This window comes from Emydura macquarii, unplaced genomic scaffold, assembly GCF_026122565.2.
Source record: "Emydura macquarii macquarii isolate MOO-44397 ecotype Brisbane River unplaced genomic scaffold, CSIRO-AGI_Emac_v2 contig_3042, whole genome shotgun sequence".
Lineage (NCBI taxonomy): Eukaryota > Metazoa > Chordata > Testudines > Chelidae > Emydura > Emydura macquarii.
Genome location: NW_027133179.1, coordinates 1,902 through 126,847, shown reverse-complemented (window position 1 = coordinate 126,847; position 124,946 = coordinate 1,902). Strand labels below are relative to the sequence as shown.

Sequence of the window (124,946 nt, the reverse complement as noted above, 5' to 3'; positions counted from 1 at the left end):
TGCCATAGCTCTACCGCTGTAGGACTTGCGGTGTCCACATGGCTGGAGTTGTTCTGGCAGGAAGCCTGGGTATGACACGCAGTTTCTTTCCCAGGTATCTGGCTGGTGGGGCTCACCCACATGCTCAGGGTCTAACTGATCGCCGTATTTGGAGTCGGGAAGGAATTTTCCCCCAGGCCAGATTGGCAGAGACCCTGGGGGGTTTTGCCTTCCCCTGCCGCGTGGGACACGGGTGACTTGCTGGTTTGAACTAGAGTCAATGGAGGATTCTCTGTAACCTGAATCCTTTGAATGAAGATTTGAGGACTTCAGTAACGCTGCCAGAGGTTCTGGGTCTATTACAGGAGTGGGTGGGTGAGGGTCTGTGGCCTGTGATGTGCAGGAGGTCAGACTAGAAGATCACACTGGTCCCTTCTGGCCTTAAAGTCTATGAATCTGAGACCTTGTCTACACTAGCACCTAGGCCAGACAAACTTTTGTTGCTCGGGGTATGAACAAAACACCCTGAATGAAAAATTTTGCCGGCATAAATGCTTACGTGGACAGCGCTATATCAATGGGAGAGAGCTCTCCTGCCGACATAGCTACCACTGTTTGTTTAAGTTTTATGATGTCCCAGTCATGGGCACCGGGTATTCTAGGCTGGGAAAGGCTTAGCCTTCCCAAACAGCCAGGCGTGGCCTGGCCCCCTCCTGCTGCATGGCCGACTCTCCAGGTGCTGCAGCAGCTTCACGCCCTCAGCCTCCCCCAAATGTGGTGGGGCTGGAGGGGAGCGAGCCACTTTGGTCTGGACCACCTGGTGCTTGGCCCACCCAGCTAGTGCTCCAGGGCTGTCCACGGCTTGGAGTGGGGTGGGGCTCCTCCAGCTATAGTAGGGGGGCAGCTGCAGGCAGCGGCAAGGGAGGGAAGAGGAGGGGAGGGGCCATTGGCTATTCAAGTCTCTATGCAAGTCTGTCTGTGCAAACTGAGATTTTCAGAGGCTCATAACTTGGCCAAATTTGGGTGGATTTTCACAGGGACGAAAACAGGTACATTCCTGACGTCAGTGGGATGCCCCAGCCAAATTTCACATCCCAGCTACAAAGCATGGAGCTTCTAGAACATCTCAGTAAAACAGCTGGAAGAATATATCAAAACAACATATTTTTACCTGGTTAGGAGACGGCTGAACTGTTTTTGTTCACATTAATATATAATGGAAAAATGTCAGCTCCAACAGATAGAGTTTGGCAAAGTTATAACCAACTGAAAACAAGGTCTTATAATGAAAAGTCTCCAGCAACCTTCTCTATAAGCATCACTAATGACATCTTAATCCAAACCAGGAGATCAGGTACTTGGCAATTGTTTGCCAGATTGTCAGTATTAGAACCACGTTTTTCTCATTCCCAGTCTTCTTTTTGCTCCAGAGTTTCCTTTCTCCTCTTAACACATTACTTTAGAACTTACATCATGGTCGTTATGTCATTCCACCGTGCTCCAGTTACTCTTAGTATATCAAACTCCTCTTTCACTGCCAGGCATTCTCAATCACCTATTTATCCTTTTGAGCTGCTCACATTTTGTCTGTAGATCATCATTTTATTTTTTTGACCATCATTTAACTCCTTACCCTGACCTTGTTGATTTAACGGAATTTACCTTCGAGATCGCAGCCTGTCTCTGCTGCCGGTCGGCTGTAATTTCTGTCTGAGAGACAGAGACCCCTTTGTGCTAATGACATCTCTGGTGGGATGTCTGCCATGCCAGCTGACTCAGGGTCAGGCCATGGGGCTGTTTACTTGCAATGTAGACTTCCAAGCCTGGTGTCTAGGACCCTGAGAGCTCAGAAGGTTGCAGAGCTCGAGATGCAGCCTGAGCTGGAAAGTCTACACCACAGTTAATTAGCCCCTTAACCCTAGCCCTGTGAGTCCGTGTCAGCTGGCACGCAAGGGTGCCAGGTGAACTGCTCATTAGGAGAGGCTAGCCCGTGGCCCCACCCCTCTCTCACCGCCGCTTGGAGCTGGAGCTCCCCCGTACTGCATCTGGAGAAGCCCCAGCCCCCACCCCATCCCAGAGCTGGGCCACCTCGAGTCCCGATAGGGCGGCCCTGGCACCCCCAGCTCCATGTGGTCCCAGCCACCCTAAGTCCCAGCCAGCAGCCCCAGCATTGGCCAGGCAGCCTGAGCTGCACGTGGCGCCAGCCATCCTGGAGCTCCGGCCATGTGTGGCCCCAGTGCCCGTCGGTGGCCCAGCTGTCCCGGAGCCCTGGCTGGGCAGCCTGGACCAACAGCTGGCTCACCTCCTGCTGCAGTGCCTGGCAGATGCAGCAGGAGGGAACGGGGCCATGCCTGGCTGTTTGGGAAGGCTAAGCCTTCCCCCACCTACAATACCCCGCACCCATGCTGGCACGGGCCAACCGTGGGTGTCTAATTGCAGTGTAGACCTACCCTAACAGATCCTTTGTCACACCAATATGATACCTGTTGGCTTTCCCCCAGTTCCTGTTTAAACCACCCCTCTGCCCAAACCTTACTAACTGTATGTGCCAGCAGTTTGGTTCCACTTTGGTTATGGTGGAGCACATCCCTTCCATGGAGGCTTTCCTTCCCCTGAAGTATCCCCTAGTGCCTAACACATTTAAACACCTCCTCTATACACCATCTTCTCCACCACACATGAAGACCCTGACGTTGTCCTTGCCCTGCTGGGTCTGCTTGTGAAGCTGCAAGCTTTTCGGAGAAAGCCACCACAAAGGCTGTAGAGCTAAACTTTCTTCCTAGCAATCTAAATTTAGCTTCTTGGACCGATCTCTTGCACCTTCCTGTCTATCACTGGTGGCATTCCTATTCTGGGTGGCCTGGAAGCCCTCTACCTGCACATGTTGCAGATGATGGATCATCCCAGTTGGCTCATCACCTAAACAGGCAACTGCAGAGACCTGGATCTCCATGGGGAGCAGATGATCATCAGATCACGACAAGGTTGTTTTTGTGACACCCTCCATGGCCTTGGCCAAGCGAAAGATGAGATCCAGCTATGTGAATTGATCCAGAGACCACAAGGGAAAAAGAACATGATTGCCTCCGTCGAGGAGATCCTGAGCCAGCATGCTGGATGTAACATGAGTCTGACCGAACAGTAGACTTGATGGCAGCTTTGCTGAAGCACGCTGAGAGTAGGAGCATTGGAATTCCACACAAGGTCCAATTAGCTCAATATCCTAGCTCTGACAGAGGCTGGCACCAGCAGCTTCAGAGGAAGGTATAAGAAGCCCACAGTAGGCAGATGTGGGATGATCTCCCCCCCACATAGGTCTCATCCTGACCACTAATAAATTAGAGGGGCTTAAGCCCCAAAACACAAGGTTTAATATCCCTGCCAAAGCTGGTCATCATTAATTAGGATGGCTCAGGATATTCTTGTTATCCATATAAGTATCCAATCCCTTGGAGTTCTTGGCCTCAATAATTTCCTGTGGCAATAAGTTCCACGGTTTAGCCACATGTATTTCCTTTTATTACTTTGAAATTCCCATCTTTTTCATTTCATTGAACATCCCTTTATTCTTGCGTTATGAGACACTGGGACAAAGGGCTGAGGTCTAGCATGCAGAGGGTTTCCCCAGAGATGGTTGGTTGAGGAAATAGGGAGGAATTAGCTAATCTGATGGGGAAGCTGGGTGAGGTAAGGAACAAACAGGCCCATCAGCTGACGATCTTGAAAAAAGGCAGGAAGGAAGTGTTAGAGGGAAGGAGGCTGAGGACAGGACAGGGCAAAGCTAGGCTAGCTGTGCTCAGACTGAAGGAGATCCCAAGAAAGAGAGATTTCCTCCCAGGACCTTGATAAATGGGGACTGAAGGCAATGGGGTCATAGCTAGTAGAACTGTTGTGTTGCACTGTTCAAGTGTTGGTGGAGTGGACGCTAAAAGAAGTGAATCTGAGCAGTTTCTGCTGTACCTAGGGATGGGGGAAAGGCGGTGTGGGCAGGATGTACGTCCCTTTACAGAGCCGGAGAACAGAAACTACCAATCTACCTTCTCTAGACAATGCATGATTTTATATACTTTCATCATGGCCGCTCTTACTCATCTCCTGTCTAAGGTAATCTGCCCAATCTTTTCAATCTTGCCATAGGAAAGTTTTCCCAGGCTCTTGATCATTCTTGTCTCTTTTGTGAACCTTTGTGTCATCAGCAAATTTTGTGACCATTGCTCACCCTCTTTCTCCAGATCATTGATAAACACATTAAGCAACCCTGGACCTAGTATAAGACCTTAAGGCCCCACTGTTAACCTTTTTTGCTCTGCTGAATGACCATTTAATCCTATTCATTGCTTTCTGTCTCTTAGTTTCTGATCCATGACAATACTTTGCCTCCAACCCTACGACAATTTAGCTTCTTTAGGAGCCTTTTGTGCAGGACCTTGTTGAAGGCTTTGTGGAAATCTAAATAACTTGTGTTCACTAGTTCTTCTTTATCCACTACTTTTCTGACATGTTAAAAGAAATCTAAGAGAATAGTGAGATGCATTTTTCCTTGGCAGACACTATGCTGGTTAGACCATGTCAAATGATGATCTTCCAAGTGGTTTGTTACTCTGTTTTTAATGATCATCTCAACCAATTTGCCAAATGCAGATGGAAGGTCTTACTGATTTATAATTCCCCATATCACCCCTTTTTAAAATATAGGGACACTTGCTACCCCTCAGTCCTTTGAAATGGTGGCTGTTTTTATTGAGAGGTGGTATCTTTTTCTTAGCAGCGCAGCTACTTCATTCTTGAGGTCCTTCAGAGATCTTGGCTGGATCATCTGGGCTGGGTGACTTATTGGAATATAAATGATCAATTTGCTCCAGCATCTCTTCTTCTGTTCCTTCAGTCTCTGAGAGCACATCATCTTTGTTAGCAGGGAAGAGTGGGGCTGGGGTGGGAAACTCCCCAACGGTCTTGGTGGTGAAAAATGATGTAAAGAAATGATGTAGCGTCTCAGAAGACTGGGAAACATGTGACTTGGTAGGTTGTCACCCAGCCAGCTAGCCCCGCTGCCTCCCTCTCCTCACACAATCCATAACACTCCCTTCCCACTGCATTCTGCCCCCTCCACTCAACTGAATGTGCTCTTACTAAGATCCCCTTCTTCCAGCCACATCCAAGGGCCTCTGTTCTCTTCTCATCCTCCTTGCCTCTCCGCTAGCTTGCTATCCTGGGTACAATCCCATCTAAAACCTAGATATGGACGTGGCCAGCCAGCGCTCCCATCACCATGGCTACACTTCTATTTGTAGTGCACTGATTCAATCTGAGCTAGCACATGTACATCTGTGCAAGCTGGAAATTACACCCCCAGCCGCAGAGTAGACGTATCCTGAGATCACACCTGGATGGCTCGCCAGCCGCTCAGTCTCAGCACACTGAAAGCTGACCTCTCTTTCCCACTAAGGGTATTTCTCCTTCTTATCGCTGCTGATGGCTCCCTTTTCCCTCCTGTCACCCACGCACGCAACCCTGGTGTCCCATTCTTTTTTCCTCTCTCTTCCCAATGTATCCCTGTTGTCAGCAAATGCTGTTACTTCTTCCTCCAAGCTCTGCTTTTGTCTCTATTGCTACAACTAAGGCCTTCTCCATTTCCCACTTCCTCCTCGCTGATTTCCCTGATTCTGGCCTCTCCCTTCTCCAGTCCAGCCAGGGTGCAATTACTGAGATCAGTTGCCTTTCCCACTGCTTCCGCCTCGTCACTCCTCTATTTGAATCCCTTTGCTGACTACTCATTGCCATCTGCAGCCAGTTCCCGCTGTTGGTCCTCTCTACCAAGTCGTTACACAACTCCATTCATGACTCTCTCTCTGGCCATGTCTATCCTGGTGGGAGGTCTACACTAAAAATAGCAGTGTAGATGTGGGAGGCACCACTTGGGTGTGAAGAGAGCTATGTAGGGTGTATACTGTAAGGTTCTGGTGTGTCTTTATTCACCTAAGACGTGCCTTTCCATCTACCCTGGTATTTATACCAATGCTAATGGGGTGTGCAATGTATGTATTCTACACATGGCCGTGAGGCTATGTCTACACTTGCACATGTCCCTGGGTACCTGTCCTTTACTGATAGTGCATGCACCCCACACCCGCAGTGTCCACATGTGCTGTGCTGGGCATGGGTACGCACTGTGGATATGCTTAGACCCACGTTCACACTGCCTCTTTTTGGTACGTTTTATGCCAGGCACCGCTGCTTAGAGCTGCCTGCAGGTTTTGGATACCAGGTGAGGAATAAAAACACGCCCACACCACTTAGGTACATTTATTTTTAATTATGGCTTATGCTTCAAACAGCAATGGGAGACTTTAGGGCGCACTGCGAAGTGGGCTGGGGATTTGTACCATACAATTTAAGTAAATCCATGGCCGAGACTCATTGCGCAGTTTGCATTTTAAGCTTTTATACAGCATTTTTTAGGGAACAGCAAGCATTGGCAAATTTACAGCATGTGACCTTGCTTTTTCACTTTTTATTTTTTTGGCACCACAGACAAATTTACATGGCCTTGCACAGCCTGTTTACCAGGCTGAGTAGCGCCTTTTATTAAACCAGTTCTGACCAGACCTGTTAAGCCCCTATCTTTATTCAACGTGTTACAAACATATTCCGCGGCCTACAGTACGCAACGTTAGCACTACCATTTCTGGGACACTATCCCAGAGTTGTGCGTGGCAGAGGAGACACTCTAGGAACTGCCTTGCTGTGGGATGCTGGTACCATAGGTCGCCTTCACACATATGGTGATGATAGCTTCTGTTCTTCTCTCCCATCTGCCAAACTAGGCAGGAGACATGGAGCAAGTCCATGGCAGTGTGGTTCTGTTCCTGCTCTGGCTCATAGGACAAATGTTCATGGTGCAGTACCAGATACTGGATGCAATGGGTCCACAAATATTTGAGTTGCCAAAGATGGCTGACTGAGAGGATGAACAAAGATCCATTGGCTCCCATGGAACAGATGTGCGAATGCTGGGATTGTAATGCTATATCCACGGATGGACCGCCACTTCTGGTCCCAGAGAACCAACATGGCATGGTGAGGACCACATCTTCTTGGAAACCTGGGATGATCACGTATGACTGTATAACTTCCAAAGGAGGAAACAGAACTTTGTGGAGTTGTGCCAGGAGCTTGCACCAAACTTCCAGTCCCAGACCACTCATGTTTGGAAATCCACACCCATGCAGAAGCTCATGGCTATTGCCCTTTGGAAGCTGGCAACACCTGACCGCTAGTATTCAGTTGCCAAGTTAGTTGGGAAGTCAACTGTTGGGGTGGTGGTTATACAGGTTTGCCACACTCTCAATGCTGCCAGTTCGTCCCAAGTCCCTGAAATTATAGCTGGGTTTCAGGGATGGGATGTCCAAAGTGTACAATGGCCATTGATGGAACACACATCCCATGCTTTGCCCACCCTAAAGGAGTGCATGAATACCTTTTGTTGAGTACGAACCACTGGTCAAGTACCTGAAAACAGTTCAGTAAGGTTTTTGGGAGGGGCTTTGCACATTCCTCCTTCCCACTCCTTTCTGCCACCTCACCAGTGCCCACCCACAGCACTTCCAAGGCTGCAAGCAATGAAGGTTCGTTGAGGGTGGAGGATGAGGGATCATTAAAGCACAGCTCTGTGTCCGGTATCTGCACTCTTAATTGTTTCGTTTTGTTTCCTTTCTCGATAGTGTCACTTGCATTGTTTACAAAGGCAAAAAGACGTACATGTACGTCATTATATGTCACTTTTGCTCTGCTTTCTGATGCTTTGGACAGCAACAGTTGTTTCATAGCTTAGCTCATGGTCATGAATTGTGATTTTATTAGAGTTTTTTTAAGACGGGGAAATTCATGGATGGGGGTGGGGTGGTAGGAAGCAAAAAGAGATGTGGGAGGGATAGAGAATTCATTGCATTTGTATGGCACTGGGCAGTTACAGAAATCACAGTCAAGTGTTGTAAAACCTACTGCTGACCCATTCAGTTCAAACCTATCTGGTTGATCACACTCAGAAAGTAAAGTGCACACGCAATTTAAGTGGCCAGTAACTTTTATTTAAAGAGGATCATGGAGCACAGAACTAAAACAGTTCAACAGGAATGGGAAACAATAAAAAATGAGTCCAATTTCCTGAGAAACATACAAATATGAATGTCTGTGGACCCAGCTCCTTACCTTGACAAGGGGGGATGGCTGTGGAATATTGGGGTGGGGGACAAATATGGCTTTCTGCTGCATGGAGTTTGGGGGCCAAACACAGCCTGGGTTACACACAGGGACTGGCTTGGTCTCATCATTCCCCTTCTGCATGCTCTGGGGAGTTTCCGTGCGAGGGTTTTCGGGTGCTGGCCAAGGATGCTGTGCTGGGCATCTAGCATGGATCCACTGCTTCAACAGCAGTATGGGCAGTAGCTGGAGATGGAGAAGGAGGTGCCGCAGAAGGAGGAAAAGAAGGAGAAGGTGGTGCATGGTCCCAGTGAGGAGCTGTGGCAATGGCAACAGGCTGGACCTGAAAGCATTCAGCCACCAATTGCCCTAGTGACCACCCAAGTGCATGACTTATTCCATTCAGTATGCAGTACTGCACTGCCGGAAAAGATGTCTCGCAAGCAGGTGCAGAGCCATGTCACCATGGACTTGCTCCACATCTTCCATGCAGCGTGGCAGATGGGAGAGACAAGTGGAAGCTGCCATTGTCAAATGTGTGAAGGCAACGTGCAATACCAGCAACACGCAGCAAGGCGGTTCCTGGATGTCCCGTGTAGAAAGGGTAGCACTAACATGGCGTGCCAAAGAGGGGCAGGATGGACTCAGACCCAGCATGGCATATTGGACACTGTGCACGTGTGGAGTACATGTACACATAAAAAAAGAACATAAGTATCCCAGCTATTTACCTTTCTCCATTGTGAAAAATGACTATTTATTCCTAGCCTTTCTTTCCTGTCTTTTAACCAGTTACTGATCCAGGAGAGGCCCTTCCCTCTTATCTCATGATGGCTTACTTTGCCTAAGAGCCTTTGGTGGAGGACAAGTATGGGGCATGTATGCAAGTATAGCCCCTATCTGGTATCACTTCTTCCTATCCCCTCTTTTCTTTACAACCTTCTTACCTGGCCATTTCTTTCATCATCTTCTCCCACATTCCATTCCTCATGTCTTCTCCTGTGCTGTCCCTTAGACCTGGGCCTGTCCCCCTCTCCTTGGTCACTAAACAGCCAGTGTCTCCTTATTCTGCACAGCCTACCAATGCTAATTTTCCAGGGCAAGCTACTTCAGGCACAAAGATATTTATCAGCACGGCACAGTGACAAATAGGAAATCTGTGACATACAAAGTTTCACGTTCTTCTCTTTGTGGGAAAGCACAGCCCTATCTCACCCCTGTCCCAGTAGCAGTATCCCCTTTCCTCTTTTTGTATGCCTTGGCCCTTCACGGCTTGTCCCCACCCTATGTATTATCCATCCTGCACTACTGGATTGATGATTCCTGCCTCTGACCGGCTCATGACACCAGCCTTCACTGCCCACTTGTTATATTTTCCAACAAGCACCTTTGTGCTGGTTCCAGTGCTGCCCCTTAGGTTTGGGAGATGCTCGCTACCAACTTCTGCAAAGCCTCCTCACTGCGCTCCTGAAAATCCCTCCTTACAACTCCCCTTTCCCAGGAGCCTCATAAAAGCTTGTTGACAAGGCCTAGGCAGCTGGTGGGCCGAGACACTGCCCATCGATCTGGCTGTATCCATCTGTTGTCTCTTATTTTGCACTTAGAGGTATGAATTCTTTTGAGGCAGGGGCTGTCTTTTTGTGCTGTTTGTACAGCACGTAGCACAGTGGTTCTCAAACTTTTTGTATTGGGGACCCCCTTTCACAGAGCAAGCCTCTGAGTGCAACCCTCTGGCCCTGGGGGCTCCCCACTCCTGCTTTGCCCCTAACCCCTGCACTCCCTCCTCTGTGCCCACCTGGGGAAACAGATCTGCATGCACAGAGCATCTGGTATTGCTGCTCGCTCCCCCCAGCTGCTCCTCCAAGGGGGCTGTGAGGGGGGAGGGACATCAGGGCTCCCTGCATCCAGGTCACTTTCCCCACCTGGGCAGCCCAGTGACCTGGATGCAGGAAGCCCTGGCATTACTGCTCACTGCCCCCCCAGCGTTCCTCCATGCCCTGCTAGGGCACTGGGGAGGGGGAGTGAGAAACATCTGTATATCATTGCTCCCTCTGCCCCTCCACGCTCCTCCTCCAGGAGGAAGGAAACAAGGGGGCTCACAGTCCTGCACCTGGCCAGGGTCGGGTCTCACAGCTTGCGACCCCCCACATAACCACGTTGCACCCACCTGAGAGGTTGTGCGGCCCCCAGTTTGAGAACCAATGGCCTAGCACAATGGGGTCCTGGCTGCATGCTACGGCGATAGAAAATAACAGTAAGAATGGCCCAGATCTTCGTGTCAGGCTCGGCACAGGACCCCAGGGAGGCGAAGGTGCTTTTACACTAGCTTGCTAAGGGCCAGTTCAGCTACCATCATAAGCAGCCTCTGGGTTGCTCTAATTTACGGCTGTCTGCCCGAGGGCCATTCTGGAAGCTGGGGATTGTCTGAATGCAACAAGCTCTGGCCATGCGCCATCCCCCAAACACCCCGATACTGGGTCCCCTGAGCTGGATTCTCAGGCCAGGTTTAATGCTGGTTTGGGCCTCCACAGCAGTGCGAACGGGCAGCGGATCTCGTTGTGGTCTCTCAGGCCTGCACTTGGGAAAGGGCCGTGGATACCTTGCCGGTGTGCTGCCCCGGCATGTGACATGCATAGTTGTGCACCTAGCAGCCTTTTGTGGCTTGCGCAGTGAATAGGGCTAATGATTAACTATAATGGGCAATTATTATTATTAATAACAGTCACCATCTCCTTTTCTAGGTATCCAAAACCTCTGCAAAGTGGCTTCCGACCCTCCTCCGTGTCTCCAAACCCCCATGAGGTGGTTCCCCTCGGCCCCCTCCCCCATAGGAGCGGTGGGGCATCTTGTCTCACCCCGGCAGAGAGAGGCAGAGCCTGTCTGGGGGCTAACCCGCCCGACTGGCAAACAAGAGAGCCGGGTTCTGTGTCCCGTTCCCGGCCGGGTAACCTAGGGCCAGCAAGCCACGTCCCTGCTCCATGCCTCAGTTTCCCCGTCTGGGAAACGGGCCAGCGCAGCGCCCCCGGCCTAGGCAGGGCGAGGGCAGGAATCGGAGCCGGGCCCCAGCTCCTTGCTTCAGTCCCGCCCCCGGCTGCCCCGCAGGAGGCGGCTCTGGCTCTGGGCCCCTCCCTCACCTGTGTGCTCCCGCCCCGCCTCCCGTCCCCCAGCCGCCAATCGGAGCCACGCGCGCCTCATGAATATGCATGAGGCCCGGCCCCGCTCCCACCCCTGCCAGTCCTACAGTGTAAACTGAATCCGCGGCAGGTGCCGGGCTGACGGGAGTTTGGAGTCGGTTCTGGACAGCGGAGCTCGTGCGTCCTGCGCCCCCACCTCGGCCATGGCCCCGCCGCCCCGCGCCTACAGCCCGGCCGAGGTGCGGCAGCGCTGCGCCCAGGGCGCCTGCTTGGTGCTGCGGGGCCGCCGCCTCTACGACCTGAGCGGCTTCGTGCGGCTGCACCCGGGCGGCGAGCAGCTGCTGCGCGAGCGGGCGGGCAGCGACGTGGGCGCCGCGCTGGACGGGCCCCCGCACCGCCACTCGGCCAACGCGCGCCGCTGGCTGGAGCAGTACTACGTGGGCGAGCTGCAGGTACCGTACCGCCCCCTGCGCCCCGCCCGGCCTCTGCACCCCCTGCGCCACCTGTGCCCCGCTTCCCACCCATGTGCACGGCCACTGGCCTGCGCCCCCTGCCCTCCCTCCCCGCATCCTATTTGCTTCTCTCCCCCCCGCGCATTCCACCTGCCCCCCATCCTCTAACCCACTGCAGCCCTCCTGCGTCTTTCCAGTGGCCCCGGTTCCTCCTCCGTCCCATACTGCCCGCTGGGCCCACCTTCTCCTGCCCCTGAACTTCATGTGTTCCCTGTGTCCTGCAGCAACCTGCCCTGCCCCTAGTAGAGGTAGTGCAACTGGGAGAGGACAGCCTGGACCGGCAGATCTCACCACATATAACTGCCCTGGGTCCCCTCCACGTGTATCCTGCACCTTCTCAGCTGCCTCCAGCCACCTGACCCATGTCCCTGCATCTGTCTCGTTTCCTATCCCTGCCCTTCACCTGCAACCCAAGCGCCCCTCCTCCCCCCGCATTCCCTTCCAGGCTGGCTTATTTCTCATCCTCTGAATGCGCTACCCTTCTACCCCCATCCTCTTCCCCTCTGTTCTCTCTAGGGTGTGGAAATAGAAGAGCTGGAGGGGGGTGGTAGGGTGGAGGGAGAGGAAACAACGCAAGGTTTGTGGTTTGCTACTTTAGCTCAGAGCAAATCCCTTTTGCAATCTCTGCTCCCTTCTAAAGCGTGATGCTGAGGGGGAAACTCCCAGAGATAAAGCACTTGTTCTTGGGTGGCAGGGAGGCAAAGATCTGTGTGTGGGGGGGGGAGGTGGCAAATACCAGGGGGAGGGTGCCTAGAGGTGGGTCTTATTTTATACACCCCCCTCAAGTCGTCCCTGTCTCCCCTCCCATCCATTCAGGCTTCAGAGAATTTTACCAGTCAGAATAAAATCATTGTCTTCTTTAGGCTAGAAGTGGGAGTTCAATATTTCAAAACTGTTCCTGAAAGTAGAAAAATGCTTCCCTGCTTCATGAGACCCTGGCTCTCAGTTTAATTCCCCTCTCAAACAGCTGGTGTGTTGCTGTGAAAGCCTTCATTCCTGTGCATGGGTGAAAGGCGGGTGACGGTGGGAGGGGTAGCTCACAACTGATGCCAGAGCAAACGTCGCATTCCCATCACTGCGTGGTACTGCCAAACTGCTCTATCAATATTACTGTCAATGATTATACAGAAACAGTGAGCTAGTCTCTTGAGCTTGCGCTCAGCTTTGTTCATAAAGCTCTGTACTGACACACTAAAAACTGATCTGAGCAATTACCAGACTTTCTCTGCACAAATGTTCCTCTTTGCCTTCAAAGTTTGAAGAAAATCCATCCAGCCCTTTTTGAATAACTGGTCTCTTAAACAATTACCCTGATTTTTAAATCTTGATTCCTGTCTAAAGTTTCCTGGTCTCTCATTCCCTCAGAAAAACGGCTTGTTACTAGAGCTGAACTCAGTTTTTCTTACAAGTGGCTTATCTGCTGAAAACTGCAGTTTCTGTTGACTGGAAACTAATTTTGCAAGTTTGATGCGCATCATTTCAACGATTCACAAAGCCTTAAGGCCAGTGATAGGGGGTTCACTGGAGGAGTGAGACACCAGTTTCAAACCCCTGCTCTGGAACAAAGCCAAAACAAAATCTTTTGATGCATCGAAAACTGTGAAAAAATTCTTATTTGGTTTGACTTGACTTGAATTAAAAAAAAAAAAAAAAAAAAAAAAAAAGAAATTCGGTAGTAGCACAGAGCCACAAAATCAGTCGTTCACCCAGCTCTATTTGTTACTGCCCCTGCAAACTTTCCCGAAAGTTAAATCCTCTTCAACTCACGGGCCAGCTGGATTTAAAGAAAAGAGTTTTGCTTAATCCTCACTATTAGCAGGTTTTGTTGTAGATTGCTTTGGGCCTGATCCTGCTTCTGTTAGTGCCAACTCCATATTATATGTTGCTCTCTTCCGTTAGCGGGCATGTGATGTGCTGGGCATTTTCCCAACATAGAAGTTCCTGCCTGAATGGTTTACACTTCAAAAAGATAACAGGCAGAGATGGAGGGTGGGGGAGAGCGGGGGATGACCTGCTGCACCTTGATGACACACAGTTTGAATGGTGTAATTATGTTAAACTACATATTGGAATTGGGAGCAAAGCCCAGATTAACCTAGAGCCCTGCCATAGCGGAAGTGGCTGTGGATAGTGGCTGTGCCAGCTGACTCGGGAATTGCCTTGTATGGTAGATGGCGGGGTGACCTGGGCTGGAGAAGCAGAACAGAGGGTCACACTAAGGCTGACACCATTGGCATTGCAGAGGGGATGGAGATGATAAATAGGGAAGATCTTGTCCTGTGGACAAGGAAGGCCATTTTAGCAGCATTTTATATCGAGTGATGGAGGCAATGTGGTAGGGAGGCCAGGGAAGAGTTTGCAGTAATCTCAGATGGATACTTAGGTCCTGGCTCAGGGTTCCTGCTGTGGGAATAGAAAGAAGGGGTGGATTAGGGGGCTGAAGCATGTGATTTATGAGGAGAGGCTGAGGGAACTAGGCTTGTTTAGTCTGAAGAAGAGACTACCTGAAGGGAGTTCCAGGGAGGATGGAGTTAGGCTGGTCTCTGTGTCAGTAGATGACAGAACAAAGAGCAATGGTCTCAGTTGCAGTGGGGGAGGTCTAGGTTGGATATGAGGAAAGTTTTCCCTAGGAGGGTGGTGAAGCACTGCAATGGGTTACCTAGGGAGATGGTGGAATCTCCATCCTTAGAGGTTTTTAAGCAGCAGCTTGACAAAGCCCTAGCTGGGATGATTTCACTGAAGTTAGTCCTGCTTTGAGCAGGGGGTGGGACGAGATACCACCTGAGCTCCCTTCCAACTCTAACCTTCTATGATTCTATGATCTTATCTGTATGGAGGAAGAAGCAGCTGGGTTTGGTGGTGGTTCAGATATGTGGGGCAAAGGCGAGGGAGGAGTCCAAACTCCGGTTGTTGGGAAGGCTGGTGACAGCGAAGGGGGTGGGGGTGTGCGAGAGGCAGTGGGGAATAGAGGAGGTTTGGGAGAGAAGGTTACAAGTTCTGTTTTAGCCAGAGCGTGGTTCCATTGACAGGGGAAGGAGCCAGAGGGCATTGACGTTATGGTGTCCGAGAGGTTTGTAAAGACTGCAGACGTGGTCCTGGGATAAGGCTCACTTTTATTTCCCCCCCTGTAACTATGGAGCCAAGAGCCTTGTGCTTCCATATCTGTAGCAAATCTTGTTGGCAGCTAGGTTATGTGCTTGAAATGGGGATTAAATGGAGGAAGCACTTGGTTTGAGATGAAAAGCACAAAAAGGGCTGCTTGAAATGTCAAGTGTTTATACTACTTGTGTCCCTCTGCCTACTCAGCGAAATCACATCACACCGCAGCGTTTGTGTGGTAGGTAGCTTTGGCTGCAGACTCCTATACAGACCAGTTTTCCAGGCCATGGACAGCAAAATGGTTAAGGGATTCTCATTCTTTGGAGACAAGGCCCGATTCACTCCCTCTGAAGCTACTGGAGGGAGATCTTGCAGCAATGGATCATTTTCATCTACAGCCTCTGAACTAGCGAAGGAAATGTCTCAAATGTAAAGTAAAGGCCCGTGTCTGGGGGCAGCACCAATTGTGAATCAGGCACCGTAGGGTGGGAAGGGACCTCGCAAGTTCATCTAGTCCAGTACTCCCTGTCCCCCAACCTGAGGCAGGACCAAGGACATGTAGTAAACCTCATACTACTTATTTTCCCTTGTAAATTTGCTGGAATTTTACAGTGCCCCACTTAGCACTCTTCATCCCCTTCACAGCAGCTAATGTCAGCTGGGGAGTCTTGCTGCCTGCCCCTGGAAGCGATCTAACCTATACTGGCAGCAGCTCTTCCATAACCAAGACCTCCTGCCTGCCTTTGGACTGCTTTCCCTTTGGGAGGGTGCTGGAGCCAGCATGAAGTGACCCTTTACTGTTCTGGTTTGGTTAATTTTGTTTGTTCTAAGCTGAGAAAAACAAACTAGCTTACTTCTTGATTTCAGGGCATCAGCTGTATCTCATGGACGGCTTTGTAAATCGTCTTAATTTGTGTCTCCTATTAGCTTTTTTTAAACAAAATTCTTCTGTCTTCTGAATCCTTGGAACAGCAAAAGGTCCTCCACTCAGAAACTCTTCTCCTTTCTCCCGTGCCACTCCCCTTCCAGCCCTCCCTCCCCCATGCCCCCAGAGCAAGTCCAGCCAGTTGATGTGAATGAAGCTAGCCAGACAACCAAGTTCCTACTCTGCAACCTGTCCTAGAGGGGGAATGCCATTCATTGTCCAAATGCAAATGCATCAGCCGATCAAGCAGGCAATGGAGGATGATCAGACGCAACCTGGCAGTAGGCAAACTCTCTGGCCAACAGCTGCTGGTTGAGTAACAAGTGACCTGTTTGCTGCCCGCCCTCTGACTCAAGTCTTCTTTGACTGGGCCAGGAAGGATTTAAATCTTATTCTAATGGCACTGCAAACACTTGTCTCCCAGAGTCCCTGTTAAGAAGGTGAAAAGTACACACTTTCCACTTGCCTTTAATGGGGGTGTGGGAGTGGGGGTAGGGGTGTGTGTGTGTGTGTGTGTGTGTGTGTGTGTGTGTGTGTGTGTGTGTGTGTGTGTGTGTGTACAGTGGTGTTGTAGCTGTTTCAGTCCCAGGATATTAGCAAAACAAGGCGGGTGAGGTAATACATTTTATTCGATCAGCTTCTGTTCTTCTGTCTCACCCACAGAAGTTGGTCCAATGATAGATATTACCTCACCCACCTTGTGTCTCTCATTTGTTCCATATGTGAATTACCCTGTCCTATGTTCAGACACTAGATAATTCTGCCTCTAGGAGCTGCTTGTTATCTCTGCATTTGATATACAACGACGGCTGCATTCGGCGCATTCTAGCTGCGTTTTTAAGGCACCAGTGACATCATGGCATCTCTTCAGTTTGCCCCCAAGCAGGGGCAAATCATCCTTGGCACAATTCTGGATTCTGCTTTAGACTTAGGCGTGGATTCTGGGCGAGGCACTGCTGGTGGGGTTACTGCCCTGCCCTGTTATGTGGGAGCTTTGCCCTTGTACTCTGTGGAATAAGACAAGCATGATTTCTGATAAACACCTTCCAAATGGTCCTAATGGAAGAACAAGCATGATGCCTATCATTATCTCCTATGCCACAGTCCTCTTTTGGGGACATCCCCGTGCAGCTAAAAGAAATTTAGTGCCTCTGGACAGTTCAGTCTCCCCAGGATGTTTGGAATGCAGGTGCTAGGCCAGGCATGTTCACTTGCCATCTAGGCGTGTTGGTGCGTATGGCTGAAGACTGGACAGGCAGGAGAGATGTCTTGGAGAGGGAGGATTTTGAGGAATGCTCCATAGAACTTGGATGAATCTAATGCTGGTTTAGCCAGTCTTTTGTTAGGGGCTTGAACCTGTCTGACCACATTCTGGCCCTGGGTCTTGTATAAAGGTATGGTATTTGACAGCAAAGAGGCTGGAGGACTGCATGTGTACTTGGAACTCGGGCTGGCAGTCTATCACAGTTCTTGCAAGCCGAATTAGTTAACAGTAGGTCTGAAATGCAGGCAGAAGCCCCTAAGATGTACACGGATTTGGTGACTTGAACTTGCAGAGTGGCTTGCTCTGGGATTCTAGTGATCCCAGATAGGCCTGTTACCCTGTTCTGCAATTGCCACTACATCACATTGCCTCTTAAACTTCAGTCCTTTGACTTTTTTCAATAGCAAGTCCTTGGAGAGTGTCTTCCAGTTCTGATTGCAAGGTGCACTGCGTTCTCACTTACAAGAGTAGATCTTCTGTGCGTTATAATATTTACAACACTTCTGAATGTTTTTTTCCCTCTGAACTCGTTTATTCTTCTGCATCTCCTCCCAAGTGCATCCAATATTTAACAAAGCTTCTCATTAATGTGTGTTACTTCAATGGCCTGCGGCCTGCTGGGCGGCCTAAGAGGGCAAGAACTTTGAGGCCTCTACTAGATTTCTGTCTTCCTTCTACCTTGGGGAGCAGGGGAAGAGTCCATCTGGGGACGGGGGAGTAAGGTCTGTTAGATGGGGAGCTTGGCATTATGGAGGGTCCAGGGCTTACTTATGCTCCAGAGGGGGTCAGGTTTTGCCCATTCCATAATCTCTCTCAAGGACATGTCAATAAGAAAGGGTGAGTTGTGATGAGGGTTATGTAGCAGCCTCAACGTATCTATGGTTTTGGTATTTTACTACGTGGAACACATCCCTCTAAACTGGTTATTTGAAACCAGGAGTGTCGCAAGTCAGCAGCACCTCAGCTGTCTACAGAACAGGTTCCTTGGCTTAAGGGCAGGGTGGGAAATGGTAGAAGCCAAGAGCGTGAATTTACCCTTGTGTTACCTTACTGCAGAGGAAACTGAAACAATAGAAGGGCTTGAGCTGCAGAGAGCGCTCTGCCTTGATAATAGTAATGATTATTTCTTTTATGCAGTGGTGGTATAGCTGTGTTGGTCCTAGGTTATGAGAGAGAGAAGGCGGGTGAGGTAATATCTTTTATTGGACCAACTTCTGTTATTGAGAGAGACAAGGGCCTGGCCTATGCTACAGAGTTAGGTTGACAGATGCTGCCTTGCATCAACCTAGGTATGGAAGTTTCCTCACTTAAATTTGGCTCCTGCCAATGTAAGTGCCTCTCTATGCAGACTTAGTAACAACCCCTCCCTGAGTGGTGGAGAGTCACGGTCGATGTAATTAGGTTGACGCAATATCAGTGTAGATGCTGCATTGCTCACGTCGACTGTTACCTGAATTTTGGGAGCCATCCCACAATGCCCCATGCTGACGATGTCATTGATGCAAGCATTCCTGGCGTGGAGGGCATGCATCATGAACGCAAGGAGCCGAGTGTGTGTGCGCCCAAGCGATTTAATAACAGCAGAGGCTGTATGCTGACGTTAGTTAGGTTGACATAATTTTGTAGTGTAGGCATGGCCAAGCTTTTGAGCTTACATGGCGCTCTCCTTCAGGTCTGGGAAACTAACTCTGAGTGTCACAACAATATACAAAGTGGAACAGATTATGTAGCCTAAGTAGTTGATGCACTTAACTTCACCTTGAATGGGCCCTTGACGTGTGCTAGAAGCCCTACAGCAGCACACACGCTAAGCCCATGGAAGAGCACTCTCTCATCTACTGCCTCTCACGGAGGTGGAATAATTAAGTTGCTACATCAGCAGGAGAAACTGTCCTGCCAACATAGAGCCGTCTACACCGGTGCTTGATCGGTGTAACTTGCGCCGCTTGGGGGTGTGAATTATGCACATGCTTGGAACGACGTAAATTATACCGAGGTAAGTGGCAGTGCAGACCAGCCTTGAGTCAGTTTCCCAGTAGAGCTCCGAGTCAACTCAGAAGCTTGTCTGTCCCCAACAGCAGTTGGTCCAATAAAAGAGAATACCTCACTCACCTTATCTCTCTTTCTTATATAGCACTTTTCATCAGTAGAGCTCAAAGTACTTCCCACTCTTGTAATGCATTCATCCTATGAGGTAGGAAAGGGGTGTTATTCCCATTTCAGGGACAGGAAACTGAAGCCTAGAGAGGCTAAGTGACTCACATAAGAAGTCCATGGTGAAGCAGGGAACTGAATCTGGGTTTTCCTGCATCCTAAACCACTGCCATACCTGTTGGCCCGTCCTTCCCCTCTTATGTAACCACTGCTAACATGACAGCTATGGCAGGACCTTCCGATCAGCTGGAAGTTATTTGGAACAAACCAAATAAAGCAAGGACCATGAATCAGGCTTGACTCAGACCATTTTATTTTTTGACAGCTGCAGTTTAATGTGGCACAGGGCCTGTGTGTTCGAAATCAGAGCCTCTGGGTGCTACATTTTGAAGTATTAGCAAACGGTGTGATCTAGCATAGTCTGTGAAGTTGGACAAGACTGAGAATCACTTGTCCCCCTCACTGCAGCACTCTTGGAACGGAGGGGTGAGAAGACTCCCCTTGTGTGCCTAAGTGAGCAGATGGGCAGGTCTGTGCGGTTTCAGCACTAACTTCATAAGTGGACTTGCAGAAGTTCAACTTCTTTGAAAACCAAAGCTGTGTCTATACAACTGGCCTGTGGCAGCGGTCATGGTAGGGGCGAGGGGGTGGGTTTTCCCCCTTTCAAGTAGCAGAAGCTTGTCGGATTTTTTGTTCTGTTTTGTTAAAAAGAATTCCAGCTCCTGATATCAATTCCCTAAACCTCACCCCCAAACCAACGTGATGTGTGCAAACCTTCACTCGGCTTGTATGTTATGTCCCTTTCCCCTACCCTGTCTATCTTGTCTATTTAGATTATAAGTTCTTTGGGCCAGTGACTGTCTAGTACTGCTTGTGTGGTGCCTAAGCCAATCTTGGTTGGCCCTAACATAATAAACAATGATAAATAATGCACAGCAATCGCATTTGTCAGTGGTTGGGACTTTATCTGTGTCACCCTGCCCTGATTGGGACCAACAATAGGCAGCATGTGAATGCAATTTACAGTCCTTCAGAAAGGACTCTGCATCTGGAAGGAACAGCGGGAAATGGGTCTCTCCTTGTGAGGCCTGGATGAAGATGAGTGGTTGTGTTTCCTTGTTTCAGTTTTGGATGGTGTTTTGGCAGGAATGTGGGGTCTCCCTTAGCAGCTGTCTGAGTTGCCATGACAAGGCTGTAGCAAGGTTGCCCTCACTCGTGCTGTGTGATGTGTTTACTTCCCTAATACGGGGACTCTGGACTTTATGAGCAAGAGGAGTAAATGTTTGTGTTGACCTTCATGACCTAATGCTCCTTCGTGGTGGCTGGAGATGATGGAGAGTCCACAGGCATATCCACAAACTTTCTCTACCTTAATAACTCAAACAACACAAGCAGGAGGGCTGCAATGTTCTCTAGGTAGCTAGAACAAGATTGGGTGGCGCCTACCGAAGCGCTAATAAGAAGAGTAAGTTGCAATGTCCACAGGCCTGATTCTAAGTTCACACCACTAGCTCCATTGACCTCAGTGAAGTTATTCTTGGTTTGATCAGAGCCAGTCTTGTACATCATTAAAACAAGCATAGTTGGATGACACAGCATCTCCCCAACCACTTCTTGCTTATGTGATGACGCCATTCATGGAGGGTAGGTCCATCAATGGCTGTTAGCCAGGATAGGCAGGGGTTGCTGTTTGCCACAGGCTGGGAATGGCCGAAGGGATGGATCATTTGACAATGGCCTGTTCTGTTCATTCCCTCAGAAGCACCTGGCCTTAGCCACTGTCTGAAGACAGGATACTGGACTAGATGGACCATTGGTCTAACCCAGAATGGCCATTCGTATGGTCTTATGCCCCGTGTCATCAATTAAACATGCTGTAAGAATCCCACACATCTATATCTCCTCAGACCAATAAGTGTCTTTGTCTTTAATTGTTCACCTCTTGAAAGCTTCACCCGTGTTTGTTGTGTAACAGAATACGAATGGGTTAACAGCCCTGAAGAGCTTTCAATTTAAATGAATGGAGAGGAGATGATGACACAGGTTGGGACAGGATTATGGGAGTAGGATAAGATTATGTGGTTCTTGGGGGAAGACTTGTGTGTGGGTCTTGAGAAACAGAGAAGGTATCTGTCTGTTTCTAAACGTGTGTAAGGAAATTATCTGAGGTTCCATGAGGGTATTGAGAACAGCTGACACCTGGCAACTCAGGGGAAAACTGTAGTCCTTAAATTAGGAAGTTTTTTTTTTTTTTTCAGTCCATGGTTCTTATGAACCACAAGTGGCTCTTTAATGTGTCTCCTGCGGCTTTTTACAGCATGTGATATTAAAACACTGTGTGATTTAATTACTAACCAATCAGGATGCTTTCACTCTGTTGTTAACCAATTGTAGTTGATGATATAATAATATTTGGTCAGTCCTTTCCCCCTGTCCTACCATTTAAATATGAATATATAAAGGAAACGATGAATTCTCACGACTATGGCTCTTCTGGGTAATGTTGGCTCCTGAACCTCTGAGGTTTGAGTATTGCTGCGCTAGGTGTATTTCAGAGCTCATCCACACCTGCTGCTCTTCCCGTGTATTTAAAATCACAGTCCTCCACAGATCCTTGTTCCTGGTTGCAATGGAAATAATCCATGACATTGCCCCTCTGAGACATGAAGATTCCATCTGTGCCATCACAGGGTGAGAGCCAAGCCTGAGAACTGCTCCTAAGCACGGGGATCTGTTGCCTTGGAGGTTTTGGGTTACTTGACAGATTGCTGCCTCTGTAAAGCTTTGAGCACGGAGGGAGGGTTGGGCCGGTGTTGGGGCCTTGAGGCATGAGTGCCCCGGTTAGCAATGGAGTCCATTGTGCTAAGCTCTGTACAGACCGCAGGGAGCCCCGGAGAACTTGCTTACAATCTAAATCTGAACTGTTTGGTTTAAAAGAACCGACTGGTAGGAATGTGTCCCCTTTTCAGCTGATAATCACTAGACTTATCTGTGCGTCTCAGTGAGACACAATCTCCCTCATGGAAATAGCTCTCCTGTTTAGGGCCACCCCCACTGAAATTACTTGAAGGGGCTATTTCTTTTGACACCCCCCCTCCTTGCCTTTACAGCAGAGACAGGGCAGGTTTGAAGCCCAACGCTGAATGCTTTGGACGCTCATGAGCACGTGAAATCACAGCTGTGATGGAAACTGTCTTGCAGCCTTCCCTTGAGTGGGCACTGCTGACATCTGGTTCTGCAGGTGCTCCTGAGTTTTGATTCTTCTCCAGTCATCTTTTTCTGCTCTCTGCTAGGAGCTTTCTGATGACTATGGACAGGATCAACGCTATCCAGAGGATTCCTGCCTTACCACAGCCACCCCATTCAGCAACTCCTTCCTCTTCTTTTCCACCTAGTCTTTGACTGAGAAATCCCTGATCTTTTCTCTGTTTCTAACTTTTCAACTTGTCCCCTAGATCATAGTTTCTCAACCTGTGGTACACATACCCCTGGGGGTACGCGAGACACAGGCAGGGGGTACTGGGGGAAAAACCAAGTGAAGAGGAGGCAGGTGGCAGTTGCCACCGACTTGTGGGGAAGGTGGGCGGCAGCCCCCTGCTTCCTGTCATGTCCCAGCTCCCACGTGGGAGCCTGGTGGCAGCCTCCTGCATCTCATGAGCTGGGCTTGCAGCTGGGTGGCAGCCCCCCACACCCCAGCTCCAAGCCAAGGGACAGCTTCCAGCACCCCAACTTGAAGATGGGCAGCAGCTGCCTGCCCACATCCCCGGGTCCCAGCCAGTGTGGAAGCCTCCTCTGCCCCAGGTTGGATTGGGTGGCAGTCGCCCACCCCCTGGACTGGCAACCAGGCGGCAGCCGTCTACAACTTGCCCAGGTGGCAGCCCCCCTCCCTGGCTCAAAGCCCAGTGCCCAGAAAACTTGTCAATTTCACTGCTCTATGACAGCCCCAGATTTTACCAGTTACCCTCCTTCCCTGTCTCTCTCTCACCCCTTCCTCCTCTCAAATCTATGGCAAAAAATTTGGCGCGGTGCTTTATTCCCCAGTATTGACATGCCGCTCAAAGCCTCCTAGCTTTGGCCAACATCACCTCTAGCCCGTGTACATACTTCAGTTTTGCACCCCTGGTGTAAGGGTGGTAATCCTACCCACACTAGATCTGACATCTGTCCTATCACGGCCTTATATACTCAGCCCTTCTTCCAACATATGGCTCATATTAGTCTGTAAATATAAAATCCCGTGGACAATTGAGTGTTGGATACTTATGAAAATGTTCAGGAGTTAGGGTGTACTTGCTTCTTAAAAGGTTGAGAAACACTGGACTTAGGTGTCCAGTCTCTGGCCCCTCTTCTTTCCTCTCTCATCTCATTCCTTCTCTCAACCTCTGGGTCCTTTTCTCCTAAACCTTCACGCCCACCCTTCCTATTCCTGAAGGGCGACTTCCCTGACCCCAGCTCCTCCCATCTCCCCACAGTGCCTGCGTGTGCTCTCTCTTCTCACTGACTCGGCTTCCTTCTCTCCTTACGTCGTTCCAGCCTGGCTTCCACCTTCTTGTCACTGCTGAAACCAGTGACCTTGCCAAGGGCAATGACCAGCTCTGCCCAGCCAAAGCGACGGGCCTCCTCTCTGTACCTGGGCTCCTCAGTCTCTCCTTTGGTGGCCCCATGTCCTCTTCTAGCCCTGTCCCTCTGGATGGCCCTTAGAATTCAGTCCTTGGTCCCCTGCCCATTTCTCTGCATTCTTCCCTTTGACAGCCTCATCAGCTCCCAAACTTCCAGCTCCCACCTTTCTTGTCTATTTTTGCAGTGTGCCGAGTGGGAATCTACCTTCCTAACTTGATCTCTTCTGCCTGATCTCTCCCCTACGTCTGCATCTCAGAAGGCCTGTCCTGGACGTCCTGGTGCCACGTCAGACCCAGCGAGACAAAATCCGAACTGGCTCTTCTGCTACTCCCTTCTGCCTCCTTGTTGATAACTGCGTGGTCACCGAGGCTGCTCCTCTCCTGTTCCCATCCCATGTCCTTTTGCTTTTCCTCCAAATCCATCCCCCTTTTCTCCTTCCCAAGTGCTAAAGCCCTGGTCCAGGCTTTTGCAAGCAGTGTTGCAAATGCCTAAACTCTCTAGAGCAGGTGAGCCTTCGTTCTCCACGTAGCTTTGCCCCTTCCTACACCTCAGCCCTGACCCTCAGCCCAATGCTTTTTCCTCTGTCCCCTTCTTAATCCTGCTTTATTTACTGCTTCCAATGCTTGGAACAGCCTCCAATCATCTATGTTGGCATTCAGGATCATTCCACATTTGTGCAGCCTCCCATGGCCAAGAAACCAAGGAGGTCTGCGGCTATCACTCTCATTTCTCGCCCTCTCAATTACCTGCACTGCACCTTTCGATCTTTGACTGGGCAGGTCCCTGACCTGGGGCACTTAGTGCAGGTCTACACTAGAAGCACTACAGCTTCTGGCGTAGACCTGCCCAAAGTTGACGGCGCTTAAATCGCTGTAACCAGTGTCACTTGGAGGGGTGTCTTTTTCACACCCCTGAGCGACGTAGCTTAGATCGACTTAAGCGGTAGTGTAGACCTGCCCTAGGATGTTTTGTAAGGCACTATGCATGCCGATTTAGTTCATATTAATGGTGGAGAATTAATGAACAGACTTAGCTCTTGTGTCATTTTGAGCATCTCCACTCACTAATGTATTCCCTGAGCTTTGGGTGGTAGGGGCAGAGCATCTTCGCCTCAGACTTCTGTTCTCTTTTATTAGAATTGGAAAAGTGCAAAGGAAGGACAACAAAAATGATTAGGGGTGTGGAACAGCTTCCCCATGAGGAGAGGCTGGACCTGGTCAGCTTAGAAAAGAGACTAGTGAGCGGGGGAGTTGATAGAGGTCTATAAAATCATGAACGGTGTGGAAAAACAGAATAAGGAAGTGTTATTTACCCCTTCACGTAACACAAAAACCAGGGGCCATCTGACTAAATTAGTAGGCAGCAGGTTCAGAAGAAAAGGAAGTACTTCTTCACGCAGCGAACAGTCAACCTGAGGAACTCATTGCCAGGGGATGTTGTGAAGGCCAAAACTATAACTGGGTTCAAAGAAGAATTAGATGAGTTCATGGAGGATTGGTCCATCAGGGATACATCCCCATGCTCTGGGTGTCCCTAAACCTCTGATTGCCAGGAGCTGGGACTGGAGGATGGAATGAATCACTGGAAATTGCCCTGTTCTGATTGTTCCCTCTGGCACCGTCTACTGGGCTAGATGGACCATTCGTCTGAACCAGTCCAGCTCTTCTTATGTTCTCTTCTTCCTCCCAAAGCTGTCAATCTTTAACTTGCACGTTCTTGTATCTCTCTCATTCTTTTGGATTGAGGGTGATGTGGTCAAACTGGGGGCGAAGGCTCCTATACGAAAGTTGCCAAGATACGTTTCCATTGCCAAGGTTTGTCTTAAAGGCATTTTTTTTATCAGAAAGCACCTTCCTGATCTGAATTCCCAGACCTAGGTGGCCCTCTTGCACCACTGTCTGCTTGAACAACTTGTGTAATGGTGCCCCTCTTAGGGGAGACTCGAGTCCTCCCCTATTTTCCATGCATGCTGAAGCAGTGGGTGTTAGAACTTGTAGAGTGAGGGAGGAATGGATAGAGTCAGTTAGGCTGGTCATGCCCACCTTGGACAATGTATTTGTGATAACTCCGTCTTCAAGGGGCGCAGTAACAAGTCATGCAGCTACCCTAGGACCTTAATTCAGCTACATCTCCATCTGTGGCTAAGGAAGACCACTCAAAGCCAAGCCTTGGGTGGCTTTTCTCAAATGGCTTTAGCATTACATTCTTCAGAAGCAGAGCTCATAGAGGGTGGTCTCTGTGCAACCTCTATAGTGGATCAGGAATTCTATCTGGGGTTTCCTAGAACTCAAATTTGGACAAAACTGGATTTGTAGACTTAGCCTTGGTGCTTGTGCAGTGTGGGTCTCTGCCTGGTGAATTCTGTTCCCTGGTCTGGATTATTTGTCTGATGGGGCCTTAAGGATCTGGAAGAGGGAACTTAAATCTAATGCAAGGAATTTTCATTAATTCTTTAAGCAAAGGGGGTGGGGAGTAGGGATGTAAAAATTAGTTTAATTAAAAATCCATTTAAACATTTAAAAAAGAAAAAAATTAAATGTTTAAATGCTGGGCAGGGGAAAGGGGGGGGGGCACAATTGTCCTGGGCAGCTCTCACTTGTGGGGAGCTGAGCCAAGTCCATCTACGGCTCAGCCCCCTGGGTTCCCTTTGTGCCTTGTGCTGGGCTCCACACCCGCTCACCAGGAGCTGAACCCAGCTGTGACCCCCCTCCACGGCGCTGGGCTGGGCTGCTCCCCAGGAGCTGAGCCGAGCTGCATCTACACCCCATGCTGGGCTCTGCACTTCCTCACCAGTGAGAGCTGCCCAGCTGCTGCTCCCCACCACCCCCAGTTTAAACAGTAATCAGCTGTTTAAAACATTTACACAGCTGATTACCATTTAAAGCTTAACCTTTTACATCCCTAGTGGGGAGATAGGGAGACTTGATCAGCAAGCGGCTAGATTCTTCTGATACTTGATTCTAGTATTGCTCATGTATGTGGGGAATGGAGTTTTATCTGAAGATTTTTGTATGCCTCTGTACCTCATCCCTGCCTTCTGGCTTCCAAATAGCGGCTTCTCAGTTCCCCAGACTCCCTGCACCTGGTGCTAGCTACTCAAAGTCAAAGGAGTTTCTTTTTAATGCCACGTAGGGATTACTTTGTATTCCAAATGTCGAGCAGAGGAAGAAGACCAAGGCAGAACATTTCCCTTAGTTTAACCACTATAGAATTCCCAGGCGTTTGCTTTCCAGGCCCGGGGAGTTGCATCTGCACTCTCTCTTTGGTGATGCTGAGGTCAGAAATGGAATGAAGTGGGTGACAGAAGCCAGACGTCTTTGATTTGGCCTCCGGTCTCTCAGATGTGCTCTGAGGAATTCACCATTAACAGGTGCCAGAGCTCCTAGTGAGCTACAACCCAACAAAGGCTGCTTGCTGGGCAAAGCTAGGCAAGATCTGGTGGAAAATCCAAGTTGTCCAGGCTTCGACTGCCATGAGAGATGCTGTGGAGGCTGGAAGAACAGTCTGCTGCCATAGTTCCAGGGCCTGAATCATGACTGTAATTCAGTGTCTCCACAGGAATCGATGGGGTTACGCTAGCGCAGAGCCGAGTTGATGAAATCCAGAGGCTTGAGTCACAGCTTCTAGTTTGTTGACTTCGGGACAATGGGACAAGTGAAGGCTGCCTCCTACTTCATTGCTCGTTCCAGCTGAAGGCGTGGGGCTGGCTTCTGGAAATGCAATCTAATCAGTCCTGGGACTGGAGCTGCCTTTGTGTTTTTAAGGCTGTGGCATGTTGGTGGCTGGGAGGAATTAGTGCGGCCGTGCCCAGTAAATCTGGGTGTCCATGTGGGCTTAAAAATCTCAGCCATGCAAGAGCAGCAGAGGAGGGAGAAATGGAGACTGCATCAGCAGGGAGGCTGCTTAAGGATATATTAAATGACTTGTCAGTGTTGCATCCAACCAAACTGCAGGATGGAGAGGGGGTGGCATGGAATTCTTGCCTGGAGGCTAACCTGGGCTGTCTGTGATCTATTGAGGATGTGCTTAGGTCTTAACACTCACTACCAGACATCCTCTGATAAAAGGGGTTAAATGGAAGAAATCCTCTAATCGCATGGCCTCTGGGAAGCCCATCAGACCAAAAGCATTTCACTGTGGTCTATCCTGCCCTGCTGTGTGCTGCATTCACCTGCTGGTCCCCCTGTAGTGCCTTGCATCTGAATTATTGTCTGGTCGTCTCTGCTCCCTCTGGGCAGAGTACAAGGCGTGGTTCCACTCCATGATGTTCGCAGCGGGGAACGGGCTCTGGCGGTGCCCCACAAATATGCCTTCCAGCCTTTTCCTGGGCTCGGGAAACAGACAGGGTTCCTGAGCCCAAAAAATCCTAGGGGGGGAGAGAGGATTTTGATCTGAATTGAATCCAAAGGGAAGGGTGCTCTAGGAAGTCTAGCTCCAGCTGGTAATGTTGGGGACATGCTACCTGCCTCGGGAATGGAAGGGTGGCCTGAGTGTGACTGCAGAACGCTCTACACCCTACATGGCACCAGGCGGTGACATCCTTGGACACTGAAGGCTGCTAGCCCTAGAACCGGGTACAGCGTGGGCCGTGGCAGGGCAAGCATCTTTCATGCTCTGGCCCTACTTATGTGCCCCCTACAGCTGATCTGGAGGGACCGTATCAGGGCACATCAAGGGAGTTCAGTTCTGTTTTGACCCAGTCACTCTACGGACAGTAGACTGTCAGCAAGGTGCATAGTGAAGAGGGCTTTTGTGCTGTGGATTGCAGCCTCATTCTCGATAGACATCTCTTTGAGCGCAGGCTGGTGAATGGCCATATAATGGTAACCGCTTTATTATGTACATTTCCATGTTGCCTAGAAGTCCTGTCACACACGCTGAATGCCTAGACGGTCCCATTTTCAGTCAACACTGGCCTGGGCTGTGTTTGAATGGGTGACCCAGCAAAGAGAAGCTCTTTATCCCATTGTTAGCACCTCACCGCTTTCGAGTGGCCTCCACCTTGCATTCTTCCATCTCTGTCTGGTCTGTTGGAATCTGTTACTGAGCCAGGAAAGTGAAACTGAAAAAGCCAGTAGGAGCTTCGTAGGACACCATGGACTTGGACCAGCCCTTATCAGTTGGTGGGTCTTTGCAATAGAGCTGTGGAAACAAATTGACCCTCGCACCATGATCACTTCACATGACTCAGAAAAATCTACCCCAGATTAGAAGCTCTGAAAGGCTTGTAGAGAAATCCTCATTAAAGGTGCAACATTCTGCCATGAGGACTCAGATGTAGTTCTGTCTTTAAACATGTTCTGCTTTAGTATTTTCTCTCTCCCCGGGAGTGAAGGGCGTAGTGGATAAATCTGTGCAATCATTCAATAATCTTATCTAGCAGGCATTTTTCTTTGCTGCTGTTTGAAATCTTTGTATATGACAAAGAGCTCTTCCCCACCCCACCCCCAGTCCGCCCCACAGCCCAGCTGTTTCTAGTGGAAGCTAGAGAGAAGGTCTAATGATCTTTGTGGCACTCATTTGTGGTAATGGTAATAAATGCAATTTCCCAAATTCAGCACTGTGGTTGAGCTGCAGGGCAAAGGCTGCCTCCCTTTAAATCTAAGAAACTCTAGCTAGCTAGGTTGGTTGGAAAAATGTCAAGTGATCCGTGGGGGTGTGTTATTTTGGATTCTTTTTTTCTTCTTCTACTTAGGTTAAGCACTTTATGGGATATTTAGTCTGTGAGCCAGAGCAGCCCAGTGTAATGTGATACCCAAGGGAGTCAAATGCCACCTAAGAGTAAATGCACACTTCTCATGAGTGGCTGGCATGCAAAATCACACTGCCAACTATCTGTGTAGTGTTTCGTTCTGGAAATGGCTGGTTAACCAATATCTGACGCTCAGTAGCTGAAGTATTTCATTCATTGAAGATGAAGCTTTGTTTTAAGGCTAGAGGAACTTTCCTATTTCAGCTGGGTTGTAAACTCCCATCTTGAGACCCTACGCAAAGTCTGGTCTCAATTTAGCAGCTAAGATTGGTGTCTTCCACTACTGCAGATATGTATCAAGTCGGCTTATTCAAAAGGAGTTGTGGTACTTGAGTGTTGGCTGGGAAGTTATTTTTAAGTTGTAGTGAGGGTGCCATAACTAACAATGTCTGTGCGTTTCGTGTGTGTGTGTGTGTGTGTGTGTGTGTGTGTGTGTGTGTGTGTGTGTGTGACTTTTAATATCTAGGAGAACAAGTGACTTTTCAGTCTCTCTCGCTCTTCTGCTTGGGTCCCATGAGGGTTCTCAGAACTGATACTGAGGCATGCGTACCTACTGCAGAGAGAGCGGTGTAAATGCAATGATCTTGTGTAGGCTGCTGTAATTACCTTTGCACTACTTGTTCAAGCACTTTTGTTTGGAACCAATTCGCTTGCTGGGCATGCATTTTACATCCTACACCAACTCTCCTCTGAAAAGCTTGTGAGAAGCCATCTCTTAAGTCGTTACTGGCTGTTCTCTCTTGGATCAGAGCAGATTTCCTGTCCGCCTGGTCTTCAGTGAGCACGGTCTCCTTTGTCCGCTGGTGTGACGAAGCGGAGATATTCTTGGGGTTTTCTCGGAGTGCTGTGGGTGTGCCTCAGTTTCCCCAATATGTTACTCATGTATTTTGGTGATGCGACCCGGGTGTGTGATCATTGCAGAGGCCACTAGAGGGCGGATGGGCTTTCCCCAGCCTCACCTCCACAGACCTAGCCAGGACCTCTCTGCCCGGGGTCAACCAGCTGCAACAGGTTGTAACAGCTTGCGGCAGGCGAAGTCAAGGAGAGGGTAGACACCTTGCCCGGGAAGGAGACACAGAACTGGGGAGGGGAGGGCTCTGGAGGGCAGCTGGCTGGAAGGGCCAGTCCCCCGTTAGGAGGCACGGGGGAGCTGGGCCTGAGAATGTGGCTCTGAGGCCCCTTAGTTGGTCGCTGTTGTAACTTGTGATTCATCTGCTATCAAAGTCTCTCTGTGCTGTGATCCTGAGAACTAATAAACCCGTCTGAGTCCCACGCTGGCTGTGAATCCCTTCCGACTGCAAGGCGGGTTCATGGCCCTTTGGGAGCGTGTAGGAGCTCCCCAGGGTCCCATCCAGGGGGATTCACAGGAGGAGCTCAGGCAGAGCAGGCCAGATTCAGGAGGTGGCTGCACCGGTGTGTTGAGACCCTGGGGGGGGACAGACTCTGAAGCACAAGGGTCCTGACTGGCTGCACCCGAGTGGTTCCAGAGCCCAGTTCCTGGGGGACTTCGTCACAGTGGGTCCTTCCTCTGGCCCAGTAACCACCCCAGCACGTTGCCTCCTTTCTTCATATTACTCAAGGATGGCCTCATTTTGTTCCTAGCATTTGAACTACGCATCTGACTTGGTTCCAAACATCCCCCTGTATCTAGCTTCAGAAGAATGGATGACAATGAGCTGGTGTCCTACACGCTGGTACCTGGCTGGGGGAAGGGAAGACGCAGAGTGTAAGATACCGGGCAGTGCAGCTCTCCCGAAGCTTTTCACTGAACTCGACGGAGGCACGTAGGGTTGGAGGGACACTGTGGAACCCTGATGCAAACATTGAGTTGCTTGACCACGGCCTAAGGGAATAGCTACGCTGCAGCAGAAGGTGTGATTGCAGCCCGTGTAGGCACGTGCTAGCTGGTTCCGGCTGTGTTGGAAACCCCTGCTTTGCTGCCTACACAGGTGCACCTTGATGTAAAGGGTCTGCCCTGGAACAAGGTGACCATCGGTTACGTGCTAGTCTTTTCCCTCTTTGGGACATGGGTTAGAATCTGCGGGTTGTCAGATAGGAAGTGAGCTGGGAGCTTGTCCCAAGGCAAATTGCTGGCTGATGCCAGCCAACCATCTGAAGCTGCTATCCAGGACTTGGGCGTGTGTCAGTGCCGTGGGGATGCACCTGTCTCTGCCCTGCCTGCACAGTCTCCTTTTTACACTTGTCTAAAGTCATGGAATGGTGGAAACCCCCTTAGCATGGGAATGTTTTTCCCCATTGTCCATCACTGGTGTATTTCAGCAGTGATTGAGGCTACATAGCTACTTACCATCTGCCTTTCACCGAGAGGCCATGGATTGGAGCCCAGCTCAGGTCACTGGTGACCTAACATCAGCCATTATTTGGCTCGTCCGTGGCTGATGTGAAACTAATTGGGTCTTGGTCTAGTTCTGAGTCGGACAGTCCTTGTCCCAGCAGCTTCCACTGCTGAGATGAGCTTTTCCTCTGCACTCTTCTTGGGAACTTCAGCAAGAGTGAAACCCAGATTTTTTCTTGTCGGTTGTAGCACTTGGCCTTGCAACGCCTACTTTTCATCTTCCAAAGGGATTTAGGCACTTAAGAGCCAAAATCCTGTTGAGGGTCAGTAGGATTTTGGCTCCTGTCAATGGGATTTCTGGCTTGTAAGTGCTAACTTCCTTCTGAAGATGAGACAGAGGCGTTTCAAGGCCGAACTCTGCAACACCTACATGCCTTTTAAAAATCTGGGCCCACCCGGCGGGCACGGAGACTGGCTTGGGCCCTCCGCAAACGGCATACTCCCTGTATGTCTGACTGAGGCTGCATGGAAACACTTGCACCGCCCCTGGCTAACGGTCGGCTGAATGATTAGAACCTCAAGGCTGTCGACCAGAGCTCCTCCGCCACCAAACGAGCTGTATTTTTAAACATATTATACATTGATCCCTGTCTGCTTCTTAGCTTTTCCTAGCTTGTAACAAGACTGCAGCCCCTCTAGTATGCTAAAGAGTTCAGGGTCGGGAGCAGGGCTGCAGGAGCGAGCTTGAAGTGAGGCGTTACCTCCTGAACTTCTATGATGATATAAGTATCTAGTCCGACCCCCTGCTCAAAGCAGGACCAACCCCAGCTAAATCATCCAGCCAGGGCTTTGTCAAACCGGGCCTCAAAAACCTCTAAGGATGAAGATTCCCACACCTCCAGTAATCCATTCCAGTGCTTCACCACCCTCCTAGTGAAAAGATTTTCCTAATATCCAACCTAGACCTCCCCCACTGCAACTTGAGACCATTGCTCCTTGTTTTATCATCTGCCACCACTGAGAACAACCTAGCTCCATCCCTCCTCACTCTTCTCTTCTGCAGGCTAAATAAGCCTAGTTCCCTCAGCCTCTCCTCATACGCCATGTGCTCCAGCACCCTAATCAGTTTTGTTGCCCTCTGCTGGACTCTCTCCAATTTGTCCACATCCTTCCTGTAGTGTACTTGTTGATGTGTGTCCAGAGCATTTCTGCCCAGAGTCACATCATCAGGGGAGGGATAGAACTTCCTGTGAAGAATCAGAGCCTCTCTGTCTGCTCCGACTTTTCTATTTTCTAGACTATATCTAGAAACACTGCATCGTAATCCCTCTGTAATGCGCTGCCAGCTACGGGTCCTCTCTAGGGCTGTAAATACCAGCAGTTTCTAAACCAGTTTTTATGGGAGACACCTTGTTGTGGACATCTGCCCGCCCAGACTCCATGCCTTCCCTGCAGCAGCTAAAGTGGATGGATTTTTAGAGAAGCTGGACGAAAATAAATCATTCATCGTCTGGGGGCAGCTTCTTGGTCCAGTCCGGGCAGTGTCTCTGAGCTGTTCATCTCCTTGATGGATGTAGGTCTTTGGTGTATACGGGCTGGATCTCCACTAGTCAGCGCACGCACGCACGCACACACGCACGCACACACAGCTCTCCAAATCCTTCTTCACTCGGGTTCCAGCCTCTGTTTTGCTACTCCGGCTGACTTCTGGGTTGTCTGAAATTTGCTCGTGGTTCAATTTTACACCAGTGACACTCCTGACGGGTGAGTTGACCGTGCACACAGGAGTTTGCTGTTTTCAGTCTAGATTGGTGAAGAGGTTTGTGGAAGTCCTGGGAGTATTGGAATGGACAGCAGCCAGCCGCTGCCCTTTTGGAGACTGTTGCCTGTGTTGTCACTGAGAACAGCTGCTTTCCAGAAGTCACGCACCTGGAAAACCAAATGGCCGTTCCCCAGTCAGCGCTGCTGTGAGACACGCTTGGCTGTGCAGTCGCCCACTGTCTAGTTAATGGGTAACTCCGTGTGAAATACCTGGAGGGAGGGCATGCTTCGTAGGCTCCCTTGCTGGCGTAGCTGGCTGGCCCTGGGCTTGTGCACACAGGTTAGAGATGATAGGTCACTGCTGTGAAAGGCGGCAGAGCGCCTGGCTTTGGAACTCAGCGCCAGAGAGCCCCGACCCCCCCCATAGCATTTGGTATGTTTGCGTCGTACCTGTCAGAGTTCTGGTCATTAGATATTGGCTGGCGAGCCTGCCTGTCTTTTCTGTCTTGTTCATTCCTCTGGAGTTGGTCTCACTTACAGAAGGCATGATAGCACCTGGGGGTGGAAGTGTCTGTTCGCTGTTTGGAGGTGGCGTTTGGCCTCCATGGCCGTCGAGGGCTTGATGCCTTTGGTGTGGGACCGCAATCTCACTGAGCACTCGTAAGCAGACACGTATCTGCTGGGGAATAGACTGACTCGACCATCCTCCATCAAAAGGCAACAAGTTTGGACTGAGATGCACAAGTGGCCTAGAGGTGATGGCCCTTAAATCCCAGTGCCTGTCCCAAGCCATCCTGCTCCCAGAGGCAGATGAACACCTGCAAGTAGTGATACAACGGAAGCCCTGCTTTGGCTTTGCCTGCAGCAGAGGTCATAATTGTTGTGCACCGAGGTCGTAAACATGCAGCTGGATTCGGATTCTTCTAGGAAAAAAGGTGTGGGTATAAGCAGTCATCCGCAGACATGGGAGAGGTTCTCTCAACAAGCTCTGAAGCCCCTGGAAACCCTCACTTAGGGGGTGTCTGCCTCCATGCATCAGATAATGCAGATCGCCACTGTTCTCTGCATTATCCCCATGCTTTATGCTGAATACTCCTTCGGCCCCGTGGCACCTGATTAAAACTGATGGGGACTCAAGCTTTGTAGGAACGGTGACTGTGACTTTTTCTCATAGCCATGATGGCACAGGCAGGGCCATTCCTTGGTCTGCTCTAGCTGTGGGAAGTACTAGTATGTTCCTCCATGGTCGGGAGTGCATTGGATACTGGATGTTTAGCCACTGAGTTTTTGTGAGCCTCTCTGTTTGAATCCTTTCCCACAAAACAGACCTTTGTTCCTTGCCATGATGTAAAGATGAGGTAAGGTGACCAGCCCCCCATTAGAGCGAGGAGCTCTCGTTCCAGCGCCTGAGAAGTGTCTTGACTAGCAAAGAAGGGTGTCAACTGGCCGAAGTGTCCCATGTTAGCGAGTGCTCCAGTGAGATCTTCTGTTGGATGGATCGTTGCAGTTGCCCAATAACAAACAGACATGCTCATGGGATAATCCAGAGTCCACTGCATTGCTGTCTCTCCTTGAGAAGAACCCAGGAACAAAGGATGATGTGTTGTTACAGTCAGAGCTGGGTGAATAATGCAACAAAATAACTTGAGCGTTCATTCACATTGTCATTCGCTTTGGCTGTTTGCTTTCCACAGACTCTGGAATGAACAAGTTCACTGAGAATGTTGCCTGAAATGCCAAATTTTAACCAGTTAGTGTAATTCAATCGGCAAACACACACCACAGACCAATCAAAACAGCCCTAAGCTAAATGCACGACGCAAAGAATTCAACAGCAGCCTGTGAGCAGAGGTTGGCAAATAAAACAACTGGAATATCTCAAAAAAACAAACCTCCTGAACATCTGATCTGCTCGCAGGGCCTGGAGGGAATCTGCAGATGGAGTTCCTAGTTGCTGCAAACTTGTGTGTCACTGCACGAGTGCAGACTTGGAGAGCAGGGATACAGGACGTGGTGATAGCGACATCTCTGCACAGGCTGCACTCTGGCTCGTGCCCTCGACTCTGGTGCAGCTGCAGAGCTGGAGGGAAAAACATTTTCCTAGTGTGTGTGAAACCAGGGAAGCTGCCCCTGAAGTCTTGGCTGGGGATCTTCCGTGGGCACATAATCAGCCTTAGTCTGAGACTGGAAGTTGGCAATGGTGGGATCACCTAATTGTGGGGCTGATAGAAGCCTGACTGGGATGAGAATCTTGGATCAGGGATACCTTACATGATTCGTATTTCGATGGAGCACACCTGTATACATGGTGCCTTGCAAAGCAGAAGTGGAGGAGGCGCAGGATGGGGCGTTGAGCAGGGATTGCCGGTAGAGGAGCATCTGTAGGGTTTCGATAGATGGGTAGATGCCCTGTGTGGGAAGACCAACTGCAGCCTGTCTTGCTGTGCTGAGAAATCTGAGTTTGTGAAGTGGGCTGGGTCTTTCTCCTTTCTTCTTTGTGACATCTTGATAACTAACTTCTGCTGTGATTGCAGTGCCAGACGGTACCCCGGTGTAAACATATCCTCCGTGCAGCGTGTGCGATAACAGAAGCTGCGGACGTGTCTTTTAACCTTGGCACGCGTATGCCTTTGTAGTGCTCTTTGAACTTCCACTTGCTTTGTAATGGCACCTCTTGTGTTAAAGTTCCTGTACGTAAAAGGGGATAGCAAATGTCACTGAATGTTTCTAAACCAGGGCTGATGTGTCATTAAATTCCCAACACGTCAAGGGGGCCGCTGCCCCCAGCAAATCCAGAGTGCACGGGGGTGTCGTGCTATCCCTCCACTCTGCCCTCTCTTTCTGAATAGGCAGGTGATCGTCAAAAATTCTGGGCTCTGAGCATTCCTGAGAGCAGCAGCCTGTATATTCAATCTTCAGCTAGCCAGGAACAACATTGTGTGAGCATCTGCATTTATAGCACGTGACTTTGTGGGTGGGAGATGAGGGGGTGTGATGATGTCGCAGACCTTGTTCAGGAGTGGTGGGCCCTCTAACGTAGGAGGGGGTCATGGTGAGATGTTTAACAAGTATCTCTCTAGAATAGTGGCAGTGGAGCTAGTTCTGACCAGTGCCTGCCTGGTTTCTGGCCTGCGGGGAGATAATTTACTGCGACAGGGAGCACAAAGCCGGGAGGGGATGAGCAGCAACCCTGCATCCTACTCCATGAATTGCCAAGGAGTACAAAAGCACAATTCACACACTTCCCCTCCCAACCCCTTGCTAAATGCTGAGCAAGAATCTAGTTAGAGTCATCTTCCATGTAGAAGTTTTAGCCTCTGCAGTTTGTTTCTGCAATTCGCTCCTCTAGTTATACTTGGCTACAAAGAGACCTTTCTGACATTCCAGTGAGTGATAGGGGTGGGAACGTGTGTAAATTGTCTTCAGTCAGCGTTTAACTCTGGCACCCTCTCTGTTTCTCTGGACTAGTGCTCTCTCTCAGCCCCCCTCTCCACTTCCCCATGGGGCCAGTAACAATGGTGGGGAACTTTAGAAGAGAGGCCAGTGAATGCAGGAGGAATTAAATCTTGTGGTTTAACTAGGTGCAAAGCCTCTCTGACTTCTCTCTTGTGGGGAGCTGTGCAATGGATCTGTTCTTGAGTATGGCAAAGGTAATATTTGTTAAACTAATCATGCCTCCACTTGGTCTGTACCATCTACGGCTGGACTTTCTCCTTTGGTCAAAATGCTACTTAAAGTAAAATATGTATGTAAAATAATGTAAACAAATGAAAGAAAGGTATATCCATTACTATCAACTTTCCATTAAAAGCTAGGAATTGTAGAACACTGATAACGGAAGCAAAGGGACACAAGGAGCACTCAATGGCCTACAACGTTAAGGATAATAAGGAGGAGGGATTTTTAAGTCTATTAAGAACAAAAATAATCCTAACAATGGTGTATTGATACATTACTAGGTGGAAATGGTAGACTTATCAATAATACAGAAAAGGGAGAAATATTCAATAAATATTTCTGTTCTGTATTTGGGAAATAAACAGATGATGTAGTCATAACATATGCTATACTCCTTCGTTTTCCACTAGTATCTCAGGAAGATGTTAACCAGCAACTACTAAATCTAGACACATTTCAGTCAGCAGGTCCTGATAATGTACATCCAAGAGTTTTAAAAGAGCTGGCTGAGAAGCTCACGGGACCATTAAGGTTGATTTATTTTTTTTCCAGTAAATTTTGGAACACTGAGAATTTCCAGAAGAGTAGAAGAAAGCTAATGTTATGCCACTATTTAAAAAGGGTAAATAGAATGACCCAGGTAATTATAGACTTGTCAGTCTGACATTGATCCCAAACAACATAATGGAGCGACTGATATGGGACTCGATTAATCAAGAATTAAAGGAGGGTAATATAATTAATGCCAATCAACATAAACCTATTAAAAGCTGGCTACTGTGAGAGGTCTCAAAATGTAATGGTAAATGGGGAGTCATCAAACAGATATTTTTCTAATGGGGTCCTGTAGGGATTGGTTCTCGGCCCTATACTACTTAACAACTTTTATTTAATTACCTTTATCTTCGCTGATAAAGTTTGCAGACGACCCAAAAATTGGGGGAGTGGTAAATAGTGAAGAGGACGGGTCACTGATAGAGATGTATCTGGATTGCTTGATAAACTGAGTACAAGCAAATAATGTGCATTTTAATACAGCTAAATGTAAATGTGTACATCGAGGAATGAAGAATGCTTACAGGATGGGGGACTCTATTTGGAAAGTAGTGACTCTGGAAAAGATTTGGGAGTCATGGTAGATAATTAGCTAAACATGAGTTTCCAGTGTGATGCTGTGGCCAAAGGAGTAGATGTGATCCTGGGATACATATCCAGGGGAACATTGAGTAGGAATAAAGAGGTTATTTTATCTCTGTATTTGGCATTGGTGCAACCACTGCTGAACACTGTGTCCAGGTGTGGTGTCTACAATTCAAGAAGGATGTTGATAAATTGGAGAGGGTCCAGAGAAGAGCCATGAGAATGATTAAAGGATCAGAAAACTTGTCTTAGAATAATAGATTCAAATAACTCAATCTGTTTACATTAACAAAGAGCAGTTAAGGGGTGAATTAATTACAATCTATTAGTACCTACATAGGGAACAAATATTTCATAATGGGCTCTTCAGTCTGGCAGAGAGAGGTCTAACATGATCCAATGGCTGGAAGGTGAAGCTAGACAAATTTGGTCTGGAAATAAAGATGCAGATTTTTAATAGTGAGAGTAATTAACCTTTGGAACAATCTACCAAGGGTCATGGTGTATTCTTCATCACAGACAATTTTTAAATCAATATTGGATGTTTCCTAAAAGGTCTTAAGAATTACTTTGGGGGAGTTCTTGGGCTGGTACTACTCAGGAGGTCAGGATAGATGATCACAATGGTCCCTTGGAGTATATGGAAGTGCTATCCATGAAGAAGGCAAGGAGACTGCTAGAATACAGTTGCCAGACATTTCTGCTGAATGGGACAAATAGAGGTTATGCCCTCTGTATTCAGACAACCTACAGGAAGTCACCAGCACTGCTACTTGTGTTAGTTCATCCGCTGGCCATGAGGATTGGGTGCTGTTGAGCAGATGAGGCATGTGGACACGCAGAAGGAGGATATCACTAACCAAGAGGGTGAGGAGTAAAACTCAGCATACAACGAAGGGACATGGAGGCACTACAAAAGCTTCACTGCTGAATGCAAGGTCATGCCATGTGCATTGCGATTATCCATCGGTGTTCTTGCATGTGATAACGTTGCACTGGAATTTTAGACTTCTCCAAAGGCAACATCTCTGGTCTGTGAGGGCAGCCCTGGAGATACCTTGGCCCCGTATACCTGGTCTGTGAGGCTGCTGCCTACCAACGCTTGGTCAGAATTCCTAGAGAGGGCAGGGGTGCTTTCAGTTGCACAAGATCTTCAAGTTCATCACAATGACCTTTAGTCTTCTCCAAAAGTGTAAAGTGGTTCTGGCAAAGTTAAATATCACTTAATTATTCTACGCAGCATAAATCAATATGGTCAGCAAGCTGTAGAAACCATGCACTGGATAACCTTTTACCTTGCAAGTCTGTGCGCGTTCTTGGTGGCAATGTTGACTCTTTGGTTCCAGGTACCATTGTGCCCTTGTCAGCTTGTTTTGTCACAATAGTACTAAGTGGAGATCTGGTCACTGTACCTGATGCACGCCAATAGGATAGCAGGCTTGCTATGAGGAGATTGGGAGAATAGCAGATATGTCAGCCTGGGGCTATTTTTTGACACGTGTAGTAAATAATAGAATGTGTGTAGGTGGACAAATGTCATTATCATCTCTTTAGTTTTGGGGAGGAAGATAATGCTCATAAAAGCTCAAGACCAAAAGTGCTGGCTCGAGGCAAGCATAGCTGTTGTGGGCTTCTCAAGGACTCTGACAACGATATCTAGATGACCTGATTTATTTTTAGAATAGTCTTGTTACCCAAGTTGGGACTCAAACCCTTGTCTTTGTGGGGCAAAGGTTACTCTATTGGCCTACACCCAGGTAATTAACTCCTGCACCCCTTTTCTTCCTCCTGCACCTCCAGGTCAATATATGTAAGGAAGACTCTTCCTTGGAGACATCTGGGTGGGTTTGCTGACTGTAAAACTTGCTTCGAGATTGGAGGAAGAATTCACAGGCTAAAACTCTTCTGCTAAGGTGTAGTTAGTTGCCCCTCCGCCCCCCCCCCCCCCCACACACACAAAAAAGGTGCGTTTATGGGGAGGCGGGGAATAATGTAAAACAACTCTGAATTTCCTGTGTGGGTATAATATAAATATACATCTTAAGTTTCAGATACTTCGCAATGTATGGAGTGGGCAGTTGTTCTACCTCAAACTTATCTCTGCCATATTACTGCCTGTGCACCTTCTGTACTGGGGACAGCCAAATCTTGCATCCTGACTGGGGGTTAGACTAGATGACTTTTGCGGTCCCATCTAACCCTATGGTTCTATGATTTTAAGTCTTTGACAAGCATAGCAGTCAGTTGCTACCTATGCAACACTCTCCATGTTGGTGGCTTGGCCATGAATCTTGTACATGTGTTGCAAAGTAGACATAGGAAAATGAGACTTCTTAAAAAAAAAAAAAAAAAAAACAAACAAACAAACAAAAAAAAAACTAAGGGCCTTAGTCTGTGGCAATTATATGGTGATTTATGTACCAGGGTCTGTGTAGCTGGGTATATAGAACAGGATTGGAAGCCTCTGGAAGCCTGGCCAGCTGGGTCAGTGGATGATTAAGGATGGCCTTTCTATTTGTGTTGGAAGATGCCTTGCTTACTCTTGGATTGGTTAAAATAGCCATTAGTGTCTCATGTCCATGGTTGGGTAGGAGAAGCCAAACTGGGGAATAGGGCAGAGGCTGGCCTTGCTCTGGGCAGTGAGCACTGAATTGGACCTGGTCTGGGGCCATGTTGATGGTACATAGATGAATAAATCAGCCGTGGCTGATTAGGTACGTCTTAGGTACATGATGCTGACCTTACTTGCAATTTACATGTCTACTGGGGCATGTGAGTTTCCAGCTGTTCTTCTTAGTGCTTCTCCTTATGTGCTCATCAACTCCACTTGCATGACCCTTGTTGTACACAGCAGCCCACCAACCTTCCACTCCTGCTGTTGGACTGCCCGTCAGGAGGGTTGTGCTTCTGAAACTGAAGATGTGGAAATTCCTGTGTGGGTGGGTGGGTGGATGGATGGAGGGGGGTTAGTGGACATTAAAGCTGGCTGGAGACTCTTTGATTAAACACTGTTTTGTCGGAAAATACTGATGTGTTAAAACCCAAAATTTTGACAAACTTCCTATTTCAAAAGCACATTACAGGGAGAGTTCTAAAATTGTTGAAAGCTTCTGTTTTGACATTTTTTCTAAATTAAAAGTTATTTAGTTCAAAACTACTTTTAATTTTGAAATCTAACTTACAGTAAAAACAAAAGTCAAAATTGAAACACAATAATTTGATTTGATCAAAAATTGTTTGGATTTTTGGGGTTTGACAATTTGAGTTTTTTGCCTCTTCATCCCAATTTTGGGCTGGGAAACTTTTTTCAAATCTGATTTTTGCAGGACAAGAAAACTGTTTCCCCACCAGGTTTAGTAGAAATGTTTTTTCCTCTGGACGATACAATTGCACATGTCAGGATTTTTCAAACGTGGAAAGTGATGCTCAGTGGAACTCTAATGCTGGTGTGCCCCGTAAACAGCTTTCAGTCTAGCATCAGGCTTTAAACTCGGAGTGCTTAATCCACACCTTTTGAGGTCATGGCTAAGATTTTTCAAAAGTGACAGCTAGTAATTTTTGGTGGCCCAACTTTGGAGAAGCCTTAATGTGACTTTCAGAAAACACAGAACACCCGCTCTGAAGATTTTGGGAAGCCTCTTTAAGGTTTCTGAAGTTACACAAAAAATATGGAGCTGCCCAAAATCACTAGTCAGTCTCAGCCCACATGAATGCTGTTGCAGAAAACAACACTATCTGGCTTCTGGGAAAAGCCTTTCTATATTTCTGTAACGTATATGATTGTGAAGGGTTGGGAATGTCTTGCCATTTGTCATTTATCAAAGAACAAGATTTTAGATTTATTTAACAGCATAAAACTAGTGCTACCCCAATACACCAGAAATCTGCTGTGAGAATTTAGTGAAAATCCTCGCCAACTCCTCCTTAACGCAGCGTGGGTGTTAGCCATAAAACTGAAGTGTAGGGCTGACTGACTAAATCCATGTGATCTCTGATGGATTTAATCCTTTCTTGTTCTTTTCTTTAGAGCCTTCGAGAGAGAGAGAAACCAGTAAATGCCGCTGCTCGGACAGTGAACCATAGGATGGATCCCAGATGTAAAACAGTAGATCCGGATAAGGTAAGGAGTAGTGGGTAGTTGACATGGCTGTACAGTATTTGCAGGAGTGTAGTGGCTTCTCTAGCGCCATTACTTTGCTTGAATGGTCTCAAGAAGTTGGTGTTTGATCAATCCTCTTTGCATCTGAAAACTAAAATCTCCCTTCTAACCTGTAATGATGGAACACAGTTCAAATCCAGATAAGGAGCAGAGAAATGTTCCAAATAAACACCAGGTAGGACAAGAATGGAGTTCTGCAGAGCTCATCTAGATCCTCCAGGAAGGAGGCTGGACTGGAGTCAGTGTCTCTGTAAGAAATGCTAGCGTAAAAAGTAGGGGCATTGGTGAGGGTCACGCATGTAACAGGGTACCTGCTGAAAACATCTTCCTCGCCACAGGGTACCACACAGTACCTTCACTGGTTCTGACCTGAGTCATCGTAGTCTGTTTGCTTATCTGAAATCTTTTTCTTCCAGACCAACCACAGTAGCTTCCACTATGCTGTCCTACCAACGTGCCATGCCCCTGTCTCTCGGAATGAGGGGGGCATGCGTTTGCCAAGCCCATTCAAACCGTGGCCTCTCTGAGAAGCGCACCAACAAAAGGGAACGTTGTGATAACTCCTCCACTGTGCATTGGTGACCCGCACTTTAGCTTTGTGTAGGCCACAAATAGCCAATGAATGATAACTCACTTGCTGCCTGGGCTGCATTTGAGTTGCTGACTTAGGGTAAAAGGCTCTGTTTCCCCTTCTGCCTTTTCTTCCCCACCCCAAAATTCAAATATGCTTCTTTGGCAGCAACAGTAAATTCAGATGGATTAACTGGAAGAGTGCTCTAGTGTCCCAAGTGCAGTCCTGCACATTGTACCTGTAGACCGGCGTCTTGTCCAGCTTGGTCGCTGTGGCCCTTCCTCAGGCCCAGTCTCTGAGGAAGGCCACTGCACCTTCCAAAAAGGGGAATGTTAACACCTCTGTACTAGTCTTAGTCCTGGCCCACTGGCAGGGTGGACTGCCAAGTAGTCGGGCCTCCTTGGGCTCTGAGGCAGGGCGAGGCAGGCGAGCAAGCAGTCTATTGCCCTGGCCCTTAGGCAGGGCGAGGCGGGCAGTGGGTCCGCTCGGTAGCGGCAGGGGAGAGAATGTTCTCCTAGGGTGGCTAGGGGAGGGGGACACAGGCTCACCCGTCTCCACTGCATCCCAGCCCAGGGTCCTAGCAGTGGCAAGGATATTGCCACTGAGTCAGCGGGGCTCCCGCTGCAACACGCCGATGGGGTCTTGCCCCTGTTGCAGCCACTGTCTATGGCTGTCCCTGGGCCACTTTCTCCCGTATCCCCAGGTACCTGTCTCTTCCGGGTCCTCCGGGTCGCTGGGGTACACGGCCCGCGGCAGGCTCACCAGTCCCTCTTCGTCCACCGGCAGCAAGGCAGGGAGCTCCTCTAGATCGCAGGGTTCCTGGGGTTCCTCTGCAGAGGGCAACTCCTCCAGGTCACAGGGCTCCGGGGTGTCAGCGTCAGGCAGCTCCTCCAGGTCAGGGTCGGCCTCCGAGGGTATCTCCCAGCCCTCCAGCTCAAGGGCCTCGGTCCAGTCGCTTGGGCCCAGAGGCCCGGTCCAGTCACAGGGTCCTGGGGGGCCTATCCAGTCCTTAGGGGTTGGTCGGCTGGGCCGTTCTCGATGCCTCTGCTCCAGGAGGCGCTCGCTGGGGTCAGGCCTACGCTGCAGCCGGCAAGTCGGCACATCTGCCTCCGACGTCAGACTCCACCTGTCTCCCAGTGAGCTGTGGGGTGTGCCTTTTGTACTCCCTATCCCAGCGGAAGCTCCGCCCCTCTGCTGCTGGATAGGCTGGTTGGGTGAACCTATCCCTGTCAGGCTCCCCGGTTGCCGGGCAGACTGGTCTGCTGGCCCTTTCACTGTCTGCTCTGGTTGCCGTGGCCCTTCCTCGGGCCCAGGCTCTGAGGAAGATCACTGCACCTTCCTACAGTACCTCTCACATGTTGTGCATTCTCACTAATTGTCCATCTGTGACTATGCGAAGGAGAGCTTTCCTCACTGCTGTACAGCTCCATGCACTTGCACAGCCTGCTGCTCTGTTACGTTACAGCAAACACAACATTGGCAGAAAGTTATTGTAGCACTAGAGGAGAGCACAGTGGTTCCCCAAATGGAATCCCGTGTGCTGCTCTAGTGCTCTTATTCGAAGGGCAGCAGGAGTGCAACAGAGACGGACTTCCATGAGGTGGTTAGAGAAAAACTGCACCTATGGGGAGAAGTGGAGACTGAGGGGCCATTGTAGAAACACAGCTATGAAGGGCTGGGCGGACTGATGATACAAGGTGATGTATTCATGTCCAGACAGCAAGGGGCATGCCTTGGTGTTCTGTTTTGTTCAACCCTCAATACCCAACTGATGCTGTTTCCATGTTTTGTTGTCAGTCTCAGGCATGCAAAAATTATGATTCAGGTCCCCCAAAACCATGAGATGAGCTTGAAAATCATAAGTAAAAATAATAAATGTTGGGGTTTTATTTGACTTCTAGTTTTTAGTCTTTAAAGGGGATATTTTCAAGGTTTGCTCCACAGTCATGGGGGCCGATAAAGCTCTCGTAATGAAAGCTGAGATAATCATATTATCACCTGCCTCTGGAATCTGGGACATTAAGAAAAGCGCCAAACAGTGTGAGACTCTCCATTTAAAATCACAAGCTCGCAAAACTATTGAGCTTCCATAAACAAACTTTGTGGATAATATTTTTCAAAATTGCTTGAAAAGGGAGATCACTGTTCCAGACCTAAATGTAAGGGCTTTCTACCATCCCCCCCCAACTTCAAAGCAAACCACCTCTAGTAGGAGGTGTAACCCTTCCATGCCTAGGGCAGCCACCTGGAAATGCCAAGGTCAGGGCAGGCTGTAAAAGGAGAGCAGATTCTCCCAGCACTGGTGGGTGGCACTGAAACCAGACTTCCCAACCAGCCACAAATTGTGCTTTTGATTCCCCACATTGGTTATCAAGAAGCCAGTATACAAATACATACAGCCTCCTTTACTGCATTCCAGTCTCCGGCTTCCAATCAGCCACTAGGTCCAGTAAGGAGACCAGTTATTTAAACTCTATGCTCTTTACTAAAAAGGTTCCCTCTGACCCCAAAGGGTCAGCCACAGCACCAGATCAATATAAGTTTGGATCTTACCCAAAATACCATGCTGCCAGCCAATCCTTTAGTAACTAAAACTAAAGGTTTATTGTAAAAAGAAAGAAACAAACCATAAGAGAAATGTTAAAGGCTTAAAGTAATCCGATTACAAACAAATGATTAAAAGTCCATATACATCAGGTTTCTAGAAGAATTGTGGAGTTTGCAGGCTTGTAAAGTTCCTCTGGTACGCATCCAGTAATTGGATGGGTTTCAGTCCTTTGTTTCACAGCTTCAGTTGCAGATGACTTTATCCAGAGGTAGGTTGATAGCTGAAGCTGGATCCTGACTGGAGAACAAAATGGATTCCAAAGCCTTGCCTTGTATACCCTCTGGCCACTTACATGCTGCTTGTGGAATTTTACCAGAACCAAAGTGGAGTCCAGAGTCACATGAGCCAGTCCTGGTGACTCCTTAGGTCTGTCTTTGGTTTCTCCCCTGGGCCCCTGGCCTCTGTGAGTGTCTCAATGGGCCATTGAGCAGGCTATTGTCCTGCCGCCATCCTGTCTAGGGTGTGTCTCAGTCATTACAATTTGAAATACAGGTATATCAAATATATCCATAATTTCCATTACATATATCACACATGAAAGTAAGTATTATCATCTTACCTAATACATTTTAACCTTTCTAACAGTACCTGACATGGCATATCTCACATGAATTATTATGATTTTGACATATTGATGTTAAACCATATACTAAACGTGCCCCCCGCTCTCTAATCAGCGTGACACCCCCAACGTGAGACTGGTGTAGAAGGGAGTAATCAGAGCTCCTGATTGCTTTCTATGATGAGGTGACTGGCTCTGTGGATGTAGGGAAGGCGGTGGATGTGATATACCTTGACTTTAGCAAAGCTTTTGATACTGTCTCACACAGTATTCTTATCAGCAAGTTAAAGAAGTATGGGTTGGATGAATGGACTATAAAATGGATAGAGAACTGGCTAGAGCATAGGGCTCAATGAGTAGTGATCAATGGCTCCATGTCTAGCTGGCAACCGGTCACAAGCAGAGTTCCCCAGGGGTCGGTCCTGGGGCCGGTTTTGTTCAACATCTTTATTAATGATCTGGAGGATGGGGTAGATTGCACCCTCAGCAAGTTTGCGGATGACACTAAGCTGGGGGGAGTGGTAGATACCCTGGAGGGTAGGGATAGGATACAGAGTGACCTAAACAAACTGGAGGATTGGGCCAAAAGAAATCTGATGAGGTTCAACAAGGACAAGTGCAGAGTCCTCCACTTAGGAAGGAAGAATCCCATGCACAGCTATAGACTGGGGACCGACGAGCTGGGCAGCAGCTCTGCAGAAAAGGACCTGGGGGTAACGGTGGATAAAAAGCTGGATATGAGTCAGCAGTGTGCCCTGGTTGTCAAGAAGGCTAATGGCATATTGGGCTGCATTAGGAGGGGCATTGCCAGCAGGTCACGGGAAGTGATTATTCCCCTCTATTCGGCATTGGTGAGGCCGCATTTAGAATATTGTGTCCAGTTTTGGGCCCCCCACTACAAAAAGGATGTGGACAAGTTAGAGAGAGTGCAGCGGAGGGCAACCAAAATGATTAGGGGGCTGGAGCACAGGACTTATGAGGAGAGGCTGAGGGAACTGGGCTTGTTTAGTCTGCAAAAGAGAAGAGTGAGGGGGGATTTGATAGCGGCCTTTAACTACCTGAAAGGGGGTTCCAGGGAGGATGGGGCTAGGCTGTTCTCGGTGGTGGCAGATGACAGAACAAGGAGCAACGGTCTCAAGTTGCAGGGTGGGAGGTCTAAGTTGGACATTAGGAAAAAGTTTTTTTACTAGGAGGGTGGTGAAGCACTGGAATGGGTTACCTAGGGAGGAGGTGGAATCTCCATCCTTAGAGGTTTTTAAACTGAGGCTTGACAAAGCCCTGGTTGGGATGATATAGCTGAGGTTAGTCCTGCTTTGAGCAGGGGGTTGGACTAGATGACCTCCTGAGGTCCCTTCCAACTCTAATATTCTATGATTCTATGATTCTAATACACCTTAAGGCCCCCACCCCCCCGATCTAGCCAGCGTGACAGGAGGATTTTTGTTTCCTGGCTGATGTTTATGCTAGCTGTCATCTCAATAATTTCTAAATGCACTAACCCACTTCAGGTAGCAAACACAAAACTTGTGAGGTCTGAGCAGGCACTAGTGGCCCACCAGGGTGGATAGCAGCACTCTCCATGGCCATCCCTAGGGGGGTGGGGCCTGGGGCAAATCACACTGTGTGGGCCCCCTTAAGATTTTTATACTGGTAAAATCTGGGGTTGTCATAACTGTCAATTTCACTGCTCAGCTAGAGCAGTGAAATTGACAAGTGAGCCTACCCATAGAGCCGGACTCCAGGACTGGGCAAGCTGCTGGGCTCTCCGCCTGGCTTTCTGGGCACCGGGCTTTGAGCCAGAGGGGAGCTGCCACCTGAGCAAGTTACAGGCGGCTGCCGCCTGACTACCAGCCCGGAAGGTGGGCGACTGCCACCTGCTCTGAACTGGGGCGGAGGAGGCTTCTGTGCAGGCTGGGACCTGGGGATGTGGGCAGGCGGCAGGCAGCGGCTGCCTGTCTTCAAGCCAGGACGTGGGAGGCTGTCTCTTGGCTCAGAGCTGGGATACGGATGGCAGCCACCTAGCTGCAAACCCAGTTTGCAGGGTGCAGGAGGCTGCCGCCAGGCTCCCACCTGGAGCTGGGACCAGGCGGGACACAGGCAGCTGCTGCCTGGCATCCCAAAAAGCTGGCGGCTGCCACCCAGCTTCCCAGGACGGGCAGCTGCTGTCCACCTCTGAGCTAGGAGGTGGGACTGGGCAGGAAGCTGGTGGCTGTCGCCTGCCTCCCCCAGAAGCCGGCAGATGCCTTCTGTCCCCCAGCTGGGATCGGTAGGGAAGCAGGCAGCTGCCACCTGGCTTCCCCAGAACTTGGCGGCTGCTGCTCGCCTCCCTTCACTGGTTTTTTCGCCGACTACCCCCTGCCTGTGTCTCGCGTACCCCCCAGCCTTCTTCGAAGTACCACCGGTGGTACGCGTACCACCGGTTGAGAACCGCTGGTCTAGTGCACTCCAGTCAGTCTCGGATGCTGGGGCCTTGCTGCTCCTCTTTGACCCGCACCTTTTTATGGTCTTCAACTTTCACCCTTCAAGCCTAGGAGATACCTCTTAGGGTGCAGCCTGTCCCTCCTTCCACACCATGCGCTAGCATCACCACTGGATGTGAGCTGACGTCATTGTGCAAGGCATGAACCCATGACTAACTGGCTTGATTCAGCCAAGCAAATTACACACTGATATAGTTGTTCTTTCTGATATGTATGTAGTTTGTGTGCACAAGGCTTCCGCTTATCCAGGTCTATCCACTCCAGAGAGTCAGCGTGCTACAGTTCTGATAATGCCCTGTGTCCTGACCGCCTTGATTCTGGTGACTCATTCCCAAGTGCTTACCTTACTTCTCTGGCTTTAACTGGAGGTTGCTTTTTGGTAACAGAAGCAGGATTGCAGTTCATAGCTATTTCCTAACTGCTTGAGATTTGCCAGGCAGCAACTACTGTGTCTCTTGCTCATCTCGAGAGAGCGCGATCTGAAATAAGTTGGTGGCTGTGCAATAAGATTACATGATTTGCCTGCTCCACCCCTCCAGCAGACGGGAGGCTCATGTGTTGTCATCTAGGTGTGGTTAAATAAGGCAGCAGTCGTGATTAGTGGGTGGTGGTTTCTTTGGCAGCAACCTTGCATCTCACTGCGTCCAATTCCCCTGCACGCTAACCTTGGGCATCAGCAATGTGATGCACGTCACAGAGCCAGGCTGTGTCACTTCTACATAAGAACATGGCTCAGCCTCAAGTCCTCTGGCTCCTTTGAACCCCAGCCTACGCATAGAGCCCTGCACACATACAAAATTTGTATCCGCATCTGAGCCATGATCTGCAAAAATGGCTCGCGGATATAAAGCGGCTAGCCGTAGATTTGCAGGGCTCTGCTGATGCAACCCCTCCACTGAAATACTTCTAAAGCAATCCTCTGATATGACCATGGCCAACTCCATGCGGTGGGGCAGCCAGAGGGGAGCAGGCTTCCCGTTTGGAGTGGAGATGCCGTCTTGTCTGCCCACGGAGTCACTCTGATGCATGGAACTGTCCACTCCCTCAGTGATACAATGTATTGGGCAACACCGGCTCATTTGCATCAAGTTGAACGCCTGCCATAGTCATTACAGAACTTACCAGATCAATTCAACCCTTGGGCATTAAGCACCACACCCTGGCCAGCCCTTGTTCCCCTGTGGAAGCCACTCCTCACAGCACTAGTGATGCAATAACAAAAAAAGGAAAAGAACATGAACTGAAGCATGGGGAATCGAATGATGATTCCAGACCCCCTCCTCCGTGGCCTTGTAAGGCTATCAGCGTTTCACAGCTGTTCCCAACTGCCATTCTTCAGAGTGTAAACACAGGGAGACAAAGTGCAATCTGACATCTCCAATTTAAAAACAACTCAGAGATCAAGGGCGCTGAATTTATACCTAAGTGCTCCCACTCTGCAAAGCTCAGGCTACATTTGAAAATAAGGGTCACACTGGTGTATGGGTGTGGAACAGAACGCCGCTTTGCAAAGAGAACATGTGCAAGCCAGAGAGATCAAAATTAGGGCTTTTCCCTCCCCCACCCCAAACTGGTGTGGGAATGCAAAATGAAGGTTCCCCATACGTCCCTAGCTCTGTGTCCACATGAGAGTGAGCTTATGTGGAGAGCAGCATTTAGATATGTCGCAGTTTGATCAAATTCTCCCATGAGAATTAGCGGGGTGATTCCAGGTCAGTGCAGAGATTTCAATCTTGCAATCCAAATTTTCCCTGACAAGCTTGGACAGATTTGAGATAAAAAGGATCAGTCCACTAGAGTCTTTTATAGATCCATGCAGGCTGACTGATATTTTCTTGAAAGCAGGTATCTCCTTGAACAACGAATAGATGATTACTTGGGACTCTGAAGTATCATCTCCTATGCTCACCGGTAACTAGTTACATTATCACAAGGTGATTGGCCATTTACAACCGTTCACAGGTGTTTACTACTTAAACTTCAAAGAGAAATACAAACAATAGTATTGTTACATTCAGAGTTCCATCTAAATGTTCATATGTTCCTTTTGAACTCTTAATGAATAGAATAGTGACAGCAGGAAAGCAGTTTATCTACATTGCTAACCTCTAACAAGATACGTAAATAACATCAAATAACTACCAACAATACACTTGCATATCAAAGCTCTAGTCTACTTATGACCCTCACTACCATTGTATTTTGCTATAATATATCTTGAAAGGTCAGAGTTTGGCCCTGCAACTTCCGAAGTTGCTTGGCTTTTTTGGGCCTAGCATCACAGCGGTTTAGCCACAAATCCAGGGGACACATAGGTGGCATGGTGTACTGTACAGCCACAATATGGGCAGGCGACAACGTGCACTTCTAACTGGAGAAATCAATATGGTCTGCCAGCATTTAAGACCTTGCAGATGCAGGGAGTCTGTCAAGCGTGTGGTTAAACTGGCTGCATAACTTAGATGGTGTTCTGGAAAAAGTGCCCATAGTAGGTGGGGTGGAAGGACAGGGCGTGCATAGGGTGTGATTCCTTTGGTAGTTGGCTAAAGGGTGTGGGTGGGTTGGTGGGTGGGCGTGAGAAGGAGAGGGAGAGAACATGCATTTTCTCTCCTTTCCAGGCAAACTAAAAATAGACCACAAAGAAATGGCCTAAGTGGCTTGAAAAAGCGTGCGTTATCGTACCGAGCTGGGCTGTCTTGGTGCACAGGTGCTGTCCTGTGGGATGGAGCCATCCACCCCTCCAGCTGATGCATGTAGTCTCTTGGAGCAGACAGTGGGCACTTCATAACAAGCGCTGCAATAGTGCAATGCATCGCTGGCTAGGTTCTTGCACCCCAACCCTTCCTGAGCAATGGATTTCTCCGGGGGCTCTGGAAGTCTCTCTGGGTGCCACTAACTTGACAGACAGGTCAGGAATGAGCAAGAGGCTGATATTTCTCTTGTGTGGTAGAGAACTGGCTGAATGATTCTTCCCAGCTCAGAATCCCTTCACTGCATCCTTCCCTGTAGGACACCAGGGTTGTCCTAGGTAGGGTCCTGACACGTACACATGTCTCCAAGGCAGGGATCCCTCAGTGTGCCTGGAGCCAGAAAGGATGAAAGGCTGACATCCCAAGATGGCACATGATTGAAGTAAGATGGTGCTGTCCCTGGATAGCTCCATCTGACTCTTTAATGGATAAGGCCCCGTTTTTCACACTCCTCTGTAGACTAGTAGCAGTGTTTTTAATGTGTCTGTGCAGGTATCCGGAATTGCACATATCCACACGAATCCTGGCTAAACAAATATCCCTTCATGCCCACACCTTCAGAGCGCCTGGAGGAACCCGCGTGCCTTCCCTGAGGCCTGGAAAATCAGTTTTGGACACTCTTGCATATTAATTGTTATCGTAAGTCCAGAATCCTAGATAAGAACGGTCATACTGGGTCAGACCAATGATCCATCTAGCCCAGTGTTCTGTCTTCCGACAGTGGCCAGTGCCAGATGCTTCAGAGGGGAGAAATAGAACAGATAATCATGAAGTGATCCATCCCATTGGCCATTCCCAGCCTCTGGCAAACAACAATTCCTGCCCATCCTGGTTAATAGCCATTGATGGACCTATCCTCCATGAATTTCTCTCTTTTTTTTTTTTTTTTTTTTTAACCCTATTATAGTTTTGGCCTTCACAACATCCTCTGGCAAGGAGTTCCACAGGTTGACTGTGCATTGTGTGAAGAAATACTTCCTTTTGTTCGTTTTAAACTTGCTGTCCATTAATGTCATTTGGTGATGGCTAGTTTTTGTTTTATGAGAAGCAGTAAATAACACTTCCTTATTTACTTTCTCCACACCAGTCATGATTTTATAGACCTCCATCACATTCCCCCTTAGTCATCTCTTTTCCAAGTCTGAGTAGTTTTTATATCCTCTGTAAATTTTGCCATCTCACTGTTTGCTTCCTTTTCCAGATCATTTATGAATATGTTGAACATCACTGGTCCCAGAACAGATACCACTATTTACCTCTCTCCATTCTGAAACTACCCTTTGTTTCCTGTCTTTTAACCAGTTACTGATCCAGGAGAGGACCTTCTCTCTTATCCTAACAGACCTGCCACGTTTGTCTCCACCCCCCCGCCCCTTTGCAAGGAGATGCTTTTTCTCCTCCTCTGAGATCTCTCCGCAGTGGTGGCCTTCTCCACCATTCCACACTCCAACACCCTGTCATGTGGCCAGTCCCTCGCTTCTGCTCAACTGCCAATGCAACTGTCTGTTTCCAGGTAACTGCACGCCCTGATGGCAGCCGGCAGTCAAGTGTCCTTATTAACGGAGCTGGGAAGTTTGTCGTGTCTTTCTCTCTCTCCCTCCTCTCCCCTCCCTCCCCCCACACACAGCCATGTGGGCACGTCTGACCTCACTAGCTATTAGGACTCTGAACTGAGAGGGTAATGCACAGCTTCCTGAAATGGATCCTTTGCAGCTATGAGGCAGATCTCCACTGAGGCAGGGTAACATACCTGACCATGGTGGGAGACTCCAGAGGCCTGGAAGAGCTTTGGCTAGGAAACGCTGGAAGCGCAAAGTTGTAGCACGCTGTCTGGCTGCATTTAAAAGCCAGCTGGGTGTGAATGGCCGTGGAGGGGAAATTGCCATCGCCAGGGAAGGGAGGTGGTGAACGAGGAGCTTTTCCTTTGGCCACTTACGCTCAGTGCAGAAGCATAGCTGGGAATGACACTGAGAACTTGGAGCTGGGTACGATTTGACTGATGCAGACAGACTTAAAGCAGCTGGTGTGAATCAACCCTAGGCTGTGGCGCTCCAGGAAGCCCGTCCTACTCCTGGGGCCCATCCAGCCATGGGTCTGGAAACTGCAGGCAGAGCGAGCACCTTCCCTCGCCCCAGCCTGTCCCCCCTTCTCCTTTTCTGTGACATAGCTCTGTGCAGCTTCTGAGACTGTCTTCTCTGCTTTCCTTAGGGAACTGCTGCTGCTCTCTCCTTGCCTGGGGCCTTTCAGGGAGAAGAGGGAATGGCTGAGGGCAATTAAACCTAACTTACATTGCAAAGCAATGACAGGCCCAAAGCTCCCGCAGCCTGGGCAGTGTTCGACATGTGGCTGAACCAGATTGCTGTGGCAAAACGACTCAGGGGAGGAGAGGATGAGACCGCGAGATGCTTCCTGCCACGGCCTCTGCTTTTAGCCACCTCAACAGGCAGAGCATTAACTTCAGGGAGGTGTTTTGACTAAGGCAATGTTGGTCTGGAAGATGAAAGGCCTGGGCACTGCCCATTGCTTTGGAAGGCAACAGGCTCCCCCAGTGGAAGGGAGGGACCGCAGGGAGCAAAGAGGGTGGGGCAGAGAAAGGAAAGGTTCCCAAGACACTGTCTCTGACCTGAAAGTTGCTATACTTCTCCAAAAAAACTTCAAAAACAGACTTCAAAGAGAAACTGCTGAGTTAGAAATTATCTGCAAACTTGACACATTCAGACTGGGTTTAAACAGGGATTTGGAATGGCTATCTCATTACAAGAAGTAATTTGCTCTGATCACCCATTCTCACCTTCTACTCAATGGTTGTCATTAGGCCTCAAGTACCCGGCTTTCATCCATTATCCCATTGTTGTCTATGCCTTTGGATATGTATATGTTGCCTCCTATATATGTTGCCAATATTTGCTGAATTATTTCTACCAACTGCATCTCAGGAAGTGGGCTGAAGCCCACAAAAGCTTATGCCTGCTGAAATTAAATTTTAGTCTTTAAAGTGCTACAGAACTCTCGTTGTTCCAGCTCTTGTATTTCATGAATGAAACCTTCTAGGTTAGCTCAAGGGTAGGTTTTGATGACTTTGTTCTTAAAACTTTTAAGTGTGAAAGATTGTAAATGACAAAAGCTCCTTTTTCTATATCAGCCAGGTGTTCTCACTTAGTGTATTAGCTGAGTTCTAATGTTCTGGGCTGTTCCCGCAGGGCCCTGGCTGTATAGACTGGTGTGCTGGTCGCTTTGCTGATGAGAAATTCATAGATTCTAAGGCCAGAAAGCAGGGCCCCCATATGGGGGAGGAAAAGGGTACATTTTACCGGAGTCCAGAGGCCATGGGGGGAGGGGCCGGCCCAGGCTGCCCGTGTTACAAGTTTGTACTGGACCCAAAAAAAATGATGCTTGGGCCTTGTCAGAAGGGACCATTGTGATCATCTAGTCCAATCTGTATAGCTCAGGCCAGAAACCTTCCCCAACGTAATTCCTAGAGCAGATCTTTTAGAAAAACAGCCGATCTTGATGTAACAGTTGTCACTGATGGAGAATCCACCACAGCCCTTGGCAAATTGTTCCAGTGGTTAATTACTCTCACAGTTAAACCTTTACACCTTATTTCTGGACTGAATTTGTCTAGTTTCAACTGCCAGTCACTGAGTTATGTGTGGGAAGAGGAGGAGGAATCAAAGCTCTGAGGGTTACAGGCTCGCTGCCTTTAGCAAGCCACCCTGCTTACCCAGGAGCCCATGGCCCAGTTACACAGAGAACAACCCACAGATGCACCATGTCCCACTGCCTCCAAGCGTGGAGTCTGCAGCTTCTCCCTCTGAAATTCCCGTTAGCTGCCTCTGGCCATGGCTCTAGAAGGGAATGGTTCCATGGAAACCACTTTCTGGGGTGTAAATGTGCACAGCCTGGTAGGAACAGAAACCACCTGCTTTAGCAGCCTAAATATTGGTCTTGAGTGACTGGCCAGTCTCTCAGTCTAGCTGTAGGCAAGGGAAATGTGAGTGCATCATTGGAACTCCCTGCTGCAGTCGCATGTCAGAAGGTCCCAGGCAGTCTTCCCTTGCTCCCCGCAAGAGAATGAGGGGTGCACACATTAGTATGCTGTGCTTGCACTGAGGAGTCCTGCAGGGATCTTCTTGGCAGGCTGCTCTGTCAGGGTCTAGCTCTGAGCCTGAGGATGGAATGTTTTGTGGAAGTGTCTGGTGCAAATTGCACATTCTCTCCCTTGTAATTATCATAAAGCATGAGGCCATCTTTACTGGGCTAATGCTTGCTCATAAACGCTCCCCTGTGAGTGGCAGGAACTCTTTGAAGCAATAAGCGTCAGGAACATCAAACTTTTCCACTCGTGTTTTGGTCTTCTACTACCCAGGCACTCAAATTGGATTTCAGCAACAGTTGGGGTTACACAGAGTCTGTGTGAACCTGCCTGAGGAGAGGGTGGGAGGGAAATAGTCCCTGTTTGAAAAACCAAGTGATTCACTGACTTGCTGCCAAGTTCTGGTAGCTAAGGCATGCTGCATGCACTGCTCTGCCAAGTGTCTATGGACAGATGAGCATCGGAAGCAGGAAGAGGAGCTAGGTGCATGAACTCTGGACTGATCTCAGTCTGTCTGCCTTTGTCTTTTCCATCCTCCTGTTCTTGTAGGTTTCACCTGCTGGGACTGGGAGGCATGTGGGGAAGGCAGAGAGTGATTCCTCTGTGGCTAGGCCCTTTAACAACTGCAATGTGTGAAGCCATCATCAGAGTAGCATGAATGTTGGCAAGTTGTAGCATGGGTCTAGACAATTCCTGTCTTTAACACTAGTGTGCAGAGAGCGTGCATTTTTCCTATAGGCTTCTCTTTTCCCCCATGTGCTCCGTTTGTAATGACAATACCCCGGCACGACAATGTGTTTACAAAGTAGATTTGAGTCCCAGTACTGAGCCAGGATCCAAACACCTGCTGACTTTGTGGGAGGCAGTCTTAAATCCCTGGGTCTTAACTCTGAAAGGAAATGGGCAGAATCCAGACAGAACCTTTTTAGAAGTGTTACTCAGGCCTGGACGTGCCAGTTGTGGAGAGAGTGGCTTTAAAGCCCCCTGGGGAATTGGTGTTGTGGCATTGATTGTTAAGGGAAGCATTGGGTAGGTCACAGTGTGGTAGCTCTGAAGTGCACTTGTTTTATGTAGCAAAGCAACCATACAGATGTCTCTGAAACCCACGTCTGTGATGGTGGTGGGAAAAAGAGAACAGTCCTGCTGGCGGCTGGGCCAAGGAATAGGGATTTTTCCAATTTACCTTCCTGACCCTTTGTTGATTTTTAGGCATTGTAACCTTGATGCCAACAGGCAGAGGGCAAAAGGGTGCGTAAGGGTTACAGGAATCCCCTGGGTCTGGTACGTACATTGTTTCACCAAAGAATGTCCTGTGAGGGGTCTGCTGAAAGCCGGCGTCACACTGGTCATCAATATTGCTATGAAATGCATGTATGGCTGTCGGGTAAGGATTTGGTATAGACACTGAAAAGGACGTTCTTACCGGTTGTGTCTAAGGACTGGTCACCGGCAAAGGTGAAAAGCAGGTTTTCTTTCCCACGAGCTATTTTTCCATCTGTTGACATGTAAATGGAGCATTGTCTCATTCACAACCTGCAGCCACTGGCATTCAAAGTCAAATGCTAATAAAGAGTAAGAGGGGACTTCAGAAAGAAACTAACAGGAAGAGGTAAACAGTGGGGAGACACATCAGAGGTTTGTTCTGATATATTTGAGGGGCAAAGAGGACACCCTGGAATCCTTCACCGAGGAGGTAAATGGGCAGCAAGTTTGCTTCGTGAAAAAGGGATCCCAGCCAGGCTTGGTTGAAAACACTGGAGAGCACTTTGGGTGAGACAAGCTTCTTTAGAAAGGAGGAGAACATGTGAGTTCAGTTTCGTCTATAGAAAGTGTGGTATTGGGTTTTTTGTTTTTTATGTGTAACCATTTGTTGCCAATATTCATACCTGCGATCACTTGAATCTGTTTTTGATCATAAACCCCATCGTTGTCACTATAAATAGATCTAGGCGCTGTGCGTTTAGCAGAATGGTGTTCCAGGGTATAACTAATTAGCCATGCCGCACTGGTCCTTTGGGAACACCAGGCCTGGTAATTCTGAAATACAGGGCTGGACATTACAGGGAACACTCAGAGGACTTGGAAGTCGGTGTGTACCTATCGCTACCTGTATAGACTCATAGATTTTAAGGACAGAAGGGACCATTGTGATCATCTAGTTTGACCTCCTGCACATCGCAGGTCACAGAACCTCTCTCACCCACTCCCGTAATCGGCCCCTAACCTCTGGCTGAGTTACTGACATCCTCAAATCCAACTTACAGAGACTCCACCGTTCACACTAGTTTAAACCTGCAAGTGACCCGTGCCCCATGCTGCAGAGGAAGGTGAACCTCCCCCTCTCCCTCGGGTCTCTGTCAATCTGACACGAGGGAAAACTCCTTCCCAACCCCAAATATGGCAATCGGTTGGACCTGAAGCATGTGAGCAAGATCCAGGAGACAGACACTTGGGAAAGAATTCTCTGTAGTAACTCAGAGCCCGCCCTGACTCCTGTCCTGTCTCTGACTGCTGGGGATTTTTGCTGCTGGTAGTCCCCGATGGGCCACATGCCATTATAGGCAGTCCCATCCTACCATCCCCTCCACAAACTTATCCCACTCAGGCTCCAAGGCTGGGTTTTTTGTCCCCACTGCTCCCCTTGAGAGGCTGTTCCAGAACCTCGCTCCTCTGATGGTTAGAAACCTTCATCTAATTTCAAGCCTAAACTAGATGGCCAGTTTATAATCATTTGTTCAATATCGGCCCTTAAATAAATGCCAGGGAGGGAGAGGAGTTCTCCTTCCAACGTATTTATAGAGAGTAGTCGTATCTCCCCACAGCCTTCTTTGGGTTAGGCTGAACAAGCCAAGCTCCTTGAGTGTCCTCTCATAAGGTAGATTTTCCATTCCTCGGATCATCCTAGTAGTAGTAGCCCTTTCTCTTCTGCACGGGTTCCAGTGTGAATTCATCTTAAACCTGTGTGCCCAGAACTGCACGCAGCCCAGATGAGGTCTCCCCAGCCCCTTGTATAATGGCAATCACACTTCCCTGTCTCAGTTGGGAAAAGAGAGAGCCAGGCCTGCGGGGGCCTGGAAGGCTGTGCTGCTGCTGTCAGAGGCGGGGGACAAAGCGGCCAGCGTGGTGCCTCTCAACTCCAGGTGCCTCTGGAGAGTGTCGCAGGCAGGTCCTGTTGAGAGCTGGTACGTGACACTACAGTTCATCAGATGAGCCGAACGACTCCCAGCGTGGCCTGGATGCTGTTTGTTCCTCGGCTATGCTCTGCCTTCCTTGGGCAATGCAGAGCCGAGGAACCGAGTCTTTCCTGAGGCATGGGAGGGGCAAAGCAGAAAGTGATTTTATCTCCCTCGATTGTGACTCACTTTTCATGCAGTCAGGACTGTGGGATTTTCTCAGCAGCCAAGCGGCTTCATTAACCAACTCTCCCTAGCAGGCAGGAACGGCTGCCACAGGCCCAACCCTCTCCTGGTAGTCGCAACGTTCCCTCTGCTCCACACACACTTGCGGGCCCCTCTTAGTGTTGAAAATCCTCGTGTCTCAGAAGCAAAGAGGCGTAGAACGGAGGCCGTCACTCTCACTGAGGGGAACGAATTCCCTGGCACTTGGTTCCAGTGCGGGTGACTTTTTGGTGCCCTTCAATTTGGGTCTGTTTGCCAAGACCCAAATGGGTGACACTTTTATAGCTATAGGTCGGGGGACAAACCCTGTCCCTTCCGCAAATGCGCTGGGACCTGTTTGCAGCTGTTCATCAAGGAACTACAAACCCTGGTTAATGCTGTAAGCTCCTTCCTTCTCCTTGGGGTCTCTGTATCCCGTCTAATGGTCACTAGAAGAGGTTCTTCCACATCTTGCTGACTGCTCCAGTGTCTCTAAAATGGAACATCTCTGGCCACTGTTGGCACCTTTTTTTCCCCTTGACTTGTTGCCCGGAAACACGCTCCGGCACATCGTGATTTCATCAGCCATCACCTTGAGCCTGTGCAAAGCGCCGGAGGCGTTGCTGTGTTTGAACATGAGCACAGTGGGTTATCTGGCTCACCCTGATGTTTGTGGGAGATAAGGTCAGCGTCTTGCTTGGCTTCACTGGCGAGTACGAGGCCTCCACCGCGTCCCACCCGGCACCGTGAAACCACCTGGGCTTCCTTGTCGTGACTCAAATACCACAAAGGAGAAAAGCGCTGGCTAAGGCATGAAACTGCTGCTGGCTTTGGGTGCAGCCACATGCTGCTGGGTGGGGAAGGGGAATGCTGTCTAGGAAAACTCTGAAGCTGTGAGATGCAGTAGTCCTACAGAAGAAACGACTGTGCACTCGCGCTGCCTAATCAAGCTGCTTCGAGTAGCTCTGGGTAGCTCAGGGGGACACAGGCAGACCCCACGGCCTAGCCGGGAGTATGGGATGTCTGTGCACAGGGAGATCAACCTGGGCATGCTGCATACACCATGTTTGTGGGATAGTGGGCTCTGTGTCAGTGGAGCAGCACTAGGCAACCATGAGAGGGACTGGATGGAAGGACTTGTTTGAGGAGCTCTGGAGCCCTCTGCGTGTAGCATACCTGGCAGCTCAGAGCCAAGCCATGCCTGCTGCAGGGGCACTCCGGACTACCCAGCCCCATCCCTAGAGTCGGAAAAAGAGGCTCTGATTGCAGAGCTGTTGGCCCTTGCGGAGGCTGCTGCTCTGGAGGCAACCCTGCCATCTTGCCTTGCAGCGCTCTCTGGGCACGTCGACACTGCAAAAAAAAAAAAAAAAAAAAAACCCAAAACCAAGCACAGGTCAACTGCCTCGAGCTCATGCTACGGGGCTAAAAATAGCATAGTCGTTCCCGCTCTGATTCTGAAACCCAGCGAGAGCGGTGGGACCTAGAGCCTGGGCGGGAACAGCTCTGCTGCTGTTTTTAGCCTTGTAGCACAAAGCCCCGGCAGCTGACCTGGGATCTGAGACTCGCTGCTATGGGGCTGGGGTTGTGGGGTTTTTTTGCTGTGTAGACGTACCCTTTGACAGCACAGATTGCATCTCTGCAGTCCCACTGGGTGTACCGAGGCAGATGTCCCGCATCTGGATGTGAACGGGCACTTCATCAGCTGTCCTCCATTCCCTGCCCACCGGACATGCCACTCAGGCAGCCGCCCCAGTAACTGTTCATGTACAGTCACCGATTTGTGCACGAATGTCCCTCGCTTGCTCTTGACCAGCCACCCGGACACTCTTCAGGATCCTCAACCCTCCCTTCTCAAAAGGGAAGCCGCTCTCGCGTGCGGCAGCCTGGAATAGCAGTCCAACCAGTTCCCGGGTGTCCCCTGCCCCCTTTCAGTGCAACGCTAGGGTGTCCTGTTTGACGGCGGGAGACAAATGCCCAGCACAGCTTGTTTGGGAGAGCAATGTCAGAGTGACTGAGCCATGAGACAGGATGTATCATTCCTGTGGAATCTATGCTGGGGGTTCAAACTGTGGAGGATGACGGCGCCTGGCACCTCCTGGCACACAAGGCCAGTGAGGGAATCTGAGCGCCACAACCCAAAGGAGCTAGCCTTGATTTCCCCTGCGGCCAGCTCAGGGTGGGGACCATTGAAAGTGCTGCTCTGCCTCCACTGATTTCAGGGAGAACAACACTAGGCCAGAGCTGAGCACTTTTGATCAGCCCCATCCTAAATGGGCACGTCTTCCCTGTCCTCCACACAGCTGCCAAAACCTCCTGCTCCCCCCCACCCTCCCTCCAGGGACTCCTGCAGTGAAGCTCTGGAGGGTCTGTTACCCGGGGGTCACGGTGCCGATAGGGGGATTCACTTTCATATTCTGTCTTAAAAGCTGCCACCGAATGTTCATCCTGCTACACAAACCTCCATGGGCTCCAGGGGGCTTCGCTGCATAACGTAGGGGGCCAGCATGCCACGGGGGCCGGACCCAGTGTCTATCTCTGATCACAGGGCAGGGGAAGGGGGGGGAGAGAGGGGGAGAGACAGAGAGAGAGCGAACGAATGAATGAACACCCACCTCTGGACACTTCCACACTTTTAATGCTGCAATACATTTTCTGACCCACAGAGCAGTTCAATAAATGACCGAGTATTAAACCGAGCAGCACTCGGCATTTCTGATACTGAGAGGTGATTCTGTACTGCATTTGTTTAGCAAGCAGTACAACCTCTCTCCTGCACCCTTTGGGTTTAACAAATCCATAGCCTTCTCTCTAGGGGAGAGGTCTTTTCTTACCCACCTGATCCTAATGGTTTCGCTGCCTTGACATGTACATCTCAGTCTACTATGGAAGTGTGATGTTACCATTTTTAGATTTTGCATAACCCGTCGGCTTCCCAGCCTGGGCAAGTGTCTTACCTCATATTAACGTAGCAATCTTAACCTTGAGCCTGTGTAAAGCACCCAAGGCGTTGCTGCGTTAGTACAGGGGGCAAGTTACTGTACGCCGTCTGCATAGGCTATCTGGCTCACCGAGATAACCCATGGGAGATATGGACCTCAACCAGTAATACACAGTGAGGCATTGTGCTAGGTGAGGAATGTAAAATGACTTAGTGACTTGGTTTTAAAAGATCTCGTACTTTGTTCTTTGCTGCCCCAGGATCTCGTGGACTGGCACACACCATTGCTCTGGCAGGTGGGCCATTTGGGGGAGAAATATGACGAGTGGGTGCATCAGCCTGTGGACCGGCCAATTCGCTTATTCCATTCGGATTTCATAGAGTCCCTCTCTAAAACAGCATGGTAAGTGTCGTCTGACAGAGGCATACAGCAGATCTGACCCCTCCCCCAGGGGTTGTGCTTCTCGGCACGTCCAAGACCAGACTCTCGATCCAGACCTTCATCGTGAGACTGTGTCACCAGGGAAAGGGGAGGGAACCTGCTGGATGGGCTCTTCCTTGCCATAGCGCAGCGAGTGCCTGGCAGGGAAAACCTGCTAAATGCGGTGACTATGATGGGCTGAGCTCCGATAATGAGACACCTCCTGTCTGGGAGCTGCTTGGAGCATCCCGACGTTGCTGGAGCTCTCCGGCTTTCTGCCCTCCTGTCAATATCGGGTGACCTCACCTGTGTCCACAGTGACCTTCGGGGAGACTTGCTGCGGAGTCCGTCCGTGCTCCTCCTGCGATGAGGTGAAAGGGAGCGGCTGAAGAGCAGTGTGAGGCGCACTCCTTGGCTGGGAAGCAAGAGACCTGGAAACAGAGTGGCTGAGTCTCTGCCATGGTCGCCCTGACCTAGCCACGACTCCCCTGCACATCCTCTTTGCGGATGTAGAACGGCTGCCTCCTAGAGCTCTTCCCCAAATAGTTTTATTGGGTCCCCTGCTCCCTCTCACTGTAGAACGTGAGCAGGAAGCGAGGCGCTGACCAGCCAGAATGCTGGCTTTGGGCCAGCATCATGGCTTCTTCCAGAGCGAAGCCCCGGGACAGCTGTCCAAATAGCTGTCTGAAGCACGCGCCCTGTGTCTACATGAGAAGCGCTACAGCGGCGCAGCAGTGCCGATGTAGCTGTAGCACATCTGGTGAAGACGCTCTGTGCCAACAGCAACCTCCTGAGTGGCAGTAGCTATGTCGGCAGAAGAAGCTCTCCCACCAACACAGTGCCATGCACGCCGGCACTTGGCTATGTGTAACTTGCGTCACTCTGGGGGTGGCTTATTCACACCCCAGCATGACGTCAGTTATGCTGGCGTGAGTGGTCATGTGTACAGACCTTAAGTTTGCCATAGCCCATGGAAAAGGCATATGAATTTGCTCAAATGAATTCCTCTCTCTCACTCTCCAGGTATATCGTTGTTATGGTCTGGATCCCTGTGGTGCTGTATCTCAGCTGGTTCTGCTACACGTCTCTTGCGCAGGGAACTACTAGACTCTTCTCGTCATTCACAACAGGTATTGATCTCCCATGCAGCCCCACCTGTTCGTGGCCAATCCTGGGGCTGTAAACCGCGGGAAGGCAGCCACGCTCCCCTGTGTCCCAGCAGTCCCGATTTCCTGCTGGGCATCACTAACGTGCACGTTGGCGCAAGCTAGCCCACTAGCATGAAGGGGTCAAATCCACACGGGTGTGTGTATGGGTCCCAGGGGATGGAGAGCTGGCTGGCTTGCTTCCCCCCACGACACCCCCTTAGTGCATGTTTTAAGCTACAAATCATTGCATGGAGGAGCAGTGAATTAACCCTTTTTGTTCATGTACAGCTATTGAACTAATATCCGGTCTCCTTTTAAACCCAGTCATAGCCACAGTTGTCTGCATCATAGCCACAGTTGTCTGCATCCATCCCATGCACTGGTTTAAATGTTACAGTTCGCAAGCTGCGCCTGATCACTGGCTCGCTGCAGAAGTCTGGCTGCTAGGGGCTAAGGAATGGGGCATCCATAATCCATCCATCATAGTGGTGGGGTGGGTCTGCCATTTCCGCTTTGGCCCACTTTACTAGAAAGCTTAACGGGCTAGTTAAGGTGATCTCTGCATAGCAGCCAGGAGACGTAATTCACAGCTCAGAGACACACACATACGCTAGCTCTACTGGAGCTACCCCGCTAAAAACAGCAGAATGGCCACGGCAGCTTGGGCTGGCCGCCCGAGTACAATCCCGCCTGGCCCCATCCATGGTGGATTCTCTGTAACTTGAGGGCTTGAAATCGTGATTTGAGGATGTCAGTGATTCAGGCAGAGATTCAGGGTCTGTTACCGGGGGCGGGCGGGCGGGCGAGGTTCTGTGGCCTGTGATGTGCAAGTCAGACTAGGTGATCATAATGGTCCCTTCTGGCCTTGGCGTCTGAGTCTGGGCACGTGCTCGAGTGACTTGCCCATCCCACTGCCGGCGAACCATCTGCAGCAGGGCCAGCATGTGTACATCTCCCCGAGCTGGGAATTACCCCTCCCAGCTGCTACGTAGCCAGAGGTGCACTGGCCACCTTGACCTTGCTTTGTAACGAAATGGGGTCAACCTCATGGCTATTTCCTCCCCAATCTCAGAGTGCGCGATCCCCAGAGCTGACCTTGTGTTCTTTCCCAGGGCGGTCGATCATCTGGCCGTTGAGGCACGGACCCAGCCCAGATAAAGATTTAAAAAAAACCAGACTCCAGTCTCAAAAAATCCTGGCTCTTGTGCCCCATGTCCCCAAATCAAGGGGACCCACAAGGGCAGGGCTTTGGGGGCTGCAGAGGCCATCTCTGGTGGCCTCTGATCTGCAGTAGAGCATGCTGCATGCCACTCACACGTCTGCAGCTGAATGGAAGTGATCGAAACAGCCAGTGCTGTCATTCTGTGGCCCTGTTCCCTTGTTAGACAAGCCCATCCCTCAGCACTGCTGGCATGGGACGGGCCCTGCACAGGGCACGGATTGTTCATCTGAAATCTTCGCCACTGAATCCCCTGCTGTCTGCCCTCCAGCCAGCAACAACCGTGGCCAGCGGCTGGGCAGTCAGAGCATGTCGCTGTCTTTGTTTCTGATGGGCTGTTTTCCTCCCCGGAGCTGAATTCCTTTGGAGATGCCACTTGGTACCAGTGTCGGCTGGGTTCAGGGGTAGGCGAGCGGCAGAGGGAGGGAGAATCTCCTCCTCCTCTTGGCAGACTGACCCGGTGTGATGTGGCATTGCCCCACCAGAGCCTGCAGTGACACATGTACAGCTCTGTGGGATGGAGGGGACCATGAGTTTGGAGCAAATCACTGGAAAATGCTGTTAGCAGAGATCTTAAAGGGACACCTTCAGCTTGAAATCCAGTTTTTTAAAAAAACAGCTAGACAAAAGTAGCATGAAGTGCTGCCTCTGAGCCCCACCCCCAGCCAAGCTCTGTGGCCTTATTATGAATAATCCATGTTTGTTAGAGCAGTGCCTAAGGCCCAAACAAGAATGGGCCCTCGCTGCACTAGGTGCTGTGCAAACACTGTGGTAGACAGACAGTCTCTGCCTTCGAGAGCTTACAATCGAAATTGACCTGACAGACATGGGGGAAGGGATAGAAAACACAAGCAGGGTGAGCAATGTGATGGCAGCGAAGAGCATGGTAATGCCCTGAGTTTTATGGACTTTATTTTTTAAGCGCTAGGGTTTAGGGCGGAGGGGATAAGCTAACTGGAAGTAGAAGGGGAAGGGGGTGAGAGGAACGGGGAGGAGGGAAGAAAGCAAGAAAGGCAGGAATGAAGCTGAGGTGAAAAGACTGTGAGGGACAGAAAGGGTTGGAGCAAATAGCCAGTCACGTGGGATTCCGAAAGTCCAGTCAATCATGTAGATAGATCTCCGAATGTCCAGAGGAGCGAAGGTCCCTGCGTTGGCTGCTTCTGCTGGACTCTCTGGATGGCTCCTCGCCAAGGCTTTGTGACACTAGGCTGATTTCTAATTGTACATATTGGTACCTTCCACTTGCAGCGTTTGCGCAGCCACTCCCTCTGCTGTGGTCTCCACTGTGTTAGGGAGAGCACTTCCCCCACCCAAGCGGTGCTTTCCACCCTGGGAACAGCCAGGACACTGGATGAGCAAACTGACCGCGACAGCCCTCTTATCTGGAAAAAACTGTGCCTTAAAACTTCTCTATCGTGTAGGGGGCTGAATCCAGGCTGAGAATGAGGGCTGCATGTATTTTGGTATTGCTGGAAGTCTGAAATACAGCAGCTTACCTTCAGTTGGAAAGCCGATAGGCACCACGTGGCCCGAGTGCTTCAGACTTGTGTGCTCCTATCCACATACCACCCCACCTCCCCCAGCGAGATGGTGACTTTGCTTCTGCAGAGTAAATCAGTGGGGATCGTACAAAGATGTGTGTTTTGATCCGTACCATGGGGAAACAGCCCTCCCATTGATTTGCTCTACCTAGCTAAGAGCATCCTTACAGAGGCCCATCTGTCTGTGGAACAATAGGCAAGCTCTCCAGCCTGGCTGGAGTGTCCATGTGATCTTCCCCTTCAGTACAGAGAGAAGCATGCTGAGGACAATGGCAGGGATGATTGCAGAAGCATCAGCTGTTCAATTCAAAATTCTGATTTGGTGGGGGTTGAGTCTTAGCTGGGAGCTTGGCTCCATGCTACAAATGGTGGTTCTGCTTCTGCAGGCAGATTCACGTGGTCTGTGGCCCTATGTAGTGCAAGGGGTGAAGGAGCTAAAGGGTGCAAGGGCCAGATACAGCCGGGCAGAGCATAGGAAGTGGGTGTGTGAAGGGAGAGATGAGGTGGGGTTAGCAAAGTCTGGAGAGAAGATGAGCATTCACTTGATGTGGAAGGAGCGGACGTGGTCAGGACTCCAGCACAAAGGGAGGTGGAGAATCTAGACAGCGACATGTTGGAGGGTGGACAACTGAGAAGCAGGAGGTGTTTGCAGTGGCTGAGTCAAGAAATGACCCCTGGCTGTGGAGCAGGCTTTAGCAATGATAGTTTGTCACAGGAACAGTGGCAGGACTTGACCAGAGCCTGGCTGGCAGGGGAGAGGAGACCCCATGGCCCTCCAGACGTTTGAAGTTGCGAAAGGGGAAATGCACTAAATCTGGGAAGCGTAAAATAAATGTGAATGAAGCAGTGACACGTGGAGTGGTGGTGTCGTCAAGGTCCCCTGTCTTGCTCGCTAGCTGTGGTAGCAATGCATGGTTGCTGATTGCATGTCTCCTTGTCGTGTAGAGTATTCCATCCCTGTGCACAAGTACTTCTTCCCATTCGTCTTCGTGCTGGGAATGTTCATGTGGTCGTTAATAGAGTATCTCATCCATCGCTTTCTCTTCCACATGAAGCCGCCTGCTAGTAACTATTATCTCATCACGCTGCATTTCTTGTTGCACGGCCAGCATCACAAGGTGAGTGGCGCACACCCCTTGCATGCAAACGTAGGTCATTCCAGAGCAGATCTCTAGAGATAACACACATGCAGATGTGGAAATTGTGGAGCCGAGTCAGGCATATCAGCTTGACTCCTGGCATCTCTCCACTTAGAAAGCGAGGGCACTTGCACAATACATCCAGTGCTGTTAGACTTGCCCTGAGAAACTGCCTTACCAAGAAAGCTGACCAAAATTGCGAAGCCATGTTTAGACACCCAAGCAGCTCTGATTGCAGCTTCCTGGCATGTGGCATCTGAAGCTGTGTGGAGCAAGACTCCACACACACAGGCATTTGCCCAGCTCAACGGTGAATGGAAACGCTTTATCACCTGCTAAGCCCGCAGCTGCAGGGTTGTGTCTCTCAATATTGATGACCATAAGCAGGGTGGGGAGCTGCACATCTTCTCTGACAGTAGGTGCTGGAGGGAGTTGTCAGCCCTTGTGATGGGGAAATGCAGATGCCTCCACTCAAGTCTTGCCAGGTAACAAAAGGAAGATCCTATTGGGCGAGTTATTGGTGAATGTAATGTCCCGACTCCCTGAGTGTGGTGCTGGTTTTGTGGCTGGTGGAAATTCAGCGTCACTTGATTGGCATAGTTCCTTTGAGTTCAGTCTGCACCAGGCAGGAGCTGAGACTTACTTAGATGGTTAAAAGTAGCTTTTAACAAACTCGCCCTTCCATGGGTCCCTGAGCTGCCTTGGCAACCTCTGGTTTTGTTTGGGTTGGGAACAGTGGCAAAACAGGTTTAAAAGCTGCCACTGAGGCAGCTAGGGGAACCATAGCACCCTGAAAGCCGGAGGGGCCAAGATCCAAATCGGCTTCCTCTTGGGGCTGGCACAGTGTAGCCAATCTAATGCCCCTGCACCCGCAGCGGCTTTTGTAGACCCCTCTGACGTTCCCTCCAGATACCCGGTGCCTTTGGGCTGTGAGTGGCTCCCCCAGAGCTGGCTTTAGACCCTGAGAGCAGAGGCGGATGTGTCTGTAGCTTCTGATCTGATGGTAGTTCATTCGCGTTGCCCCCTCCCTCTCCGTGTCACTTGAACCAGGCAGTAAATGTCATGCTTAGCTTCTGTGAGCGTGCTAGGAACTCACCCTGCCCGTTGTCCTCTGCTTCCAGTCTCCATTCGACAGCTCCCGCCTGGTCTTCCCTCCTGTGCCGGCGTCACTGGTGATCGGGTTTTTCTACGGCCTTTTGCGCCTCCTGCTGCCGGAAGCACTCGCCATGTCCCTGTTCGTTGGGGGGCTGTTTGGTTACGTTGTGTACGACATGACTCACTACTACCTGCACTATGGCTCACCGAAGAAAGGCACCTACCTGTACAGGCTGAAGGCTTATCACGTGAAGCACCACTTCGAACACCAAAAATCAGGTACCGGCACCTTTCCCCTCTGTCCCGCTGCCTCGCGACCAGCGAACGCCGCTGAGAAGCCTAGACGGCATGGCTGAGCCAAGATCAGACTGCATTGTAGCCCACTTGTTAGGTCTGCATCATCCACGCCTCGGGGCTGTGTGGTGTGTACCATAGTTCATCTGAAACCTCCCAGGCGTTGCACTTCACCCCTGAGTCAGCCGGAGCACTGCATCTGTGTGTAAATCTCCTGGGGTCTTAAAACTGGGCCCATGCTTTTAATCACAAGGGCCTACCTTTCAGTACCCAAGTCCACATTTAGGCAAAGACAAAAGTTGCAGCACAGACGTACCTCGGGGAAAGCAAACCTTAGCTGCGAGCTGGAGTATTCGTTTGCTGTGGACTTGCACTGTGAGGCATGTCTGAAAGCAGAGCTCAGCCTGGAGCGTGGGAAGCTCTGTGCTAAATGTAATCCCTTTGGACGCAAAATGCCCCGCTTTAAACCATGCAAGCAAGCGCTCTGGAAGATGCCCCAGCGCTCTGCCATGCTCAGGCAGGCAGTGCTGACTTGTGGAGCAGTGCTCCGACATGCCTGGTTTTGGAGGGGGATTAGCACTCATGACGCTCTGAGGAGGGGCCATCTGACTGGTGCAGAGCACTCATTACCGCAGCTTCCCTAAATGTCCAGCGGGGCTGCGGGGCGTGCAGTTGATTCTGTAACGTTCTCCCTCCCTCTGCTTGAGCTGGAAAAGCCCTTCCAGCCCTTCCTTCGGGAGCCACCGAATCCCAGCCAGTTCTGGGTGACCCTTCTCTGGGAAGGCACAGGCTCCTGGCACCCTTAGCTCCTGGAAGTTGGCAGTGTGAATGAAATCCCCCAGAATGCTTCGCTGTGCCAGAGAAGGCTCATGCGGCCAGCCGGTCCTTGGCAGCTCAAGTCTCATCAGTTGCTACTTGCGTGAGAATCAGCTGATGACTGCAATTGGTCTAAATGCTTCTCTGGGTCGCAGTGGCTTTGCTCCCAGACTGTATCTGGCCTGCAGTCACTGCAGACTGGCCCTGCCTTGTCGGTCTGTGCGCCTCAGACATCTCTGGCCTTGCTGGAGGCGGGTCTAGGAGGCAGAACACTGGACTGGGACAATTCCTAGGTCAGCCTCAGCATGTCCTCGGGCAAGTTCCCCTCTGCTCGGGGAGGGGTGCCATGAGGATCCATTCATGATGGTGAGGGGCTCAGACAGGCAGTGATGAGGGCCGCATAAGACAGATCAAAGGCTGAGGTCACCATTTTTTGAATGCCAATTCACATGGTCTCTCTCTCTTTCCCCCTTCCCCAAAGGCTTTGGTATCACTAGCACGTTCTGGGACCACCCATTTCACACCCTAATCCCGGAGGAAACCCTTGAGAAAGCAGATTAACAGCCCTGGCTCTTGTGAACCCGGCACGTCACACGGCCACCTCCCCTTCCGCCCGCTGCAGGACTTCGGAGGGGGCCGTCCACCTCTGCAGAACTGAACAAGAGGGGGTCATAAGCCCTTGACCGCCGGGGGAGGGGCGGAGAAGACTGCTGTATCTTATTGGCTTTTGTAGTTCTGACCTTGCTGCTGTCCTGGGAGGTGGCGCCACCTGTGAGTTAAAGGCGAGTATTTATTGCGAGGGGGATATGCACCGCCGTCTCTAACTGCTGCCTGAAAGGTTGTCACACCCCTCACCATGGAGCAGTAACCTTGCACGTTGGCAGGGACTCAGCCAGGAGCAGAGGTGGTGGCTGTGCCAATGCTCCAGGTTTCTTCTTTGCTCTGAGCTCATCCGCAGGGAGGGAGGGAGGAGTGGGGTCAAGCACAAGCCCCCACGCCGAGGGCTGTGTCTAACCTATCCCGGCAACCTGCCTTGCAAACAGTGGCACAGACTGCAACCAGCACCAGCAGGGAGCTGGCTTGGGGAGACTTCAGATCCCAGGATGCACAGCGCTCTGCGTCTGACTGGCCTGGCACAGTGCTGAGCGGGCTGCTTGGGCCAAGAGGAAGCTTTGCACACTGGGACCTGTATTCTCCAGGGGCCACATCTCCCCCTGAAAAATGGGTCGGGGAGTCTGGGCCTTAGGGGAAGACAAGGCAGGCAGCCAAATGCAGCCCAGCTGTCAGTGCTGCCCCCCTCCAGATGATCCCGGGGTGGACATGGACATTCAGCTCCCCCAATGCCAGTGGCTGGCTCTGCACTGGAGGGCTTATTTGTTCCAAATAAAGCATGGAGAAGGAAAGGCTGCAGAGCTCTGTTTCACGTGCCCCGGCACGTCCCGTGTGTCAGTGGGGGATTGGGAGATGAGGACCTTGTGGTGCCATTACCTCCCAGTGCTTTAGAGGTGCAGTCTGAATCCAGCCCCCTGCCCCGCCCTCCCACTTTAGGTACAAAGCTTTTGATTTTGGTGCCATGTGGCGAAATCATGCCTACGATACCCTTCCCCCCACCCTTTGAAAGCATCCGGTTGCTTGTGGCCACTGCTCCACTGGGTACCAGAGAAAGCGCATGAACTGTGGTGCCAAAGAACCAGCAAATTGCAACCCCTTCCTGGGGTATTGCCTGCTTTCCAGAGAGCAGAGTATCCCAGCCTGCTGCGCTGCCAGTTGTCAGCATCTCCTGTCTTGGTGTCTGAGTGCAGAAGGGGGGTTTGGTCTCTCCCCCGGCTCAGCAGGGCTTCAGCAGATGAGGTGCCATCTCCATGTGAGGCCTTTCTGCTCCCCTGTGCTAGATCCCCTGGCACAGGGAGACTAACCAGGTTGGTCTGTTTCTCCTTAAACTGGGAGCTTTTTGAACTGCTCCTTACCCTGTGCTTATAAAGCCAAAAATCAAAGCTGAGCAGATCTCAGTTACGGGCCCACATGCCTGAGAAGCCAAAAGCTCCTGTGCAGGGATTGGCCTGTCCTCCTCTGGCGGCGGGAGGGAGCCAGTCTCTGCAAATGCTGCTCATGGCCGGAGGGAACTGAGGCCAGGGCTCTCTGGGGTTGGGGGACAGAGGGTGAGCAAGTGCAGGAATGATACCCTGGCTTCTGCCACAGCTCAGGTCCCTTCCCTCTAACCGGTGTGTAGGGGAGGAGTAGGATGTCTCTTCTCTCCTGCCCCAACTCAAATCCTTGTACAAACCAAGTTGCAGGACGCTGGCTGTCCAGGCCAGCTCCCTGGAAGCTAAGAGCCCTGAGGCCCGGGGAGGAGGAGTGTGCTGCAATGAATGGCGGCCCTAGGGCCTGCCAGGAGCAGAACCCCTCGTTCCCGTCTATGACCTCCCCCGTTGGTGACTGTGGGGTTTCCTTGGGGACTGCAGGCTGGCCGTGTCCGTCCCACCTGCGCGAGGGGTTCTGAATATCAACGCCGGTGATGCCAGGAGCCGCTGAGATCCCCTCTGAGGAGGGCTGAGCGCTGGTGCGAAGGCAGAACCTGCAGGGCCTGCACAGCCCTCACGGCTCTGGTGTGGGTGGTCAGGGGTGGGCAGCACCCTCTGTCTCCTGCCTCCGTTCTCCCTGCCCTTTCTGCCTGGCGGCTGAGCACAGACACAGAGAAAGACCATGGCTGGGACTCCCCGATGGACAGTCTGGGCTGGGCCTGTTGGTTCCTTTGAAGAAAAGGCAAACAGTGCTGCTGTCTTTCATTTCCCTCTCTGCTTTCCCCTTGGCTCTCAGCTCTACCGCTTTACCTGTCCCCGCCCGTAAGGTGGGAGGAGAGGGCTGAGGGAAACAAGAAGGGGTTTATGCGGCTCCGTCATCTGGCCAACAAGCAAGTGATGGAACCGGTAGCCTTTGTCAGGGCTGTCCTAGGGCCCGAGTCCTACCCCAAGACCCTGGCTCTGCATCTGCTGCTCAGCAAGGATCCCTTGTGCTGCCAGCTGGTTAAGAAGCAGCTCGCCTCACAGCTCACCCTCTGCTCCTTGTGTGGGCCCATGTGTTACAATTTGCCTTTCTCAAAGGGGACCAGACTGTCCACAGCTGACTTGCCAAGGCAGGAGGTTCTCGGAGCCTCAGACTTTCTCTATCTCCCCCTTCTCCCCTCCGTGGTGTGCCACTGAAAAACGGGTGCAATCTGCTGCACAGCTGGTGCTAATGAGGTGCCAAATGCTGCCCCTGCCTGTCCTTCTGCCCCTCCCGCCCTCCCCGTTCTGATGGCCGCTGCAGGCATTCCCACGCTGCTGCCTGCCCCTCCTCGCATGGCGGAGACTGTGCCTGGCTGTTCTCTCGCTATCTATTCCTCTGCCATTCCCCACTCCTCACAGTGCACCTTGCCAGCCCAGCGCTGTCTCCTGCTGCTCTCCGTGCCCGTTCGTCAGGAGTCTCCTTCCCAATTCGGCCCTTTGCTCCATGCCTTGGAGAAAGAGTGCCCAGTCGCCGGAGCATCCGAAGTGCAGCTAGCAGCCTCCAAAGCTTCCCCGTCCTGCAGGAGGCAGCACTGACAGCTCCCGAGAGGAGACCCTGTGCACATGGCATCAAATACACACGCCCAGGCGTCAGTGGGAGGAATCCGGGCCGTGATTTTTAAGCATCATGCGGTGTTAATGATCTTTATGTTAAATAAGCTCCTACAGTCTGGAAGCTGCTGCTAACGTGCTTGCCACAAACCTTCAGTTGACTTGCCCCTGGATAGAAGGTGGGAGCCACCCTCTTTTTTAGACAACCGCGCCTGTACCGCAAAACTTGCCGTGGTTGGTGAGGCTGTGCTAGTGCTACCTTCCCCACCCTAGGCTCTGAGGCATGTAGCACTCGTGATATTTACCAGATCACTTCAAGTGGGGGCTTTTATCAAGTCACTTACTGCCCCCCAGCTGGGATCTGGGGGGGGATCCCAGCTGGGGGGCAGGAGAGAATTGCTCAGGGATCCCAGCTGAGCCAGGGGTGAGGGTCTTGCAGTTTTGTGTCTTGCCTTCTTCTAACCCAGTATACAGTGTCTGTTTGCCAGATTGACCCGTTCATGTTTTCTGTAGACATTGGCTACTTGAAACTTAAACTCCAATGAACATAATTGCTAAGATGCCTCTTGTTTTTGATGATCCTATGATTCTTTCCCCCCCTAATGTCTACTGCGAGTATTTAAAGGTTTGGAATAAAGTTGTATGTAAAACTGTAGACATGACATCATTGTAAATAAACTGTATATTTTGAAAAAAATGGTGTGTGTGTGGGGGCCGGCCTCAGCCCCCGGGGTAGGGGGCAAATAGACTGGTCTGCCTTAGCAGAGACCATGCCCAGGCCTGAAGCCCCAAGTCACACCTACCTGTGATTCCTAGAGACCAGGACTGATGCATGGTTTTAGATGCCTCCAGATAAGCAGTTTCAAAAGGAATTTCCCTGGAATCTTTCCCCGCTTTACCATCCTCCATCTTTGCTTTGTCCCTTGAGAAAGGCAGAGCGCCCAGCCCGTGCACCTGGAGAACAGCAGGATTGAGCAAAACTGGGCCCCTGAATGCCCTGCAAACTTTTGTTGCCAAGGGGAGGCCCAGACCATTTGGGAGTATGTAGGGTTTCCCTGGACTTGTGCCAATCGCTGGGGCTCCTGCCCGCGGGCTAGCCTTCTTCCTCCTGTCTCCCTCGTGCGGCATGCCCATTTCACCCCCTCCTCCCCCCCTCACGGCATGCCCATGCCCCCATGAGAGCTGAGCTGAGGCTGCTGGCAGGGCAGAAAGCCTGCTGCTGATTCAGTGGGGCAGGAAGACAGCCAGGTGCACCATGAGCTCTGCCAGCCCTCCCTGTATCCAAACTAGCTGCCTGCAGCTTATTTCTCATCGGGGGCATGGGCCTGTTGTGCCCTGGAGATGGGAGTAGCTCTGGGGTGCCCTCTCAAGTGCACTGAACTGAGGAAAGAGAGGTTTTATTCCCCTTTTCGTGGTGACCTTTGGTGGGGGGAGTTGTCAAAGGAAGTGGGGGGGAGGGGGGCTAAGGAAACTAGGGCTCCAGCAGGAAGTGGAGTTGGGGAGAAGACACCAGGGGAAGAAGTGTTAGTAGAGGGGTCTTTAATTTGCTAGTCAAGGCTGAACAAGAGCCAGGAGCTGGAATGGGCACAGCTCCGTAAGGGGCAGCAGGGAAGAGCATCTCTAGAGCCATGGTGGATTCTCCATCATGTGGAGTCTTTCCAGCACGACCTTTCTACAGGATGCCCTCTCGTGTAAGGCCAGTGGATTGCGCTTGATGCAGCGCTCACTGGCTGCAGAGGGGCCTACCCTTCTCACCTTGAAATCTGCAAAACTGAGCAAAAGGTGGAGAAAGCCACACAAAAGCATCTGGAAAACCAGGGTACGGGAAGTGGCAGGAGAAGCCTCTGCAGCTCCATGTAGCAGGCAGCAACAAAAAAAGCTCGTTGGCTGACTGACCCCAGAACTGACTGTGCCTCTGTCTGGGAGAAATGGCGCACGGGGCTCTCGTGCCACCCTGTGCTCACCTGCTGTAACTACAATCTCAGAGGTGGTGTATTCAATGGATAATGTACACAGACACCTCCTGCATCCACCCCGCACTGACCTCTTTCCAGCCGTGTGCTAACTGAGGTAGCACGTCCACTCGCAGCCATGGGAACTGCTGCATGGGGGGCAGGAAGGCCCGTCTCCCTCTCTGGGCCCCCGTATAGCACAGGGGTTAGCGGTGGGCCCCGCTCACTCTCGGACCATGTTGGGCTGCGGTAGCTGAGCAGAAAAAGTTTCTGAGCTGCCCACCCCAGGCTCAGCACGTGCACACACACACACACACACACACACCTCCCACATGCTGCCCCCTGCAGGGTTGGAGCCCTTCACTTCCCACACACCACCCCTGCCTCAGATCCAGTGCCTCCTACCTGCAACACTCTCCTTCCCCGTCTCCAGGCCCAGCATCCACTATCTCCCACTTTCTGCTCTCCCCAGGGCCCTCTCATCCCTGCCCCGCCTGTGGGCCAGCAGGCCTTGCCTCCCACGTCCCGTCCCCCTGATATTTAATTTGCTATTATGAAAAAAATCTAGAAAATTACACAGCCCCCCCCTCTCCATACACCCTTGTTAAAAGAACATCATTTAGGTTGCAAAGTCACACACTCAGAAGTTAGGAGATGCCAGAATTAAGGTTTCCTGTGCAACCTCACATCAGCCCCCATGTACGTATGCTTTGGGATATGGTCTTTAATTACATGCCTAATTCAGCACACAAAGGGACCTGCTCTGGAGAAGAATCAGGGTTGTGTCATGCAGGAGACAGTTGTCTGTAGGACCCCCCTGCTTTATTTGCTGCAGATGGTGCGTGGGGGGTAGACGAGGCAGGGGATTTCAGGAAGAGAAAAGAGCGTCTCACAGTTAAGGCAGTTGAATGGTGCCCCAGAGAATGGGCTCTATCCCTCCCGCTGCCTGTGATGCTGGGTAATTCACTTAAACCCAGCTTTGCACAAGTGGTCACTGATTTAATTCTTCCTCATTTGCTGGGTGCCTGACCTGAGACTGACAGAGTGAGTGACCTGGCACCTGGGAAGGGGAGAAAGGGAAAAACCCAGCAGCTGTAGGGTCATTGAGAACTAGGGTGTGGTCCAGCTAGTGCTAACCAATCACTCTCAGTGGCTACTGTGTGTGGGAGGGGTCTGGGGTCTATACCAACTAGCCAGTGGCATGGGTGTTCTTCTTGGTGCATCTGTGGTGTGGGTTCTGTTGCAGGTGTATTTCTTACTGGCTGCTTTCAGGATGGTAGCTTTCTCCAGGGGCCAGTCACCTGCAGGTTTTCTTTTCCCAGTCCTGATGCTCCACAATGCACCCCTGCTGTGTCTGGCTGGGGTTGAAATCCTGAATCCAGGCGCTCCTGATCACACCTAGCCTGTGTCTGTGTGGCCTGGCTGTCCAGGTGACCCATGCAAACTTCTCCATTGCTGCTGCTGTCTCTTTGTTTTTGTTTTGTGTTACTGCCAGGAAAACAGCCCCCTCTTCCCACACCCCAGGAGACACTGCACCCTGCAGGCCTCAGGGCTCCCTCTGCAACAGCAGCTGCCCCGCTGCTCCTTGATCCCTTCGGGTGTGGGGTGGCTGTCCTCCTCCTTGCTCCTGGGGCATCGCTAGAAGATGCCTTTTGCACTGAGCTGCTCTGGAAAAGCACTTTTGTCATGTGTGTCTCACTAGATTGCGTGATTTAGCTGTGTCCTCTTCTTTGGCCCCCGAGTATAAAAGCTTTCGGAGATTTCCTTAAAACTACATAGGGCTGAATGATGATCCACTGCCCCACCAAAGTGTCTCTGCAGGGATGGGGGGAATGGACTCCCCCCTCTGGCTGAAGAGCTGCTCTACCGAAGTGCCTCCCACCTGCAGTGGTTCCAGCTCTTGGTCTTCCCATGGCCCCCTTCCGGTCTCAGTGTATTCGCTCAATGGATGTGATTTTTAGGACATGTTGTCACTCCTTTCCTGCAGTCCATGCACTTGGAGGAGTCGCTTGAGACTTTTTCCCTGAAGTGGCATGACAGCAGCTTTCAACGGTGTGGTGCTGGGTGGAATATGAATGCCCATTGGTGGTAATATTGATATCAATATTGCAAAATTACAATAATCTGTATGAGCTCTGCCATGTCAGGTGCCATTGGGAAGGTTATAATTCACTAAATAGGATGATACTGGGTGGCAACCTAGGCAGCAGTGACCATGAGATGGTCGAGTTCAGGATCCTGACAAAAGGAAGAAAGGAGAACAGCAGGATACGGCCCCTGGACTTCAAAAAAGCAGACTTTGACTTCCTGAGGGAGCTGATGGGTAGGATCCCTCGGGAGGCTAATATGAGGGGGAAAGGAATCCAAGAGAGCTGGCTGTATTTTAAAGAAACCTTATTGAGGGCACAGGAACAAACCATCCCGATGTGCAGAAAGAATAGCAAATATGGCAGGCGTCCAGCTTGGCTTAACAAAGAAGTCTTTGGTGAACTTAAACACAAAAAAGAAGCTTACAAGAAGTGGAAGCTTGGTCAGATGACTAGGGAGGATTATAAAAATACTGCTCGAACGTGCAGGAATGAAATCAGGAAGGCCAAAGCACAATTAGAGTTGCAGCTAGCAAGGGAAGTGAAGGGGAACAAGAAGGGTTTCTACAGGTATGTTACCAACAAGAGGAAGATTAGGGAAAGTGTGGGCCCGTTACAGAATGGGGGAGGCAACCCAGTGACAGAGGATGTGGAGAAAGCTGAAGTACTCAATGCCTTTTTTGCCTCTGTCTTCACAGACAAGGTCAGCTCCCAGACTGCTGCACTGGGCGGCACAGAATGGGAAGGAGGTGAAAATCCCGCAGTGCTAAAGGAACAGGTCCAAGACTATTTAGGAAGATTGGACATACACAAGTCCATGGGGCTGGATGCAATGCACCCGAGGGTGCTGAGGGAGTTGGCTGATGTGATTTCAGAACCATTGGCTATTATCTTTGAAAGCTCATGGCAATTGGGGGAGGTCCCTGATGACTGGAAAAAAGCAAATATAGTGCCCATCTTCAAGAAAGGGAGGAAAGAGGAACCGGGGAACTACAGACCTGTCAGCCTCACCTCACTCCCTGGAAAAATCATGGATCAGGTCCTCAAGGAATCCATTTTAAGGCACTTGGAAGAGAGGACAGTGATCAGGAACAGTCAACCTGGATTCACCAAGGGCAAGTTCTGCCTGACCAACCTGATTGCTTTCTATGAAGAGGTGACTGGCTCTGTAGATGTGGGGAAAGCAGTGGACGTGATATACCTTGACTTTAGCAAAGCTTTTGATACTGTCTCTCACAGTATTCTTATCAGCAAGTTAAAGAAGTATGGGTTGGATGAATGGACTATAAAATGGATAGAGAACTGGCTAGAGCATAGGGCTCAACGAGTAGTGATCAATGGCTCCATGTCTAGCTGGCAGCCGGTCACAAGCGGAGTGCCCCGGGGGTCGGTCCTGGGGCCGGTTTTGTTCAACATCTTCATCAATGATCTGGAGGATGGGGTAGATTGCACCCTCAGCAAGTTTGCAGATGACACTAAGCTAGGCGGAGTGGTAGATACCCTGGAAGGTGGGGATAGGATACAGAAGGACCTAAACAAACTGGAGGATTGGGCCAAAAAAAATCTGATGAGGTTCAACAAGAACAAGTGCAGAGTCCGGCACCTAGGATGGAAGAATCCCATGCACAGCTACAGACTGGGGACCGATGGGCTAGGCAGCAGTTCTGCAGAAAAGGACCTGGGGGTAACAGTGGATAAGAAACTGGATATGAGTCAGCAGTGTGCTCTGGTTGTCAAGAAGGCTAATAGCATATTGGGCTGCATTAGTAGGAGCATTGCCAGCAGGTCACGGGAAGTGATTATTCCCCTCTATTCGGCATTGGTGAGGCCGCATTTGGAGTATTGTATTCAGTTTTGGGCCCCCACTACAAAAAGGATGTAGACAAATTGGAGAGTCCAGCGGAGGGCAACATAAATGATTAGGGGGTTGGAGCACAAGACTTATGAGGAGAGGCTGAACGAACTAGGCTTGTTCAGTCTACAGAAGAGAAGAATGAGGGGGGATTTGATATCAGCCTTCAACTACCTGAAAGGGGGGTCCAGGGAGGATGGAGCGAGGCTGTTCTCAGTGGTGACAGATGACAGAACAAGGAGGAATGGTCTCAAGTTGCAGTGGGGGAGGTCTAGGTTGGACATTAGGAAAAAGTTTTTCACTAGGAGGGTAGTGAAGCGCTGGAATGGGTTACCTAGAGAGGTGGTGGAATCTCCATCTTTAGAGGTTTTTAAGCTGTGGCTTGACAAAACCCTGGCTGGGATTATTTAGCTGAGGTTAGTCCCGCTCTGAGCAGGGGGTTGGACTAGGTGACCTCCTGAGGTCCCTTCCAACTCTATGATTCTATGTGTATAGGGTCTATTAGCCCCTTACTGACACTTAGTGGGTCTTTTTGGTTGGCCATCTCTGGAGGAAACAGGACCCTGAAACAGACACACCCTCCAAGGCCAGTGGAGAGAGGCCAACTCAGGTCAGCCTGATTGACAGGGCGGGCAGGCCAATGAGGGAGCCAGGAGGGTGGGGAGAGTCCCTGCCCTCTCTGTGAGCTGTAGCTGCCTGCCTGCCTGGGCAGAGCCCACCAGAGCTAAGGACAAAGCAGCCAGCAGCTGGAAGGCTAGAAAAGGAGCACAGAAAGCTGAGTTGAGCTGACCCACAGCAGCAAAACCAGAGGGGCACCCCAGAGAGCTGAGCCGAGCCGAGCACAGCTGCACTGAACAGAGTGAAGCTGGAGCTGTCTGAAGCTGGGTGCGGTGAGCAGCTGGAGAAGAGTGAGGGGGACTCTGGGAATGTGTGGCTACTGCCAGAGCAAGTGCCTGACTCTCTGCATCCCTGCAGCATAGCCAGGGCCTGGATAGTGGGCCTGTGACATGTGACACAGACTGTGAACCTCCCTTACACCCCGGAAACCCTGTGTGTGGTGCCCCCGGGCCAGGGGGCAGTGTTGGGTGTTTTCCTTTAACCTTTCTCCTCTTTTCTTTTTTTTTATTTGATTTTTGATGGATGTTTGTTTAATAAGTTGTATTGCTTTGCACTGTATGCAATGATCAGTGGGTCAGGGAAGCACCCAGTGCAGAGTTAGTACCCGGAGTGGGGACACCCTAGCCCCTGCCCTAAGGGACCACGGCAAGATTGGGGGTTGAGCCCCAGGAATCCTGGACTCAGCCTTGTCGGGGTTACAGGCACCCCACCACACAGCAGAGTGGGAGGGGAGCCCTCGAGGTCAGGTGGGCCTCTGGGTAAAGAGAGTGGGAGCAAGGACTCAGATCCTTTTGCTAGCCAACTCCACCGGGATAGTGTATGAGCCAGGAAAGTTCTCCACAATAGCAGGCCCATTCCCCCGCTTTCACATGGGTGTGTAGCATCTTGGTACTATAAGTTATGGCTGTGTGATAAATCTGTAGCCAAACATTTGTGCTGAGCTGTTGGGTGACACCCCCCCTGGCAGATCAGTGTCAGCATTGAGGGCCATTACCTTTACAATGAGCCCAGCGAGAGAAGTCAGGATGGCACCTATGGGTCATGGGGACATGTAGGGCCATGCCGGTGGTCAGGGGGACTACAAGTGCCTTTCCCAGCCCATGTGATGTGGGCTTGTGTTTGAAACAAGCTACATGGCAGACCAGAGACTATCAAATGCAGCTTCACCAGCTCCATCTTGTCTTCATTCCTGCTTCCTACCTCTGGATCAACTCATCTACAACTGAAGCTGTGAAACAAAAGATTGAGACCCATCAAAATACACCAGGGGGACTGTACAAGCCTGCAAACTCCATAATTCTGCTGAGAATCTGATATATATGGTTTTTAAAGTCATTTGTATGTATCTGATTGCTTTGACCATTTAATATTTCTCTTGTTTCTTTCCTTTTATAATAAACCTTTAGTTTTAGTTACCCAAAATCCACCCTGCCAGCCTTTAGTAAGATCCAAACTCATTGATCTGGCACTGTGGCTGACTCTTTGGGGTCAGGAGAACATTTTGCTAAAGGGAATAGAGTTTGTCGAGGAAAAATAAAGTCACACTGCTACATTTTAGAGTTGGATCGGGTGCAGCTTTAATTGTGACACACACACAATCACATAACCATAGCTATGGGGAATACTATAGCCATAGGGAAAACCCAGGTGGCTATAGGGAAGTCAAGCAGCATGTCTGGATGCTGGGCAAATGTACTTCCCTTGGCTACCAGATACAAAAGACTTATATAGGGGTTGCTTAGATTCATTTACATGTTGATCGTATAGTGGAATTTGATTAACAGTTCAGAAAAGACAATTATATGTACAATGGGGTACACCAGATGTTTTCACAGGAAAGACCAAAGAGCCATTTGATTATACAATGTGTTTCAGGTACCCTGGCTATCACCCGAAGATGGGTGGCTACACAATACATGTTAAAATGCTAATCTGTATGGAGTAAGTTCCTATGGGGCCAGGAAGACAGGGGGGCACGTACTGATACTTATCAGAACAGGAGATGTCTGTTCACAGACTTCAAAAGGGCTAGAGTTCACAAAAGGAGTTTGCATTTAAATTGTGGTCCTGAGACATCCTGTGGGATTTTAGCATCTTTATCTCAGTCTCAGTTTGGGGCATCCTGTCAATGATTTAACCTGAGGGCTTCCATCACAGTTCAGGCTACCCAGTTTCAGGCCAGGCATTCTATAATCAATTCTATGATTAATTCTTTGATTCCACAAGTTTTAAATAACTGATCTCTTTATTTGGACCTAGTTGCTGACTGGGATCCAGAGACTGAAGTGCAGTAAAGGGGACTGTGTAATTTTTTTGTTTTAGCTTCTTGATAATCAGTGTGGGAAATCAGATTTGTAACTGGTTGGGGAATCGAACTGCAGTATTAGCCACCAGTTTAGGAGAATTTTCTTTTTGTTTTGCAGCCTGCCTTGACCTTGGCACTGTCAAGTGGGCTACCCTAGGCACAGATGGGTCCCAAGGGGCATTAGTCTATATAGAAAATAACAGTGGCTCAAGCAGGGGTGAAATAGAGCTAGCTCAGGAGTTCAGCACACAGGTGCTTCCTGGGTGGTTGCTCTCTTATTCCAGAATGTCAGTTTTCATGTAAATGAGGATCTAAGTCTCTCTAGCATGGTGTAGTGAAAACTGAGCTAGCCCTTTAAATTCAGTGGCGTTATCCTGGTCACCTTTGCAGGCAGGGGGCTCTGTAGGGAAGCATGTGATCGGAGTCAGTCTGCCGACAAACTAGAGGAAGGTGGGGTGAGCTGTGCCTGTGTTGTAGGGAGCGGCCTGCTTTGTGTCTCTCTGTTCTGGGATTCTTGTGGTGTTCAGATTCTAAAAAAATAGTATTAGGCAACAACCTTCCAGCAAGAGCATTTGGGGTTTTTAATATAATTTCTGTCTTCTGTGAAATATAACCTCAGGGTTGGGAAGAAAACATTCCAAATGTTGAATGAAGCATAAATCACTCAGAGAGGTCAACTGTCCACGATCTCCATGTGGTATTGACTCAAGTTTAACAAAGGCAACCTCATCAGAACACATAGGACACATGGACGCTGATCATTAACTATCTCCTAGGAGTGACATGTCATAAGAAGGGAAGCGGGTAGGGCCTACTGAAGTCAGTATTTCTATCCCTTCCCTGCCCCACCATGATCCCTATGCTCATGTGGAGCTATCCATCACACTAAGATAAAACAGCACATCTTCACAGCACTACTCAATGTTGGTCTGCTGCCCAATGGTGAATTATTAAAAATATCTGCTGTAAAATGGCAGCAGCAAGGGGCTCAAAGCAAATCATCCCACGGGGAGGGCACAGCTTGGGCTAGGGCTTGATGGTAAAAAGAAGTAAGTTGAGTTTTGTAACTAGGGCCAGTGCAGTTGAGTTAATCACGTGACTTAAAGTCAGAAATACAGTGGGGAAACCAAATTAGGCCAGTAGTCGTCTTAGGAGTCTTATAGCAACTCCTAGGGACCTGAACTGAGAGTGTTAGGTGCAAACACATAGTGAGATGCCCACCCTCAAAGAGCTATCCAGCTAGAGAGACAAGATGTGCAAAATATAAAAGTGGGAAAACCGAGAGGGGAAAGGGACATGCTCAAGGTCACACGGGCAGCCTACATTCTATTTCCCAAGCCACTGCCCTATCCACTATGACTGGGCCATAATGTCTCACTGAGATGTTGTTCATTACCCTAAATATTTATATCCCTAGTTAATTCCATCAAATGCTGCCTTCTCATGGATTCCTGCTGGCACTGGGCAGTCAGCTGGGCTGTCATCCTGGTGGTTGTGAGGGGGGAGAGAGAGAGACCTTTGGTTTCCTTTTCATAGCACCAGAGTCTCATCTGCCCACAATAAATCCTGCTGATCCCAGGAGATCGAAACTGCTACAAGAGATGCTGATGAATGATCCTTTTTATCACAAAAACGGCAACACAAGCCACGCTGGGGGAAGGCCTTAGCTAACAAGCCAAGATTCAGGTGGTTCAGTTGCTTCCCATATGTTTTGCAGTATAGCTGCCGGGAGGCGTGGCCTCCCTTGGAGATTGACGGTGAGGGAGGCCAAACCCTCTCTGGGTGGCGGAACCCGGAAGTGCTCCCCCACCTGACCGGAAGCAGAGAGGTGGGACCAAAGGAAGAGGATGTCTCTACCTGACCGGAAGCAGAGAGGTGGGACCAAAGGAAGAGGATGTCTCTCCCTGGCCTCGAGAGAAGCGGCCAGAGCTGCCCATTGCCTGGAGCCCCGAGGACCTGCTGGAGCCGCCTGAGCCCGGAGATGTGCCCAGCGAAGTACCCGGCCCTTGCAACTGAGAGGAGCTGCCATCCGCTGACAGCACTGAGGAGCTGCTGGACCTGTCACCGATGGACAAGGCTGAGGGGCTGTAGAACCTCCCCTGGCAGAGTACCCTGTGGAGATGGAGGGTGATGTGGAGAGCCAGGTACTCCAGGGAAAGCGGGGTGAGGAAGGAGCCCAGGGGAGCCAGACACCCGTCTGACTGTGTTATGGCCTGTAGCCAAGTCAGCGTGTTTTGGCTGGAGCCCCACTGATCCGGTGACACGACAGTCCGTCACTGCCAGGGCCTTGGGCTGGGACACCATGGAGTTGGGTGGGCCTGTGTTTCCCCCCCCCCCCCCCCCCCACTCACTCCCTTTATTGCCCCACACAGGGCTACATACTGCTTGCCTAAGGGCCTGGGTGGTGGACTACTGGCCTTGGGCTGTTTGCTTGCCCTCCACAGGACTAGATACTAATTGCTTTGCTGGCTAATTGCCCTGCCCGAGGGCTGGGCTGTAAACTGTTTGTCTGCCCCGCCAAGGATTATAGACTATTGGCTTTGGACTGTTTTCTCGCCCTATGTGGGCTAGAGACTTTGCTGGGCTGGCCTACCCCATCAGAGGGTTGGACCCCAGACTCCTGGATCACCCTTCCGGAGGGTTAGAACCAGGGCTTTGAGGCCAAGAACTGCTAATTTCCCTCTCTAGTTTGTTGCCCCACAGGACATAGCCGCTGGGAGGTACAGCCTCCCTCGGAGATTGATGGAAAGGAAGGGCCTCATCCATGCTGGGGAGCATTTATATGCAGATATTCACCTCTCCTGAACACAGTCTCTAGACCTTTGCTCCAAGCCCATGTGGGCCTGGTATTCTGTCATCCTCTGTGGAACAAATTACTTCAAGTGCCTCTGCTGTAATGAAACAAATACTTGATCCTTTGCGATTGCTGGGAGATCTCAGGTTTTCTCGAAGCTCCATGATTCAAAGTCTGCTGCTGCAGCATTTACAAGTTATACAGCAAGCAAAATAGTAGGAAACTCCCCAGCGCCTCCAAGTAGATTGGATTTAGTTCCTTTTTTTGTAACCTGCCTGTGTGCTAGTTCTCTTGTAACATCCACCATCATAGTGTCTACATCTGGGGCTGCCCTGCAGAGCTGATGCTTTAGGATGAACTGCATGCCACACTTGGCAGGGATCCCATTAGCACCTGACATACAACTGGGCTTAGAATGGGGAGCAGGGGACGCAACCAAACCCTGATGCAAGCTGGGAACTGTTTGAAATTCCTCTGGAGTTGAGCCTGACCTGCCAGGTGAACACAGATGAGTTCACTGATGGGGAACGGGAGCTCGGGTAAGTTGGTCCCTTAATTAATCCTTATAGTAACTTCCCTCACACACACTTTGTTTTTGCCTGACATTTCACTTCCTTCCTCCTCCCCCCCTGCTACCCTTCGTCGTCATTTTTATAAATGGGAACCATCCTATCTGCAGCTTTAGAGAACAAAGGCATTGACTGTTTGACTCATTTACTAGTATAATGTTAGGAATTAAAATGTTAGAGAATACATTCTCAAAGATAGCATGGCAGTCCAGTTATGCATCCACACCAGGTCCAAGTTCTGCGCTTGGCCAGGTAGAAGAAACCGATGGTAGGTGTCCATTTCCCAATCCTTTGGCTTGCGGGGCTAGGCCATGACAGCCACATGGTGAGACCATGTGAAGAAGGACGTACCTTTTGTCCTCTTGAGAGAGCTCGATGAAATTTTCACAGAAATAGTCTGAAATGTCTTTACCCCATGCTTCTCAGCAATGCATTCAGCTGGCAGCCTGCTGTAAATGGGCTAGCAGCATGGGGGCCAGGGGAGCTGCAGAACACCCATAGCAGCTGTGTTCTCTGTGACTTAGTCACGCTCAGGAGAGGATATCAGCCAAGATCACCACTGCCTATGAAAATTGTCAGTTTCACTGCACTTGCCCTATACTCATACCCAGCTTCTGAAGCTTCCATGCAAGACAACGCACACCCTGGTAGACTAGGCCATACTTGCCCTGGCTTGAGCTGCAGAGCAGTGCTGTATTAAGACACTCCAAAGCTAAAGTGACAGTTAGCCTTGCCTCATAAAGGTGGTCTATAGGACTCCTCCAAGGGCACTTGAGACGTGACTGTCCTCTGTGTGACTGTAAATCAACTGTAAATACCTGCCTTTGGTGTGGTGGCCTTGATAGGTGTCCCTCCTTACCTCCTGAATGGAGGAGAAAAGAGAGGACTAGAAAGGATATGCTGAGTCAACTCCTCCAATCGTTTACAGCCTCAGACTGTGAACACAGGGCTTGGAGGGGCCTGTCATGCTGGGTAGATTGGGGGGGTGGCATTTGTTATATTGTTTGACATCAATATGTCAATCATAATAATCCATGTGGGATATGCCATGTCAGGTACTGTTAAAAGGCTATAATGTGCTAAGTAAAATGATGTCTATATTCGTGTGTTATGTGTAGTAGAAGTTTATGAATATATTTGATATATCTGTGTTTCAAATTGTGCTGCCTGGGCAACACCCCAGATAGGATGGCAGCAGGACAATAGCCTGCTTAATGGCCCATCAAGACACTCACGGATGCAAGGGGCCCAGGAAGAAACTAAAGGCATACCTGAAGAGTTACCAGGATTGGCTCATGTGACTCTGGACTCCATTTTAGTTCTTGTAACATTCCACAAGACAGCATGGCCAAGGCCAGAGGGTATATAAGGCCAAGCCACAGAAACCATTTTGTCTCTATTCCTGTTCAGCTACAGCGACATACCTGCCTCTGGATCAATTCACTTGCAACTGAACCGAAGGACTTACACATCCAGTATTTGTATGGGTCTACCAGAGGAACTGTACAAGCCTGCAACTCCACATTTCTTCCAGAAACCTGATGTATATGGACTTTCAATCATTTGTATGTATCTGATTGCTCTAATCCTTTAACATTTCTCTTATGATTTCTTTCTTTCTTTTTCCAATAAACCTTTAGTTTTAGTTACTAAAGGATTGGCTGCCAGTGTGGTATTTTAGGTAAGATCCAAACTTATATTGATCTGGTACTGTGGCTGACCCTTCGGGGTCAGAGGGAACCTTTTTAGTAAAGAGCATAGAGTTTCAACAACTGGTCTCTTTTCTGGATCCAGTGCTGATCTGGGAACCAGAAGCTGAAATGCAGCAAAGGGGGCTGTGTGTATTTGTATACTGCCTTCTGTGGGGATTCAGAAGCGCAGTTGGTGACTGGTTGGGAAGTCTGGCTTCAGTGTCACCCACCAGTGTTGGGAGAATCTGCTCTCTTTTTACAGCCTGCCCTCACCTTGGCATTTTCAGGGGCTACCCTGGGCACAGGACAGGGTCACAGGGCCATAGGACTGAGACCATGGAGAAGGAGTGAGAAGGGAAGAATCAACTGCTGCAGAAGAGGGGAAAAGGACAAAGTGTCTCTCAGGGAAATGCACCAAGACATCAAACACAAATGTTGCAGAGCACTGACTGCCCTGCCCAAAGAGCTCTGCCTCTGCAGGCTTTCCAGCCGTCCTCCCTACACCCCCAATACAGCAGGTGGCGTGGCAGGCACAGCAGTACACCCTAGTACTCCACAATGGTGTGGAGGGCGGGGCGGGAAGAGAACCACAGCTACAGAGAGATGTGACAGCCACAGGATCAGACAATACTTGTTTCATTACATTTTGTAGAGGGGGATTTTAAAGTGTAGTCATCCTTTAACACAGGTGCTAGGCTGTCTCTACCCTATATATATTTTTACACATGTGCTGACTGTCTTTACACACCATAACGTTCTATTGTTGGAAACGGAGTCTTTTTATGGCCTCCTGTTAGGAATGCTGTAATGTTTGCTGTACAGTAATAATCAACCCTTGTTCAAAAGCTTACACCCACCATTGTAAAGTTTCAAAGCAGGAGGCAGTAACACACCCCTGAGCACTGTTTCATAAAGTATTAGACAAACTCATGTGCCTGGCTCTGCACTGACCACTTCTTGCTGTTTATGGCTGGTCAGGTGGGCAGACAGCCAGTCCACCTTGTTCCTCAAGCCTGGTGGTAGCATTCCCACCCCTCCCCCTTTGCCTCACAGATACTGTGTAGCACATGACATACACCAATAACAAAGGGGATGTTTGCTTTTCTCAGATACAATTTTACTGAGCAAAAATGTTACTGTACTGTTACTGTGCCAGCTGGGGAAGATTGTCACTGCTTGCAGATCTCTAAACAAGCTCGCACCTTTAAAGATGCAAGGCTTGCGTGCCTTCCTTGACCAAACCACATCTGCATCAGTGAAGCATACCTGGAGAACACCAGCGCTTGCATTACCATGGAAAAATATCCCTTGCTGTTGATGTACTCTGGGGCAAGGTGGAGTGGTGCCAGAATAAGGACGTGCTCCAGCTGTTGTCCTGCAATTCAGAAACCCTGCTGCTGCAACGCCATCTACTATTTCCTGCACATTACTGAGAGTCACAATTCTGTGGGTCAATTAATGGCCTTCCACAGCGGCATGATAATGGCCCTGTTGTATTAATTTAGGTGGAATATATGCGTGACTCGTCTGTGCCTAGGGTAGATCACCTGACAATGCCAAGATCAGGGCAGGCTCCAAAAGGAGAGCAGATTCTCCCAGCACTGATGGTTAACACTGCAGTAAATTCACCAACCCGTCACAAACAGTGCTTCTTGTCTGTCTCCCACGTGTTATCAAGAAGCTAAACCCAAGAAGCTACATTGCCCCTTTATTGCATTTCAGTCTCAGGCTCCCAATCAGCTGCTCGGTCCAGTAAAGGGATATGTTATTAAAACTCTAGTCCCTTTACCAAAAAGTTTCTTCTGATCTTCAAGGGGTCAGCCACATTGCTAGATCAATAATATAAGTTTGGATCTTACTATGACATTCCCCCCCCTGCAACCTGGACTGATGTATAGCTGTCACCCCCAATTCCTCACTCCTGGGCCCTGACTTATTCTGCCTTGCTGTGTGAACCACCCACTCCTGGGTCAGCCCACGCCCTGTCTCCTGTGTGTAGTCAGTCCCTAGCCTAGTGAAGGAATGCTTCTAGCCAGTTGCTCATGGTATAGCTCCCAGCCAACACCCCCAGCTCCAGATGCAACCCCAGGAACTGCTGTCTGGCAAGGTTCAGTGCTGTACACTGCACCCTACAAGCTCATTTACATTTGTCTGTCAATTTATCAAAGCAATTGCTATGCATCAGCTCTGTCACTATAAGTGAGGTCTCTGCACACCCTCAATCCACATGCACTGCTTTAGATAAGACAAATACGTTTATTGATTACAGTAAGATTTTAAGTGACTCTAAGTCAGATTATTAATAAGTCAAGGAGTTAGTCACAATCAACTAAAAGATAACTCGCATCTTAACCTAAGACTAATATTTCAGCTTACCACACAGGCTGGTTGCAATGCCTCTTGCAACCAGGCCCTCCCCCTCATGGGTAGATTCTCAGTCTTTGGTGTTGCCTAGAAGATGGATTCCAGGGGAGAGCCAAGCGACAAAGATGCCTCTTTCTTTTTAACAAGCTTCCTCGACACTCCCTGGGGTCAGGTGATCGGCCCTGGCTGGCAATGAGTGTGAGTTCTTCCACTTGAGCCAAAGCGCTCACAGGTGCGTAGGCCAGTCCATTGTTCCTGTATGGATGTCTCTGCTGGGCATGGAAGCACAGCTTTATGTTTGTCTGCATCTATTCAAGCCATATGAAACATACATTTGGGGATATGACAGAGCGGAGTTTTGTATCTGTACATATGTATGACATTGCAGGAAACATGCTACTATAAGAATAATGTTCAGTATGTCATGAGCATTCCAAAAACACCTTACATGGCATACTTTGCATCAGACAACACACAGTTACACTGTAAGGGTGTACATGAATGATGTACAAATCACACCATAAAGGTGTACATGGGGTACAGTGTATCACACTTATCCAAAGTACCACGCTGCCAGCCAGTCCTTTAGTAACTAAAGGTTTATTATAAAAGGAAAGAAACAAATGATAATAGAAATGTTAAATTGGTCAAAGCAATCAGATACATACAAATTATTTGAAAGTCCACATATATCAGGTTTGCAGTATATTTGTGGAATTTGCAGGCTTGTACAGCCCCTCTGGCATACATCCAGAACGTGGGTGAGTCCCAGGCCTTTGTTTCACACATTCAGTTGCAGATGAGTTTATCCAGAGGTAGGAAGCAGGAATGAAGACAAGATGGATGTGTGGTGCATTTGTCTCTAATGTCCCTTTCCCATGCGGCTTGTGGAAAATCACAGAAACAAGATGGAGTCCAGGGTCACCTTGGCAAGTCCTGGTGACTCATAAAACGTAGCGCCTGGGTTCTTTCCCTGGGTTTATTGTACCTTTGTATTCCCTTACTAGGCCATTAAGCAGGTTTATTACTGCTGCCATCCTGTCTGGCATGTCACCCAGAAACACAGCACAAGTTGAACTACAGCTATATCAGACATAGCAGTAACTTCCAATACAAATCTGACACATACATGTAAACAGGATCATCATACTTAGCAAATGATAACCTTTCTAATGGTACCCAACCTGGCCTAATCCTGTACAAATTAGTGTAATTTTGCAATATTCATATTAAATAATATTCTAAAAGGTCCCCCTAATCCAGAGAGCGTCACAATATGGGCCACAGCTGTTAATATCACCTACTCACTGTCCAACATTAAACTGTGTTAAACAAGGTTTGGTAAACAGTGACCTCAGCCTTCTTAGCACTGTGGCAGGCACACCATTAAAAATTATGTTCATGTTTTACTAACGACACAGAAAAGAATGAAAAACAGTTAATGCTTTAAGTAAGGCTTTTATTTTAACAGTGTGTTTTCTTCCCTTTGCTTTCAGCTAGAGGGAGTTTTTAGAAGGACCCTCCTCCCCCACCCAGTTTGACAGACTCTGAGATGGTATTGAAGATGATAATAACTGTCCTCCTGGGGGAAAAGAAGTTACTTGAGATAAGTTGGAGCTGATGTTGTTGCACCTGCTGTTAAAGTCCAACCCCATGTCATCTCAGGTGGTGGTTGGGATTCAGCTGGAGCTGGTAGGGGTGGCGATGTTGTCCGGGTCCCTCTCTCTGGCCTGGTCTTGACATCCCTCAAGATTAGGACAAAGCGACTCTGGGGGGCCCCAGGAAAAATGGGGAGTGGCAGCCATAATGGTGAAGCTCACGCCAGTAGCCGCTTTCTGTCCCCAGGCCCAAGTCTCTTTCTTTAAGGACCCACAAAGGGAATTGTGGGTGGAACAGCCCATCCCACTGATGAGGCCTAATATCTGACACATCTATTTTGGTTCATTAACTTCCAGTTCCACATCATGATTTTATCAAGCATCATTTCAACAGCCTTTGACTTATATCATTGTGGCTTGTTTAGTTTAGGCTAATCCCATTTCTCTGTCTGGTTCTCTTGCACCTGTATAGAACATTTTTTATTGAAAATAACTTGACCTACTTTCCATGGTAAATTCCGAAGCAGGCAAAAGCTATAGACCAATTGCCCCCAACAACCCTCACCGTGGATTTTCCAGTTCCAAACTGATGGCCACTGCCCAGCAACAATCTGGGTTGTAATTGCCACCACTCTGCTCTCAATGCAGCTCTGATTTGGTGTCTCTGTGCCAGAGGGCTGGGGCAAACACCACATGCAGATCCAGGAATGTGATTTTTTGCATCCCAAAGTTCTGCAGCCACAGTCATCTCTAACGTGCATTACAATGCACTCTCACCAGTCAGTGCTTGTTTCTCAGCAGCAGCAGTCCGCTGTGTGGAGCTGCTCCATGAATGCTTGGCGCAAGCTGGCATTTTTTTGTCCAGCTGCTTTCAGTTATTTTGCTTTAACGTCTCCATAGCGTTCTCTGTCGTAGTAATGTTCGTTCAGGTTCTGCAAATACAGGAGCATCACGCATCTTGTGTTAGCAATGCTCATGCGAATTGTGCTGGGCCAGGGTCCATGCTTCTTCCAGAGCAACGGCAGAGAATGAGGGTCTTCTGAGGAGGAGCAGGAGGCGCTGGCCTGCAAAGGGTCTGTCAGCACCGATCACACCCTCACAGCATGGCTAGCCTGGGCACAAGTGGCCACCGGGCTCCTGGAATCTTATCACCAGCAATGGACAATGACAAGGCCTTGATCCTGGGCTACAGACCCAAGAAGCTCACAGCCCAGCTGGGCAGGGGTGCCAAGGGGGCCTTGGCAGTCCCTGATCCTGGGTGAGCTATGTGCCAGCCCAGCCTCCTGGCATTGCTTCGAGCAGCCTGAACATGGCCCTAAATTGCATGGGGGGTGAATGGCCTCACTGGGCTGACGAAGCAGCTGGGACTCAACCAGCAAAAGGACTCCCTGTGCCTCCAGTGCTGGCGGCAGCGAGAGGGGTAGGGAGGGTCCGCTGCACTGTCAGCCACGGTCCCCTTAAAAGGGATGAGCTCAGTCATGTGTGTCAGGAAGGCAGCACTGGCTCCCTGCTGGGCACTGGGTCACTGGTTCATCCAGTAAAGGCACGTTCATTGGTTCCGTAGGAGCAGCCTCTTTCTTACGCGCTGACCGCAACAAACACAAGAGCAGGTCACAGCGAGTTTCCTTTCTGCTGTACTTTTGCTGACTGGAGGGTTGCCAGGCAGTCAGCCTACTTCTCAGCATTGTGGGCAGCACAGCACTTCCGAAAGTCATGCTGTGCAGCTGGGTGCCCAAATACGGCCGGAGCTGCCTGAACTCTGCGGTGCCCAAGTTTAAACACTTGGGCCTGGGAAGGTGTTTTCTTACGTGGCCTTGGAAGTGTTGCCAGTGCCAGGTGTTCAAAAATCATGAGTCCTGCCCCCCAAATAACAGGCTTGCTCCTAAGTGAGGAGGGAGCTTTGAGAAATCCCATGCACTGCATTTGTGTGTGGGAATTTCCCATGACAGGCATGTGGTCTTTTTAGGCTGTCCACACACTTGCTTTCCAAGCAGTCAGTCCACACATGCTGCCTGTGCTCCATGCGGATTTTGAGACATCCTGGGTGACACGATGAAATTTCATTTGTTCAGAACAAATGTGCAAGACCGGGACAGCTTCTTCAAATGCGTATCAAATGCCCCTTTACCAGCCACTCCAGATCCAGAGCTCTCTGTAGCCTACTACCCATACTTGTCTCTTCCTCCATAAAAGGCTACTAAAAGCAGTGTGCATTAAGTGCTTCCCAACATGAGTAACGGGAGCTGAATCAGGCCCTACATTTTTGACCTGGGCCTAAGAGCTCATTTGAGCCAGCCCATTTTAAGTTTTGCCCACATCTTTCACCCCTCGGTGCCCACCCTGCTATGAGGGGACTGCTTTGCATCCAGTGCGATGGGGTTTTCTTACGTGACACTGGGGATCTGTCCAGTGGTGCAGGAGAATCTTCATGGTAGCACCCCCTCAGCCGTCCTCCCTCCTGCCACAGGGCATCCTTGTGTCTTGCTGATTTCCTGCTGTTGCTGGATCAGTCCCAGGGGCCATTGGTAACTGGGGTAGAGTAGAGCAGCCCAAAGTCTGCTCTAATTTGTATTGGAAACTGACCCAGTATCTACTAGTTCCAAAACTGGATAGGTACAGAGGTGGCTTAAAATCAGTCTTTGCCCACCACCCCCAGGCAGGATTTGCACTGGCTGCTCCTCGACCGTGAATCCTATCTCCTGGTGTTTAAAATGACATTAAACCACATCAGAATGTGCTACAGCTCATAAAGCGGAGCTGATCTCTCCGGGGAGTTCTGATCTCTTGGCAACTAACTAGGTCCTTGTTAAACTTAGCTTTTCCTCCTGCATTATTTCTTACCGCACTCTTTTGTTTAAAAACAACAACAGCAAACAAGTGATGTGATCTGCCCTGTCCCTGTCTTCTTCAGGGCCAAAGCAAGATAAGCCACAGCCGATTTCCTGCATAAAAAGAAAAGGAGGAACCAGATTTACAGAATTGCATAATCGGAAATGTTCTGTCAGGGAGGAGGGGCCAGACTGGGAGAGACAAGCAGAGGGACTTTCTCAAAAGTTTGCCATAATACTCGGCAGGTCTCTCGGACAAGAGAAGGGATCTAGGGCCGAACTAACTTGGAAGGGGATCAGGTAAGTCTGCTGTTTAATTGCCATGCTAAAGAGAGGAAGGAGCTTTGAGCTGGACAGTGCTAGGATGATCTCTCCGGGGAAGAGAAACCGGTTCAAATGCTTCTGTTGAATCTCTGCCCTGGACAAGACACAAAGAAGGGAGTTAGAGCCAGGCTGGCTGCTGGGATTGGCTGTGGCTGCTTCCAGGGACACTCTCTTTCCTGCAGCTTTGGAAGAGTCTCTTCTGGCTGTAACTAGAGCCCTGCAAATCTGCAGATCTCAGCGGGACGCTGTTTGCAGATTGGATGTGGATACAAATTGTGTATCCACACAGGACTCCAGTTGTAACCCCTGTGGCTGGCATCAAAAGTGAAAGAGAAGGCAGACGGGCTGCATACGTGAAAGCAGCCGGGAAGGCTGTCTGAGATTCCCACGATCCATTCTCTGGGGGTGGGCTCCTCTAAAATGCAGATTTCTGTGGCCCTTATCTGCATTGCTGACAGCAAGGATGACTCAGAAAAGGGGCGGCTAAGATGGGGGGAAGGGGACACACTGTGCCCTCAGAGGGGCAGCAGGGAGCAAAGCATTACTCAGTAGTGACAGTGTGGCCTGCTAGTGGCAGGCTTCCCTGGGGAATTCTCCCCAGTACACACTTGTCTGGGAGGAGGATGGGCAGGGTGGCGGCAAAGCAGGCCCTCAGGTAAAGGGCACCTGTAGTCTATTTGTTTTGATCATGGGGCCTTACTTAGTAATAACTTGGGCCAAATGCCCGCTGATGCCACGGTGAGTTTCACCTGGGTAAGGACTGACTTACAAAAATGAGTGGGGCAAATCAGAGCAGACCCTCAACTACTGTGAATCAGTGTTAACTCCACTGAAGCCAATGCTGATTGACACCAGCCGAGGATCTGGGCCCTGGAGACTTGTATTGCTTTGAACAAGTAAAGACAAAGTCACACAGCAAACAGGGAGCGCAGCTCCATGGAGAGAATGTCCAAGATGCCACAAACAGCAAACGTGTCTGTTTCGAGACTGTGTCACTAAGTACCTGCTCACCGCATGATGGTGTCAGCTATCTTGTACGGAGCGTTCCTGTGTTAGTTAATATCCTTCCTGCACATAGAGTATTGCCTAGAAGTAGTGCAAAACATGGCGAGCACTGATAGAAAAGAGTACATGAAGTCAAAGTAAAGTGCAGCTGTGTGAAGACGTATGGTAACTATAGTAAAGCACTCCGGTATAACAAGAATAGGCGAGGGAGGGAGAGAGATAAATTACACATGCTAGGCAAAAGTAACTCCAGATTCTGTCTGGAGGTGTCTATAAGGGATGGGCAAATCGGTCTGGGAAAACATAAATATCTAAAGCCCATTCACCCCCTTTCATCTTTAGGGCCTGATTTTTAGAACCAGGCTTGCAGAAGGTGTGTAGATATGCCATTGTGGTACCTGCACATGTAAAGTAGTGTGCCCAATCCTGGACCTTGTCCAATTCGGCAGCTGAGGTTCTGAAATATTTGGACATATCTTTGGCCCTTGCAGTTCCTGCCTTGATTGCGGCACAGGGCTTCCACTACCAGCCTCGGAAGGGTTGGATGGCTCAAACTAAATCTGCACAAGGAACTGACCACTGACATGCTTATCCCAAATGAACGCCAACTACAGACTTGGGGTGCAAGTCATCGCACAATCCCACGGCACCCTAAGCACTTAAGATGGCCTTCAGCAGAACATTGGGACACGCTAAGCCTCTGCACAGGACTGAATTTCAGCCCCCTGTGAGCTTCATCTTCATTAGTCAGTGAGGCAGAGACACTGGGAGGCTGTCCCACATGGCAAGGGTTGCACAGGGGACGGCTCTTGCACCAAAATGTAGGAAGGGACCGAGAGGAGATTTATATAATAGAAATCCTATCACTTCAAAACAAAAACATTAAAGAAAAATAAGCTTCCCTTCCCATACCAAAGGGGTGTGGATTCTCCATTGCTGGCCATTTTTAAATCAAGGTTGGATGTTTTTTTACAGAAATGCTCTAGGTCAAACAACAGTTATTTGGGGGAAGTCCTACGGCCTGTGTTATACAGGAGGTCACAGTAGACAATCCGGATGGTCCCTTCTGGTCTTGCAATCTAAATCCCCAGCATATGGTGTGCCATGTTACTGATGGACGAATCCTGTTCCTTTCAGATATGGAAGTGATGGAGAAGGTCCTGAACGTTGCCCACGTCATCTACACCCAGTATGAACAAGTGAAGTGTTGTAAGCACCAGTGCCACCGTCTCGTGGACCGCATTCACATCTTGCTGAAGCCTGTGGAGGTCCTCTGGGCACAGCCTCCAAAACAAATCTCCCTCCACGTAGAAGAGACGCTGCAGAAGCTGCTGGAGACCTTGGAGAAGGCCCAGGAGCTTGTGAAGAAGTACAGCCAGACGAACTGGCTGAAGAAGTTCCTGAAGGCCAGTGATGCTGTGGAGGAGTTTGCACGGGTGAACTCGTGCCTCGGGGATGCTGCCCAAGGGCTCTCGCTCCTGCTGCAGGCTGAACACAAACAGTTCTTCCTCAAGGCCTTTTGGCAAGACACCTGCAGACAGGAGGACAGCCAGGACACCGAGGCTGACAAAGTCCTCTGGGAGGAGCTGCTTGCCAGTGAATATGCATTTTTAAGTCTCTCACATACCTTAAAGCTAGGGAATTAGCTGGGAAGGGTGGAGCTCCCCAGACTACTACAAGGGTTGAATCCTCAAGCAGGAACAGGATAAGCCTACAAGGGACCCCCAATCAATGAAGTGCCATTTGTGTCATAATGGCAGGATGTTGGTGATGCAGGTCCACTGCATTCGCTGGGAGCCCTTTGAGAGCACAGGACCCTGATCTATTCATCCTTGTGCCAATGGTTGCAAAATCCTATGTCTAGTTCTGATGCCCATAGGTCAAGAAGGATGGTGATAAATTGGAGGGGGTCAGAGAAGAGCCATGAGAATGATTAAAAGATTAGAAAACATGCCGTATAGTGATAGACGCAGGGAGCTCTGTCTATGTACCTTATCAAAGAGAAGGTTGAGGGATGACTTTATTACCATCTGTAAGTACCTACATGGGGAACAAATATTTAATAACAGGCCCTTCATTTTAGCAGACAAAGGTCTAACATGATCCAATGGCTGGAAGAGGAAGCCAGACAAATTCAGATGGGAAATAAGGAGTAAATGTTTAATAGTGAGAGTAATTAACCATTGGAGCAATTTACCTGGGGTCCATCACAGACAATTTTTAAATCAAGATTGGATAGCTCTCTAAAAGATCTGCTGTAGGAATTATTTTGGGGAAATTCTCTGGCCTGCGTTCTACGGAAGGTCAGACTAGATCACAATGATCCATTCTGGCCATGGAATCTGTGAATCTAACAGAAATCTCAGGACTCTCGCTTGTTTGAAGTGACATTCTCCAGGTCCAGAAGGGGCAGGGGTTGGCCTGGGGTAGTGGGAAAGCTAGGCTGTGACCTTGCAACTGCAGATTCAGGTTTCCAAGTAGAGAAATAATGGCCTGCAAGAAGGAGGTGTTTGCCAGATGTGAACCAGCAGGGTGAGATTTTCACAAATATCTATATAACCTGGGAGGTCCAAGTCCAACTGGCTTTCAGGGGGCTCCTAAGTCACACAGATGCTATTCAAAATATCACTCTCACCCCTTCCAAAAGATAGTGGGGCTTGGCAGCATTCTGAGACCTGGCACAGCAATGGATGGGGCAATGGCTGCTGATAGCATGGATCTACTCTGAAAAGCAAGGATGTAAAAACCCTTTGTGCTCAGCAGATCTGCTTCCCAGGGGTGTCGGAGCCAGCGCTGATTACTGTGCTGACTCTGATACGATCTCCTGCTTTTTATGCCTGAGTTGGCCCTGCTGAGTCAACACAGCTATGGGAGAGGGAGCTGGAGCTGATTACTTCTTCTTCTGCATCAGTGCTTACTTACCATGGTGACAGGTGCCTGAGAAAACGCTATGACAGATATATCCACTGCATTATTTACTGTGCTCCAGTCAGTTACACTGGAAACAATTGGACTGGGACAAGTGTTGCTGAGGGCCTTCTTTGGCCTGAAGGACATTGCATCTCAGTGATGACATGGAAGAAGGAAAGATCCCAGCGTGACTCTCAGATCCAAGTTTGCAGGGAAAATGTTTTCTCCTTGTACTTTAAAGTCCACTGGCTCTGACATAAAACAAAGAGGGATTCTGGTGGGATTTCTCACAGAGTTACTTTTCAGAGCAGAACTGCACTCTAAACCACATGAAAAATTAACAGCTTGAAAGGCTGGTCCCACTAATTCCCTCTGCCATCCCATGCACCCCAGTCCCAGGGCACACCCACTCACTCCCCTGGTGCCGAGACCACCTGGAAAGGCCACATGCCATGCAACAAGCCCCAGTGGTGCTCAGCAAGCATCTGTCCCACACATTCCTCTAACAACCTTGACTTTCTGCTCCTTCCTTTCGCCCAGGAAGTAAAGAGACCAAAGATGCAGTGGATAATGTCCATGACAGTGTCAGCCACGTGGGAACAAAGGTGGACGATGCGATAAGCAAGGTGGAAGACGTTCGTCAAATGATGAAAGAGTGTAAGTTGCCATCATACCTCTCTCCCCTCTGGTATCACCTTTCCAGGGCCAGAGTGGGCTACGAACTGCTGACAGTGAAGGTCCATCCTCCAGGCTCAGGGCAAGCAAGTTCACTGGAGGGATTTGCAGCCCTGATGGATGATTAGGAATAGGTAGAGCACTTGGTACCTCCACAGGCTCCTCCCAATCTCAGCTCTGCTCCCCAGGCAGGATGGCTCCTTATTTGCCTTGTTGAGCCTGCAAAACCCCACATAACATCCACCCAGGGGTCCTCGTCCTCCCCACAGCAGAAGCCTTCCCCAGTGGGGTTATCTTGATGGGGAACGGGAATGGAGGAATCATTAAAGGCTAGAACTCACCATTGCAACAAAGCATCGCCCCCAACCCCCACTAGGAGGGCAGGGCAGAATCACCTTCAAGATTTTCAGTACTGCTCACGTGCTGGCCACCCTGAGTCATCAACGACATGACTTAAATCACAGAATCATAGAAGATGAGGGTTGAAAAGGAGCTCAGGAGGTATCTAGACCAACCCCCTGCTCAAAGCAGGACTAATCTCAGCTAAATCATCCCAGCCAGGGCTTTGTCAAGTCACAGCTTAAAAACATCTAAAGATGGAGATTCCACCACCTCCCTAGGTAACCCATCCCAGTGCTTCACCACTCTCCTAGTGAAAAACTTTTTCCTAATATCCAACGTAGACCTTCCCCCCCTGCAACTTGAGACCATTGCTCCTAGTTCTGTCATCTGCCACCACCGAGAACAGCCTAGCTCTATCCTCCCTGGAACCTCCTTTCAGGTAGTTAAAGACTGCTATCAAATCCCCCCTCATTCTTCTCTTTTGCAGACTAAACAAGCCTAATTCCCTCAGCCTCTTCTAATAAGTCTTGTGCTCCAGCCACCTAATCATTTTTGTTGCCCTCCGCTGGACTTTCTCCAACTTGTCAACATTCTTTATGTAGTGGGGGGACCAAAACTGGACACAATGCTCCAAATGTGGCCTCACCAATGCCGAATCTGTTCCTCTACGTCTTGTCAGTGCTAAGAGCCAGACACAGACTCAGCAGTTCCCACCTGGCAGGCCACAGCATCACCCCCAAGTTACTAGGCTAGTTCCTGAGACCCAGCTCCTGCAATATAGTTCTGATGCCTTCTTGATATTGGACCTGAGTGACTCATGGCAGGGAAGAAGGTGGGAATAGATGGCCTTTTAATGATAGCAGGAGTAATAGAAATGGGATGAAATTTAATAGTCCAAAGTCATGCCCTTAGGGACTAGCAACCACCATGTTTGCTATAAACTGGAGATGTATGAGTTGGAAGTGACAGAAGGAGACACAGGATGACTATAAGCTGCCAATGTGATGTGGCTGTGAAAAAGGCTGAGTCAATCCTAGGATGCATCAGGCAAGGTATTTCCTGTAGAGATAGGGAGGTGTTAGTACCATTATACAAGATGTTGGTAAGACTCCTCTGCAATCCTGTGTGCCGTTCTGGTCTCCTATGTTTAAGAAAGATGAATTCAAACTGGAACCGGTGCAGAGAAGGGCTACTAAGATGAGTAAAGGAATGGAAAATCTACCTTACTAGAGGAGACTCAAGGAGCTCAGCTTCTTTAGCCTAACAAAACAAAGGCAGAGAGGAGATATGATTGCTCTCCATAAATACTTCAGAGGCATAAGCACCAGAGAGAGAGAGGAGTTATTTAACACAAGGGCCAAGGTTGGCACGAGAACAAATGGCAATAAACTGGCCATGAACATGTTTAGACTTGAAATTAGGCAAGGTTTCTAACCATCAGAGGAGTGACGTTCTGGAGCAGCCTTTCAACAGGAGCAGGAGGGAGCGAATAACCTAGCTTGTTTCAAGACTGAGCTTGATAAATGTATGGAGGGGATGGTATGATGAGATTGCCTACAATGGCATATGGCCCATCTGTTAGCAAATATCTGCAATCGTAGAAGAGGGGACACCAGATGGAGAGGGCTCTGAATTACTACAGAGAATTTTTTCCCAGTTGTCTGGCTGGTGTGTCTCGCTGACATGTTCAGAGTCTAACTGATTGCCATAACTGGGGTTGGGAAGGATTTTTCCCCCATGTCAGATCGGCAGAGACCCTGGGGTGTTTTTACCATCTTCTGTAGCATGGGACATGGGTCACTTGCTGGTTTGAACTAGAGTAAATGGTGGATTCTCTGTAATTTGAAGTCTTTAAATCAAGATTTGAGGACTTCAGTAACTCAGCCAAAGGTTAGGGGCCTATTACAGGAGTGGGTGGGTGAGATTTTGTGGCCTGCAATGTGCAGGAGGTCAGACTAGATGATCATGATGGTCCCTCCTGGCCTTAAAGCCTGAGTCTATGAGATAAAGCCTGAAATCTCATTGCCTAGGCCCTGTTCTCCATTATGGCACAGTTGCAACAAGCCATAGGGAAACCAAACAGCTGTATGGGACTCATGGAGTTCCCTTCACCCCACATTTATCCAGAGGCAAAACATGATAGGCCATTGTGTCACCAAAGCAGGGATATATTTGGGAAGATGCTATTGAATCATTAAATCTGGATGTTATGGTGTTGAGCATGGTATAAAAACCTCCTTAGCTAGATGAGGTCAAGTGCCTCCTCCCATGCAACAAATTGTGAACTAAAAAAATTATTTCTCCTACAGGCTGGGAAGGCAGAGCGAGATTTGGTCTGCACTTAAAAGTTATATCGGCATAGCTACGTCAGTCAGGGACCCTGACCGACACAGCTATGCTGGCAAACACTCTGCCAGCAGATCAAGGGAAGTGATTATTTCCCTCTATTGGGCACTGGTGAGGTCACATTTGGAGTATTGTGTCCAGTTATGGGCCCCCTATACAGAAAGGATGTGGACAAGTTGGAGAGAGTCCAGCGGAGGGCAACAAAAATGATTAGGGGGCTGGAGCACAAAACTTATGAGAAGAGGCTAAGGGAACTAGGCTTGTTTAGTCTGCAAAAGAGAAGAATGGGGGGGGGGGGGGAGGGGATTTGATAGCAGCCTTCAACTTACCTGAAAGGACGTTCCAGGGAGGATGTAGCTAGGCTGTTCTCAGTGGTGGCAGATGAAAGAACTAGGAGCAATGGTCTCAAGCTGCAGTGGGGGAGGTGTAGGTTGGATATTAGGAAAAAGTTTTTCACCAGGAGAGTGGTGAAGCACTGGAATGCGTTACCTAGGGAGGTGGTGAATCTCCATCTTTAGAGGTTTTTAAGCTGCGGCTTGACAAAGCTCTGGCTGGGATGATTTAGCTGAGGTTAGTCCTGCTTTGAGCAGGGGGATGGACTAGATGACCTCCTGAGATCCCTTCCAACTCTAATCTTCTATAAATTCCCTGTCTAGACATAGCTGTGCCGATGGAAGCTGTCTACATAGTCAATGTCATTTGGGGAGGTGGTATTCCTACCCTAACAGAAAGCCTCCTCTGGTGTTACGCATTGCATCTGCACTAGGGCTCTATGCTGGCATGGGCCAGAGGAAGAGATTGTGATTGCCTTCTCTAGAAGATGTCCAGATAGTCCCGTGAAAGGGCCATTGAGGTAAGGATAGAATGATATAATCTAAATCTGATTTAAAGTCCTGTCTCTAAGGCCTTTCCTGGAGTTCTCACTCAGTTCTGCTGGAAGTGTTTGTGGACAGATCACATCAGCAACCCCCCGAAGCCATTCTCCCTCCAAGAAAGGAAAACTCTGTATAAGAAATGTTCTGTCTCTAAGACACCTGCTGCCACAAGTTTCTTACCAAGAGCATCATCTAATACTCCTTCTCTTTGTTTGCCTTTGTCCCAGTGAAGGACGCAGTCATGAAAAAGGACAACGCGGTTCCAAGAGAGGAAATCATTGAGATCAAGAAGGAGGATCTTACTAAGATCCCATGGACCTTCCTGATGGAATCCAAAAGCCACACGCTCTACAAAGGAGAATACCTCAAGTGCCCTGTTGCCATCAAAGTCTTCAAAAACCCAGTGATCACCTCCACTGAGTGAGTTATTCAGCAAAGGTCCCAAGAAGAATGTAACTGCTGAAGGGGGGACTGTGTCATCCTCTCACTCAAAGGCCTTGACCCTGAAGAAAGCAGGCACTTCAGTTGGGAGACAACCTGGCCACTGGCCGAGTAGCTTTGATTTTTCCCTGTTAAAGTTGATAGCGAAACTCTGCTGCTCTCTGTGTGGGCCTGCCTGGAGTTATGCAGCTCTACACATACCCCACAGCCCTTTGTAGAGCAGGGAGGGAGGAGTAAGAACCACAAAGATTAGGGAAGCCAAAAGCAGCGATCTAACTATAATAATTCAAACGCTGGCTTGGCCATTAGAACCTGTTCTAGGCATGTTGGGAAGGATCCTCGAGTTGTCCCCTAGTCTTCTGGAAAATGCCATGGGATCTGACTCCCAAAAGTGCAGCTCCTGTAGACGGGCACAAGGGACTTCACTGGATCGATGCCCAATTTGTGTTTAAGCGTTGGATGCAGAAGGCCTACATTGACAGGCTGTGGGAGAATTTAAGCCCATTACTCCTTTTAACTTAGTTTTCCTTCCCCAAAGATCAGGCCCAAGGTACACACCCGCTGAGACATCCCAGCTTTCCCTCTGCTGGTGCCATTGCTGCTGTTCATCTTCAGACATGGTGTCTTCCTATGGTGGGGGCCGGGGGAGAGAGTTGTTTGCTTCCTTCCTCCCAATATTCAGAGGTTCTCTGCCATTTTCAAGAGAACCCTGGTGGGTGATGGGTACTGAAAAGAAAACGCTGGAGGAATGTACATGCAAGCACGGACACCAGGCTCCGGTGCTGGTGAGGGATTGCCTCCCCATCGCTGGCAAGGTGCATGCTGGGAAGTCTCTTAGAGCTCTTTCACAGACAGTGGGGCAAGTCTGATCTTTCCTTTCTCTCCATGGTGTTTCAGGAATGGGGAGGAAGCCTGGCATGGGGCTGGAGGCCATGTCACCAAAATTAGCCCTATCATCAGACTGCATTGGGAGTGGGGGTTGTCCCTGCCCCGCTAGCTCCCATATTCCTGTTTGAGCCAGAGGCCTGACTGCTCTGCTGCCTTTTGCAGGAAGGTGAGGGACATTTTCAGGAAGGAGACTGAAACCATGAAAAAGTTTGAGTCTCCAAACATCCTTCGTATGTATGGGATCTGCATCGACGAGAGTGGTAAGCGGCCCTGGGGTGGTGGGATCTCAATCGCTGGCTCTCCCCAGCAGGCCCCCACTTCCCTTCTTTGCATCCATCTCCCAGCACAGCGTTTGTCATCTTGGCTGTGGCACAGGTGGATTTATGAGGCCCCATGGGTCATACCGAACACAGTCCGGAGGGGTGTGATGAGATGTGGCCAAGGCCAGAGAACAGGGATGGAAGGCCTATGATATCATACCACAGCTAGGACGGCCAAGAAAATACCTGAAGGAATAGGGCCCCGGCCCTGCCCCGACCACCTCTCTCCTCAGGAATTCATGACTCCAATAGTAAATATCCAGCAAAGGGAGACACCTTGGAGTGAGATGTGTCTGCTTTTCATCTCCCTGAGTGACAAGAGGCCAGCCTGTGGAAAGTCTCAGGCTCCACAAGAAGGAAGGTGCAGAGAGCTGTCTCCTGCACGAACAATGTGAAGTTATTTTAAATAATTACACTTTAGACTGAGTTCAGGAATGACCTTTGATGATTTTAACTTTTCCCACTAGGTAGGTTACTTTGTCTGCCTTGAAGTTGTGAGACAAGCATTGAACTGGTTTATCTCTTATGAATGTACTAAAAGATTAAGCCAGTAGATGGTGAACAAATATCAGTTTAAGACATATGTCACTGGTTAATTTAGCTTGTAACTGTTTTAGTCTAATTTACAATGGTCAAATTAAGGTTGTAATTGAAATTACGCACTAGGTCAATTTATCTGGCTCGCCAATTGCTACAGTTAGAAATGAAATCGTATTGAACAAGCTAAGGAAAACAATTCCCTTAAGATTTTAGAGGAAAGTTAAGGCATTTAGCTAAGAGCCTGCTAAAAGCAGAGCCTGTGATTTGCCTTTTAAGGAATTATGGCTCTTAAAACAATTTACTTCCCTCTCAGGCTGCTTTCCTTTCTCCCATTACCTTCTCTCTTCTCAGAAGTGACATCAAAGCAAAAGGGGCAGGGAGGAGGCAGAGTGATAGTTTCACTCTTACTCCTCCGCACCAGCCCAGGAAGCTGCCTCGTCATGGAAGGGATCGTGTTCTGTTCCCTCCCAAGGGGTGGAACGATGGGTATCCTTTCCCAGCCTGTAGGGAAGCTCAGGAAGCATTGCTTCCCTGAACACAACGCCTCCTTGTGCCCCCACTGGGCAGTGCAGCTCCAGGCCACCCCTGCTCCCTGCCGTAAGGCACAGTGTAGCCCTGGGCCAATGTGGATAATAGGTCAATTAAAGGGACAGCTCAGCCTGTATGGACTGTGCTGTGTGAATGGAGGTGGCAGAATCGGGCCCTTGGTAAGTTGTGGAGGGGGAATTAAATGGCTGCAGTTCATAAGTGATTAAAAAGGTGTTTCCTGTTTTTTGCACTCACGCTCAGGTCCATCAAGAGGCGCTGGTACATCATGTTCACTGCCGCTCCCGTTTCACTTTATTTACACACACGTAACAAATGTTCGAGGGACCCACCCCCCAAGCTCGGGTCTCGATACAATTGTGCCCCCCGTGTCTCCCTCCTGTCAGCTCCACCTGTGCAATCAATCATTTTGGGAGGCTTTTTAGCGATAGCAACATTAACTCCCTTTATTGGCTGCCTGGGGCATTTCTGATTGCTTGTCACGGGGCCATGCATAAACCTTAAGAAAATTTCTTCCCACTTACATCTGAGCAACTCAAGGGAAGTCACTGGGGTTGCATGGGTGCAGGAGTCAGGCCTGGCCTACTGGGAGTAGGTGATGGGATGGATTGCTCGGTGATTGCCTGTTCTGTTCATTCCCTCTGAAGTGCCTGGCATTGGCCACTGCTGGAAGACAGGATGCTGGGCTAGATGGACCATTGGTCTTACCCAGTTTGGCTGGTCTCATTGCGCACTACACAGGCATGTCCAAGGGCCATGAGAACTGTCGCTCTTGAATTTCCCAACAATGCTTGATTTGAACTGTGCAGAGTTAAAGTTGCGTTAACCCAGGATCCCGCATTTCTAATGGATAATGACATAAACAAGTGAGTTGTCTCGGCCAAGATTACCATTCACTGGGCTTCTGTTCTGACCAGATTCGAGCCCTCGTTTCTCCATTGTCATGGAGTACTGTGAAAAGGGGACCCTGCGGGACGTGCTGACGAGGAAACCTCAGCTCCCCTGGGAGACTCGCATTCGGATGGCGCTGGATGCGGCCAGAGGCCTATACAGGTATGTCATGGGGCCAATGGAATCAGATGTTCCTGGGAGTGCCTGTTAGTTAATTAGAATTGAAGCAGCTGAATTAGGAGGAGGCTGCTGTGACAGTATGAAGAGGAAGCTGCCCTAGGGAAAGGGAGCTTTCTCTAGGGAAGCTGTGGATTGCTCCAGCAGCCACAGAGGAAGAAAAAAAGATATCTGTGGGGGAACAAGCCCTGAAAGCAGGCTAGGGTTGGCAGTGAGTGCCCTAGAGTGCAGTCAGAGTCCCTGGGGGAAGGAAGAGAGATGGGCGGCAGGCTCCTGTCCTAGGCTCCAGAAATGGGGTTGCTGTATGCCTCTAGCACAGAGGCCTACCATCTGCGCCTGGCTCTGGGAAGGCCGAAGGGTACGCTGTGGAAAGAAAAAGAACCCCTAGAGTGAAGCTAGTCACTGGGAAGTTAGCAAGCTCTGAGGAAGAGTAGCTAAATCAGAGAGTAAACCCCAGCATAGGCAGGCTGAGAGCAGCAGAGTCTGAGATACAAGAGGGGCAGCTGGCGAGTGACTGGTCAAGAGAGGCAAGAGACTCTGGTAAGGAAGAAACCAAGCTTTGGATTATTCTCTGATGTTGGTTCAGTGGTTGTGGATGAATGAAGTCTCTCCCTAAGTCTCTTCCTGAATAAGGGAGAGGCAAAGACTGAGTCAAGATTTATTTATACAACAAAAAGGGGAAACTGAGTCGCAGTGTGGCGTCTGGGTCTAGGACAAAATACCAAGCATGACTGAAGACAAATGAATTCGTTTTCTGATGTCCCAATACGTGCCTGGATTGGTCTTGTCTATAGGAGAGCAAGGGTGGATGGGTCGTGGGTAATGTGGTTAAAGTCATCCTGACCATCTACAAAGCCCAGGACATTGAAATAGGTAGTTGGTAAAGTGATGGGAGGCTGGGTTTAGATGAGGAAGCACCCAGGCTCTGAGATGCCCTTGGCTTGCGAATCTGGCCTGAAGCCTGGTAGGAAAAACCTTTCTCCTGAGATACCTGATGCTGCTTCTTCCAGAAGTACCTTATAAAGCATCACTAGCTCATGAGGTATACTGCCCAATGACAGTCTGGTGGTTACGGCCCACTGATCCTAGGCTGCTCTCATTTTTGTGGGCATCTGTGTGCCTACCTCCTCGGACAATGGCATTTACTGGCTTGCCACTTTACAGGCCAATGGCTGTCTTGTAGCTATTGGAAAGGTCTGATTTGTGGCTCTTGTCCCAGAACAACTGGGCACACCAGGCCAGCTTCTGAATGCTCAGTAGGTGCCCAAAGGTCCATTCTTGTGGCTGTTCCAGGCAGGAGCAGAGGGTGGAAAGGTGGCAACGTGCACATCGCTAATGCTTTCTGCTTTTGGTTCTGGCTTGCTGCAGGTTGCACCAGACGGGGAAGAAGTCTAAATTGCATGGGTGCATCAACAGTACCAAGTTCCTGGTTGCTAAAGGTTACTGTGTGAAGGTAAGAGCTGGCTTGTGACATGGTCTTTTAAGAGGTTTGAAAGCTTTTGTGGCAATCTATTCCCATGGCCTCCAGAATAGCAACCCAAGCATCTATTGTGTCAGTGCTAATATACTGGGCAGCTGGGACACCTGAATTATATGGCAAGAACCTTGCCCTTACGCAGACTACCCCCCTCAAACCCTCTGCCTCCCCCCACCCCCCGCCAGCTCTCCTCCCAGGACAGTACAAGCAGCACCAGACCCTTTGTTTATTTATTTAGATGTTAATTTCAAGCTGTTTTGCACAGTCCCCAAATCTTCAATGCACAGCAGGTTTTTATATCGAAAAGGCACTGCTGCATTGCAGACACTCTGATGAGGAATTCCCTCTCAATTTTAACGGGAATATTGGATGCACATCATTTATGAAAAGCAGGCTACAGTGTGATCAGGAGCCCATTGTGCTAGGTGCTGTACAAACACAGAGCGAAAGGATGGTCCTGGGCCCCAAGCTTATTTAGCTATTTAAATATGGATGTAGCTGCCTAGCTTGAGGTCCCCAGGTTTGCAAATGTGGGGCTCAGTGAAAATGCTTCCATCAGCCCTTCATGCAGCTGATTAAAGACAAGCTACCACAAACGAGCTGAGGAGAAGATATGGCATAAGGAAGAGGAGAAGCAGAAGAGAGGAAGGGCAGACATAGGTGGTGCGTGAGTCTTCCGTTGGGGGAGGCTCATGTGCAAGTGTCGGAAGCTCCAGAGAAGTGTGTGTGGGAGGGGCACCAGTGCCCGGACCATGGCCCTGCCCCTCCTCCACCTCTTCCCCCTCCCCCCCGAGGCCCTGCCCTCACTCTGCCTCTTCCCACTCCTCCCCCAAGGAAGTCCCCTCACCCACTGCTTGCGCCTCTCTGTCTCTTTCCAGGACGGGGGGACCATGGCGCCATCACTTTTTCCTGTCTTAGGCAAGCAACGGGGAGGAGAGGAGCAAGCGGCAGGCGGGGGGGGGGGGGGAAGCCTCGGGGGAAGAGGCAGGGCAGGAGTGGAGCCACAGTCTAGTGGGGGCTCCCCGCCACTTCTATGGAGCTTTGCTTCTGGCTCTCCAAAGGTGGCGGTGGGCCGGTGTGCCTCCAGAGGGGTGACCCACGCTGCTTCCATGGCATGTCCCCCACTGCGTGGCCTCCCCTAGCCTCTTCCACGTGCCGCCCATGGTGACCACCTCAGGGTACCTCTTCAGTGCAAAAAAACTCCACGACAGTGAATGTCTGGCCCCAGGTGCACAGACGTGGGCTCACACTTGGGCACTCCCAGTAGCCATGCAGTCATTCTGGATTCAGCTGAGGCTCAGCCCCTGAAGCCTGGGAGCGGGAGGGGCTTCAGAGTCTGCACACCAGCATGAGCTGGTCTGGTCATGGGGCTATTTTTATCGCTGGAGCGTGAGCCCGAATTTGTAGAGCTGACTCAAGACTCGCTGCCGTGGGACAGTTTTTCAGTGTAAACGTGTCCTAAGGGCCCCATCCCTGGGAACCAACCAGGGGTTTCTAAACCTCCTAGACAAACCTGCTATAAGGTGGGTGCCCAGCTGGTTGGAAAACGGTACTCTGATAACTCTTCTCCCTGGTTCACAGTCAAGCTGGAAGGGCATATTGAGGAGTGTCCTGCAGGGATCTCTCCTGGGTCTGGTTCTATTCTGTATCTTCAGAAACAATTTGGATAATGGCATAGAGAGTACACTTACAAAGTTTGCAGCTGATACCATGCTGGGAGGGATTGCAAGTGAGCTGGAAGACAGGATTTTGACATACTGGAGAAACGGTCTGAGGTAAATAGGATGAAATACAATAAGGACAAATGCAAAGCACTCCACTTAGGAAGGAATAATCAGTTGCACTAATAGGAAGTGGGAAATGACTGCCTCGGAAGGCGTGCAGGAGAAGGGGAACTGGAGGTAATAGTAAATCACAGACTAAATATGAGTCAATGATATGATGCAGTTGCAAAAAAACCCCCAAAAAACAAATATCATTCTGGGATGTGTTAGTAGAAGTGTTGTGAGCAAGACACGAAGTCATTCTTCCACTGTACTCCAGTGGAGACCTTATCTGCATTGGGTATTGTGTCCAGTTGTGGGCATCCCACTTAAAGAAAGATGTGGAGACTGTCCAGAGGTCAGCAACAAAAAAGGTCTAGAAAACATGACCTATGAGGAAAGTTAAGATTCTGTCACAGGTATTTTTAGTAAAAGTCAGGGACAGGTCATGGGCAATAAACAGAAATTCACAGAAGCCACGACCTGTCCCTGACTAAAAATACCTGGGGCGGGGACACAAACAGTGCACTGCCATGGCTTGCAGCTGCTCCAGCCTGTGTCAGGGACTGATGCTGGTTCTCCAACCCCAGTGACTGCTCCAGCCCTGCCCCAGAAGAAGTCATGAAGGTTCCAGAAAGTCACAGAACCCACAACTTCTTTGACCAAATCGTATCCTTATTTATGAAGAAAGATTTGGAAAAAGCTTGGTTTGTTTAGTCTGAAGAAGAGAGGACTGAAGAGGGACACAAAAGTCTTCAAGTATGCAAAGGGTTGTTATAAAGAGGAGGATGATAAATTGTTTCCTTTAATAACTGAGGACAGGAGAGGAAGTAATGAGCTTAAATTGCAGCAAGGGAGATTTAGGATATACGTTAGGAAAAATTTCCTGTCAGTGTAGTTAAGCACTGGAACAAATTACCTAAGGAGGTCGTGGAATCTCTGTTGTAACAGGTTGGACAAAACCTGTCGGGGATGCTCTAGATAGTCCTACCTCAGTGCAGGGGACTGGACAAGATCAGTAATTTTCAGACTTTTTAGGCTATGTGCCTATTTCCAAATAATTCAGTCCACCGCACACCCCATCTGAGATAGGGTCAGATAGCTATGATTAGATTGCCAAGTCTTTCTAAATAAAATGCATTGTCTGCCATTACAGGATTTTTCTCACATACCCTCCAACGAGAGTACGTGTAACCCAGTTTGAAAACCACTGGACTAGATGATCTGTCAAGGTTGCTTCCTGTTCTATATTTCTATGAAGTATCTGCATCCTTGAGGATCTCTGCTTCTCCCCCCTTCTTAATCATACCCATACTATGGCCATCATATCTCCATGCAAGGATTAGATGAGACTGCTTCTTTTCATCAGTTACCCAGAGGGGATCACAGTGGTCCCCAGGAAACACTCCCTCACCACGTCACCAACTCTGTGGGTTCTCCAGGGCTCATGCACCCATGGGAAAAAAAATAGGAGGTGCTCAGTGTAGTAAGAAGTGAGAGCTTAAGGCCTGTAAAACAGGCTAAGGCCTAAATGGAAAAAGCCGAGCAACGAAGGCGCCCAGGCCAGGTTTATTGCGTGCGGCACAATGAGAAATGACTTACAAATTAACCAGGCCTGTTGTACCAAACATAATGCCTGGTGGCTCTGTGAATGTTATGCCACAATTGACACCAATAACACCAAAAAAGGTTGGGCCCAATTGGTACAAAAGGAATTGGTTAATGCACTCTACATGGGTACTCATGCCCTGGAAGGGAGACAGGATTCTGTGTACCAATAACCAGCACTATCCAAATTGGAACTCATGCTTTTTGGTCCACCAGCAGTGTGAACACTCTTACTGAAATTGTTCCTCCCCCTGGACATATCCAAAGCTTATTAATTGAAATGTTCCCTCCAATAGAACATTTGAAATTAGATATACATGATTTAGTGGCAAGAAGTAAGGAATCTCTAATACCAATAGCCAATCTCATTCAACAACAGATGGATGAGATAGATAGTGTACAGAGTGCATTACAGACACCTTGGTGGGCAATCCCAGAAGACATTACCCTACACCCAATAGTCCAAACACTCAGTGTATTATTGATGGTAATACAGGGACTAACAGTCATTGCTTTGGTGGGCATGTGCTGCTATATGCGACACCAAACAAGAAGAGCCATCCTCCAAAATCATGTGGAAAGAGGTATGGAACTCGCTATCAATACTGCCATAACAACATTGCCATATCAAATGCAATAAGGTTCATAATCATATATTATCACATATATCATATAGTTCATATATTCATTGTCATAGCAATATTATCATATCAAATGCCATAAGGTTCATAATCATATATTATCATATGGTTATAGTAATTAATATATCTATTAGAGGTATATTTTAACACAAAGTATCAGCACTACAACAGCATGAACTACTGAACCCCACTAAATGGTCTTGGACCTAACATTCCCAGGCCCAACATAAGGGACCAAAAACAATTGGGAATAAAATCTGTCCATCAGTCGTACGAGGGAATGTGCAGACTAAGGGACAGATGGGGCATGAATGTATGGATCGCAACAAAGGAGGTGACCACATAACAGTGTTTAGCCCACTGGGTTACCTTTAAGTCCATGCATTATGCTTTTCCTAATGTAGTAAGAAGTGAGAGCTTAAGGCCTGTAAAACAAGCTAAGGCCTAAATGGAAAAAGCCGAGTGAACAGAAGTATAAGGGGTCACTCAAGTTAACTGAGACTGGTATAGGAAAGTGCTGATTCTGCAAGGTTGTAAGACTGCCAAAATATTACTAAAATATGTAGTAGGTATAAGAGGTACCAAGATACTAACTCTCTGAAATGACACTTTTATGGGTAGAAATGATACATGGAGTGGCAGTGCCCAAATCAGCCAATCAACGGAAAAAGGTGGTATTAGACTACGTCAGGAGGGTGGCAACTGCCTACATAAAAGGAGGCAGACCGAAAGTGTATGTAACAGTGTATAAAAGAGGGTGTCAGAGGGAATACCGGCGTCCGGTCTAGGGGATAACGGAAAGTCCCGCCGTTGGGCCGAGACCATTGTAACGCCGCCAATATGAAACTGACCCAGAGATACTCTGTAAGTCATTTCTCATTGTGCCGCACGCAATAAACCTGGCCTGGGCGCCTTCGTTGCTCAGCTAATCTGTGGTCGTGTCGACTCATTCGATCGTGAGTGACGTCTCAGTTTCCTGGCCAGAGCTGGGACAGCATCTACACAGGGACACATGCATGCAGCCTACACTGATAAACATCGGTGACCAACACACCGAGTACCACATTCAGCACCCACTAGGGCCGGCTGCCATGAATCAGCAGGTCAGGACACTGCTGCAAATCAGCTGTTTGGGGCACCGCCAGCCACCACCAAACAACTGATTCTTGTGCCACTGAACAGCTGATTCCCAGGGTTGCACACACTGCCAAACAGCTGATTTGGTGCTGTGCAAATCAGCTGATCAGCAGCCAGCTCTCACTGTGGCCCCGCCCCCACACTCTGCCTTTTCCTGCTCCAGCCCTGCCTCTTCCTCCAAGCTTTCCTCCCTCCGGCATCCACTGGCAAGACCCAGAGTCAGCGCCTAATCAGCTCATTAACCTTGAGCTAAAGTCCAGTTATCAAATCATCTCTGCATGGCCCTGATAGCATGGAATTCACACTGTGCCTCCCTGTGTCTTTCTCTCCTTTCCTCGATCAGCTGTCAGGATTTGAATTGAGTAAAACTGAATCATCCATTAAGAGGAACTTCGAGAAGAAATCAACAATGGTCCCTGCTTCGGCTTATCTCTCTCCACAAGGCCTAGCCTCCCTGAGCCACAAGTATGATGTGCCCAGTGAAATATATAGGTATGTCTCCCTGGGGATGCGGGACTATAATACATGAGGGATGGATGCTCTGCTGCAGACAGTTTCCTACAGAAGCCAGATTTAGAGAGGCTTCTGTAAGTGATTTGCCTGACATAAGAGAAGGGGACTGGGAGCCAGGAGTCTTGAGTTCTATTCCCGACCCTACTTAGCTACCCCACAGGGAGGGCATAGCTTGATTAATGTTTGTATGGTGTGTGAATGGAAGCTGCTACAAAATTACAAATTAATACCATGTAGGAAATGGTAGAGCTTTTGATATTTCACTTGCCAAACTCTCCTCTCCGAAGGATTGGGCACCCAGGTAAGGAGAAGTCATTATTAAGGCTGATGGATTTTCTGGAATGGTCACAAGAGCCTGCATGCTGGTGCTGGCATGGAAGATGAGTCCAGTGTGGGAAAGCAGCTGAAGAACTGGCCTTGCATGCTCCTTCCTAGCCCAGGAGGGAGGAGTGCTTTGAGATCATGTGCTCGTTAGAAGAGCGTTGGGTGGCTGAGGGTGCATTTCACCCTCCTCGGCTCCCCAGAAGTTCATTCAGCAAACGGCACAGCTGATGAGCATGGGAGGAGGAAAGTTGAGGAAGCTTTGTGAATGCTCAACAGGCCTGTTTGTGTCCTTTCAGCTTTGGAATTGTCCTGTGGGAGATCGCGACTGGCAAAATCCCATTCGAAGGTGGGCAAAAAGGTCTTGTTCTCTGTTGTACTTAAAGCACCCAGGAAATGCCCAGGGGGCCAGTTCAGATGGGTTCTGCTGAAGCAGGATGGTATTTGGGATCAAATGTACCTCTTGGTAAATGTTCCCTATGGCTATCTACTGCTCAGGAGCTTCAGATCCAAAGGGGCTATGAAACAACTGAAAGATTGTCCAACATGCCTTGGACCACGCAGCGGAATAGCTTTAAATCTGGAATCTTTCCTGGGATTTAGGCTCCAACACAGCAAAACGCTTGCACATGGTTAATTGTAACCACATAAGTAATCCCATCTGTATTCAACAAAGCACTCAGACATGTGCTTCGCTACTATGGAAGTTAAAAGGAGTCCCTCAAGGATACAGAATGAGAATTTCAATCCTGGCTCTTCCCTGCTGTGGGTTTGGAAGGCTGCATGGAGCTCTATTGAAATGCTTGAATTAGGTTCCCTCCTCGGTACCTTCTTGTGGAATCGGGAACAAGCCTGGTGCCTCCTAACATCCCAATTTCTGTGTGTTGTGTTAGGCTGCACTTCCCAACAGATCTATCAGAAAGTTTATGAGCAACGTTACCAGGCTCCTGTTGAGGAAGAGTGCCCCTCTGACCTCCGGGAGGTCATCAATCTGTGCCGGGCCTTTGAGCCTTCTCAGCGCCCTTCTGCTGAAGGTAGGATGGAGTGCCATGTTTGGTTCCCTTTACTCTACAGCAATACTAGCTACCAGGGGAAAGGTAGGAGGGAGGGGCTTCCTAATGGCATTGAGCTGCCAACGGTCATCCTTGGGCTTGAATAAATCCTAGCATCCTTTCCACCACCACTGAAACATGCCATTTACCTTCAGTACAGAGGCACTGTGCAGATAACGTTCTCCCTTCCCCTTCTGTCCTTGCCAACCTGTGTTGCTTGATCATTCAGTAATATTGCTCTCCTGTCTTCTCCTTGCCACCCAGGCTGTTTTTCCCTTCTGCTGGGCACGACTGAGTTTGCAATATCTCCATTGCAACCCTGAGAGAAAAGGACTCGTTGATTGTTATCTACTCCGCTTGTTTGTGACTATATCAATAGCACCAGGGTTCAAGACTCAGATGCAGGGAAGGTCTTTGCCTGGGGCTAGACCCCAAAAGGAATGAATTTTTATTCCTGGGTTCTAACAATGGGTAGGGCCATAAATGAAAGGAAGTGAATAGATTTTTAAGGCCAGAAAGGACCATTGTGATTGTGACAGTGTGATGCTTCCTCAGGCTGTCCAGAACTGGTAAGTCAACCAGTGGCGTACCGAGGAGGTGCGTGGGGAGGAGGGCCATGCCCCCAGGTACTGGCCTGTGGGGGGGGCACTGGACAGGCCTTCCTCAGAAGAGCTGCCCCCTGTCACAGGCAGCCAGGGTATACTCCCCACCCCTCTGCCCCTGCACTGGGTGCAAGGAGGGAGCCGCAGGGACCAGAGCCCATCATGCCCCTCCCACCCCACCACCTGGCAGCTGCCACCACCCCCACGGGGGAGGAGAGTGGGAAATGGGCCTGCAGACACCCCCTCCCCCCCGCGGAGTGCTGTTCATGCTATTGCTGCTGGCGACCGGGTGGTGGTGGGGAGGGAGAGAGCGAGGGACAGGTCCAAAGACCACCCCCCCACAGGGCACTGCTGCCGATGGAGGGGGAGGGGGGCACCAATGTAAGTATGGCACCCAGGCGCTGGAGACCCACCGTACGCCACCGAAGTCAGCTCCCTATCCCTCTGCCTAAGTGAGAGAGATTTGCTGATGCTAAGCTGTGTGTCAGCCCCCTGCCACTGCAATCTGTTAGCCGGCCCAACAGACTCTTCAGGAGTCTGCCAAAACCCGTTTGGAGAGCATTGCCCTGCAGTCCTCGGCCCCTGCCCTGACACTGGACATTCACAAACCTCCAGCAAACATCTAGGTGGGTCACGCTGGACTTCACTTGCTCAAAGGCTTAACATGAGTGTGGTAGCACAGTTACACCCATCCACCCATTAAATCCTCTCATTCGCATAATCACTTCCATTCTTACCGGTTTAACACATACTGTTTGGTTCTGAGCACAACAGCAGCAAAACTACCCTGCTCTGATGAGAGTAGCTCCTTGCTGCTGTGGAATCTGGGGCTTTGCCTTTGACTCTGAGCAATAAACTGCAGTCTCAGGAGCTGTTCTGCCTCTGGGAATGCTGTTTCCTGCTGTTACTTTTAACACATACACAAAATTAAATGACTGATCCCTCTTATACTTGACAGCAGCAGCACAAAAGGGAGTGGGGACCCTGCTGTTGCCCATGAAGGCTTGGATGATGGGGAGTTTGTCCCCTCTTCCACTCAGTATATCTAGGCAGGAGGCAACTTTCCTTAAATCACTCCCCTCCCACCATATGGCGCATACACTCTAGTGAGTCCAATAGTCTTTTGTAAGGTAAGACTGAGACCTTGAGGTCTGCCAGCAGCATCCACCATGCTCTCCAGAGGCACAAAGACTTTCAGTAGCATAACCCACCAGGGAATTTCCCGTGCTGAGAACTAGAACTACATCACATTTCTCAGCCCCTTTTGGCATCAGTGAAATTACACCAAGGATGCATTTAGCCATATGTGCTTATTATACTAACTACATTACCCACCCTCTCTTCTTGATATCTCTGTCATGCTGACTTACATTAAAAGAAAATCTTTCCATAGCCTCTCCCAGTCCTTTCTCCATGTGGGTCTGTCTCTGCTGCACCTGCTTGTTCCTCTCTCTCTGCTCCTGCGCAGTGTAACACTGTCCGTGACCATTTTCTCCAGTAACTGGAGGCCCTTGGACAATTGCTGTTGCCAAGAGGGTTCTGCTGAGCCTGTAATGAAATGATTCCGTGTGCTATTTATGCTATTACTGAGTAAGTATCAAGCACCTTGCCAGGAAAAAAAAAATCCATAATGAGAATTCTAATCTGAAAACAATTCTGTCTTTTGCAGAGATTGTGGACTCGCTGATAGCCATGTATGACAAGATAATAAAGCAAGATAGCTGCAAGACACAAACTCCAAGAAACCCTTGAAAAAAATAGCCAAGCGTTTTTAGGAGCAAGCACGGGATGCTCCATCCCCCTCTACCATGGCTCTGTAGCATGAAGTTTGTTGTACTTTTGCAGATACATAAAGACTATGCTTTTTTTCAAAGCATTTTCGAAGTCCTTTAACTTCGAGGGTGCTGTGATACTGGCTGGATTAGGAGGGCCCTTGAGGTGTATTCAGGATCTGTTTACTCCCTTCTACACCAATCTTGTGTTGGGAGTGTCACGCTGGCTAGATTGCGGGGGGGAGGGGGGAACATTTATTATGATGTTTAACATCAATATGTCAAAATCATAGTAATTCATGTGAGATATGCCATGTCAGGTACTGTTAGAAGGGCTATAATGTGCTAAGTAAGATGATGATGTTTATGTTCATGTGTTATATGTGTAATGGAAGTTATGGATATGTCTGATATATCTGTATTTCAAATTGTGCTGTGTCTGGGCAACATCCCAGACAGGATGGCTGCAGCACTAGCCTGCTTAATGGCCCATTAAGAAATTCACAGGTACAAGGGGCCCAGGGGGAGAAGCCAGGGATATACCTGATGAGTGTAGACTGTGAAATTTCAGCTAAGATGGGCTTACTTATAAAATTAAACTACCAAATTAATAAGTGCATATTGCAGAGTATGTGAAATGGTGACTGGAGTCCATTTTGAAAAGGGGTGATTGTTTCTCATTGCAACACACCCATGCTGTCTTTCTATTCTCAAAGTATGTCTGGTATTTCATTAAGATAACTGTTTATTAATTGCCTCTCTGTCTGGACCATTTTTCCTAATGAATTTATCCTCTGGGAGTAACTCATCTATGCAGTAAATAGAAATGTGTTAAATGCAGGGCGTGCTAGACTTCCACGACTCCAGACCTCTCAAAATACCTTATGATCAAAGCTAATGGCTGTATGCCACCCCAGGTATTGCTCAATTTAATCACAACAACCCCAATACCCCTTTGTTTGAAGGGTGGAACACTGAAACTAAAGAACAAATCTAGGTGGCTAGCACCCTTTTCACTAATTAAAGCACATGGGTCTCTCCCTCTTGTATTGTTTTCTGGAATTCCTGTGTTTACTCATGTAAATTACCAAAATGCTTTGAAAAACATTGGATTTAAGAATATAAAAGAGAAGCAATGGAAATAAGCAAGCAGGCAAGCTTCAAGAGAAGAAGAACCACTCTTGACAAGAAACTGAGAAGAACTACCATCTTGCCCAGCTGCCTTCTGAGACCACGGATCCAGGCTCTCGGGGGAAGCTGCTAAGAAACCATCACCGCCTCTTGCCTGCATTGGTGAGGATAATTGCTTTTGCAGCTAAAATATACTGGACTTTTGGTTTGGGGGCTCATTTTATATGTTTATAAGTATAGTAATTAAAGCCTTTCTGTCATTATTGAACGAGAGTTGTGTCAATTCCTGAGCACACTAAGAGCAGATCCCAGTCTGTGAGTTAACAAATTGGAGGCACCGCTGGGAGAGTGTGCGAATTGATGACAGAAACACTTGGGAAAAAGTTGTTGCTGTTTGTTGTTGTGAGCCAGTATCTGAGCAGGTGTGGGGTAGCTCCCCACACTCAGATACAGTCCGAGTATTTAGACCTGAGGGGAAAGGTTCGCAACCTACACTCAGGGGCCCTACCTAGCCTCTGCAGGGGGTGAAGGATAGGTGTAACCAGGGAAGTTTACTAACGAGGCTGATACATTTGCTTAACAATGTCAGCACAGGTCGATTCATTCATGGGAACTATGATGAAGCAATTTGTACAGAAAGAAAATTTGGATAAAGGTCCTTGGGGAACTGACCAATTTGCTGGCCCCATGGCATGGAAAGATCTGTGTTCGCAATGAGAAGTCCTTGCCACGGCAATTAAGCCAAAGTTTGGCAAAAAGGACAAGAAAAAGGCTTTGATACAGGGAATGTTCCAAGTGTGTCAGGCATTGCATAAAGAAGTTGTTCGGTTGCAGACTGAGATTGAAAACTGTGAATTAGAGGTTGTGGTTGTGAAAAAAGAGGCAGAAAATTGGAAAACTAATGCTCAAATGCTTACTGCCGAGAACCTTGGATTGATTAACACTGCTAAAGAGGAGGGAGAAAAAAGAAAGGAGGTAGAAAGACAGGCTGAGGGAATGAAAGTGGAGATAGATTATTGGAAATCTAGAACAGAGGAAGCAGAAGGGGGAATTAGGCAAGTACTAGAGCAAAACCGTCAGGCACAGCATCAGGGTTCTGATCATTCCAAGTGCAATCAACAGATTGCTGCCCTTAAGGAGGAATTAAAAGCCTCTAGAGGTATCATTTCAGCAGTCCATCCTGAAATAATTCAAGGCTCCTTTAACTTAGAAGCAAGAACAATAAGCGTGATGTCGTGGTGGGTGTCTGTTACAGACCACCAGACCAGGAGGATGAGGTAGATGAGGCTTTCTTTACTCAACTGGGGAAAGTTTCCAGTTCACAGGGCCTGATTCTCATGGGAGACTTCAATCACCCTGATATCTGCTGGAAGAGCAATACAGCAGAGCACAAACAATCCAGGAAGTTTTTGGAGAGTGTCGCTGACAATTTCCTGGTGCAAGTGCTGGAGCAACCAACTAGGGGCCGTGCTTCTCTTCACCTGCTGCTCACAAACAGGGAAGATTTGGTAGGGGAAGTAGAAGTGGGTGGCAACCTAGGCAGCAGTGACCATGAGATGGTCGAGTTCAGGATCCTGATGAAAGGAAGAAAGGGGAACAGCAGGATATGGACCATGGACTTCAGAAAAGCGGACTTTGATTCCCTCAGGGAACTGATGGGCAGGATTCCCTGGGAGGCTAATATGAGGGGGAAAGGAACCCAAGAGAGCTGGCTGTATTTTAAGGAGACCTTATTGAGGGCACAAGAGCAAACCATCCCGATGTGCAGAAAGAATAGCAAATATGGTAGGCGTCCAGCTTGGCTTAACAAAGAAGTCTTTGGCGAACTTAAACGCAAAAAAGAAGCTTACAAGAAGTGGAAGCTTGGTCAGATGACTAGGGAGGAGTATATAAACACTGCTCGAACGTGCAGGAATGAAATGAGGAAGGCCAAAGCACAATTGGAGTTGCAGCTAGCAAGGGACGTGAAGGGGAACAAAAAGGGTTTCTACAGGCATGTTGCCAACAAGAGGAAGATTCGGGAAAGTGTAGGCCCCTTAAAGAAAGAGGGAGGCGACCTAGTGACGGAGGATGTGGAGAAAGCTGAGGTACTCAATGCCTTTTTTGCCTCTGTCTTCACAGACAAGATCAGCTCCCAGACTGCTGTACTGGGTGGCACAGAATGGGAAGGAGGCGAACATCCCGCAGTGCTGAAGGAACAGGTTCAAGACTATTTAGAAGGATTGGACATTCACAAGTCCATGGGGCCGGATGCAGTGCACCTGAGGGTGCTGAGGGAGTTGGCTGAGGTGATTTCAGAGCCATTGGCTATTATCTTTGAAAGCTCGTGGCAACAGGGGGAGGTCCCTGAGGACTGGAAAAAAGCAAATATAGTGCCCATCTTCAAAAAAGGGAGGAAAGAGGATCCGGGGAACTACAGACCGGTCAGCCTCACCTCAATCCCTGGAAAGATCATGGAGCAGGTCCTTAAGGAATCCATTTTAAGGCACTTGGAAGAGAGGAAGGTGATCAGGAACAGTCAACACGGATTCACCAAGGGAAAGTCATGCCTGACCAACCTGATTGCTTTCTATGATGAGGTGACTGGCTCTGTGGATGTAGGGAAGGCGGTGGATGTGATATACCTTGACTTTAGCAAAGCTTTTGATACGGTTTCTCACAGTATTCTTATCAGCAAGTTAAAGAAGTATGGGTTGGATGAAAGGAATATAAAATGGATAGTGAACTGGCTAGAGCATAGGGCTCAACGAGTAGTGATCAATGGCTCCATGTCTAGCTGGCAACCGGTCACAAGCGGAGTTCCCCAGGGGTCGGTCCTGGGGCCGGTTTTGTTCAACATCTTTATTAATGATCTGGAGGATGGGGTAGATTGCACCCTCAGCAAGTTTGCGGACGACACTAAGCTGGGGGGAGTGGTAGATACCCTGCAAGGTAGGGATAGGATACAGAGTGACCTAAACAAACTGGAGGATTGGGCCAAAAGAAATCTAATGAGGTTCAACAAAGAAAAGTGCAGAGTCCTCCACTTAGGAAGAAAGAATCCCATGCACAGCTATAGACTGGGGACCGACGAGCTGGGCAGCAGCTCTGCAGAAAAGGACCTGGGGGTAACAGTGGATAAAAAGCTGGATATGAGTCAGCAGTGTGCCCTGGTTGGCAAGAAGGCCAATGGCATATTGGGCTGCATTAGGAGGGGCATTGCTAGCAGGTCACGGGAAGTGATTATTCCCCTCTATTCGGCACTGGTGAGGCCGCATTTAGAATATTGTGTCCAGTTTTGGGCCCCCCAATACAAAAAGGATGTGGACAAGTTGGAGAGAGTCCAGCGGAGGGCAACAAAAATGATTAGGGGGCTGGAGCACAGGACTTATGAGGAGAGGCTGAGGGAACTGGGCTTGTTTAGTCTGCAAAAGAGAAGAGTGAGGGGGATTTGATAGCGGCCTTTAACTACCTGAAAGGGGGTTCTAGGGAGGATGGGGCTAGGCTGTTCTCGGTGGTGGCAGATGACAGAACAAGGAGCAACGGTCTCAAGTTGCAGGGAGGGAGGTCTAGGTTGGACATTAGGAAAAAGTTTTTTACTAGGAGGGTGGTGAAGCACTGGAATGGGTTACCTAGGGAGGTGGTGGAATCTCCATCCTTAGAGGTTTTTAAGCTGCGGCTTGACAAAGCCCTGGTTGGGATGATATAGCAGAGGTTAGTCCTGCTTTGAGCAGGGGGTTGGACTAGATGACCTCCTGAGGTCCCTTCCAACTCTAATATTCTATGATTCTATGATTCTAACAAGGATGCAGAACTATACCCACCCCCGTACAGCCCAAACCCTCCAGCCACTATGCGTCTGATAAACTCAGATCACAATTCCCCGCCGCTGCCAATGTGCCCTGCGTTAATATCCAATAACGTACCTATGGCACCTGTCACTGCCCATACCACGCAAATTCTAAATGCCCAAAATGAAATTACTGGCACCCTACTGGCACCCTACTGGCACAGGTAGAGAATACCCTAATGACACCTGCACAAGCAGCTGCACTTGCTAAAACTCTCGGACCCTTAAAATAGCTTCACTGTTTTGGACTGGATTACAGCAGTCCATAATATGCCCACTTTTCATTACCAGTTCGACCTGCCAGCTTTATTTAGGGAAACCATGCAACCTTCTAACTATGCTGGACTCCCTAATGACCTTAAACTCGGAGCCATCACCACTCACATGGACGCTTTAAAGCGACTCATCCAGTATCTCCGCCCAGGAGATAATATGTTGGGCTTATTTTACTCCTAAAAACAAAATCTTGGAGAGCCTCCAAAGTTTTTCATTGAAAAGAAAAAAATTTTAGGTCGCCTGTCAGGAATTATTCCTACCCCAGCTCAGGGATAACAGTTTAACCATGATACCCCTGATTTTAAAACAGCAGTGTTGCAGGCTTTAAATCATGAAATGCGGCTAGTGGCAGTTAACTTTCCAGCCCAAATCACTCTAGCAGAAATAAAGATACGACTTTGTGATGTGTATAATGCAACCTCTGCAATGGTTCTTAGTCAAAAGCCTAAAGGGAAGGTTGCTGCCTATTGCGGTGGCCGTGGGCGAGGATATCCCCGCACAGCTGACCGAGACGGATCAAGAATTAACACTCTTGACCCTGTCAGAACAGAGGTATGGTGACAGCTAGTCCAATATGAACCCCGAGACGCCATCCATGGGTTACCCACGCATGAACTCCGCCGCCTGGCTGGACACCAAGAGCGAGAGCGCAGCCTACAGGGCCGTGCTGATAATACCCCACCAAATGCCCCTACTCATACTGAGTATTAGGCCAGCCCGGTTTCCCTGGTCCGTCTCTCGAATATCCTTGCACCCATAACATACGATCAGTGGGGACGGCCTGAGGTACAGGTCTTTTGGAAAGACCCAAGCTCTCTAGGGAAACTGAGGCAGCAACAGATGTTATTGGATTCGGGTGCATCTCTCTCCATTTTAAGCTGTGAGGGACTCCAAACTTCCCGACTTCAAAGCCCCTGAGTCATAACTCTCGAGGGATTTAATGGCCAGGCAACCACTGCTCACATTTACCACCCTCTGCAATTTTGGGTCGGAGAGCCGACCCCTACAGTTGTAAACAGAGCCAAGTTTGCCCTAACTCCATTAGGAGGAACAGGGATCCTAGGGACAAATGTATTAAGAGACCTTTGTGCCATTGTAGACTTCTCCAATTCAACCTTATATGTATAGCCTGGATACATCATTAAAGAACAAGAGCCAGAAACTGTTTTTATCCATGCAGTACATCACTGCTCAGCCCTTAAAGCTCCTGAAATTTTAAAACAACCTGAATGGCCCGCTGATGTCCATGATATGGCCAACACTGTCCAAGGGGTCTGGGCTCAATCAAAATTAGCTTGTGGGAAAATTAATGCCCTAGAAAAAGTAACAGGATTGGACCCCCCTCAGCGGCAGTACCGCTTCCCAGTGGCAGCTGAGCCCAGCATAGAAGAGACTCTCAATAGTTTGCTTAAGCAAGGAGTTCTAGTAGAAAAAGCCAGCTCTAATAACAGCCCTATCTGGCCAGTTCAAAAGGCAGATGGGAAAACCTGGCGCTTGACTGTTGATTTCCGAGCTCTTAATAAATCCACCCCTAATCGAGCACCGGTAGTAGCCAAATACCCAGAGGTTATGGCTTCCATAGCTGGTGGTGCAAAATGGTTTTCTATTTTAGACTTATCCAACACATTTTTTGCAATTCCCTTGGACCCTGACTCCTGGTATAAATTTGCCTTCACCTTCAAAGGAAGACAATTTAATTTTACCCGGGTTCCACAGGGTTTTAAAAATTCTCCTGCCATCTGCCATGCCCATGTCATCAAAATGTGGGACCACCTTCCTCCTGAGGATCAGCCTCACGATATTTCCTATGTTGATGACATACTAGTCACAGCATACTCACGTTCTGAGTGTTTAAACAGAACTCAGAAGGTGTTGCAAACTATTCATGACACTGGTTTCAAAGTAAACCCTGAAAAGGCACAGTTAGTTCTCCAGCAGGTCCAGTATCTTGGGGTTTGTTTAGGTCAGGATGGTAGAAGCCCAGACCGTCAACGCATTGAGCTAATTAATAAACTCCCAGCTCCGACTGATGTCACCACCTTCCGTTCATTTCTGGGACTCACAGGTTTTTCCCGAGACTTCATTGAAAACTATGCAGAATTGGCCTCTTCCCTATATCATTTGCTTAAAAACAGGGAGGAATGGAAGTGGGGTCCAGAGCAGCAGTTGGCCTTTAATGCACTACGACAAGCCTTAACTCAGGCCCCAGCGCTGGCATATCCACGACCAGAGTTACCTTTCGAGCTGCGACTTGCTGTCACTGACCACAGCTTAGGTGCAGTACTCCTGCAAGATCATGGCACAAAACCCCGACCAGTGGCTTATGCCTCCCGAGTGCTGATAAATACAGAAAAATCTTACACCCTTTGTGAAAAGGAAGTGCTCGCTCTAGTATGGGCACTACAGCATTGGGAGTATCTCGTAGAATCCAGCCCAATAGTGCTGCGTACCAGTCATACACCCATCAAATTTGTTCTGTCTGGAAAGGTTAATGAGGGTCGCATTTTCAATCCACGCTTAGCACACTGGATGCTAACGCTGGTAAATAAAAACATTACTGCTG

The 124,946-nt window shown here is 49.4% G+C and overlaps 2 protein-coding genes across 2 annotated transcripts; both read left to right on the top strand.

Moving 5' to 3' along the window:
• Positions 1-11,414: 11,414 nt before the first annotated feature.
• On the top strand, positions 11,415-74,020 carry FA2H (fatty acid 2-hydroxylase). The gene is made up of 7 exons (XM_067530153.1): positions 11,415-11,764; positions 42,541-42,633; positions 62,315-62,457; positions 63,499-63,605; positions 67,329-67,501; positions 68,644-68,896; positions 70,209-74,020. The coding sequence occupies exons 1-7, from the start codon at positions 11,516-11,518 to the stop codon at positions 70,286-70,288; spliced, it is 1,098 nt and encodes a 365-aa protein (XP_067386254.1). The 5' UTR covers positions 11,415-11,515; the 3' UTR covers positions 70,289-74,020.
• A 20,159-nt stretch (positions 74,021-94,179) lies between these two features.
• MLKL (mixed lineage kinase domain like pseudokinase) lies at positions 94,180-118,201 on the top strand. Its single transcript, XM_067530142.1, has 11 exons — positions 94,180-94,281; positions 96,448-96,906; positions 98,761-98,877; positions 102,686-102,878; positions 103,950-104,047; positions 106,111-106,246; positions 107,630-107,714; positions 113,231-113,379; positions 114,021-114,070; positions 114,615-114,755; positions 117,045-118,201. Exons 2-11 carry the CDS (start codon positions 96,450-96,452, stop codon positions 117,125-117,127), a joined length of 1,509 nt encoding a protein of 502 aa, XP_067386243.1. The 5' UTR covers positions 94,180-94,281; positions 96,448-96,449; the 3' UTR covers positions 117,128-118,201.
• Positions 118,202-124,946: the final 6,745 nt, after the last annotated feature.

What these genes read in the sequence shown, in the direction of transcription:
- FA2H (XM_067530153.1), top strand. Translation starts at nt 11,516, where the DNA reads ATGGCCCCGCCGCCCCGCGCCTACAGCCCGGCCGAGGTGCGGCAGCGC. An exon ending in AAACAGTAGATCCGGATAAG is followed by an intron (nt 42,634 to 62,314) that starts GTAAGGAGTAGT and finishes TTGCTGCCCCAG; the next exon opens with GATCTCGTGGACTGGCACAC. An exon ending in TGCACGGCCAGCATCACAAG is followed by an intron (nt 67,502 to 68,643) that starts GTGAGTGGCGCA and finishes CTCTGCTTCCAG; the next exon opens with TCTCCATTCGACAGCTCCCG.
- MLKL (XM_067530142.1), top strand. Translation starts at nt 96,450, where the DNA reads ATGGAAGTGATGGAGAAGGTCCTGAACGTTGCCCACGTCATCTACACC. An exon ending in GTGCCCAGTGAAATATATAG is followed by an intron (nt 113,380 to 114,020) that starts GTATGTCTCCCT and finishes GTGTCCTTTCAG; the next exon opens with CTTTGGAATTGTCCTGTGGG. An exon ending in TGGCAAAATCCCATTCGAAG is followed by an intron (nt 114,071 to 114,614) that starts GTGGGCAAAAAG and finishes GTGTTGTGTTAG; the next exon opens with GCTGCACTTCCCAACAGATC.